At 42.2% G+C, this 144,179-nt stretch overlaps 7 protein-coding genes across 10 annotated transcripts in view; 2 read left to right on the forward strand and 5 right to left on the reverse strand.

The window, feature by feature from the left end:
• Window positions 1-56: 56 nt before the first annotated feature.
• Window positions 57-7,439, reverse strand: LOC308334902 (E3 ubiquitin-protein ligase MARCHF9-like). The gene is made up of 4 exons (XM_080791795.1): window positions 6,878-7,439; window positions 6,182-6,337; window positions 5,451-5,643; window positions 57-905 (listed from the first exon to the last, which is right to left on the reverse strand). The coding sequence occupies exons 1-4, from the start codon at window positions 7,310-7,312 to the stop codon at window positions 571-573; spliced, it is 1,119 nt and encodes a 372-aa protein (XP_080647921.1). The 5' UTR covers window positions 7,313-7,439; the 3' UTR covers window positions 57-570.
• A 27,317-nt stretch (window positions 7,440-34,756) lies between these two features.
• Window positions 34,757-43,556, reverse strand: LOC308334899 (protein NLRC3-like; the record flags this gene model as incomplete). The annotated part of the gene is made up of 6 exons (XM_080791789.1): window positions 34,757-35,310; window positions 37,970-38,016; window positions 40,925-41,098; window positions 41,263-41,433; window positions 41,528-43,331; window positions 43,535-43,556. The coding sequence occupies 6 exons, from the start codon at window positions 43,554-43,556 to the stop codon at window positions 34,784-34,786; spliced, it is 2,745 nt and encodes a 914-aa protein (XP_080647915.1). The 3' UTR covers window positions 34,757-34,783.
• Window positions 43,557-43,567: 11 nt separating this feature from the next.
• LOC308335879 (uncharacterized protein) lies at window positions 43,568-56,486 on the reverse strand (the record flags this gene model as incomplete). Its single annotated transcript, XM_080793098.1, has 7 exons — window positions 43,568-43,572; window positions 43,652-43,742; window positions 45,494-45,563; window positions 48,428-48,541; window positions 50,995-51,108; window positions 53,956-54,069; window positions 56,374-56,486. 7 exons carry the CDS (start codon window positions 56,484-56,486, stop codon window positions 43,568-43,570), a joined length of 621 nt encoding a protein of 206 aa, XP_080649224.1.
• A 13,110-nt stretch (window positions 56,487-69,596) lies between these two features.
• LOC308334911 (tubulin alpha chain-like) lies at window positions 69,597-79,815 on the forward strand. The gene is made up of 7 exons (XM_080791808.1): window positions 69,597-69,695; window positions 73,011-73,233; window positions 73,935-74,083; window positions 74,300-74,452; window positions 74,926-75,174; window positions 76,778-77,056; window positions 78,963-79,815. The coding sequence occupies exons 1-7, from the start codon at window positions 69,693-69,695 to the stop codon at window positions 79,260-79,262; spliced, it is 1,356 nt and encodes a 451-aa protein (XP_080647934.1). The 5' UTR covers window positions 69,597-69,692; the 3' UTR covers window positions 79,263-79,815.
• Window positions 79,816-80,612: 797 nt separating this feature from the next.
• On the reverse strand, window positions 80,613-110,417 carry LOC308335662 (melanocyte protein PMEL-like). Of its 3 annotated transcripts, XM_080792777.1 has the most exons (15): window positions 110,200-110,417; window positions 105,742-105,837; window positions 99,612-99,727; window positions 99,537-99,567; window positions 99,124-99,261; window positions 94,675-94,836; window positions 93,029-93,313; window positions 88,612-88,962; window positions 86,889-87,614; window positions 85,774-85,938; window positions 84,610-84,712; window positions 84,191-84,396; window positions 83,327-83,417; window positions 81,384-81,563; window positions 81,268-81,339 (listed from the first exon to the last, which is right to left on the reverse strand). In XM_080792777.1, exons 1-14 carry the CDS (start codon window positions 110,258-110,260, stop codon window positions 81,422-81,424), a joined length of 2,673 nt encoding a protein of 890 aa, XP_080648903.1. In that variant the 5' UTR covers window positions 110,261-110,417; the 3' UTR covers window positions 81,268-81,339; window positions 81,384-81,421. The 3 variants fall into 3 exon arrangements, with proteins under 3 accessions (XP_080648902.1, XP_080648904.1, XP_080648903.1); XM_080792776.1 differs by having other exon boundaries at window positions 80,613-81,563; XM_080792778.1 differs by lacking the exon at window positions 99,537-99,567 and having other exon boundaries at window positions 80,613-81,563; window positions 99,581-99,727.
• Window positions 110,418-119,607: 9,190 nt separating this feature from the next.
• Window positions 119,608-125,324, forward strand: cdk2 (cyclin dependent kinase 2). 2 transcript variants are annotated; one of them, XR_013965964.1, is made up of 8 exons: window positions 119,608-120,058; window positions 121,306-121,383; window positions 121,499-121,619; window positions 122,244-122,414; window positions 122,696-122,797; window positions 123,223-123,426; window positions 124,306-125,007; window positions 125,066-125,324. XR_013965964.1 is itself a non-coding variant. In XM_080791998.1 (7 exons), the coding sequence occupies exons 1-7, from the start codon at window positions 119,943-119,945 to the stop codon at window positions 124,408-124,410; spliced, it is 897 nt and encodes a 298-aa protein (XP_080648124.1). In that variant the 5' UTR covers window positions 119,608-119,942; the 3' UTR covers window positions 124,411-125,324. The 2 variants fall into 2 exon arrangements, 1 of the variants encoding a protein (XP_080648124.1); XM_080791998.1 differs by having other exon boundaries at window positions 124,306-125,324.
• Window positions 125,325-134,400: 9,076 nt separating this feature from the next.
• LOC308335880 (uncharacterized protein) overlaps window positions 134,401-144,179 on the reverse strand; it is a gene marked incomplete at its 3' end in the record, with an annotated part of 10,423 nt that continues 644 nt past the window's right edge. Inside the window, exons 2-6 of the mRNA XM_080793099.1 lie at window positions 143,869-143,955; window positions 138,205-138,243; window positions 137,312-137,473; window positions 135,647-135,730; window positions 134,401-134,931 (exon numbers count right to left, since the gene is read on the reverse strand). Coding sequence (XP_080649225.1) covers window positions 134,401-134,931; window positions 135,647-135,730; window positions 137,312-137,473; window positions 138,205-138,243; window positions 143,869-143,955 — 903 coding nt within the window. The remainder of the gene's footprint in view (window positions 134,932-135,646; window positions 135,731-137,311; window positions 137,474-138,204; window positions 138,244-143,868; window positions 143,956-144,179) is intronic.

Here is a 144,179-nt window from a genome sequence, read left to right on the forward strand (position 1 = left end):
CAAAGGTCAAAGGGCCTATAGGTGACGGGGAGAGGTCATTATGTCATCGATGAGAACAACAACAAAACATTTATTGTAATTTCCGCCCATAATAATATGATCATATGAACATAAAAATGGAAAAAAACACCTTCATCATATTTCTTTACAAAACGTTTGGATTAAAAAATGTTCTATTGGAACAACATTATTTCATATACAGCGTATCAGAAGAGTCAATGCTGCACCTTCTGTCAAATGTAGCTTATTTATTACTTTGTTTTTTTCCTTTGATAATAAAACAACCCCAGGGCTCTGTGTTATAAACAACCCCAGTGCTCTGTGTTATAAACAACCCCAGTGCTCTGCGTTATAAACAACCCCAGGGCTCTGCGTTATAAACAACCCCAGTGCTCTGTGTTATAAACACACTTCCAGACAGTTCCAGCTTCGGCCAGTAGGGGGTGAGGGCGGCTCAGCACAACCTCACACCCTGTGGGAGGAGCCTCATGCCGTGGTCAATGTGGGAGGAGCCTCACACCGTGGTCAGTGTGGGAGGAGCCTCACACCGTGGTCAGTGTGGGAGGAGCCTCACACCGTGGTCACCCTCATCACCACCTCGTGATTGGAGGAGCCGGGCGGCGGCGGCCGGCGGGCTCTGAACTGACTGAGCATGTGCAGGAGCGCGGAGCCGCAGTGGCGGTTCAGAAGAGTCCTCCGCACGCGCTGGCTGGTGGCCCCTCCCCTTCCTCCTCCCCTGGCCCCTCCTCTTCCTCCTCTGTCCGTAGCACTGCCCGCCGGGGGGGGGGCGGAGGCCCCGCCCAGGTCCTTGTGCTTGTCATAGTTGAGGATCTTCCACTGCTGGTTGACGGCCTGCCAGCGCTGGAAGATACGGTACACGGACGAGCCCTCATGGATGATGAGGCCTGGACCGCACACACACACACACACGCACGCACACACACACACACACACACACACACACACACACACACACACACACACACGCACGCACGCACACACACACACACACACACGCACGCACACACACACACACACACACGCACACACACACACACACACACGCACACGCGCACGCACGCACGCACGCACACACACACACGCACACACACACACACACAAAACATACCATTATTTTATTATCACGGTGTGTTGAGCAGATAAAGTTCATTCTATACAACAGGTCGTTTCGAGGAAGCAATCCGATTGGTTGAAACAGCCGGCTTCTTCTAGCCGTGGATCGAACCCAGCACCGTTCACCACCACCCAATCAAAACAAAGAATTCAGCCGCTCTGTTTTCCCAGAGGAGCGCTATAGCAAACTGGGTGGCTAGGCTAGCTAGTTTCTTGGGACATTTATAGTCGTAGTGACTATATACATCTGTCATTAAAGAAATATATCTACTGTTGTAGAATTGCAACATTACACTTGAGGGTGTTGTTTAACGTGATTATTGCCACGACAGTGATGTCAAGAACCAGACAGTGATGAGGTCATGATGATGTCAGGAACCAGACAGTGATGAGGTCATGATGATGTCAGGAACCAGACAGTGATGAGGTCAGGAACCAGACAGTGATGAGGTCATGATGATGTCAGGAACCAGACAGTGATGAGGTCAGGAACCAGACAGTGATGATGTCAGGAACCAGACAGTGATGAGGTCAGGAACCACCCTCTCGTGTAATATTGATTAACCCATTCTGACCTGTGATCAGATTCTAAAAATGTCAGTCGTTCTTCGATTTAAAAAAAATAGCAGACCTACAAGCTCGTAGCGCGCCGCTCGTAGCGCGCCACTCGGTGGCGCGCTACGAGCTTGTAGATCTGCTATTTTTCAATAGCTAAAGCATAACATGATGCTAACACCAAAAGGGGTTCCCGTTCGGAATGGGTTAATTCACAACAGGACAGAACATACAACCCCAGCGCTCTGTGTTATAAACAGGACAGAACATAAATAGACCAGAGCCATCTAATAGAAGAGTTAGGACATTGAGGGGGCAGAAACCCAGAGCCATCTAATAGAAGAGTTAGGACATTGAGGGGGCAGAAACCCAGAGCCATCTAATAGAAGAGTTAGGACATTGAGGGGGCAGAAACCCAGAGCCATCTAATAGAAGAGTTACTACATTGAGGGGGCAGAAACCCAGAGCCATCTAATAGAAGAGTTAGGACATTGAGGGGGCAGAAACCCAGAGCCATCTAATAGAAGAGTTACCACATTGAGGGGGCAGAAACCCAGAGCCATCTAATAGAAGAGTTAGGACATTGAGGGGGCAGAAACCCAGCCCTGCTCGTGCAACCTGAACTGAGACAAGCTGGAGTTGGAAATACATTGTTTTTAACGAGGGCGGCGCAAATAAGAGCTATTTTAACCATGTGTGCAAACATGACAACTGTATTGTACAGTAACAACTAAAGTCTCTGCAATGTTTATGTTGTACTATTACTAAACAATCTAAAATAAAGGGATTGAAGATCATTAAAGCTGGGCTGTTGCCCTGAGTCCAGTGCACTCCAGTGTCCCAGTTAGTCGTCCCCATTCTCAATAGAAGTCTATGTAGGAGAGCCGCCATTGGACTGAAGCCCCATGAAGTGACCAATAGAAGTCTACGTAGCAGAGCCTCAATTGGACTGAAGCCAGACGCACATTCTTACCATGCACACTATGAAGTGTTCTTAGTTCTTACCTATGCACACTATGTCCATGAGGTGTTCTTAGGCCCTCATTTATCAACCGTGCGTACGCCAAAATATGGGTGCACGCCGAAATTGCCGACATTTTTGACATTTACCATTTCCGCCAAAGCTTGAAATTGAACGTGACAACGTGCAAAATCCACGTTTGCTTCTCAGCTGGCGTACGCATTTTTTTCTGTCTATACACAAGCGGAGCAGCATTGTCTGAACTGCTGACACGCTGTCACAGGCATCTAAACATATGTTTTCACTCCTAAAATGTTAATATAAAACGGTATGTGTATGTAAAAAACAAAAGAGAGATTTCCAACTTTACAAGTAATTAAAATCGCGCAATTAAAAACAATATAACATGTTTACAATGTATTAGTTTGTGCTTAATCAAACACTTGTTATGCGAGCGCACTTGTGAGATGATTTTGGAGCGCATGCGGACGCGGTGATGCGGCATATGCGATTATGATATTATTATTTTTTTAAAGGCATGAATGGACTGCACGCCTTTATTTCCAAGTGACAATGACAAGCATACAGCTTGCCTATTTGTAGTAAGTACTAGCAGGCTATAGGCGTAAGGGGCTCAATCATTCACCATTTATAAGTGCTTAGACAGTTTTGACAGTTCAGATAAAAGCGAGATCATTTTCGGGGGTCGGGAGGACGGGACCGCGGCGTGCGTCGCCAACACATACCAGCGCAAGCGGCAAGCCTTCATCCATATGTTTATGATTCGTTCATCAATGATCAAATCACTACATAAACGTTGATTGTGAGCTGCCTTGACGACATGATAGCCTATCTCTCATGCAGGCATGTCACCCACAGGACTTTAATATCACAGCAGTGCGCAGTATCACGCCTTCGCCGTGCACTGCGCACGAATGGGTAAAATTAATATAGGCCAGCCTACAAACTAATTCCATTCATGGCGATGCGATGTCGATGTGTCATGTATATGCGTGCATGCGTGGACATGACAGCAAAGCAAGCGAGGTGAGAGGAAAACAGACAGGGTAGGCCTACAACTTTATTTAATTCATGCAGGTGTTCGTTCTTTATTTAACAAGACACCAGTGGGCTTGCAAGTTGCGTGTGCTTCTGCGTGTGTGTGTGTGTGTGTGTGTGTGTGTGTGTGTGAGAGAGGTGCGTGAGGCGGGCAAGGCACGGGAGAAACCTTTTTTCCATGGTTTCCATGGTTCCCACAGGTCGTAAACATGTGTTCAGTCGCAAAAACGAGGGCGAGGCTTGATTTCATAGGGCGTGCCAGATAGATTTCAGCCGTCACATTTATTAACGTCAGAACGAAATTAAGGAAGGATCAGCTGTTTGCGATCACTTTATAAATGCCGTGGCGACGTGGGTGTACTACGAAACCTGCACTCGAATCTGTGGCAGATTTTACACTCGATTGATAAATGAGGGCCTTAGTTCTTACCTATGCACACTATGGCCCTCATTTATCAATTGAGTGTAAAATCTGCCACAGATTCGAGTGCAGGTTTCGTAGTACACCCACGTCGCCACGGCATTTATAAAGTGATCGCAAACAGCTGATTCTTCCTTAATTTCGTTCTGACGTTAATAAATGTGATGGCTGAAATCTATCTGGCACGCCCTATGAAATCAAGCCTCGCCCTCGTTTTTACAACAAGATATATTAGTGAACGAAAACCTGAACCTGAACCATAATTAAATAACAAATAGGCACACACACGCTGCTGTTTTGCAGGTGCTCCTCCTGTCCTGTCTGTCTGTCTCTCTCTATCACTGTGGTCCGTCCGTGATCAACTGACCATGCACGTTCGACAGTCTATTTAGATTGCCTCGCAGTCGCTAGTTGCTGCAGTGGCTGCAGGACTGTCAACTGTCAATTATATTAATGTGCAGCCAAAATATATGGTACTGGTGGTGGTGGGCTGACTGGCTGGGTTATTAGCCTATACCTATCGCCGATGCGGTTCCCATGCACTTGCGCTGGGCTGGCACGGCACATTTGACATTCCAGTGACACGTCAGGTTTATTAAACGAGGAGATTGCATATACCGTAACTCCAGAAAGACATTGTTGGCCTGCTGTAGATTAGGCTACAGTACAGTATATAGGCTACCCATGCATGTTGGGACTCTCCGCAGCTGCATTGCACTATAGGCTACTTTCCAACGTCATGGAAATATTCCAGCACAGACAGCCCAAATCCTCGCATGTATGCGCTCATGCAAAACTGTTTAAATGGCTTAAGCAACAAGCGCAATTTTAATTGTAAAGTTGGAAAGCTCCTACAAATTTCATATGACACAAAGACACATCTTGTAGGTCTATTCCTTTTTCTTTGTGTGTAGCCCATATACATACAATTTTATATTAACATTTTAGGAGTGAATAGCCTATGGGCATAACAGAAGTGTGCTTCAAAAAAAAGCAATGACTCCAAACGCATTTTTACAGATTCCTGTTAAGCTTGAAACTGAGCAGGTATAAAACTGCTAGACTCTACATATGTTTCGATGCCTTTGGCAGCCTCTCAGCTGGTCAAACAATGCTGCTCCGCCGTTCTACGACAGAAAAACAAGCGTACGCCAGCTCACGAGCAGACGTGAGTTTTGAAATTGAACTGTCAAGTTCAATTTCAATTGCCGGAAATGGTAAATGTCGAAAATGTCGGTAATTTCGGTGTGCACCCATATTTTGGCGTACGCACGGTTGATAAATGAGGGCCTAAGTCCATGAGGTGTTCTTAGTTCTTACCTATGCACACTATGTCCATGAAGCCGTACATTCCGTAGCAGATCTGGAACAGCAGGTCCTGCCGTTGCCACCTGGCTGAGGGACTGAAGGAGCTCCAGACCAACCAGGAGATACTGGCCATGAGGAACAGAGAACCCAGGAAGATGGCCGCTATCTGGACCTTCTCTATGACGGTCAGAGAGATGGCCTGCCACTGGAGAGAGACACGCACACACACACACACACACACACACACACACACACACACACACACACACACACACACACACACACACACACACACACACACACACACACACACACACACACACACACACACACACACACATTATGACCTGTAGTGGGTTCTTGGTACTGATGTTCAGGACGTGGTACTGACCTGTAGTGGGTTCTTGGTACTGATGGCCAGGACGTGGTACTGACCTGTAGTGGGTTCTTGGTACTGATGTTCAGGACGTGGTACTGACCTGTAGTGGGTTCTTGGTACTGATGTTCAGGACGTGGTACTGACCTGTAGTGGGTTCTTGGTACTGATGGCCAGGACGTGGTACTGACCTGTAGTGGGTTCTTGGTACTGATGGCCAGGACGTGGTACTGACCTGTAGTGGGTTCTTGGTACTGATGGCCAGGACGTGGTACTGACCTGTAGTGGGTTCTTGGTACTGATGGCCAGGACGTGGTACTGACCTGTAGTGGGTTCTTGGTACTGATGGCCAGGACGTGGTACTGACCTGTAGTGGGTTCTTGGTACTGATGGCCAGGACGTGGTACTTCCAGTAACACAGCTCACAGCTCCAGGCTCCTCTCTCACTGATCCAGCGGATCAGGCATGGCTGGTGAGTACAACGCACCGAGCCAGCACAGCGGCACGCGCTCAACAGCTCCCCCTAAAGGGGAAACAGAGCATTAGAGCTATGGACCAGTAGCATTAGAGCTATGGACCAGTAGCATTAGAGCTATGGACCAGAGCATTAGAGCTATGGACCAGTAGCATTAGAGCTATGGACCAGAGCATTAGAGCTATGGACCAGTAGCATTAGAGCTATGGACCAGTAGCATTAGAGCTATGGACCAGAGCATTAGAGCTATGGACCAGTAGCATTAGAGCTATGGAGCAGTAGCATTAGAGCTATGGACCAGAGCATTAGAGCTATGGAACAGAGCATTAGAGCTATGGAGCAGAGCATTAGAGCTATGGACCAGTAGCATTAGAGCTATGGAGCAGAGCATTAGAGCTATGGACCAGTAGCATTAGAGCTATGGACCAGAGCATTAGAGCTATGGACCAGTAGCATTAGAGCTATGGACCAGTAGCATTAGAGCTATGGACCAGTAGCATTAGAGATATGGACCAGTAGCATTAGAGCTATGGACCAGTAGCATTAGAGATATGGACCAGTAGCATTAGAGCTATGGACCAGACTCACCTGTTCGAGGCCTTGGAAGCAGATCCGGCACTGCGGCGAGCCGATGCCACTCTCGGTCAGACTGGGCAGCGAGGCGTGGCCGGGGTCCAGACCGGGGTCCAGACCGGGGTCCAGACCCCCCGCGGTCACACTGGGGTCCAGACTGGGCAGGGAGGGGTTAGCGGTGTCCAGGGGTTTGGCGGGGTCGTCCAACGCCAGGCTGCGCGGCCTGGCCGGCTCCTCCGAGCAGCCGTAGTACTCCTCCGCGTCGTCCCCCCCCCTCCCCCTCCGCTCGGAGCAGTCGAACGGGGGCCAACGGCCGCAGTCCCCCCTGAGGGCCCCCCCGAGGGCCCCCAGCCCTGCGCGCACCACCCTGGGGGTCCTGGAGCCGCCGGACCGCAGGAAGGCCAGCACTTTGAGTTCGTTCAGAAACATCCGGATGCGGTACTTAAACATTCTGTTAATTAATGTCCTTAAACATCCTGTTAATTAATGTCCTTAAACATCCTGTTAATTAATGTCCTTAAACATCCTGTTAATTAATGTCCTTAAACATCCTGTACTGTTAATTAATGTCCCTTAAACATCCTCCAATGACGTCGCACTGCACTGTGCCCCCCCCCCCCCCCCCACCCCCAACAAACGAGCTGTCAAATTTACTTCAATAGTCTTTTGATAACATGTTCTATTATTATTATTGTTATTATTACTTCAGTAAAGTACCTCTAGAGGTCGCTGCTGGACACGGATGTCGGTGAGAACAAGAAGGGGGAAAAAGGCCATGTTATTTGAATAGCCAATCGCTGCCTCCATATCTTGTTGTTATAGCATGTGCAGCTTAATCCAGCCAATAGGAGCGGCTCTTCCCGTGGACAAGGGGCGGGGTTTCTGCCAGGGATAGCAGACATTTAAAAAGTCACAATGGAGTCTTCATTATAAGAACGGACCTTTCTACAACATCTGCTAAATAAAATTTAAATACAAATAATTATAAAAAGGAATAAACTATCCAACAATGTCTGCAACAAATATTTGCAGCATAGCCTATTCTTCTTTCTTCTCAAAAGGCAGAAATAGATGCTGTTTTTCTTTTTTTTTGTAGAGATGAGGCTTAGGCTATTCGTGGGGGTTTGGGATGCTATTAAAAAATTAAACAAATCTAAATAACTTAAATCAGTAGATTATCTATCTATCTATCTATCTATCTATCTATCTATCTCTCAGTCATGTTACCCTGCAGTATAGGCTATCGTCTCAGTCATGTTACCCGGCAAGCAGGATCACATCATGGGTGAATAATCTCCCACATCTCGCCACGGTGGAGCTGCTGTGTTTCGGCTGGTAAACAGAGTAGGTTTCGCCCCCACAACCTTCCTCTCCTCCCCCTCCGACAGAGCAATCCCACGGAGACGACTATCAGCATGTTAGAGAACAACAGTAATAATCCATCATCTCATATGGCGACGAGGCTGTGGTGTAGTTCTGCCTGCTGGTGTTTCTTCTCTACGGTGATCATCTCCAGAGCCAGGAGAACCAGGAGAGCCAGGAGGAAGGATCCATTCCCTCTCCGAAAGGAACCAAAACAAACAAGACAGACTATAAGGTAGAACTGTCCGTTACACAAACGTTACCATCAGCAGCAAGACCACGGCGCCGCCACCATCACAACAGCAGCAGCAGCAGCAGTAGCAGCAGCAGTAGGCTAGTAGGCTAGTAGGCTACCGTAGCTCAGTGTGCATGGCCTCCTCCTCCTTCTTCTTGAGGTAAAATCAATAACAATAAAACATTATTTCCACAGTTTCAACCACATCCTCGTCTCACTCACTCCAAACACACGTCACGTGACGTACGATGAGGAGAGAGAGAGAGAGAGAGAGAGAGAGAGAGAGAGAGAGAGAGAGAGAAACACTGTAACACACACACACACACACACACACACACACGCAGTAAAAAAGCTGCGCATTGGAGCTGTCCACGCCACGGTGCTGATTCTCATCACGTGACGTCGAGGCCACGTGCTCAGTGGTGGAAAAATGTACTCACTTGAAAATCCTCTGAAGTTATTATTATTATAATAAAACATATATTTACACAATAAATACTCTACTTTACTCTGTTGGAGACACTGTAATATTAAATATACATAATAAATACTCTACTTTACTCTGTTGGAGACACTGTAATATTAAATATACATAATAAATACTCTACTTTACTCTGTTGGAGACACTGTAATATTAAATATACATAATAAATACTCTACTTTACTCTGTTGGAGACACTGTAATATTAAATATACATAATAAATACTCTACTTTACTCTGTTGGAGACACTGTAATATTAAATATACATAATAAATACTCTACTCTGTTACAAGTAGAGTATTCCAGAAATACATTTATCACACATCAGAAATGCATTAATCAGAAGGTAATTCTGTCAGAAAGGCAGTTACCAGACTATAGACTACCAGAGTAGGTAATTCTGTCTTCACGTCTGATGAATTGAAAAAGGTGGACCCTGGCTGTTGTAAATAGGTATAGTGCTTTATCAGTGTGTCGTCCATTTGTTATTTAAAAATAAATAAAAATAAATCATGAATCAACTTGTTTTTATTGAGCACCATGTTTGCCGGTCATCCAATGATCCCTGGGTCGGCGGTTCGAATCCCGGATCCTCCTGCTTACATGTGAAGTGTCCTTGAGCAAGACACTGAACCCCACACTGCCTCCGATGAGTGGGTCGGTGTGAGCTCGCCACCGTCGGTGTGTGAATGTGTGAAGTGAGGACGCTGGCGTCGACTGTTCGCCGCTTCACCTCCCAATGTATGAACCGTTGTAAAGCGCTTTGCCTTTGAGCACTTGGAAAAGCGTTATAAAAATGCAATTCATTATTAAAAGGTAATTCTTCCCTTTTGTTACTTAACAACAAGAGTCACTGTTTGACACTAACTTGTTTTCATTGTAAAAGATGTTACAATGTTCTGACCATTTACTGACAGTCCGCTGTCCGTATCATCTGCTCTTCATGCATCATTGGTTGAAATAACTTTTTTATTCTTTTAAAATACGTTTTTAAGATTAAGATTAAATAAGATTGCAGCATGTTTGATGCATGCTACAATAACCACTGTGCCAATGAATGAGAGGAAGAATATATAGGAATTATGTTTACACTAATGTAAAGAAAAAACGTGTGTATGTGTGCGCGTGCGTGCGTGCACGCGCATCATGAAGGTATTTCACATAAGAAATAAATGGTCTTGTTTTTAATGAAGTTTGAACCACAGACAGAGGCAACATCATTAAAGGAAAATTAATTATACAAGTAGAAAGTTTGTATATTTTCACAGTTCCTCTGTCTTTTCAACAGGAACCTTTCATCAGGAATATTACTCCAAGGTGTTTGCTTTTTATTCAATACACCATAAATAAGACACAACGTTTCGGCCGTGAATGAACGGCCTTCATCAGGTTTTAATTTTTTCAAAAAAAACGATGGGTTATAGCCCATGGTTTTTTAATTTTTTTTGAGAAATTGCAGAGTCTTGCGGAGGAATTGAGGAAAATTCCGGAAAATGGCCTATAACCCATCGTTTTTTTTATTATTATCAAATCATCAAAAATGATGAAAAACGGCGCACTATAGTATGCCGTACAATATAGGCTATAGCCCACGGTCCAAAATGATGAGAAACGAGGCTAACTTTTTTTTTCAAAATTTCAGAAAACATGGGCTATAACCCATCGTTTTTGTCATTTCGTCATTTTTTTCAAATCCTCAAAAATGATGAAAAACGGCGCGCTATAGTATGCCGTACGATATGGGCTATAGCCCATGGTCCAAAATGATGAGAAACGAGGCTAACTTTTTTTTTCAAAATTTCAAAAAACATGGGCTATAACCCATCGTTTTTGTCATTTCGTCATTTTTTTCAAATCCTCAAAAATGATGAAAAACGGCGCGCTATAGTATGCCGTACGATATGGGCTATAGCCCATGGTCCAAAATGATGAGAAACGAGGCTAACTTTTTTTTTCAAAATTTCAAAAAACATGGGCTATAACCCATCGTTTTTGTCATTTCGTCATTTTTTTCAAATCCTCAAAAATGTAGAAAAACGGCGCGCTATAGTATGCCGTACGATATGGGCTATAGCCCACGGTCCAAAATGATGAGAAACGAGGCTAACTTTTTTTTTCAAAATTTCAAAAAACATGGGCTATAACCCATCGTTTTTGTCATTTCGTCATTTTTTTCAAATCCTCAAAAATGATGAAAAACGGCACGCTATAGTATGCCGTACGATATGGGCTATAGCCCATGGTCCAAAATGATGAGAAACGAGGCTAACTTTTTTTTTCAAAATTTCAAAAAACATGGGCTATAACCCATCGTTTTTGTCATTTCGTCATTTTTTTCAAATCCTCAAAAATGATGAAAAACGGCGCGCTATAGTATGCCGTACGATATGGGCTATAGCCCACAGTCCAAAATGATGAGAAACGAGGCTAACTTTTTATTTCAAAATTTCAAAAAACATGGGCTATAACCCATCGTTTTTGTCATTACGTAATTTTTTTCAAATCCTCAAAAATGATGAAAAACGGCGCGCTATAGTATGCCGTACGATATGGGCTATAGCCCACGGTCCAAAATGATGAGAAACGAGGCTAACTTTTTTTTTCAAAATTTCAAAAAACATGGGCTATAACCCATAGTTTTTGTCATTTCGTCATTTTTTTCAAATCCTCAAAAATGATGAAAAACGGCGCTCTATAGTATGCCGTACGATATGGGCTATAGCCCACGGTCCAAAATGATGAGAAACGAGGCTAACTTTTTTTTTCAAAATTTCAAAAAACATGGGCTATAACCCATCGTTTTTGTCATTTCGTCATTTTTTTTAAATCCTCAAAAATGATGAAAAACGGCGCGCTATAGTATGCCGTACGATATGGGCTATAGCTCACGGTCCAAAATGATGAGAAACGAGGCTAACTTTTTTTTTCAAAATTTCAAAAAACATGGGCTATAACCCATCGTTTTTGTCATTTCGTCATTTTTTTCAAATCCTCAAAAATGATGAAAAACGGCGCGCTATAGTATGCCGTACGATATGGGCTATAGCCCACGGTCCAAAATGATGAGAAACGAGGCTAACTTTTTTTTTCAAAATTTCAAAAAACATGGGATATAACCCATCGTTTTTGTCATTTCGTCATTTTTTTCAAATCCTCAAAAATGATGAAAAACGGCGCGCTATAGTATGCCGTACGATATGGGCTATAGCCCATGGTCCAAAATGATGAGAAACGAGGATAACCTTTTTTTTCAAAATTTCAAAAAACATGGGCTATAACCCATCGTTTTTGTCATTTCGTCATTTTTTTTAAATCCTCAAAAATGATGAAAAACGGCGCGCTATAGTATGCCGTACGATATGGGCTATAGCCCACGGTCCAAAATGATGAGAAACGAGGCTAACTTTTTTTTCCAAAATTTCAAAAAACATGGGCTATAACCCATCGTTTTTGTCATTTCGTCATTTTTTTCAAATCCTCAAAAATGATGAAAAACGGCGCGCTATAGTATGCCGTACGATATGGGCTATAGCCCACGGTCCAAAATGATGAGAAACGAGGCTAACTTTTTTTTTCAAAATTTCAAAAAACATGGCCTATAACCCATCGTTTTTGTCATTTCGTCATTTTTTTCAAATCCTCAAAAATGATGAAAAACGGCGCGCTATAGTATGCCGTACGATATGGGCTATAGCCCACGGTCCAAAATGATGAGAAACGAGGCTAACTTTTTTTTTCAAAATTTCAAAAAACATGGGCTATAACCCATCGTTTTTGTCATTACGTAATTTTTTTCAAATCCTCAAAAATGATGAAAAACGGCGCGCTATAGTATGCCGTACGATATGGGCTATAGCCCACGGTCCAAAATGATGAGAAACGAGGCTAACTTTTTTTTTCAAAATTTCAAAAAACATGGGCTATAACCCATCGTTTTTGTCATTACGTAATTTTTTTCAAATCCTCAAAAATGATGAAAAACGGCGCGCTATAGTATGCCGTACGATATGGGCTATAGCCCATGGTCCAAAATGATGAGAAACGAGGATAACTTTTTTTTTCAAAATTTCAAAAAACATGGGCTATAACCCATCGTTTTTGTCATTTCGTCATTTTTTTCAAATCCTCAAAAATGATGAAAAACGGCGCGCTATAGTATGCCGTACGATATGGGCTATAGCCCATGGTCCAAAATGATGAGAAACGAGGCTAACTTTTTTTTTCAAAATTTCAAAAAACATGGGCTATAACCCATCGTTTTTGTCATTTCGTCATTTTTTTCAAATCCTCAAAAATGATGAAAAACGGCGCGCTATAGTATGCCGTACGATATGGGCTATAGCCCACGGTCCAAAATGATGAGAAACGAGGCTAACTTTTTTTTTCAAAATTTCAAAAAACATGGGCTATAACCCATCGTTTTTGTCATTTCGTCATTTTTTTCAAATCCTCAAAAATGATGAAAAACGGCGCGCTATAGTATGCCGTACGATATGGGCTATAGCCCACGGTCCAAAATGATGAGAAACGAGGCTAACTTTTTTTTTCAAAATTTCAAAAAACATGGGCTATAACCCATCGTTTTTGTCATTTCGTCATTTTTTTCAAATCCTCAAAAATGATGAAAAACGGCGCGCTATAGTATGCCGTACGATATGGGCTATAGCCCATGGTCCAAAATGATGAGAAACGAGGCTAACTTTTTTTTTCAAAATTTCAAAAAACATGGGCTATAACCCATCGTTTTTGTCATTTCGTCATTTTTTTCAAATCCTCAAAAATGATGAAAAACGGCGCGCTATAGTATGCCGTACGATATGGGCTATAGCCCACGGTCCAAAATGATGAGAAACGAGGCTAACTTTTTTTTTCAAAATTTCAAAAAACATGGGCTATAACCCATCGTTTTTGTCATTTCGTCATTTTTTTCAAATCCTCAAAAATGATGAAAAACGGCGCGCTATAGTATGCCGTACGATATGGGCTATAGCCCACGGTCCAAAATGATGAGAAACGAGGCTAACTTTTTTTTTCAAAATTTCAAAAAACATGGGCTATAACCCATCGTTTTTGTCATTTCGTCATTTTTTTCAAATCCTCAAAAATGATGAAAAACGGCGCGCTATAGTATGCCGTACGATATGGGCTATAGCCCATGGTCCAAAATGATGAGAAACGAGGCTAACTTTTTTTTTCAAAATTTCAAAAAACATGGGCTATAACCCATCGTTTTTGTCATTTCGTCATTTTTTTCAAATCCTCAAAAATGATGAAAAACGGCGCGCTATAGTATGCCGTACGATATGGGCTATAGCCCACGGTCCAAAATGATGAGAAACGAGGCTAACTTTTTTTTTTCAAAATTTCAAAAAACATGGGCTATAACCCATCGTTTTTGTCATTTCGTCATTTTTTTCAAATCCTCAAAAATGATGAAAAACGGCGCGCTATAGTATGCCGTACGATATGGGCTATAGCCCACGGTCCAAAATGATGAGAAACGAGGCTAACTTTTTTTTTCAAAATTTCAAAAAACATGGGCTATAACCCATAGTTTTTGTCATTTCGTCATTTTTTTCAAATCCTCAAAAATGATGAAAAACGGCGCTCTATAGTATGCCGTACGATATGGGCTATAGCCCACGGTCCAAAATGATGAGAAACGAGGCTAACTTTTTTTTTCAAAATTTCAAAAAACATGGGCTATAACCCATCGTTTTTGTCATTTCTACATTTTTTTCAAATCCTCAAAAATGATGAAAAACGGCGCGCTATAGTATGCCGTACGATATGGGCTATAGCCCACGGTCCAAAATGATGAGAAACGAGGCTTACTTTTTTTTTCAAAATTTCAAAAAACATGGGCTATAACCCATCGTTTTTGTCATTTCGTCATTTTTTTCAAATCCTCAAAAATGATGAAAAACGGCGCGCTATAGTATGCCGTACGATATGGGCTATAGCCCACGGTCCAAAATGATGAGAAACGAGGCTAACTTTTTTTTTCAAAATTTCAAAAAACATGGGCTATAACCCATCGTTTTTGTCATTACGTAATTTTTTTCAAATCCTCAAAAATGATGAAAAACGGCGTGCCATAGTATGCCGTACGATATGGGCTATAGCCCACGGTCCAAAATGATGAGAAACGAGGCTAACTTTTTATTTCAAAATTTAAAAAAACATGGGCTATAACCCATCGTTTTTTTCATTTTTTCATTTTTTTCAAATCTTCAAAAATGATGAAAAACTGCACGCTATAGTATGCCGTACGATATGGGCTATAGCCCACGGTCCAAAATGATGAGAAACGAGGCTAACTTTTTTTTTCAAAATTTCAAAAAACATGGGCTATAACCCATCGTTTTTTTCATTTTTTCATTTTTTTCAAATCCTCAAAAATGATGAAAAACGGCGTGCCATAGTATGCCGTACGATATGGCCTATAGCCCATGGTCCAAAATGATGAGAAACGAGGATAACTTTTTTTTTCAAAATTTCAAAAAACATGGGCTATAACCCATCGTTTTTGTCATTTCGTCATTTTTTTCAAATCCTCAAAAATGATGAAAAACGGCGCTCTATAGTATGCCGTACGATATGGGCTATAGCCCACGGTCCAAAATGATGAGAAACGAGGCTAACTTTTTTTTTCAAAATTTCAAAAAACATGGGCTATAACCCATCGTTTTTGTCATTTCGTCATTTTTTTCAAATCCTCAAAAATGATGAAAAACTGCGTGCTATAGTATGCCGTACGATATGGGCTATAGCCCACGGTCCAAAATGATGAGAAACGAGGCTAACTTTTTTTTCCAAAATTTCAAAAAACATGGGCTATAACCCATCGTTTTTTTTCATTTTTTCATTTTTTTCAAATCCTCAAAAATGATGAAAAACGGCGTGCCATAGTATGCCGTACGATATGGCCTATAGCCCATGGTCCAAAATGATGAGAAACGAGGATAACTTTTTTTTTCAAAATTTCAAAAAACATGGGCTATAACCCATCGTTTTTTTCATTTTTTCATTTTTTTTTAAAATCCTCAAAAATGATGAAAAACGGCGTGCTATAGTATGCCGTACGATATGGGCTATAGCCCATGGTCCAAAATGATGAAAAACGAGGGTAAATTTTTTTTTCTAAAAGTCTAAAAATAGACGTCTAAAACACGTCTAAAAATAGACGTGTTTTAGACGTCCATTTTTAGACGTTTTTTATCCCGTTTTTAGACACACGTCTAATAGCCGGCTATTGCTCAGTAGGATGGTCAAAAATGATGAAAAACGAGGATTCAAATTTTCTTCAAAAAATCAAAAAACATGGGCTATAACCCATCGTTTTTTTCATTTTTTTCAAATCCTCAAAAATGATGAAAAACGGCGTGCCATAGTATGCCGTACGATATGGGCTATAGCCCACGGTCCAAAATGATGAGAAACGAGGCTAACTTTTTTTTCCAAAATTTCAAAAAACATGGGCTATAACCCATCGTTTTTTTTCATTTTTTCATTTTTTTCAAATCCTCAAAAATGATGAAAAACGGCGTGCCATAGTATGCCGTACGATATGGCCTATAGCCCATGGTCCAAAATGATGAGAAACGAGGATAACTTTTTTTTTCAAAATTTCAAAAAACATGGGCTATAACCCATCGTTTTTTTCATTTTTTCATTTTTTTCAAATCCTCAAAAATGATGAAAAACGGCGTGCTATAGTATGCCGTACGATATGGGCTATAGCCCATGGTCCAAAATGATGAAAAACGAGGGTAATTTTTTTTTTCAAAATTTCAAAAAACATGGGCTATAACCCATCGTTTTTGTCATTTCGTCATTTTTTTCAAATCCTCAAAAATGATGAAAAACGGCGTGCCATAGTATGCCGTACGATATGGGCTATAGCCCACGGTCCAAAATGATGAGAAACGAGGCTAACTTTTTTTTCCAAAATTTCAAAAAACATGGGCTATAACCCATCGTTTTTTTCATTTTTTCATTTTTTCCAAATCCTCAAAAATGATGAAAAACGGCGTGCCATAGTATGCCGTACGATATGGCCTAGAGCCCATGGTCCAAAATGATGAGAAACGAGGATAACTTTTTTTTTCAAAATTTAAAAAAACATGGGCTATAACCCATCGTTTTTTTCATTTTTTCATTTTTTTCAAATCCTCAAAAATGATGAAAAACGGCGTGCTATAGTATGCCGTACGATATGGGCTATAGCCCATGGTCCAAAATGATGAAAAACGAGGGTAATTTTTTTTTTCAAAATTTCAAAAAACATGGGCTATAACCCATCGTTTTTGTCATTTCGTCATTTTTTTCAAATCCTCAAAAATGATGAAAAACTGCGTGCTATAGTATGCCGTACGATATGGGCTATAGCCCACGGTCCAAAATGATGAGAAACGAGGCTAACTTTTTTTTCCAAAATTTCAAAAAACATGGGCTATAACCCATCGTTTTTTTTCATTTTTTCATTTTTTTCAAATCCTCAAAAATGATGAAAAACGGCGTGCCATAGTATGCCGTACGATATGGCCTATAGCCCATGGTCCAAAATGATGAGAAACGAGGATAACTTTTTTTTTCAAAATTTCAAAAAACATGGGCTATAACCCATCGTTTTTTTCATTTTTTCATTTTTTTTTTAAATCCTCAAAAATGATGAAAAACGGCGTGCTATAGTATGCCGTACGATATGGGCTATAGCCCACGGTCCAAAATGATGAGAAACGAGGCTAACTTTTTTTTCCAAAATTTCAAAAAATATGGGCTATAACCCATCGTTTTTTTTCATTTTTTCATTTTTTTCAAATCCTCAAAAATGATGAAAAACGGCGTGCCATAGTATGCCGTACGATATGGCCTATAGCCCATGGTCCAAAATGATGAGAAACGAGGATAACTTTTTTTTTCAAAATTTCAAAAAACATGGGCTATAACCCATCGTTTTTTTCATTTTTTTTTTAAATCCTCAAAAATGATGAAAAACGGCGTGCTATAGTATGCCGTACGATATGGGCTATAGCCCATGGTCCAAAATGATGAAAAACGAGGGTAATTTTTTTTTTCTAAAAGTCTAAAAATAGACGTCTAAAACACGTCTAAAAATAGACGTGTTTTAGACGTCCATTTTTAGACGTTTTTTATCCCGTTTTTAGACACACGTCTAATAGCCGGCTATTGCTCAGTAGGATGGTCAAAAATGATGAAAAACGAGGATTCAAATTTTCTTCAAAAAATCAAAAAACATGGGCTATAACCCATCGTTTTTTTCATTTTTTTCAAATCCTCAAAAATGATGAAAAACGGCGTGCCATAGTATGCCGTACGATATGGGCTATAGCCCACGGTCCAAAATGATGAGAAACGAGGCTAACTTTTTTTTCCAAAATTTCAAAAAACATGGGCTATAACCCATCGTTTTTTTCATTTTTTCATTTTTTCCAAATCCTCAAAAATGATGAAAAACGGCGTGCCATAGTATGCCGTACGATATGGCCTATAGCCCATGGTCCAAAATGATGAGAAACGAGGATAACTTTTTTTTTCAAAATTTAAAAAAACATGGGCTATAACCCATCGTTTTTTTCATTTTTTCATTTTTTTCAAATCCTCAAAAATGATGAAAAACGGCGTGCTATAGTATGCCGTACGATATGGGCTATAGCCCATGGTCCAAAATGATGAAAAACGAGGGTAATTTTTTTTTTCAAAATTTCAAAAAACATGGGCTATAACCTATCGTTTTTGTCATTTCGTCATTTTTTTCAAATCCTCAAAAATGATGAAAAACTGCGTGCTATAGTATGCCGTACGATATGGGCTATAGCCCACGGTCCAAAATGATGAGAAACGAGGCTAACTTTTTTTTCCAAAATTTCAAAAAACATGGGCTATAACCCATCGTTTTTTTTCATTTTTTCATTTTTTTCAAATCCTCAAAAATGATGAAAAACGGCGTGCCATAGTATGCCGTACGATATGGCCTATAGCCCATGGTCCAAAATGATGAGAAACAAGGATAACTTTTTTTTTCAAAATTTCAAAAAACATGGGCTATAACCCATCGTTTTTTTCATTTTTTCATTTTTTTTTAAAATCCTCAAAAATGATGAAAAACGGCGTGCTATAGTATGCCGTACGATATGGGCTATAGCCCACGGTCCAAAATGATGAGAAACGAGGCTAACTTTTTTTTCCAAAATTTCAAAAAACATGGGCTATAACCCATCGTTTTTTTTCATTTTTTCATTTTTTCCAAATCCTCAAAAATGATGAAAAACGGCGTGCCATAGTATGCCGTACGATATGGCCTAGAGCCCATGGTCCAAAATGATGAGAAACGAGGATAACTTTTTTTTTCAAAATTTAAAAAAACATGGGCTATAACCCATCGTTTTTTTCATTTTTTCATTTTTTTCAAATCCTCAAAAATGATGAAAAACGGCGTGCTATAGTATGCCGTACGATATGGGCTATAGCCCATGGTCCAAAATGATGAAAAACGAGGGTAATTTTTTTTTTCAAAATTTCAAAAAACATGGGCTATAACCCATCGTTTTTGTCATTTCGTCATTTTTTTCAAATCCTCAAAAATGATGAAAAACTGCGTGCTATAGTATGCCGTACGATATGGGCTATAGCCCACGGTCCAAAATGATGAGAAACGAGGCTAACTTTTTTTTCCAAAATTTCAAAAAACATGGGCTATAACCCATCGTTTTTTTTCATTTCGTCATTTTTTTCAAATCCTCAAAAATGATGAAAAACGGCGTGCCATAGTATGCCGTACGATATGGCCTATAGCCCATGGTCCAAAATGATGAGAAACGAGGATAACTTTTTTTTTCAAAATTTCAAAAAACATGGGCTATAACCCATCGTTTTTTTCATTTTTTCATTTTTTTTTTAAATCCTCAAAAATGATGAAAAACGGCGTGCTATAGTATGCCGTACGATATGGGCTATAGCCCACGGTCCAAAATGATGAGAAACGAGGCTAACTTTTTTTTCCAAAATTTCAAAAAATATGGGCTATAACCCATCGTTTTTTTTCATTTTTTCATTTTTTTCAAATCCTCAAAAATGATGAAAAACGGCGTGCCATAGTATGCCGTACGATATGGCCTATAGCCCATGGTCCAAAATGATGAGAAACGAGGATAACTTTTTTTTTCAAAATTTCAAAAAACATGGGCTATAACCCATCGTTTTTTTCATTTTTTTTTTAAATCCTCAAAAATGATGAAAAACGGCGTGCTATAGTATGCCGTACGATATGGGCTATAGCCCATGGTCCAAAATGATGAAAAACGAGGGTAATTTTTTTTTTCTAAAAGTCTAAAAATAGACGTCTAAAACACGTCTAAAAATAGACGTGTTTTAGACGTCCATTTTTAGACGTTTTTTATCCCGTTTTTAGACACACGTCTAATAGCCGGCTATTGCTCAGTAGGATGGTCAAAAATGATGAAAAACGAGGATTCAAATTTTCTTCAAAAAATCAAAAAACATGGGCTATAACCCATCGTTTTTTTCATTTTTTTCAAATCCTCAAAAATGATGAAAAACGGCGTGCCATAGTATGCCGTACGATATGGGCTATAGCCCACGGTCCAAAATGATGAGAAACGAGGCTAACTTTTTTTTCCAAAATTTCAAAAAACATGGGCTATAACCCATCGTTTTTTTCATTTTTTCATTTTTTCCAAATCCTCAAAAATGATGAAAAACGGCGTGCCATAGTATGCCGTACGATATGGCCTATAGCCCATGGTCCAAAATGATGAGAAACGAGGATAACTTTTTTTTTCAAAATTTAAAAAAACATGGGCTATAACCCATCGTTTTTTTCATTTTTTCATTTTTTTCAAATCCTCAAAAATGATGAAAAACGGCGTGCTATAGTATGCCGTACGATATGGGCTATAGCCCATGGTCCAAAATGATGAAAAACGAGGGTAATTTTTTTTTTCAAAATTTCAAAAAACATGGGCTATAACCTATCGTTTTTGTCATTTCGTCATTTTTTTCAAATCCTCAAAAATGATGAAAAACTGCGTGCTATAGTATGCCGTACGATATGGGCTATAGCCCACGGTCCAAAATGATGAGAAACGAGGCTAACTTTTTTTTCCAAAATTTCAAAAAACATGGGCTATAACCCATCGTTTTTTTTCATTTTTTCATTTTTTTCAAATCCTCAAAAATGATGAAAAACGGCGTGCCATAGTATGCCGTACGATATGGCCTATAGCCCATGGTCCAAAATGATGAGAAACAAGGATAACTTTTTTTTTCAAAATTTCAAAAAACATGGGCTATAACCCATCGTTTTTTTCATTTTTTCATTTTTTTTTTAAATCCTCAAAAATGATGAAAAACGGCGTGCTATAGTATGCCGTACGATATGGGCTATAGCCCACGGTCCAAAATGATGAGAAACGAGGCTAACTTTTTTTTCCAAAATTTCAAAAAACATGGGCTATAACCCATCGTTTTTTTTCATTTTTTCATTTTTTTCAAATCCTCAAAAATGATGAAAAACGGCGTGCCATAGTATGCCGTACGATATGGCCTATAGCCCATGGTCCAAAATGATGAGAAACGAGGATAACTTTTTTTTTCAAAATTTCAAAAAACATGGGCTATAACCCATCGTTTTTTTCATTTTTTCATTTTTTTTTTAAATCCTCAAAAATGATGAAAAACGGCGTGCTATAGTATGCCGTACGATATGGGCTATAGCCCATGGTCCAAAATGATGAAAAACGAGGGTAATTTTTTTTTTCTAAAAGTCTAAAAATAGACGTCTAAAACACGTCTAAAAATAGACGTGTTTTAGACGTCCATTTTTAGACGTTTTTTATCCCGTTTTTAGACACACGTCTAATAGCCGGCTATTGCTCAGTAGGATGGTCAAAAATGATGAAAAACGAGGATTCAAATTTTCTTCAAAAAATCAAAAAACATGGGCTATAACCCATCGTTTTTTTCATTTTTTTCAAATCCTCAAAAATGATGAAAAACGGCGTGCCATAGTATGCCGTACGATATGGGCTATAGCCCACGGTCCAAAATGATGAGAAACGAGGCTAACTTTTTTTTCCAAAATTTCAAAAAACATGGGCTATAACCCATCGTTTTTTTCATTTTTTCATTTTTTCCAAATCCTCAAAAATGATGAAAAACGGCGTGCCATAGTATGCCGTACGATATGGCCTATAGCCCATGGTCCAAAATGATGAGAAACGAGGATAACTTTTTTTTTCAAAATTTAAAAAAACATGGGCTATAACCCATCGTTTTTTTCATTTTTTCATTTTTTTCAAATCCTCAAAAATGATGAAAAACGGCGTGCTATAGTATGCCGTACGATATGGGCTATAGCCCATGGTCCAAAATGATGAAAAACGAGGGTAATTTTTTTTTTCAAAATTTCAAAAAACATGGGCTATAACCCATCGTTTTTGTCATTTCGTCATTTTTTTCAAATCCTCAAAAATGATGAAAAACGGCGTGCCATAGTATGCCGTACGATATGGCCTATAGCCCATGGTCCAAAATGATGAGAAACGAGGATAACTTTTTTTTTCAAAATTTCAAAAAACATGGGCTATAACCCATCGTTTTTGTCATTTCGTCATTTTTTTCAAATCCTCAAAAATGATGAAAAACGGCGTGCCATAGTATGCCGTACGATATGGGCTATAGCCCACGGTCCAAAATGATGAGAAACGAGGCTAACTTTTTTTTCCAAAATTTCAAAAAACATGGGCTATAACCCATCGTTTTTTTCATTTTTTCATTTTTTCCAAATCCTCAAAAATGATGAAAAACGGCGTGCCATAGTATGCCGTACGATATGGCCTATAGCCCATGGTCCAAAATGATGAGAAACGAGGATAACTTTTTTTTTCAAAATTTAAAAAAACATGGGCTATAACCCATCGTTTTTTTCATTTTTTCATTTTTTTCAAATCCTCAAAAATGATGAAAAACGGCGTGCTATAGTATGCCGTACGATATGGGCTATAGCCCATGGTCCAAAATGATGAAAAACGAGGGTAATTTTCTTTTTCAAAATTTCAAAAAACATGGGCTATAACCCATCGTTTTTTTTCATTTTTTCATTTTTTTCAAATCCTCAAAAATGATGAAAAACGGCGTGCCATAGTATGCCGTACGATATGGCCTATAGCCCATGGTCCAAAATGATGAGAAACGAGGATAACTTTTTTTTTCAAAATTTCAAAAAACATGGGCTATAACCCATCGTTTTTTTCATTTTTTCATTTTTTTTTTAAATCCTTAAAAATGATGAAAAACGGCGTGCTATAGTATGCCGTACGATATGGGCTATAGCCCATGGTCCAAAATGATGAAAAACGAGGGTAATTTTTTTTTTCTAAAAGTCTAAAAATAGACGTCTAAAACACGTCTAAAAATAGACGTGTTTTAGACGTCCATTTTTAGACGTTTTTTATCCCGTTTTTAGACACACGTCTAATAGCCGGCTATTGCTCAGTAGGATGGTCAAAAATGATGAAAAACGAGGATTCAAATTTTCTTCAAAAAATCAAAAAACATGGGCTATAACCCATCGTTTTTTTCATTTTTTTCAAATCCTCAAAAATGATGAAAAACGGCGTGCCATAGTATGCCGTACGATATGGGCTATAGCCCACGGTCCAAAATGATGAGAAACGAGGCTAACTTTTTTTTCCAAAATTTCAAAAAACATGGGCTATAACCCATCGTTTTTTTCATTTTTTCATTTTTTCCAAATCCTCAAAAATGATGAAAAACGGCGTGCCATAGTATGCCGTACGATATGGCCTATAGCCCATGGTCCAAAATGATGAGAAACGAGGATAACTTTTTTTTTCAAAATTTAAAAAAACATGGGCTATAACCCATCGTTTTTTTCATTTTTTCATTTTTTTCAAATCCTCAAAAATGATGAAAAACGGCGTGCTATAGTATGCCGTACGATATGGGCTATAGCCCATGGTCCAAAATGATGAAAAACGAGGGTAATTTTTTTTTTCAAAATTTCAAAAAACATGGGCTATAACCCATCGTTTTTGTCATTTCGTCATTTTTTTCAAATCCTCAAAAATGATGAAAAACGGCGTGCCATAGTATGCCGTACGATATGGCCTATAGCCCATGGTCCAAAATGATGAGAAACGAGGATAACTTTTTTTTTCAAAATTTCAAAAAACATGGGCTATAACCCATCGTTTTTGTCATTTCGTCATTTTTTTCAAATCCTCAAAAATGATGAAAAACGGCGTGCCATAGTATGCCGTACGATATGGGCTATAGCCCACGGTCCAAAATGATGAGAAACGAGGCTAACTTTTTTTTCCAAAATTTCAAAAAACATGGGCTATAACCCATCGTTTTTTTCATTTTTTCATTTTTTCCAAATCCTCAAAAATGATGAAAAACGGCGTGCCATAGTATGCCGTACGATATGGCCTATAGCCCATGGTCCAAAATGATGAGAAACGAGGATAACTTTTTTTTTCAAAATTTAAAAAAACATGGGCTATAACCCATCGTTTTTTTCATTTTTTCATTTTTTTCAAATCCTCAAAAATGATGAAAAACGGCGTGCTATAGTATGCCGTACGATATGGGCTATAGCCCATGGTCCAAAATGATGAAAAACGAGGGTAATTTTCTTTTTCAAAATTTCAAAAAACATGGGCTATAACCCATCGTTTTTTTTCATTTTTTCATTTTTTTCAAATCCTCAAAAATGATGAAAAACGGCGTGCCATAGTATGCCGTACGATATGGCCTATAGCCCATGGTCCAAAATGATGAGAAACGAGGATAACTTTTTTTTTCAAAATTTCAAAAAACATGGGCTATAACCCATCGTTTTTTTCATTTTTTCATTTTTTTTTTAAATCCTTAAAAATGATGAAAAACGGCGTGCTATAGTATGCCGTACGATATGGGCTATAGCCCATGGTCCAAAATGATGAAAAACGAGGGTAATTTTTTTTTTCTAAAAGTCTAAAAATAGACGTCTAAAACACGTCTAAAAATAGACGTGTTTTAGACGTCCATTTTTAGACGTTTTTTATCCCGTTTTTAGACACACGTCTAATAGCCGGCTATTGCTCAGTAGGATGGTCAAAAATGATGAAAAACGAGGATTCAAATTTTCTTCAAAAAATCAAAAAACATGGGCTATAACCCATCGTTTTTTTCATTTTTTTCAAATCCTCAAAAATGATGAAAAACGGCGTGCCATAGTATGCCGTACGATATGGGCTATAGCCCACGGTCCAAAATGATGAGAAACGAGGCTAACTTTTTTTTCCAAAATTTCAAAAAACATGGGCTATAACCCATCGTTTTTTTCATTTTTTCATTTTTTCCAAATCCTCAAAAATGATGAAAAACGGCGTGCCATAGTATGCCGTACGATATGGCCTATAGCCCATGGTCCAAAATGATGAGAAACGAGGATAACTTTTTTTTTCAAAATTTAAAAAAACATGGGCTATAACCCATCGTTTTTTTCATTTTTTCATTTTTTTCAAATCCTCAAAAATGATGAAAAACGGCGTGCTATAGTATGCCGTACGATATGGGCTATAGCCCATGGTCCAAAATGATGAAAAACGAGGGTAATTTTTTTTTTCAAAATTTCAAAAAACATGGGCTATAACCCATCGTTTTTGTCATTTCGTCATTTTTTTCAAATCCTCAAAAATGATGAAAAACGGCGTGCCATAGTATGCCGTACGATATGGCCTATAGCACATGGTCCAAAATGATGAGAAACGAGGATAACTTTTTTTTTCAAAATTTCAAAAAACATGGGCTATAACCCATCGTTTTTGTCATTTCGTCATTTTTTTCAAATCCTCAAAAATGATGAAAAACGGCGTGCTATAGTATGCCGTACGATATGGGCTATAGCCCATGGTCCAAAATGATGAAAAACGAGGGTAATTTTTTTTTCTAAAAGTCTAAAAATAGACGTCTAAAACACGTCTTTTTTCACGTGTTTTAGACGTCTATTTTTAGACGTTTTTTATCCCATTTTTAGACACACGTCTAATAGCCGGCTATTGCTCAGTAGGATGGTCAAAAATGATGAAAAACGAGGATTCAAATTTTCTTCAAAAAATCAAAAAACATGGGCTATAACCCATCGTTTTTTTCATTTTTTTCAAATCTTCAAAGGAATCTTTCAAATCTTTCAAATCTGCCGTACGATATAGGCTATAGCCCATGGTCCAAAATGATGAGAAACGAGGATAACTTTTTTTTCAAAATTTCAAAAAACATGGGCTATAGCCCATCGTTTTTTTCATTTTTGTCAAATCATCCAAAATGATGAAAAACGGCGCGCTATAGTATGCCGTACGATATAGGCTATAGCCCATGGTCCAAAATGATGAGAAACGAGGATAACTTTTTTTTCCAAAATTAGACGTCTAAATGTAGACGTCTAAATGTGTACGTCTAAATGTAGACGTCTAAATGTAGACGTCTAAATGTGTACGTTTTCTCTTATGGGGGTCCCTGGCATATCTTTTCAAATGGGGGTCCACGGGCTAAGTAGTGTCTATTTGGGGGTCCTTGACATGAAAAAGTTTGGGAACCACTGCTTTAAACACTTTAGCACTTTATGAACATGAACAAAATAGATGGGTCCCCCCTGGAACTCCCTCAGGTACCCCTGGGGGTCCCCGGACCCCACTTTGGGAACCACTGATATAGGCTATAGCCCATGGTCCAAAATGATGAGAAACGAGGATAACTTTTTTTTTCAAAATTTCAAAAAACATGGGCTATAACCCATCGTTTTTTTCATTTTTTCATTTTTGTCAAATCATCCAAAATGATGAAAAACGGCGTGCTATAGTATGCCGTACGATATAGGCTATAGCCCATGTGCGTGTGCAGTTGTTGTGTGTGTTCCTCCATGTCCGTCTTCTCCTGTTCCATCCTCCTTAACGATGTCTGGAGCTCCTAATTAACATAATTAATTGACACATCAATTAACCCATTAATACCTCCTAATTAATTAGCTGACGATTAATTTTCACACAAATAATTGTGATTAAAGATTAAGTTGTGTTCACGGGACCGCGCCCGTGAAAATACGCTTGCGTAAATAATCGCCCCCTCGACTTCTAAAATAAGCGCCATTGGGACAGTCGCTGCCCGGCTAGGCTTCGTGATCACACATTGCAGACATGACAAATGACTTGAATATACAGAGAAATCACCGACACATTTAATAATGTTACACTTATACTATACTACACGTGTAAAAAAATGTAGTTGATCAACTAATGCCGCCGAAAATGCCTGAAATTAGCCCTTCGCTAAGTCCCTCCCCCAACCTGTCCTTGTCCAATAGGCACGTTAGCAGCGAGGAGACAGGGGCAAGCCATGTCCTTCTCTCCCATAGAGATGCATGTTAAAGGACCACTTCACCACTTTTCAACCTATCTTCATATAATTATAATAGGTCCTCACTAATAATCATGATAAAATGGCACGATTTCTTTCTACTCAGTCTGTGTCTCAATTCAATTCAATTCAAAGGGCTTTATTGGCATGGGAAAAGATACGTTTACATTGCCAAAGCAGTCTCATAGGAGGGCTGTGGGCAGTTGGGCTGTGGGCAGTTTAGAAACCGTCTTCCAGTGACATCATCATTAGGCAGATTATTTTTTTAAACAAGATTATTTTTACAAAAATGTTTAGATTTTCATTATCGTGAGAACGATGGCTTCCATTTTCGCATTGCAACTTTCCAGGACTAGAAAGCCTGCAGTTTCTATTAGCTTGTATTCCCCATCGATGATGTCACTGGAAGACGGTTTCTAAACTGCCCACAGCCCTCCTATGAGACACAGACAGAGTAGAAAGAAATTGCACCATTTATTCATGATTATTAGTGAGGACCTATTATATGAAGATAGGTTGAAAAGTGGTGAAGTGGTCCTTTTAAATGACAGGTTTTCTCCGTATAAATAATCGGTCATTTCTGGTAGCAAAACCTTCAAAATGTCTTCTAAATCTAGTCAGCCAGGCCTGCAGTATAGGTTATGCACTGGATAAATGTGCATGACATTAATTCAATTAACTAGAAATACGATGAAATGACAAGAGGGAGAAATCAACTTTTAACGACCATCCGACAGGAGTTTTCATGTTGCACGGTCAGACTACGGTCATTATCCCATTCTGAACGGGAATCCATTGTGGTGTTATAGCATCATGTTATGCTTTAGCTATTGGAAAATAGCAGATCTACAAGCTCATAGCGCGCCACCGAGTGGCGCACTATGAGCTTGTAGGGCTGCTATTTATTTTTTTTAATCGAAGAACGACTGACATTTTTTAGAATCTGATCTCAGGTCAGAATGGGTTAATCAGACCAGTGTGTGTCCAGTGGAAACCTGGTATGAATCTGATCTCAGGTCAGAATGGGTTAATCAGACCAGTGTGTGTCCAGTGGAAACCGCGTATGAATCTGATCTCAGGTCAGAATGGGTTATTATATTATGGGTGGGTCAGTTGTGTAACTTTCTCGACGTTGGGCTGTATGTACTGCATGTGTTCAACAGCACAGACATGCAAAGTAACACCGACAGCTAAGGGCTTGTCATCCTTAGCAACGGTTGCTAAGGATTGCCATTGGACAAGGGCATTTTGGGGGCGGGGTTTAGCGAAGGGCCAATTGTACGGACAATCCGAAAAATGGAAAGAACTGACGATGATGGAAAAACATTATCTCCAATAAAATTGCGATTAAGACGACTGGAATGACGCTGACCTGCAGTTCCTGCTGTCTCCACTGGAGGGACGCTCTCAGCCTGGGACAGGACGGAAAGCAGGGAGGACACGTCGTCTTCCTGTGGGACGGACAGACTGGACGGATGGACAGAAGGACAGACAGAGATGAGTTTAGAGATAACCGATTGGTTGAGCCTCAATCACCACTCTGATATGACCAGTCCATGTTAATATATACTCTAAGCATCGGCCCTATGGGGCTAGTCTCCCATTGGCTTAGAGGCCAGCCAATCTGTAGGGCTGTAGGGCTCACATTGATCAGCTCTGCGAGATGATGAAATATAAGCCTAAATTATAAAGTAGAACGAAAGCCCTTTTCACTAAATAAATACGTAACCAAGACAAACTAATGAAAACTAAACTGACATTGATGGACATCAACTCAAAAAGTAAATGAAAAGTAAAACATTAATGCTAAAAACAAATGCTAAACGTTTTGTTGAGCGACTACGGGAGATGGATGTATAAATAAGTGGCTGAGAGGCGATGGGATGGGCCAGGTTGTCAGACGCGCTCCGCAAACAAAAGGATCTCGCTGTGGGTCCAAACAATGCGTTTAAAGGTGTTTTATTAAAGGCAGGTGCATAACTGAAACGGTGCTCAAACATAAAGTAAAGTAGTCACAGTGATCCAACGTAAATAAAGTAAATAAAATAAAAGCAAAATAAGCAGTATAAAGCGGTCGACAAAAGTGCGGCTTCCCACACACCCCCTCTCTCTCACTGTGTGTGAAGCAGGTAAACTAGGTGAGGTATTAAGTGAATCATATGCCCGTCAATCATCCACGTTAATTGATTCACCAGGGACAGCCCACTCATTTCATAGACCAAACATCATTTCCAATTCGTGGCTCTTACACGTTTCTTTACTAACCTTGTGCTGGCCGAGGGACTGGAAGCAGTGGCGGACGACACCATTATGGACTGGAACAGAAAACACACCAACAGTTAGGGCTAGTTGGCCAAAAACACACCAACAGTTAGGGCTAGTTGGCCAAAAACACACCAACAGTTAGGGCTAGTTGGCCAAAAACACACCAACAGTTAGGGCTAGTTGGCCAAAAACACACCAACAGTTAGGGCTAGTTGGCCAAAAACACACCAACAGTTAGGGCTAGTTGGCCAAAAACACACCAACAGTTAGGGCTAGTTGGCCAAAAACACACCAACAGTTAGGGCTAGTTGGCCAAAAACACACCAACAGTTAGGGCTAGTTGGCCAAAAACACACCAACAGTTAGGGCTAGTTGGCCAAAAACACACCAACAGTTAGGGCTAGTTGGCCAAAAACACACCAACAGTTAGGGCTAGTTGGCCAGTTGGCCAAAAACACACCAACAGTTAGGGCTAGTTGGCCAAAAACACACCAACAGTTAGGGCTAGTTGGCCAGTTGGCCAAAAACACACCAACAGTTAGGGCTAGTTGGCCAAAAACACACCAACAGTTAGGGCTAGTTGGCCAAAAACACACCAACAGTTAGGGCTAGTTGGCCAAAAAGAAAATGCTTACCACTAGCTTTCTTCACAGATGTGTTCATTAAAAGACTAAAGATGTCATTATGCTTTAAGTGGCCACTCCTTGGGCTAAACATTGGTTTCGCAGATTGGTCACAACCTACTGGCCCTGCGTGTGTGTGTGCGTGCATGCATGCCACACCGCGGTACTGAAACATACAACTCACCAGTTTGACCACAGCCTGTCTCACCACCTCCAGCCGTCTGTCTGCATCCCTCTGTCTCTCCACATGTCGCTCTCTCTCCTCCTGTACCTCTCTCTCTCTCTCTCCTCCTGTACCCGTCTGTCTGTCTCCGCCTGTCTGTCTCTCTCCTCCTGTACCCGTCTGTCTGTCTCCGCCTGTCTGTCTCTCTCCTCCTGTACCCGTCTGTCTGTCTCCGCCTGTCTGTCTCTCTCCTCCTGTACCCGTCTGTCTGTCTCCGCCTGTCTGTCTCTCTCCTCCTGTACCCGTCTGTCTGTCTCCGCCTGTCACTCTCTCTCCTCCTCCATCTGCCTCTCTCTCTCGTTCTCCTGGGCCTGCAGAGAGTGCGACAGCTGTGCAATCCTGAGAGAGCGAGAGAGAGAGAGAGAGAGAGAGAGACACAGACACAGACACAGACACAGACACAGACAGACAGACAGACAGACAGACAGTTAGCTTGGGAACAATACCATTTCTTCCTTCCTGATCCAGTCGGGAGTGGAAATAACTAAGCATCATGTTGTAGTCATCAGGCCGGGACCAGAATTATCCAAAATAAATGTAAGGCCTACCCAATAACATCCTTGACCTCCATCTCCTGCTCCTCACTCAGGCAGAAAGTCCCCAGGGTGGAGGAGGGCCCCAGGGTGGAGGAGGAGGGCCCCAGAGTGCAGGAGGGCCCCAGGGTGGAGGAGGGCCCCAGGATGGAGGAGGACGGAGCCAGCATGGAGGAGGAGGTGGAGAAGGAGACAGGAGGAGGACAGAGGAGCAGCAGGGAGGAGGTGCAGGTGGAGAGGAGAGAGTTGGAGAGGCGGGAGAAGTGTGCTCTGAGCTCCCACAGGTCCCTGGAACGCATAGAACACATGGCATGCGTGTTAATGTTTTAACCCATTCTGACCTGAGATCAGATTCTAACGCACAGAAGAATGGTGGTTCTTTAATGCATTCTGACCTGAGATCAGATTCTAAAAATGTCTTAAATCCTGACAGTTAAAAAAATAGGCGCGCTACGAGCTTGTAGATCTGCTATTTTTCAATAGCTAAAGCATGACACCAAAATGGGTTCCCGCCCAAAATGGGTTAAGGGGGTCCTTGCAAATAAAACATTTGAGAACCACTAGCACTAGTTGTGCTCCTAATGTACCACAGTCCGGTAGTAAATCAGTGTCATACATAATTCTGCAGAAAACCTGGAACCTTGACATTCATGCAGTAATCAGGTCTTATGATCAAAATAAGAACATTACAATGGTGTGTAAAAACTAAATCTAGAAGTTGCCACGGACACAACTGTCAGTGTACTGCACGGACATATTGATGACCCCTGGTTTGGAGTAAAATGTAAATAAAATAAATATTGTAGGCCTACATAGGCCCCTTTTTTATACTAAGTGGTTCCCAAATTATTTTGGGAGGTCCCCAGATGATGTGCAACATTGTTTTCTCAGTAAACAGTAAAAATACAACAACATAGCAATAAAAGGTTGGCTACAGGGTATGTATGTCTAATCCAAAGTGACAATTTAAGTTTTAATACCAAATTGGTATCAGGCAAACATTGTGGAAAATATCTGATCTACAAGCACACAAAAATAGTAGTATGATCTAGTATCATTTACCGTAAATAACACAGTTTAATAATATACTGTAGTAATAGTAGTATGATCTAGTATAATTTACCTTAAATAACACAGTTTAATAATAAACTGTAGTAATAGTAGTATGATCTAGTATCATTGACCTTAAATAACACAGTTTAATAATATACTGTAGTAATAGTAGTATGATCTAGTATCATTTACCTTAAATAACACAGTTTAATAATAAACTGTAGTAATAGTAGTATGATCTAGTATCATTTACCTTAAATAACACAGTTTAATAATATACTGTAGTAATAGTAGTATGATCTAGTATCATTTACCTTAAATAACACAGTTTAATAATAAACTGTAGTAATAGTAGTATGATCTAGTATCATTGACCTTAAATAACACAGTTTAATAATATACTGTAGTAATAGTAGTATGATGTAATATCATTTAACAAATAACAGTTTAATATAGAAATGTATAAACTGTCATGCAGAAATGGGCCATTAGGTTATGATCCAATGAATCTTAGTCTAGGGTCGATGAAGGAACTGAATTAATTTCGCTCCTATGCCACCAAAATGTGGAACGCCCTACCAACAGTCATTAAGACATGTGAATCCCTTGACTCCTTCAAAACCGCTCGCAAAGGGCACCTACGGACGGCTGCAATTCACCATTTGTCAGACTTCTGATTGGTGCCTGACTGACCAACCAGCAGGCTCATTCTGCCTTGTTCCGCCTTGTTTGTTGAATTTGCTAAAACATCTTTTTGGATCAAAACCAAGTTTAAAATAACAACCGAATTCACAGAATATCAATACGAAGCAACTAGAAAACACCTTATTTCAATGGTAGTGGATGGAGAGAGAGAGAAGAGGATTTAAAACACCTTATTTCAATGGTAGTGGATGGAGAGAGAGAGAGAGAGAGAGGATTTAAAACACCTTATTTCAATGGTAGTGGATGGAGAGAGAGAGAGAGAGAGAGAGAGAGAGGATTTAAAACACCTTATTTCAATGGTAGTGGATGGAGAGAGAGAGAGAGAGAGAGAGGATTTTTGTCCAACCATGAAACGGCAACCAATGGGTGCAAAGAGGGCCACAACCAGGGGCGGGGCTTGACAAAGGGTGAATTCTAAACTGGCCCTCGTAAAATCTGAAAGTGTTTATGTGTTCGTCTCTAGATGTTGTGATGAATTGAACATGGTGGACCGTGTTGTAAACCAGTGTAATGTTTATCAGTGTGTCGTCCTCAGTAACGAAGTCTCTGTATTGAGTTGTGCTTTTATTGTGAAATGAACCCATTCTGAAAACTGTTGTTAAATACTGTTGATAAATACTGTTAAATACTGTTGATAAATACTGTTAAATACTGTTGATAAATACTGTTAAATACTGTTGATAAATACTGTTAAATACTGTTGATAAATACTGTTAAATACTGTTGATAAATACTGTTAAATACTGTTAAATACTGTTGATAAATACTGTTAAATACTGTTGATAAATACTTCAATCAATCGATGGTGAGAACTGTCCACGCTGTGCTGTGATTGGTCCAGACCAAGCTACGCTGCGCTGGGGGGGAGAGAGAGAGAGAGAGAGAGAGAGAGAGAGAGAGCGAGAGAGCGAGAGAGCAAGCGAGAGAGAGAGAGAGAGAGAGAGACGCAGCAACGGTCATCATGAACGGGACTCGAACACGCGACGCGCTGTCAGGCCAGAGCCTCTATGTGGCCTGATGTGCCTGGACCGCTAGGCCAGCGGAGGCCCAATCTGAGTACTTCTTACACCACTAAAACAATTATAACAATAAAGACAAAGATTAATGGAAAAAGATACCATTTATATTTTTAATAAAACAGTTTTTTTATGGATTTAGTGACCACTGCACCACATACATGTATTTACAACAGGGGTTCTCAAAGTGGGGTCCGGGGACCCCCAGGGGTCATTGAGGGGGTTGCAGGGGGAGTGTACACATGGAACCAAATGGACCCTTACAGGTCTGTGACTCTGAGAGTGTACAAATGGAACCAAATGGACCCTTACAGGTCTGTGACTCTGAGAGTGTACACATGGAACCAAATGGACCCTTACAGGTCTGTGACTCTGAGAGTGTATGGAACCAAATGGACCCTTACAGGTCTGTGACTCTGAGAGTGTACAAATGGAACCAAATGGACCCTTACAGGTCTGTGACTCTGAGAGTGTACAAATGGAACCAAATGGACCCTTACAGGTCTGTGACTCTGAGAGTGTACAAATGGAACCAAAAGGGTCCATTTGGTTATGGGGGTCTGAAGGCGTAATGGAGGTTGTTGAAATGTGGTATAAAGTTTGAGAACCACAGTTTTACAAAACAGTTAAAATGTCCTAAAACGAAATTACACTTTATTTACAAAATGTACAGAAAATACTACAGGCGTTCTAATAATAATAATAATCAATAATTTACATCAATAAACACTGAAGAGCCTGTGTGTGTGTGTGTGTGTGTGTGTGTGTGTGTGTGTGTGTGTGTGTGTGTGTGTGTGTGTGTGTGTGCGCATAAATGCATTTTTGCACACACACACACACACACACACACACACACACACACACACACACACACACACACACACACACACACACACACACACACACACACACACACACACACACACAGCGCTACATGTAGCTCCTCCTCCTCCTCTGACTCACAGAGACACTGAGCCCCCCTCCCACCAGCACCTGAACCCAGCATGGAGAGGTCCAGTGAACGTGGACTGGAAGGTGTGCAGGTGTGTGAGTGTGTCAGAGGACACTGTGTAGAAGGACACAGTGCCAGCAGCATGGTCTACATAGACTGCTACTCTGACGGAGGAGGAGGAGCGACGGACAGGGAGGTCAGTCTGCTCCTTATTGTGCCTCACATAGTAGTTGTTATTAACACCACGACAGATCAGACTCCAGGACTGATCATTCCATCCAAACTCACTGTCATCAACCTGTCCGTGGTATTCTCCGTGTGCCACTGCTACACCAACCCCTCCACTACACGTTACCTCATAGTAACAGCGTCCACTCAGTGTCTCTCTGGACATCACCTGACCGCGGGTCTTAAATCTGTGTGGATGAGGAGGATAGTTCTGATCCTCGTCCACCCGGCTCACCTTCCTGTTGTTCTCAGACAGAGAGAGGTGACTGTGTGCTGTGTTTGGATCCAGAGTGAGTTCACACACATCTGATGAGAAGAACAACATGCAATACAGCACCAGTTTACAATCACACATAATAATAATAATAATAATAATAATAATAATAATAATAATAATAATAATAATAATAATAATAATTTCACCTCAGTGACCTCACATTACTGTAACTAACCATCCTCTGCTTTCAATGGTAACAGATGGACTGTAATGCCCACAGGTGACAGCTAGAGGGCGCATTCTGCCCGTGACAGACAGCTATATGGTGACCTTATGAGGTGAAATCAACCCTCAAGGCTTTCTGACAGACACATGGGAGCCCCTCCCCTACTGGGCGGGGTTTTTCCTTTTCTTTGACATGACCTGGGCGTGTTCTAATGAAGTAGACTCTAGAGAAGCATTCCAGCAGCCAGCTGGTAGCATGCCTCGTTAGGCAATAGACCGTTAACACCACCGGATTAAGGTTGGTGAGGGGTCCGTTAAAACCACCGGATTAAGGTTGGTGAGGGGTCCGTTAAAACCACTGGATTAAGGTTGGTGAGGGGTCCGTTAAAACGACCGGATTAAGGTTGGTGAGGGGTCCTTTAAAACCACCGGATTAAGGTTGGTGAGGGGTCCGTTAAAACCACCGGATTAACCCATTTAGGCCTGACGTCGACAAAAAACTTCTTCTAAATCCTGACACTTTTCTGAAATACCTAAGTTTCTATATCAGTGGTACTCAATATTTCATGTCAAGGACCCCAAACATTATATGTAATTGGCCGCGGACCCCCATTTGAAAATATGTTGTTCTAGGGACCCCTCAGAAGCAAAGATATGAGTTAAAAACGTTCGCCTTTTGAAAAATAGCAGACCTACAAGCTCGTAGCGCGGCACTCGCGCTATGAGCTTGTAGATCTGCTATTTTTCAAAAGGTAAAGTATAACAATGCTTAAAACACCAAAAGGGGTTCCCGTCCAAAATGGGTTAAGGTTGGTGAGGGGTCCGTTAAAACCACCGGATTAAGGTTGGTGAGGGGTCCGTTAAAACGACCGCATTAAGGTTGGTGAGGGGTCCGTTAAAACCACCGGATTAAGGTTGGTGAGGGGTCCGTTAAAACGACCGGATTAAGGTTGGTGAGGGGTCCGTTAAAACGACTGGATTAAGGTTGGTGAGGGGTGCGTTAAAACCACCGAAATAAGGTTGGTGAGGGGTCCGTTAAAACCACCGGATTAAGGTTGGTGAGGGGTCCGTTAAAACGACCGGATAAAGGTTGGTGAGGGGTCCGTTAAAACGACTGGATTAAGGTTGGTGAGGGGTGCGTTAAAACCACCGAAATAAGGTTGGTGAGGGGTCCGTTAAAACCACCGGATTAAGGTTGGTGAGGGGTCCGTTAAAACGACCGGATTAAGGTTGGTGAGGGGTCCGTTAAAACGACTGGATTAAGGTTGGTGAGGGGTCCGTTAAAACCACCGGATTAAGGTTGGTGAGGGGTCCGTTAAAACGACCGGATTAAGGTTGGTGAGGGGTCCGTTAAAACCACCGGATTAAGGTTGGTGAGGGGTCCGTTAAAACGACCGGATTAAGGTTGGTGAGGGGTCCGTTAAAACGACCGCATTAAGGTTGGTGAGGGGTCCGTTAAAACCACCGGATTAAGGTTGGTGAGGAGTCCGTTAAAACCACCGGATTAAGGTTGGTGAGGGGTCCGTTAAAACGACCGGATTAAGGTTGGTGAGGGGTCCATTAAAACGACCGGATTAAGGTTGGTGAGGGGTCCGTTAAAACGACCGGATTAAGGTTGGTGAGGGGTCCGTTAAAACGACCGGATTAAGGTTGGTGAGGGGTCCGTTAAAACGACCGGATTAAGGTTGGTGAGGGGTCCGTTAAAACCACCGGATTAAGGTTGGTGAGGGGTCCGTTAAAACGACTGGATTAAGGTTGGTGAGGGGTCCGTTAAAACGACCGGATTAAGGTTGGTGAGGGGTCCGTTAAAAGGACCGGATTAAGGTTGGTGAGGGGTCCGTTAAAACGACCGGATTAACCCATTTAGGCCTGACGTCGACAAAAAATGTCTTCTAAATCCTGACAGTTTTCTGAAATACAAACATTATATGTAATTGGCCGCAGACCCCCATTTGAAAATATGTTGTTCTAGGGACCCCTCAGAAGCAAAGATATGAGTTAAAAACGGTCGCTCTGAAAGGATATATTATATAAAAAGATTTGTGCCACATTTTTACGATAAAAAAAAAATAGCAGACCTACAAGGTCGTAGCGCGGGACTTGGTGCCGCGCTATGAGCTTGTAGATATTATAATAATATCACTGTATTAGTCTACATGTTATTATAATAATATCACTCTATTAGTCTACATGTTATGGTAATTATCATCTTCAATCAAGTCAGTGGTTCTCAAACTGTTTCATACAAAGGACCCCCACATTTATATTATATTTGGCCACAGACCCCCATCGTGAAGAGAAGATTAAAACATATTTTGCAAAACACTATCAAGCTTTTTCAAAATGTTCATAAATATCCATGGATAAAGAGGTTAAAGTTATTGTGATGCTGTATTAACACATTTAGCTGGGGACCCCCTGGAACCCCCCAAGGACCCCTGGAGGGTCCCCAGACCCCACTTTGAGAACCAATGACCTGATGTGATGCTTTGACTGAATGAATAAAACAGAATATAAACTTACACTTCTTCACTCCTGGTGTCAGCCTGTTCTCTCCACCGTGGTCCACACTGGAGTTGGAGGAGAGACAAAGTCAGACCTGAATATTCTATATGATAATATAATTGATAATGATTTTACACCATTAAACATCAAACAACACTGAACAGCATCACAGTATGATTGAGAACATTGAGTCCTTCTCTCCTAGTTATTGATGTATTGACCACCTAGTTATTGATATATTCATAGCCTATTGATTACCTAGTTATTGATTTTCTATCAGAGGTGAGCTGGCAGAACAGAGGTTGTGTTGGTCTTTGTCTCTCACACAGCCTTCTGCTGTCAGAGCTGAACTGACTAACTGTCGCTCTCACAGCCTCCTGCTGCCAGAGTTGAACTGACTAACTGTCTCTCACACAGCCTCCTGCTGTCAGAGTTGAACTGACTAACTGTCTCTCTCACAGCCTCCTGCTGCCAGAGTTGAACTGACTAACTGTCTCTCACACAGCCTCCTGCTGCCAGAGTTGAACTGACTAACTGTCTCTCTCACAGCCTCCTGCTGTCAGAGTTGAAATGACTAACTGTCTCTCTCACAGTCTCCTGCTGCCAGAGTTGAACTGACTAACTGTCGCTCTCACAGCCTCCTGCTGTCAGAGTTGAACTGACTAACTGTCGCTCTCACAGCCTCCTGCTGTCAGAGTTGAACTGACTAACTGTCTCTCTCACAGCCTCCTGCTGCCAGAGTTGAACTGACTAACTGTCGCTCTCACAGCCTCCTGCTGTCAGAGTTGAACTGACTAACTGTCTCTCTCACAGCCTCCTGCTGCCAGAGTTGAACTGACTAACTGTCTCTCACACAGCCTCCTGCTGCCAGAGTTGAACTGACTAACTGTCTCTCACACAGCCTCCTGCTGTCAGAGTTGAACTGACTAACTGTCTCTCTCACAGCCTCCTGCTGCCAGAGTTGAACTGACTAACTGTCGCTCTCACAGCCTCCTGCCGTCAGAGTTGAACTGACTAACTGTCTCTCTCACAGCCTCCTGCTGCCAGAGTTGAACTGACTAACTGTCTCTCTCACAGCCTCCCCATATGGAAAAAAAAGTAGAAGAAACATATATGTTGTCCTGTTGCCTCCAATAGTAAGTATTTACATTTTTTATGTATGTCATTTACATGTATGTCATGTAAAGTACATACTAGATTTTATATGTGAACTCTTGAAAGTGGCACCTTTCATACAATCCTCATATAAGACAATAAAGTGAATCATGTATGAATCAAGTAAACAACATGTATGTGATCTATGAGGTAAGTACATGGCAAACTGTATTCTCCTTACATGTTCCATACAATGTTTGTAGTATTAAATTATATGAGATATATCCTTTCCATATATAAAAAAATACCATTATAGTATGTATTTTATAGTTTGTAACCATTTAATTTACAAGAAAAGTATGCTTCTTTTATATGATTTTTATAACATTGTTATATGTCAGCCAATACATTATACCTTATAGTTATAAAAAAACATGTTTTATCTATGACTATATATAAGTTTTTATATGTGAAGTGTATGATAGGTATAAAAAACATATGCGCTATAGACCCCTGGGAGATAGTTGCTGAGATAGAGCACCACACCTACTATACCATCAACTCCCAATTCATCCCGCATCACTTGCCGCACCCAAGCTGTGCTACTCTTACGCTGAGTTGCCAGTGCCCAGGATCGTACCAACGAACTTGTGGTCTTAAGGCGAGAGCTCTACCGACTGAGCTACCCAGACACATCCTGACATATGTGAAGTGTTTGATATGCTCTCTTTATGTTTTTTGTTTTTTTTAGAAGATAGCAGTATAAAATAAAATGCATTGGGAGGGACATGGGGGGACATTGGTGGTGACACTGGCTGGGGGGGCACTGGCTGGGGGGGGGAGCATCACACTGGGGAGGACACTGGCTGGGGGGGCATCACACTGGGGAGGACACTGGCTGGGGGGGGCACTGGCTGGGGGGCACTGGGTGGGGGGTGTCACACTGGGGGGTCACTGGGTGGGGGGATCTTAAATAATGTAGGAGTCATAAAATGTAAAAGGGAATACAACTCATTATTTTGTCATCTCATGTTATTTCATTGTAAGATTAGGTTTTGTTTAATGTGGATGTCTCTGTGACATACATGGCCTGTATTGTATGGTTTCTATACAATATCCTATCAGATTTTGGGTTCACTGATGTTTGCCCAACTCTACAAGTTTGACAACACACAATTACTAAGGATTTTGTATGTGGATTTACTGGAGTAATTATTTACAAGTTCATATATATTTCAATTTATACTAATTTACTAAGAATATTGTATGTGGATTTACCGTCACATATAGTTCTTATAAGTTACAAAATTATATAGGTTTCACTTTACAAAAACGTACTATGGCTCTTATATACGCTTTGACTGTTTTATATAGTTCCTATAAATGACAATTGTATAAGTTTCACTTTACAAAAACTTACTATGGCTCTTATATACGCTTTGACTGTTTTATATAGTTCCTATAAATGACAAAATTATATAAGTTTCACTTTACAAAAACTTACTATGGCTCTTATATGTGCTTTGACTGTTTTATATAGTTCCTATAAATGACAAAATTATATAAGTTTCACTTTACAAAAACTTACTATGGCTCTTATATGTGCTTTGACTGTTTTATATAGTTCCTATAAATGACAAAATTATATAAGTTTCACTTTACAAAAAAATACTATGGATCTTATATCTGCTTTGACTGTCATATATATTAACTACAAGTTTCATGTAAAACATATACAAATTTAGTAATTTTTTTTTCCATATGGGTCCTGCTGCCAGAGTTGAACTGACTAACTTATTTCTATCTGATGCCTGGTGTTTACACGTGGTCTGAGTAGACACTGCATGCACACCCACACACACACAGTCTCTCTCACACCTCAGAGTGTCCAGTCTGTAGCGTGGATCCTTCACAGCAGCAGAGAGCATCGCTTCGCCTGATTCTCCTGGATGATTGAAGGTCAAGTTCAACTCTCTCAAATGGGAAGGGTTGGAGCGCAGAGCTGAGGTCAGAGAAGAACAGCCTTTCTCTGTGACCAGACATCCTGACAAACTGCACACACACACACACACACACACACACACACACACACACACACACACACACACACACACACACACACACACACACACACACACAATGTTACATATAAAAATTACTTGAGGTTTCAGAAACGTTTGTATTATTTAAACTCAGTTGAACACAGTTATACTGACTTGAGAGTCTCCAACATGCAGTGTGGACTCCCCAGTCCCTCCGCCAGAAGGCTGACTCCAGAGTCCAGAAGGTCATTATTGCTCAAGTCAACTTCTCTCAGGCTAGAGCTGGAGCTGAGAGCTGACGATAACTCCTGACAGCATCTCTCCGACAGGTTACAGCCACTCAGCCTGAAGAAACAGTGGGAAATCATTTATTCATTGATTTTCTGTTAAATAAAGATCATATAATATCTGAAATATCTCCAGTTATCAGTGAACCTACAGAGCTTTATTGGAGGCTTTGAGCACGGGCAGCAACCTCAGAAGAGCCTCCTCTGAAGCAGAGTATTTCTTCAGGTCAAACACGTCCAGCTCCTTTCCTGAAGACAGCAAAATGAAGACCAGAGCCGACCACTGAGCAGGAGAGAGCTGGTCTGTGGAGAGACGTCCTGACGTCAGGTACCGTTGGATGTCGTCCTCCAGAGAATGATCATTCAGCTCATTCAGACAGTGGAACAGATTGATGCTTCTCTCTGGAGATGGATTCTCTGTGATCTTCTCCTTGATGTATTTGATGGTTTCGTCATTGGTCTTGAAGGTGTTTTCTGTCTTCATCAGCAGCCTTTGTAGGAGTTTCTGATTGGTGTCCAAAGAGAGGCCCAGCAGGAAACGAAGGAACAAGTCCAGGTGTCCATTTGGACTCCTTAAGGCCTCGTCCACAGCACTTTGGTAGAGCTGATGAATCGTAGGTTTGCCACCGATTACTTTGGTCCAGATGGAGGTTGTTTGTGGTCCTGACAGCAGGTTGACACCATCCTGGACGAAGGACACAAAGACATGAAGAGCAGCCAGAAACTCCTGGACACTCAGATGGACGAAGCAGAACACGGTGTCCACGTGCAGCCCTCTCTCCCGTTTAAAGATCTGTGTAAACATTCCAGAGTACACAGAGGCCTCTCGGACATCAATGCCACACTCTCTCAGGTCTGCTTCATAGAAGATCAGTTGTCCTTTCTTTAGCTGCTCGAACGCCAGTTTCGCCAAAGCCAGAATGACCTTGGTGTTCTCTGGAGTCTTGTCAGAATGTGTCTGAGCTCCGTCGTGATATTTCACACTCTTCTGTCGGAACAGAACCAGCAGGAAGTGGAGGTACATCTCGGTCAGGTACTTTGGCAGCGATCCTTTCACGCCTGTCTTCAACAGGAACTCCAGAACTGTGGCCGTGATCCAACAGAAGACCGGGATGTAACACATGCTGTGGAGGCTTTTGGATCTCTTGACGTGGGAGACGATCGGGCGTGCCTTCTCCTCGTCCCCGAATCTCTTGACGAAGTACTCGTCCTTCTGCGGATCGGTGAATCCTCTCACCTCCGTCACCCTGTCAACGTAAGCGGCTGGGATCTGATGGGCTGCTGCAGGTCGTGTGGTTATCCAGATGCGAGCAGAGGGAAGCAGGTGGCCTCTGATGAGGTTTGTCAGCAACACGTCCACCGAGGCTGGCGTGGTGACATCGGTCACAATCTCAGCGTTCTGGAAGTCCAGAGGAAACCTCAGTTCATCCAATCCATCCAGGATGAACATGACTTGGAACTCCTTCAGGCTGCAGACGAGTGGTTTCTTGATCCCACCGAAGAAATGCTGAAGGAGTTCCACCAAGCTGTACTTCTCCTCCTTCATCATCGGGTTCAGCTCTCGGAACGTGAGTGGAAACAAGAAGTGGACCTCCTGGTTGGCTCTGCCTTCGGCCCAGTCCAGAGCATACTTCTGAGCCAACACCGTTTTACCGATGCCGGCCACGCCGCTTGTCATCACCGTCTTGATTGGTCCATGGTGTCCAGGTAAGGGTTCGTACATGTCTTCACAGCTGACCGGCGTCTCATTGGCTGGTTTCCTGGAAGCTGCTTCAATGAGTCTGACTTCATGTTCTTTATTGACGTCTCCACTGCCTCCCTCTGTGATGTAGAGCTCTGTGAAGATCTGCTTCAGACGGGTTCGGGTTCCATCTTCAGCGATCCACTCAGACACATTCTGACACTTCTTCTTCAGATAAGACTTGAGTTGTCGTCGACTGACAGGAGCAAGAGTTTCTACATGACCAAAGAACGGAAGACACCAGTCAGTAAATATGTTAACGGTAACGAGACCTCCAGATAGTAATAAAAACAAACCCTAACCGTAACACTTTAAAGACTAAAGACTTTATTAACACTTTAATACTTTCTTACTGATCTCCACCATGTTAAAGGTATGAATAAAGATTTATGTTAAAGGTATAAATAGTCTTTCTTACTCATCATCAGGTGGTCAGCCATCTCGTCCATCTTCAGACTCCTCAGGAGGGTCAGTGTGATCTTCAGAGCTCCCTCTGTGAAGCTTCTCCTCTCCTCCTCCCCCTCCTCCCCCTGACTCTCTAAGCATTCTGGGTAATCTGCTGTCAGAACCTTCCGGAACCTCTTCATCTCTTTCTTCACGAGTGTTACGAGTTTCTGTTCAAGCAGCTGAAACACATAATAATTAATACAGTTTAAACTCTACAATATTGGATTGATTGATTGATTGATTGGGGCAGAGCAAGGACCAGGTGAGTTGATTATATCTCCATGCTGGCCATGGAACGCCTCAGGATCCTCCAGTATGAAGTGAATAATGTTGGCCTGGGAAAGGGAAGTCTGGAGCTCTCTGCTGGAACCGTTACCCCCACGACCCGAGTCTGGATAAGCGGATATGGATTGATGGATGGATGGATGGATGGTGGATGTTTTCCCAAGGGTTAGCAAGCAGTCCAGCCTAAGAACAAATGTCTGACTGTACAACGGCAACGTAGAATCAGTGCTGTTGTACGGCTCGGAATGCTGGCGAGTGACAGAACTGGACATGAAAAAGTCGAATGGCTTCCACAATGGATGCCTCCGTAAGACCTGCTGCATCTTCTGGGTTAGGGTTAACCCTATAACCCTAACCCTAACCCGTAAGACCTGCTGCATCTTCTGGCCTGAGAAGACCTCAAAGAAAGAGCTGAGGTCATGTTGTCCAAATGTCCCAGAGTGGAATCCCAAAGGTTGTTGCACTGAGATGGACCCCAGTAGGGGAAGAAGTCAAGGTCGACCCACTGAGATGGACACCAGTAGGGGAAGAAGTCAAGGTCGACTCACTGAGATGGACCTCAGTAGGGAAAGAAGTCACGGTCGACCCACTGAGATAGACCCCAGTAGGGGAAAGAAGTCAAGGTCGAACCCAAACCCATCTGAGCTAAACCAGATGAAGCTGGTTGGGCGAGGCACAACATGCAGCACAAGAAGGTCCCAATGGAGGCAGATCGTCCAAGCCTTATGTCCCACTTTGGACCAAGAGGGTTAAGTCTAAGTCTAAAGTAAGACTCAAACAGAACGCCAAGAGCACAGTGTGTAAAATGATAAAAAAGTGAATAACATTTACAGTTAATTCATGAACTCGTCCTATGAGAAGTCTTCCTCATTGTAAAAGACTGGCTCAGAGAACAATGGGAAAACGTCAAAGAAAGAATATATATATATATTATATATATAGAAGATGTATCAGGTGTTTCAGTCTTCATGGCGAAATGATGATTTTGTCTCTGTTTGTCTTGCAGAGTTCATCAAACAGTTTCCAGGAATGTAAACGCTGACTGATGAATAAGATAAGGGAGGGGGGGGGGGGGGGGGGTGTAATCTGCATGTGACATAGAGGTGGTTCAGTGGTTCTCAAAGTGTGGTCCGGGGACCCACAGCGGTCCTTGCAGGAGGTTTCAGGGGGTCCCCAGCTAAAGTATGAACAGATGGAACCAAACAGACCAGCATGGTGTCTCACCAGAACACCAAACACATGCAGGCCTGGAAAAGACCCCCCTTCACTTCAGGAGATGTCAACTCACCTACAGGCTCCTGGAAAAGACCCCCCTTCACTTCAGGAAATGTCAACTCACAGGTCCCCGGGGCAGACCAAGGACCAGATGGATTATATCTCCACTGGGAGGAGACCCCGGGGCAGACCAAGGACCAGATGGATTATATCTCCACTGGGAGGAGACCCCGGGGCAGACCAAGGATGGAGGAAACACATCGACTCACTGGCCTTGGAACTGGCCTGGATCCCCCAGGAGGAAGTCAGTAATGTTGCTCTGAAGAGGGAAGCTCTCTGGTGGAGCTGTTGCCCCCGCGACCCGACTACGGATAAGCGGTTGAAGATGGATGGATGGATGAAGTAAAGCTGTTGTTGTACATTGACGTACCTTAAATATGGAGTCCAGATCTGTTTGATGTTCCTGAGCTGACTGACCACTGGAACCCTGCTGCTGGTCACTGTGGAGGACACACACACACACACACACACACACACACACACACACACACACACACACACACGATTCTATGAGCTGTTTAATCATGTTCCATATCAAAGTCTAACACCATCAGGTTGGTTTCAGGTCAATGAAACATGATAAGAGATCACAATAGAGATCAGGTGGTTATACTGCTTGTAAATATCAGAGCTTAAAGCCAAAACAATTACCAAGACTGAAAGTATTTTGTTGCAAATCTGCACTGATCTCATTAAATGACTATGAAATCCTAGGACTGACAACTTCAAGCCCTGAATCTGTAAATGCACAAAATGTGTTTGTTGCTGCTGGGGGAAAACATGAAATAAAACAAGAATCCTGTTGGATATAAAGTGAGTGCTGGTATTGTTCGGACCTGTTTTGACCTTATTGTTCGGGGCAAATATGCCTGGCTGTCTGAGAGCGGGTGCTGCGATGATGATCATACATGAACAGATTGGACAAATCATAACCACCATCATGAAACATTACATTTATCCATTATACTCACACACTACACATCAATATATTAAATCACTAATATTTAAATTATGCCACAAGTCAAATAAACGTAGCCACGTTTCACATGATAAATGTCATCATTATGTACCGTCCGTTGAAAATAATAAAGTGCTTCTTAAAATGTGAGTTAGATATTAAACTTTATGATTCTATGAGCTGTTTAAATATGTTCCGTATCAAAGTCTAACAACGTCAGGCTGGTTTCAGGTCAATGAAACATGATGACGGAGGTGGTTTTACTGGTTGTAAATCTATCTGTATTGTTGGAGGAGGAGGAGGGGGGGGGGGTGCTGGGAAATGTCCTACGTTTTAGCACACACACACACACACACACACACACACACACACACGGAATGAGGGAACTTGCTAGATCTTCTCTGTTTCTAGATATGAAACGGCGTAACGGCAGCAGAGGGCGAGACAAGTTTCTTGGGGTTCAGAAGAAAGCCCAACCTTAAAATGGACTCACATGCTACTGGGTTTGGGGTGTCGTCAGATTGGCCTGACCTCAGTATCTCTGTGTGAGAACTGGAGTATGTATCTCTGTGCTGGGTTCGACCTGACTCTGAATCTGTAGCAGTTTCTCAGGACATTATTACCACCTGTTTGATCTCAGTAAGGAGTACTGTATACTGTAATTTAATTGATACAGAACACCATATATCACCAGTCAATGCACAGAGGTTCCTTTTAATGTTACAACAGCAAAAACAACAACAACAACACAGGACTGGTTTAAAACTACAGGGGAAGCTAGCTTGCCTTCCTGATGCAGACCACAGCGTATCTCATACAATATTCAAGAATGATGCAGTTGATGAGGATATTAGTCACCTTTACAGTCAAAGCCAGATTACAGGTCCTTCCAACCAGACTCCATCTCTCTCTGTGGTACCCTAACACGTTTCCTCCTCATTGTCTGCACCGTGACCACACTCCACTTACAGAAACACTGTCACATGTTCTGAATGGCTGCTATGTATATAAGGGAATGTATACATTGCTAGGCACGACAGAATTGTTGACCTATTAGCTAAGGACATAAGTTCATATGTTTCATCATCTGCCAAAATGTATAAGCACTCACGTGTTTCAACTGCCATGTTCATGCACAATAATGAAAATGATGCCTTTTCAGATGTCACAGCTAATACACCAGATATTGTTGTTGTTGTTGATGAGGACAGTAGAGAAGTGATCATTTTGGAAGTGGCATCATGTACATTTGACCAGTCTGGAAGAGGCATTCCTTACCAAGGTACCAGCGTCTTAAGGATGCTATTATACAGCTTAGCTACAAATGTAAACTACTTTTGTTCATATTTGGAAGCCTCTGTAATGTCCATAAATCGGTCGTGAGGGGCCTGCAGATTGACAGTAATGTCCATAAATCAGTGGTGAGGGGCCTGCAGATTGACAGTAATGTCCATAAATCAGTGGTGAGGGGCATGCAGATTGACAGTAATGTCCATAAATCAGTCGTGAGGGGCCTGCAGATTGACTGTAATGTCCATAAATCAGTGGTGAGGGGCCTGCAGATTGACAGTAATGTCCATAAATCAGTCGTGAGGGGCCTGCAGATTGACAGTAATGTCCATAAATCAGTCGTGAGGGGCCTGCAGATTGACAGTAATGTCCATAAATCAGTCGTGAGGGGCCTGCAGATTGCAGGAATGTCCATAAATCGGTTGTGAGAGGCCTGCAGATTGACTGTAATGTCCATAAATCGGTCGTGAGAGGCCTGCAGATTGCAGGAATGCCCAATAAGCCGAGAGGCATCGGCAAAATTCTGTTCAGTGTCTGCAACAATTGGCAGTCGACCATACGTGCGTGCGTGCGTGAGAGAGTGAGAGAGAGTGAGGGAGAGCTCAGGAGAAGGAGCACTGATGTTTTGTGTTTATAGTGAACTAAAGACGGTTGCGTCCTCAGACTCAGATCCGTCTCTTTTCTGGCGCTCTCACCGATTCCGATACGACGCAATAAGGCATATTGGACACAGTGCCGATACTGGTATCGGTTTTGGGACATCTCTACATATAATGTGAGCAAGACGTTAAACTTTATGATTTTAAGCATGTAGGTACAGTTATAGATGTGTGAAAAACAATATTTAGAAGATAACATAAATAACTATAATGAGACTTCATTCTTAATTGAACATGAATGAATTTGTTCTAAATGTATCTTCAGTCTTCTCTTCAAGCCCTGATTCAGAAACAACAGGTTCATTTAAGATGATGCACTAAATGTAGGAGAGACATTCTGACCTCTGATCAGTAGAGTCTAATACAACTATATAATGTGTTGTTTTCTCACACTGACCTCTGATCAGTAGACTGGTGTCCATCTTTGAAGTCAATCCATCCTCCCTTGGACTGGTCACTCTTCATGGAGACACAGCTGGGTACAGGAGACTCTGCTCTCTGACGATCAACCCTGAAACCATGACAACCATCATAAACATTACATTTATACATCACCATGACAACCATGTCCATGTACATGTAATGAAGTCTGTGTAGTTGAACTTGTAGATACAGTGTTTATGTACTTTGATACGTGATATTACAGCTTGAATGTTGTTTATAGATATGAGGGTCATCTGTTAGATGTCTCCAGTGAGGTCAGCATTGTTCCTATGATGTCACGTTTCTATGATGTCATATCTTATTGTCACTTATCCAACACTATGTATTCTCTGTCTAGCACCGACTGAACCACAGAGAATTGGATGGACAACTTTTCTGCTTTACAGAGAGCACTATGTTACTCACACTACACATCAATATGTTAAATCACTTAGATTTAAATTATGACACAAGTCAAGTCAAATTATCCACATTTCACAGGAGAAATGACATCATTATGTACGAATGAAGTGTTCTTAAAGTGTGAGTTAGATATTAAACTTTATGATTCTATGAGCTGTTTAAACATGTTCCGTATCAAAGTCTAACAACATCAGGTTGGTTTCAGGTCAATGAAACATGATAACAGAGGTGGTTTTAAGAAAAGCATGTGATTCTTATCAGCAGACACTACTTGTGGAATCAAAGTCAGTGGTTCTCAAAGTGTGGTCCGGGGACCCCCAGGGGTCCGTGAGGAGGTTCCAGGTGGTCTCCACCAAAAGGAGGAACAGATTAACTAGTTCAACCTTATTTTATACTTTGGATATCAGGGCATGTTAGTGATGACACGACTGTCAGGGAACTTTCTAGATCTTCTAGAAACGGAGCTGAACACGGCGTGAAGTGCCGTCCTGGCAGCAGAGGGCCAGACTAGTTTCTTGGGGTTCAGAAGAAAGCCCAACCTTAAAATGGACTCACATGCTACTGGGTTTGGGGTGTCGTCAGATTGGCCTGACCTCAATGACCTCTGTGTGAGAACTGGAGTATCTCTGTGCTGGGTTCGACCTGACTCTGAATCTGTAGCAGTTTCTCAGGACATTATTACCACCTGTTTGATCTCAGTAAGGAGTACTGTATACTGTAATTTAATTGATACAGAACACCATATATCACCAGTCAATGCACGGAGGTACCTTTTAATGTTACAACAGCAAAAACAACAACAACACTGGACTGGTTTAAAACTACAGGGGAAGCTAGCTTGCCTTCCCGATGCAGACCACAGCGTATCTCATACAATATTCAAGAATGATGCAGTTGATGAGGATATTAGTCACCTTTACAGTCAAAGCCAGATTACAGGTCCTTCCAACCAGACTCCATCTCTCTCTGTGGTACCCTAACACGTTTCCTCCTCATTGTCTGCACCGTGACCACACTCCACTTACAGAAACACTGTCACATGTTCTTAATGGCTGCTATGTATATAAGGGAATGTATACATTGCTAGGCACGACAGAATTGTTGACCTATTAGCTAAGGACATAAATTCATATGTTTCATCATCTGCCAAAATGTATAAGCACTCACATGTTTCAACTGCCATGTTCATGCACAATAATGAAAATGATGCCTTTTCAGATGTCACAGCTAATACACCAGATATTGTTGTTGTTGATGAGAAGTGACCATTTTGTAAGTGGCAAGTACAATTGGACCACAGTCTGGAAGAGGCATTCCTTACCAAGGTGTTTAAGTACCAGCGTCTTAAGGATGCTATTATACAGCTTAGCTACAAATGTAAACTACTTTTGTTCATATTTGGAAGCCTCTGTAATGTCCATAAATCAGTCGTGAGGGGCCTGCAGATTGACAGTAATGTCCATAAATCGGTCGTGAGAGGCCTGCAGATTGCAGGAATGCCCAATAAGCCGAGAGCTGATCAGGCATCGGCAAAATTCTGTTCAGTGTCTGCAATAATTGGCAGTCGACCATACGTGCGTGTGTGTGTGTGTGCGAGAGAGAGTGAGTGAGTGAGGGAGAGTGAGGGGGATGGAGCACTGATGTTTTGTGTTTATAGTGAACTAAAGACGGTTGCGTCCTCAGACTCAGATCCGTCTCTTTTCTGGCGCTCTCACCGATTCCGATACGACCCAAAAAGGCATATTGGACACAGTGCTGATACTGGTATCGGTTTTGGGACATCTCTACATATAATGTGAGTAAGACGTTAAACTTTATGATTTTAAGCGTGTAGGTACAGTTATAGATGTGAAACTATATTTAAAAGATAATATAATGAGACTTCATTCTTAATTGAACATGAATTAATTTGTTCTAAATGTGTCTTCAGTCTTCTCTTCAAGCCCTGATTCAGAAACAACAGGTTAATTTAAGATGATGCACTAAATGTAGGAGAGACATTCTGACCTCTGATGAGTAGAGTCTAATACAACTATATCATGTGTTGTTTTCTCACACTGACCTCTGATCAGTAGAGTCTAATACAACTATAATCATGTGTTGTTTTCTCACACTGACCTCTGATCAGTAGACTGGTGTCCATCTTTGAAGTTAATGTATCCTCCCTTGGACTGGTCACTCTTCATGGAGACACAGCTGGGTACAGGAGACTCTGCTCTCTGACGATCAACCCTGAAACCATGACAACCATCATAAACATTACATTTATACATCACCATGACAACCATGTCCATGTACATGTAATGAAGTCTGTGTAGTTGAACTTGTAGATACAGTGTTTATGTACTTTGATACGTGATATTACAGCTTGAATGTTGTTTATAGATATGAGGGTCATCTGTTAGATGTCTCCAGTGAGGTCAGCATTGTTCCTATGATGTCACGTTTCTATGATGTCATATCTTATTGTCACTTATCAAACACTATGTATTCTCTGTCTAGCACCGACTGAACCACAGAGAATTGGATGGACAACTTTTCTGCTTTACAGAGAGCACTATGTTACTCACACTACACATCAATATGTTAAATCACTTAGATTTAAATTATGACACAAGTCAAGTCAAATTATCCACATTTCACATGATAAATGTCATCATTATGTACCGTCCGTTGAAAATAATAAAGTGCTTCTTAAAATGTGAGTTAGATATTAAACTTTATGATTCTATGAGCTGTTTAAATATGTTCCGTATCAAAGTCTAACAACGTCAGGCTGGTTTCAGGCCAATGAAACATGATGACAGAGGTGGTTTTACTGGTTGTAAATCTATCTGTATTGTTGGAGGAGGAGGGAGGGGTGCTGGGAAATGTTCTACGATTTATCACACACACACACACACACACACACACACACACACGTCACACACACACACACACACACACACGTCACACACACACACACTACACATCAATATGTTAAATCACTTAGATTGAAATTATGACACAAGTCAAGTCAAATTATCCACATTTCACAGGAGAAATGACATCATTATGTACGAATGAAGTGTTTCTTAAAGTGTGAGTTAGATATTACACTTTATGATTCTATGAGCTGTTTAAACATGTTCCGTATCAAAGTCTAACAACATCAGGTTGGTTTCAGGTCAATGAAACATGATAACAGAGGTGGTTTAAAGAAAAGCATGTGATTCTCATCAGCAGACACTACTTGTGGAATCAAAGTCAGTGGTTCTCAAAGTGTGGTCCGGGGACCCCCAGGGGTCCGTGAGGAGGTTCCAGGTGGTCTCCACCAAAAGGAGGAACAGATTAACTAGTTCAACCTTATTTTATACTTTGGATATCAGGGCATGTTAGTGATGACACGACTGTCAGGGAACTTTCTAGATCTTCTAGAAACGGAGCTGAACACGGCGTGAAGTGCCGTCCTGGCAGCAGAGGGCCAGACTAGTTTCTTGGGGTTCAGAAGAAAGCCCAACCTTAAAATGGACTCACATGCTACTGGGTTTGGGGTGTCGTCAGATTGGCCTGACCTCAATGACCTCTGTGTGAGAACTGGAGTATCTCTGTGCTGGGTTCGACCTGACTCTGAATCTGTAGCAGTTTCTCAGGACATTATTACCACCTGTTTGATCTCAGTAAGGAGTACTGTATACTGTAATTTAATTGATACAGAACACCATATATCACCAGTCAATGCACGGAGGTACCTTTTAATGTTACAACAGCAAAAACAACAACAACACTGGACTGGTTTAAAACTACAGGGGAAGCTAGCTTGCCTTCCCGATGCAGACCACAGCGTATCTCATACAATATTCAAGAATGATGCAGTTGATGAGGATATTAGTCACCTTTACAGTCAAAGCCAGATTACAGGTCCTTCCAACCAGACTCCATCTCTCTCTGTGGTACCCTAACACGTTTCCTCCTCATTGTCTGCACCGTGACCACACTCCACTTACAGAAACACTGTCACATGTTCTTAATGGCTGCTATGTATATAAGGGAATGTATACATTGCTAGGCACGACAGAATTGTTGACCTATTAGCTAAGGACATAAATTCATATGTTTCATCATCTGCCAAAATGTATAAGCACTCACATGTTTCAACTGCCATGTTCATGCACAATAATGAAAATGATGCCTTTTCAGATGTCACAGCTAATACACCAGATATTGTTGTTGTTGATGAGAAGTGACCATTTTGTAAGTGGCAAGTACAATTGGACCACAGTCTGGAAGAGGCATTCCTTACCAAGGTGTTTAAGTACCAGCGTCTTAAGGATGCTATTATACAGCTTAGCTACAAATGTAAACTACTTTTGTTCATATTTGGAAGCCTCTGTAATGTCCATAAATCAGTCGTGAGGGGCCTGCAGATTGACAGTAATGTCCATAAATCGGTCGTGAGAGGCCTGCAGATTGCAGGAATGCCCAATAAGCCGAGAGCTGATCAGGCATCGGCAAAATTCTGTTCAGTGTCTGCAATAATTGGCAGTCGACCATACGTGCGTGTGTGTGTGTGTGCGAGAGAGAGTGAGTGAGTGAGGGAGAGTGAGGGGGATGGAGCACTGATGTTTTGTGTTTATAGTGAACTAAAGACGGTTGCGTCCTCAGACTCAGATCCGTCTCTTTTCTGGCGCTCTCACCGATTCCGATACGACCCAAAAAGGCATATTGGACACAGTGCTGATACTGGTATCGGTTTTGGGACATCTCTACATATAATGTGAGTAAGACGTTAAACTTTATGATTTTAAGCGTGTAGGTACAGTTATAGATGTGAAACTATATTTAAAAGATAATATAATGAGACTTCATTCTTAATTGAACATGAATTAATTTGTTCTAAATGTGTCTTCAGTCTTCTCTTCAAGCCCTGATTCAGAAACAACAGGTTAATTTAAGATGATGCACTAAATGTAGGAGAGACATTCTGACCTCTGATGAGTAGAGTCTAATACAACTATATCATGTGTTGTTTTCTCACACTGACCTCTGATCAGTAGAGTCTAATACAACTATAATCATGTGTTGTTTTCTCACACTGACCTCTGATCAGTAGACTGGTGTCCATCTTTGAAGTTAATGTATCCTCCCTTGGACTGGTCACTCTTCATGGAGACACAGCTGGGTACAGGAGACTCTGCTCTCTGACGATCAACCCTGAAACCATGACAACCATCATAAACATTACATTTATACATCACCATGACAACCATGTCCATGTACATGTAATGAAGTCTGTGTAGTTGAACTTGTAGATACAGTGTTTATGTACTTTGATACGTGATATTACAGCTTGAATGTTGTTTATAGATATGAGGGTCATCTGTTAGATGTCTCCAGTGAGGTCAGCATTGTTCCTATGATGTCACGTTTCTATGATGTCATATCTTATTGTCACTTATCAAACACTATGTATTCTCTGTCTAGCACCGACTGAACCACAGAGAATTGGATGGACAACTTTTCTGCTTTACAGAGAGCACTATGTTACTCACACTACACATCAATATGTTAAATCACTTAGATTTAAATTATGACACAAGTCAAGTCAAATTATCCACATTTCACATGATAAATGTCATCATTATGTACCGTCCGTTGAAAATAATAAAGTGCTTCTTAAAATGTGAGTTAGATATTAAACTTTATGATTCTATGAGCTGTTTAAATATGTTCCGTATCAAAGTCTAACAACGTCAGGCTGGTTTCAGGCCAATGAAACATGATGACAGAGGTGGTTTTACTGGTTGTAAATCTATCTGTATTGTTGGAGGAGGAGGGAGGGGTGCTGGGAAATGTTCTACGATTTATCACACACACACACACACACACACACACGTCACACACACACACACACACACACACGTCACACACACACACACTACACATCAATATGTTAAATCACTTAGATTGAAATTATGACACAAGTCAAGTCAAATTATCCACATTTCACAGGAGAAATGACATCATTATGTACGAATGAAGTGTTCTTAAAGTGTGAGTTAGATATTAAACTTTATGATTCTATGAGCTGTTTAAACATGTTCCGTATCAAAGTCTAACAACATCAGGTTGGTTTCAGGTCAATGAAACATGATAACAGAGGTGGTTTTAAGAAAAGCATGTGATTCTCATCAGCAGACACTACTTGTGGAATCAAAGTCAGTGGTTCTCAAAGTGTGGTCCGGGGACCCCCAGGGGTCCGTGAGGAGGTTCCAGGTGGTCTCCACCAAAAGGAGGAACAGATTAACTAGTTCAACCTTATTTTATACTTTGGATATCAGGGCATGTTAGTGATGACACGACTGTCAGGGAACTTGCTAGATCTTCTAGAAACGGAGCTGAACACGGCGTGAAGTGCCGTCCTGGCAGCAGAGGGCCAGACTAGTTTCTTGGGGTTCAGAAGAAAGCCCAACCTTAAAATGGACTCACATGCTACTGGGTTTGGGGTGTCGTCAGATTGGTCTGACCTCAATGACCTCTGTGTGAGAACTGGAGTATCTCTGTGCTGGGTTCGACCTGACTCTGAATCTGTAGCAGTTTCTCAGGACATTATTACCACCTGTTTGATCTCAGTAAGGAGTACTGTATACTGTAATTGATACAGAACACCATATATCACCAGTCAATGCACGGAGGTACCTTTTAATGTTACAACAGCAAAAACAACAACAACACTGGACTGGTTTAAAACTACAGGGGAAGCTAGCTTGCCTTCCCGATGCAGACCACAGCGTATCTCACACAATATTCAAGAATGATGCAGTTGATGAGGATATTAGTCACCTTTACAGTCAAAGCCAGATTACAGGTCCTTCCAACCAGACTCCATCTCTCTCTGTGGTACCCTAACACGTTTCCTCCTCATTGTCTGCACCGTGACCACACTCCACTTACAGAAACACTGTCACATGTTCTGAATGGCTGCTATGTATATAAGGGAATGTACATTGCTAGGCACGACAGAATTGTTGACCTATTAGCTAAGGACATAAGTTCATATGTTTCATCATCTGCCAAAATGTATAAACACTCACGTGTTTCAACTGCCATGTTCATGCACAATAATGAAAATGATGCCTTTTCAGATGTCACAGCTAATACACCAGATATTGTTGTTGTTGTTGATGAGGACAGTAGAGAAGTGATCATTTTGGAAGTGGCATCATGTACATTTGACCACAGTCTGGAAGAGGCATTCCTTACCAAGGTGCTTTAAGTACCAGCGTCTTAAGGATGCTATTATACAGCTTAGCTACAAATGTAAACTACTTTTGTTGATATTTGGAAGCCTCTGTAATGTCCATAAATCAGTCGTGAGGCATCGGCAAAATTATGTTCAGTGTCTGCAATAATTGGCAGTCGACCATACGTGCGTGCGTGAGAGAGAGAGAGTGAGGGAGAGTGAGTGAGAGAGGGAGAAGGAGCACTGATGTGTTGTGTTTATAGTGAACTAAAGACGGTTGCGTCCTCAGACTCAGATCCGTCTCTTTTCTGGCGCTCTCACCGATTCCGATACGACCCAATAAGGCATATTGGACACAGTGCCAATACTGGTATCGGTTTTGGGACATCTCTACATATAATGTGAGTAAGACGTTAAGCTTTATGATTTTAAGCGTGTAGGTACAGTTATAGATGTGTGAAAAACTATATTTAGAAGATAACAAAAATAACTCTAATGAGACTTCATTCTTAATTGAACATTTTGTTCTAAATGTGTCTTCAGTCTTCTCTTCAAGCCCTGATTCAGAAACAACAGGTTCATTTAAGATGATGCACTAAATGTAGGAGAGACATTCTGACCTCTGATCAGTAGAGTCTAATAAAACTATATCATGTGTTGTTTTCTGATAGTTTCTCACACTGACCTCTGATCAGTAGAGTCTAATACAACTATAATCATGTGTTGTTTTCTCACACCGACCTCTGATCAGTAGACTGGTGTCCATCTTTGAAGTCAATCCATCCTCCCTTGGACTGGTCACTCTTCATGGAGACACAGCTGGGTACAGGAGACTCTGCTCTCTGACGATCAACCCTGAAACCATGACAACCATCATAAACATTACATTTATACATCACCATGACAACCATGTCCATGTACATGTAATGAAGTCTGTGTAGTTGAACTTGTAGATACAGTGTTTATGTACTTTGATACGTGATATTACAGCTTGAATGTTGTTTATAGATATGAGGGTCATCTGTTAGATGTCTCCAGTGAGGTCAGCATTGTTCCTATGATGTCACGTTTCTATGATGTCATATCTTATTGTCACTTATCCAACACTATGTATTCTCTGTCTAGCACCGACTGAACCACAGAGAATTGGATGGACAACTTTTCTGCTTTACAGAGAGAGAGCACTATGTTACTCACACTACACATCAATATGTTAAATAACTTAGATTTAAATTATGTCAAGTCAAATTATCCACATTTCACAGGAGAAATGACATCATTATGTACGAATGAAGTGTTTCTTAAAGTGTGAGTTAGATATTACACTTTATGATTCTATGAGCTGTTTAAACATCCGTATCAAAGTCTAACAACATCAGGTTGGTTTCAGGTCAATGAAACATGATAACAGAGGTGGTTTTAAGAAAAGCATGTGATTCTCATCAGCAGACACTACTTGTGGAATCAAAGTCAGTGGTTCTCAAAGTGTGGTCCGGGGACCCCCAGGGGTCCGTGAGGAGGTTCCAGGTGGTCTCCACCAAAAGGAGGAACAGATTAACTAGTTCAACCTTATTTTATACTTTGGATATCAGGGCATGTTAGTGATGACACGACTGTCAGGGAACTTTCTAGATCTTCTAGAAACGGAGCTGAACACGGCGTGAAGTGCCGTCCTGGCAGCAGAGGGCCAGACTAGTTTCTTGGGGTTCAGAAGAAAGCCCAACCTTAAAATGGACTCACATGCTACTGGGTTTGGGGTGTCGTCAGATTGGTCTGACCTCAATGACCTCTGTGTGAGAACTGGAGTATCTCTGTGCTGGGTTCGACCTGACTCTGAATCTGTAGCAGTTTCTCAGGACATTATTACCACCTGTTTGATCTCAGTAAGGAGTACTGTATACTGTAATTGATACAGAACACCATATATCACCAGTCAATGCACGGAGGTACCTTTTAATGTTACAACAGCAAAAACAACAACACTGGACTGGTTTAAAACTACAGGGGAAGCTAGCTTGCCTTCCCGATGCAGACCACAGCGCATCTCACACAATATTCAAGAATGATGCAGTTGATGAGGATATTAGTCACCTTTACAGTCAAAGCCAGATTACAGGTCCTTCCAACCAGACTCCATCTCTCTCTGTGGTACCCTAACACGTTTCCTCCTCATTGTCTGCACCGTGACCACACTCCACTTACAGAAACACTGTCACATGTTCTTAATGGCTGCTATGTATATAAGGGAATGTATACATTGCTAGGCACGACAGAATTGTTGACCTATTAGCTAAGGACATAAGTTCATATGTTTCATCATCTGCCAAAATGTATAAGCACTCACGTGTTTCAACTGCCATGTTCATGCACAATAATGAAAATGATGCCTTTTCAGATGTCACAGCTAATACACCAGATATTGTTGTTGTTGTTGTTGATGAGGACAGTAGAGAAATGATCATTTTGGAAGTGGCATCATGTACATTTGACCACAGTCTGGAAGAGGCATTCCTTACCAAGGTGCTTTAAGTACCAGCGTCTTAAGGATGCTATTATACAGCTTAGCTACAAATGTAAACTACTTTTGTTGATATTTGGAAGCCTCTGTAATGTCCATAAATCAGTCGTGAGGGGCCTGCAGATTGACAGTAATGTCCATAAATCGGTCGTGAGAGGCCTGCAGATTGCAGGAATGTCCAAAAAGCCGAGAGGCATCGGCAAAATGCTGTTGGCGGTCGACCATACGTGCGTGCGTGCGAGAGAGAGTGAGTGAGTGAGGGAGAGTGAGGGAGAGTGAGGGGGATGGAGCACTGATGTCTTGTGTTTATAGTGAACTAAAGACGGTTGCGTCCTCAGACTCAGATCCGTCTCTTTTCTGGCGCTCTCACCGATTCCGATACGACCCAATAAGGCATATTGGACACAGTGCCGATACTGGTATCGGTTTTGGGACATCTCTACATATAATGTGAGCAAGACGTTAAGCTTCATGATTTTAAGCGTGTAGGTACAGTTATAGATGTGTGAAAAACTATATTTAGAAGATAACATAAATAACTCTAATGAGACTTCATTCTTAATTGAACATGAATTAATTTGTTCTCAATGTATCTTCAGTCTTCTCTTCAAGCCCTGATTCAGAAACAACAGGTTCATTTAAGATGATGCACTAAATGTAGGAGAGACATTCTGACCTCTGATCAGTAGAGTCTAATACAACTATATCATGTGTTGTTTTCGCACACTGACCTCTGATCAGTAGAGTTTAATACAACTATAATCATGTGTTGTTTTCTCACACTGACCTCTGATCAGTAGAGTCTAATACAACTATAATCATGTGTTGTTTTCTCACACTGACCTCTGATCAGTAGACTGGTGTCCATCTTTGAAGTCAATCCATCCTCCCTTGGAGAGGTCACTCTTCATGGAGACACAGCTGGGTACAGGAGACCCTGCTCTCTGACGATCAACCCTGAAACCATGACAACCATCATAAACATTACATTTATACAACACCATGACAACCATCATAAACATTACATTGACAGGAAATATGCTGAGCCGTGTATCGGACGGTTATTCTCTTGAAACCACATGGTTTCATGGAAATCATAAACCTACATTTCTTATCTCTTTACACAACTAACAGTAATAAAACAGGGGAGTAAATTATGATGATATCAGATTATCAGATCTAATTGTGAAAGTAAAAACAGAGGTTAACGTTATGTGTTAACCTCAAAGTCTAGACATTAAAGTGCATGACAGTGAATTACACCTTTAATGAGCCTAACGATATGCTGTTGGAGGACAAGCATAAAAAGCTTTTTGTTGTACAGTACTGAGTACAGTATGTGGACCATGGTGACATTGATCAATACATTCTTGATACAATAGCTTCTAATATATTATTTAGGCTATGTCTCACTGATCCCACTTAGCATTTAGTCTGAATGCAGCATCTTTGTGTCCTCCACTTTCCATATGATAGACTCTAGTCTCTAGCAGTGTAACTCATTGATTTGATATCATGCCCTATTCTCTCTTTTTTTGTTGTTTATGTTGTTTTTTTCCCTTTTTTTCCTTTACAGTCGAGTTTGGGTTTTGCACACCAGCCTACTGACAGGAAATATGCTGAGCCGTGTATCGGATGGTTATTCTCTTGAAACCACATGGTTTCATGGAAATCATCCACCCACATTTATTATCTCTTTACACAACTAACAGTAATAAAACAGGGGAGTAAATTATGCCACTCAGTCACACATTATCAGATGACAGAGGTTAACGAGCATGTGCTTCATCATACCTCTTACACCATACATGGTGTAAGAGGTATGATGACCGGGCCATTGTGAGCTTGTAGATCGGCTATTTTAGAATATGGTGGAGAGACTGAAAGACCCCTGATACTGAAATAAACACACCCTGTCTCCTCTAGACCCCCGAAATAAACACACCCTGTCTCCTCTAGACCCCTGAAATAAACACACCCTGTCTCCTCTAGACCCCCGAAATAAACACACCCCGTCTCCTCTAGACCTCTGAAATAAACACACCCTGTCTCCTCTAGACTCCTGCTAATAAACACACTATGGTAATGAATACCTTCCGGAATATTAGAATACAGAGATATTTAGCATTGATTAAAAATAAGAAATCATAATAAATTTGAATAAAAAAGAAGCAAAAAGAAAGAAGATACTGTGTACGAATATCTCGGTGAGGTGCTAACACTGTAATCAAGTAATTGTAAATTGTATTTGCTGTCCAACGTCAAAAAGCGGTCAACAGTCAAATTACTGTAATTGCAGTCAATGGAATGAAGTTGGCAAGGACGATGATCTTTTACTGGCCTACACACCAGCCACACAGGCATGGCAGGCAGCTGTCAAGAGTCAGGGAGGTGGGGTGTTTATTTTAGTAACAACAGGCTACTGCACTTTTGTTTGAAATAAATACAAATTCAATCATACTGTATTGTGTTCTCAGGGCCGGCCCAGGCCGAGCTGTGCTGTGCCAACTGCTGCAGAAAATGTTATAGGGCCTTTATGATTATGAGCTGTTTAAACATGCTCTATATGATTGTTCTATTGTTCTATTGTGTTCTGGTTCATTCACGCCCACGCTATGGGGGGGGGGGGGGGGGGGGCACTCATGCTGCATTCTGGAGAGGTCCGTTTTTTACAGACGACTAAAAGGGCAAAGGGCTCAATGATGTCTATGAGTGCACGTGTCCGGAAAGTGTTTCTTAAAATGTGAGTTAGATATTTAACTTTATTATGAGCCGTTTAAATATGTTTAATCATGTTCTGTATCAAAGTCTAACATCAGGTTGAGTTCAGGCCAATGCAACATGACAACAGAGACAGTAGAGGTCAGGAGGTTATACTGCTTGCTGTAAATGCACAAAATGTGTTTGTTGCTGCTGGGGGAAAACTATAAATAAAACAAGAGTCCTGTTGGATATAAAGTGAGTGCTGGTATTGTTTTCTATAGACTATTTCTACCAGAACCTGCACTCCACACGCTCTTACTGTGAACTATATACTGAGTGCTTGCTTCTTCTACTCTCTTCTAGTTTAAGATGATGCACTAAAGACATTCTGACCTCTGATCAGTAGAGTCTAATACAACTATAATCATGTGTTGTTTTCTCACACTGACCTCTGATCAGTAGAGTCTAATACAACTATAATCATGTGTTGTTTTCTCACACTGACCTCTGATCAGTAGAGTCTAATACAACTATAATCATGTGTTGTTTTCTCACACTGACCTCTGATCAGTAGACTGGTGTCCATCTTTGAAGTTAATCCATCCTCCCTTGGACCAGTCACTCTTCATGGAGACACAGCTGGGTACAGGAGACTCTGCTCTCTGACGATCAACCCTGAAACCATGACAACCATCATAAACATTACATTTATACATCACCATGACAACCATCATAAACATTACATTTATTCATCACCATGACAACCATCATAAACATAAACATATTTTAGAATATGGTGAAGAGACTGGTAGACCCCTGCTACTGAAATAAACAATATTTAAAAGATAACAAAAATAACTATAACTAGAACTGCACTCTGCCGAGTGCATACTTGCTTGTTGCATACTAGTAGGCCATAAATGGCCAGATTTGCTTACCCAGAAAAGTGGTTGACGGCTGTCACGTTGAAGAGACCGGGCAAAATTATTACTTGCGCGCTCTGCTTGCGCAAGTAATTAACACAGACTACATTCTTAATTGAACATGAATGAATTTGTTCTAAATGTATCTTCAGTCTTCTCTTCAAGCCCTGATTCAGAAACAACAGGTTCATTTAAGATGATGCACTAAATGTAGGAGAGACATTCTGACCTCTGATCAGTAGTGATTAGAGTCTAATACAACTATAATCATGTGTTTTTTTCTCACACTGACCTCTGATCAGTAGAGTCTAATACAACTATAATCATGTGTTGTTTTCTCACACTGACCTCTGATCAGTAGAGTCTAATACAACTATATCATGTGTTGTTTTCTCACACTGACCTCTGATCAGTAGAGTCTAATACAACTATAATCATGTGTTGTTTTCTCACACTGACCTCTGATCAGTAGACTGGTGTCCATCTTTGAAGTCAATCCATCCTCCCTTGGACTGGTCACTCTTCACGGAGACACAGCTGGGTACAGGAGACCCTGCTCTCTGACGATCAACCCTGAAACCATGACAACCATCATAAACATTACATTTATACATCACCATGACAACCATCATAAACATTACATTTATACATCACCATGATTTTAAATCAGGACAGAGTATGTATGTTATTAAATTAAGGGGAGTTAGACCCTTATCTGACAAGATGTTGTGCCGGGGACCCCCAAGGACCCCCGTGGACCCCCCGTGGACCCCCCGTGGACCCCCCGAGGACCCCCCAAAGAGAAGATTTGATTTCATACACAATGCCCGCTATGGTGACAAGTCGTGAGCTTGTAGATCGGCTATTTTCTAATATATTTTTTATCCCACGATTTTGTAACCCATTTTTCACCCCTGTGTCAATCATCTAATAATGTGATCCTGGGCTCTACACACCCTCCACCAACCTAGTCCCCATATATGGGGGACAAGGGGAGAGCAACCTAGTCCCCATATATGGGGGACAAGGGGGAGAGCAACCTAGTCCCCATATATGGGGGACAAGGGGAGACCAACCTAGTCCCCATATATGGGGGACAAGGGGAGAGCAATGCACTTGAACTCATGCTTCCTTCATGCCTGAGTGTCCAAGTTGCTCCTTTACACCTGACAGGGGGGAGTTTCCCTGGTTGGACATATAGCGCGTGGAAGGAACACGTTATTCCAACCAGTTCCTTTCCCCTCCATCAGGCGCCCCGGCTGGCCAGGGGGAGGCAGTTTAGTGACCAGATCGGCTATTTTCAAATAAACAAAGTATAAAATAGTCACATAAGTTGAAGTGTTTAAACTGTTCCTCGTTTTGCTGACTTAGATGTCAGACGTCTGACAGGTGTCTGCTGATAAGAATCTCCTGCTCGTTAAAATGTGAGTAATTAAAACTTTATGATTCTATGAGTTGTTTAAATATGTCAGTCAGCATTATACGACATACTGTACGATAGAACAGGTGGTCCCTGGACCACTACAGGTGGTCCCTGGACCATTACAGGTGGTCCCTGGACAAGTCTGTGTATAGTTGAACTTGTAGATACAGTGTTTATGTACTTTGATATACGTGATATTACAGCTTTTTTTTTTATTAGATGCAATTGTGAACAATAGCCAAGTAATACATAGTAAGATACATATCCATTGGCCAATCAAATGGTTCACTGCAGCTCAACAGTCAGTGTGAGGGGTGGTCAGGAGATGTCTGTGAGCTCTGCGTTTAAAGGCTTGAATGTTGTTTATAGATATGAGGGTCTGTTAGATCAGGGGTTCTCAACCTTTTTGGCTGGGGACCCCCCTGGGGACCCCCGTAAATGCTTTGGCCATGTATCGCGACGCATATGAATGATAATATTTAGCGAGAGGACTTGGAGTAAATATGTTTGTAAATATTTGATAGTAGTGAATATATTACATTTGAAAATAATGTAAATAAATGTAACGCTGACCCTGTGGTCGGTTGACCAGGATCCATGTTTCCTTCTTCCTTCACTGAGGACGACAGCGTCTGATAAACAACAACAAAACAACAACAACATATTAGTTGTAATTGTAACAATAGACTGTAGATCACACATGGCCAACATGTTATTGTATTTAACCAGTAAAAACACATTTTGAGACATTAGTCTCTTTTCCAAGTGTGAACTAACTGACCAAGAGGCAGAAATAAAATCACACTTCAAAGCTACATTACATTATTAAATGCTACATTACATTATTAAATGCTACATTACATTATTAAATGCTACATCGTACATGACACGTTACACAACATCTAATACTACATCCATGATACCTCATAAAGTACCTAGAAAATATAAATCTTTAATCTTTAATCTTTAAGGAAACATCCGAGGCCATCTCCCATGCTCAGGACTATTCTCCCAGGGTACCTCTTGTCCTATGTATATACTGTAGCTTCCAGCCTTATATATAAGCATTATTTATTATATGTTCCATGGTTGTTTTGTCTGTACAGTATGTATGTGTATAGTTTCATGTTACAAAGTGGACCACAATGGAAACAAGCGAAGGCTTTTTTGTGTCCAAGTCCATTTGGCGTTTTTTAAAATGATGACATTTTCTGTAATTTTCTTAAACTGCCAATAAAGTATTCTATCTATCTATTTTTAGTCTGGACTGCAGGTCGTTCCACCTGCAGTCAAAGTCTCTATAGAACACAATGCTGATACAAATAACAATAATAATCAATCATATAATAAATAAAAATACATTAATGATCAATAACTATTTTCAGCTTGTAGATCGGCTATTTTCACTATTATTTCACAACGCTGATGTGCCATGAGTTATAAAATAACACTGACGTGATTAATCCATTGGTTGATTAAAACAAAGTAATACAAGACAAGTAATTGCTGCTCAATTACTCAATATTTACTAATAATCGAAATAAAATGTAAACAGTTATTTCAGTAATAGATATATGATGTTAATAAATGTTATTTCAATAATAGATATAATAATGTTAATAAATGTTATTTCAGTAATACATATAATAATGTAATAAATGTTACCTGTTCATGTTGTCGATGCTGAAGGTTTGCTTCTCCGATGATGTGTGGAAGATATGACCTGAGAGAGAGACAGATATATAGAGAGAGAGAGAGAGAGAGAGAGAGAGAGAGAGAGAGAGGGGGGGGGGGGGGGGGGGGGGGGGGAGAGACAGAGAGGTACAGTGTAATGTAAGTGGAGTCATGTTTACAGCTTTATGATGGTGTGACTGATACAGTGTGTTGAGTACAAGGTACAGTTCACTGAGCTCTTTATGATGCTGTGATGTGTAGGGACTGTACTGTACTGTACTGTACTGTACTGTACTGTACTGTACCTATGATGTGTATATAGGACTGTACTGTAGGCCACATGGACAACTGGAGGCTGTTACTGTTCCAACCATGCAGACATGACCCCCTTTAATGATGTAGCTTAAAATGACTAGTATTAAAAGGTTATTGTCTTTTTTCATGTAATGTAATTGTATTTAGTTCATAAATTTAACATAACTATAACTATAAATGCATTTGAAATTATATAAAAAGGTTACTTTTCAGGATTCCAATTAAAAAATAGCAACAAAAACATTATAATCAGGATTTCAAATAGCACAAAATAGCCGATCTACAAGCCCTGTGGAGTGAGTGTATAAATAGTGTCCCTCGCCATGGTGTGATAACTCTGATACAGTTTACAGTACAAGGTATAAAAGTCCATTTGTCAGAATGTGAACCCTGGCATTTTGAGTACCCTAAAGTGTTGTGCTACCGTTACCCAGGTGGAGCCTGCAGAACCTTTGCGGCTCAAGAATCCACCACTCCTGAATGAAGTGTCTGGTGCTGGGAGTCTGGTGGTCCAGTACTCCTGGTGAGAGCAGGAGTGAGACGCAGACACAGAGCCTAGTCCTTCCACGCGCCAGAATGGTACCTCCCAGTCCCGGCAGAGTAGTTCAGGAGGAACGGATTGTGCGGCCCTGGTCTTGCCCTAGTGGGTCTGATCGAGGGTATAGCTATACTGGGACGTAAGTCGGGACTTGATCACTCCCGGCTGGGTCACCTGAGTGAGGGGTATGATGTTGGGAGACCCGAAACCCTGTTGACCTCAGGATACATCACTGAGGATACGTCCCAGTTGCATCCATGCCATGTAATTTCGTTCTGTTAGAAATGTTGAGTAGGGGTCCCCAGCATGTAGGAACTGATGTTAGAAATGTTGAGTAGGGGTCCCCAGCATGTAGGAACTGATGTTAGAAATGTTGAGTAGGGGTTCCCAGCATGTAGAAACTGAAGTTAGAAATGTTGAGTAGGGGTCCCCAGCATGTAGAAACTGATGTTGGAAATGTTGAGTAGGGGTCCCCAGCATGTAGAAACTGATGTTAGAAATGTTGAGTAAGGGTCCCCAGCATGTAGAAACTGCCGGATGCTCACTTGCATATGTTGAGCAATTTTCATAATTAGCATAATTATGTGACTAGAAAGACCCTATAGGCCTATAAGAAAAGGAAAAAACAAAAACAAAAAAAAACAAACAATATATATATACACACACACACACACACACACACACACACACACACACACACACACACACACACACACACACACACACACACACACACACACACACACACACACACACACACACATTTCATCATGTTTTAAGTAGCATGTCAAACTAGGGGCGGTCAGATCAACATTATGGAATGAGTGTACAGGGTTTGATGAGGACAAGATCAACATGGAATGGCAGAACAGGTCAGCTCCATATATGGAGATATAAGCGTGGGAGCGATTGCAATGTCTTGAGTGTATAGGGTTTGATGAGGTCTGGCCATATATGGAGCGTGTCTCGAGTGTACAGGGTTTGATGAGGTCTGGCCATATATGGAGCATGGATACACCAGACGGTGAAACACCCGCCGATGCACAGCCACACCCAGAACATGCTCTCGACCCCCCAGGCTCCAAAACACGGACATTGGACAGAACTTTTCTCCACACTGCTGTTCAGGTGTGGAACAGCCTACCAGAACATGTAGTGGACTCCATCACAGACAACAGAACAGCCTACCAGAGCATGTAGTGGACTCCATCACAGACAACAGAACAGCCTACCAGAACATGTAGTGGACTCCATCACAGACAACAGAACAGCCTACCAGAACATGTAGTGGACTCCATCACAGACAACAGAACAGCCTACCAGAGCATGTAGTGGACTCCATCACAGACAACAGAACAGCCTACCAGAACATGTAGTGGACTCCATCACAGACAACAGAACAGCCTACCAGAACATGTAGTGGACTCCATCACAGACAACAGAACAGCCTACCAGAGCATGTAGTGGACTCCATCACAGACAACAGAACAGCCTACCAGAACATGTAGTGGACTCCATCACAGACAACAGAACAGCCTACCAGAACATGTAGTGGACTCCATCACAGACAACAGAACAGCCTACCAGAGCATGTAGTGGACTCCATCACAGACAACAGAACAGCCTACCAGAGCATGTAGTGGACTCCATCACAGACAACAGAACAGCCTACCAGAACATGTAGTGGACTCCATCACAGACAACAGAACAGCCTACCAGAGCATGTAGTGGACTCCATCACAGACAACAGAACAGCCTACCAGAGCATGTAGTGGACTCCATCACAGACAACAGAACAGCCTACCAGAACATGTAGTGGACTCCATCACAGACAACAGAACAGCCTACCAGAACATGTAGTGGACTCCATCACAGACAACAGAACAGCCTACCAGAGCATGTAGTGGACTCCATCACAGACAACAGAACAGCCTACCAGAACATGTAGTGGACTCCATCACAGACAACAGAACAGCCTACCAGAGCATGTAGTGGACTCCATCACAGACAACAGAACAGCCTACCAGAGCATGTAGTGGACTCCATCACAGACAACAGAACAGCCTACCAGAACATGTAGTGGACTCCATCACAGACAACAGAACAGCCTACCAGAACATGTAGTGGACTCCATCACAGACAACAGAACAGCCTACCAGAGCATGTAGTGGACTCCATCACAGACAACGGCCTTCAAGCCTTTAAACGCAGAGCTCACAGACATCTCCTGACCACCCCTCACACTGACTGTTGAGCTGCAGTGAACCATTTGATTGGCCAATGGATATGTATCTTACTATGTATTACTTGGCTATTGTTCACAATTGCATAAAAAAAAAGTCTTGAGTGTACAGGATTTGATAAGGGCCCAGGTAGGGCCGGCCGGGCCTTAATTTTCAGGCCTGTTGAGAACCTGTTGAGCAATGGGTAAAATGCTACCAAAAATCTCTGCCCTCGCCCCTCTCTGCTTTGAGACAGTCAGACAGAAAGATAACTCCTGCTTTGAGACACAGTCAGACAGAAAGATAACTCCTGCTTTGAGACACAGTCAGACAGAAAGATAACTCCTGCTTTGAGACACAGTTAGACAGAAAGATAACTCCTGCTTTGAGACACAGTTAGACAGAAAGATAACTCTGGACAAAAGTAGCAGGTGTTAAATCTCTTTTACACACAACACCATCAGTTGAATACAAATATAGCACTTTCTTTAGTTTTTTCTACATAGCCTACATAATCATAAAGATGCAAAGCATACTCACAGACAATGCTGTGTCACAAGTTTCACAACAAAGGAAATCTGTCTGAACTTCACACACAGAACTAGGTGTAAAAACCTAGTGTTCTGCTGCTGCTAATAACAATCTATCCAGAGACTTGATTACACAATGTCAAACAGCTGTCCGAAAACAACGCACCCTCTTCCAATAACTTGCAAAACAGCACCACCCACTGGCGGACATAGTATCAGCCAGCACAATGTATTATGCCGGGGCAGGATTAGAATTATCATAAAACTGCAACATTCATTGTCTCCTAAAAACTGAATTTTTTCCACTTACAAACTTCTCTTAAACTGGGTTTATAGATGTTGGTCCAGAGTTTGTGTGTAGAAGGTTTGAGGTTTCAAGCAATTGTGCAAAAAATCCCAGAACAAACAAACCTGGATTAAAGTCATGTGGCTCCTTCATGCCACTAAAATGTGGAACGCCCAACTCCAACGTAAAAATAAATAAATAGAAATACAAAGAAAGGACAACTACAGCAGGATATGACTGTCTGTGATGATAATTATCATAATATAATGGTAATTGTTACTATTCGGGGCTGATTCCGCTTGTGATTGCACACGGGACCTGGCAACCCCGGGAGTGCATAAATATGGCGCTGCGCAGCGTTGAGACGCAGTTACTGCGTCGACTCTTTACTGTCGGGAACGGTAACCTCAACAGCATCCAGTCTTTAAAACATTTACCTCTCTGTCCGTCAATTAAACTAACATGGTGAGTAACCTTTTTTAAATCTATATCTATAAGGAGGACACAGTCCTATTATCTATTATATAAATAATACGGTCTTATTTAGCCTAATTAATATTAATATTCTGATCTAAATCTCATCAGCATCACTGTCTGGACCTGCCTGTCTGTCTGCAGAAAAAAACCCGTTAGCTTTCCATTTACTGTTAATTAAAGCTGCTGCGAAATCTGTGTTTATTGATTTATGATTTGACACGACGTTATTTTTTCTTTTTTTAATGTGATTTTCTTATTTTCGACCTGATTTATTTATTTGCGTATAGGCTATAGGCTAAACAAGACCTTATTGTCAGCAATAGATCGTTATGGCATTGATCCAGAAAAAAAATAATCAAATCAAACAAAATAATTCATATATAGACTATATAGCTTCTAATATTACAATATTCCAAACATCATGAGTCAGTGATGCGGGTTAAATTCACGATGCCTAATGGATGCTATTCAACCTGCTTTGGGGCGCAGCCGCGCCGGGATAAGAATTAAAGGATGCTTATATACTACTAGGCCGAATATAACAGATCTACAAGCTCACAACGCGTCGCATGACTCGCATGTGAGCTTGTAGATCTGCTATATTCGTCGCGTGCGGCACCCTTGCTAAAAACCGTTAGTTTATTTATCAGCCAAATTCAGGCTGGTGGGGTTTTTTTTTTGTGTGGAAGATTCTGGAGAGTCCTAAAGCCCCGCCCCCGCCCCACCCCACCCCCTCCTCAGTTCTGCCTAGCAACCACAGAGCTACTTAGTTACAGTAGATTAAATACATTTATAATACCTATTTAAACAACAACAACATATGTCACATGTTGGGCTAATACAGATTATATGGATAATATGTGCTGCTACATGTGTGTGTAAAATACTGAAAACGGTGTGTATTTTAATTCAAATCCTTATAATGTGAAATAGAACAAAGGCTATACATAATTATGGATGGTTAGATGCGACCTGCCTCCTTTATATGGACGGATGAAAATATAGAGGCAGATACACATACACATAAGACATAAACATCACTAAGCTGTGAATACATTAAAATATTAAATCAGTCATAATAGGATAATGTGTGCATCGCTCTATATTCTCTATTGTGTGTATAGCAGCTGTACGTCTGTGTATGAATGATGATGGAATATTAATACAACCTGCTTAAATATGGGCCGAATATAGCAGATCTACAAGCTGAATGAATGTAGACAAATATAGCAGATCTACAAGAGGAACATATAGACGAATTATAGCAGATTTAACCAGATATCTATAACCAGATATTATGTATTATTATGTAATAATAATATGTTTAATATGTCCCATAGTCTATAAGGAACGCAACATAAAATGATTTTAATGTCCCATAGTCTATAAGGAACACAACATGAAATGATTTTAATGTCCCATAGTCTATAAGGAACGCAACATAAAATGATTTTAATGTCCCATAGTCTAGAAGGAACGCAACATAAAATGATTTTAATGTCCCATAGTCTATAAGGAACGCAACATAAAATGATTTTAATGTCCCATAGTCTATAAGGAACGCAACATAAAATGATTTTAATGTCCCATAGTCTATAAGGAACACAACATAAAATGATTTTAATGTCCCATAGTCTATAAGGAACGCAACATAAAATGATTTTAATGTCCCATAGTCTAGAAGGAACGCAACATAAAATGATTTTAATGTCCCATAGTCTAGAAGGAACGCAACATAAAATGATTTTAATGTCCCATAGTCTATAAGGAACGCAACATAAAATGATTTTAATGTCCCATAGTCTATAAGGAACGCAACATAAAATGATTTTAATGTCACATAGTCTATAAGGAACGCAACATAAAATGATTTTAATGTCCCATAGTCTATAAGGAACGCAACATAAAATGATTTTAATGTCCCATAGTCTATAAGGAACGAAACATAAAATGATTTTAATGTCCCATAGTCTAGAAGGAACGCAACATAAAATGATTTTAATGTCCCATAGTCTAGAAGGAACGCAACATAAAATGATTTTAATGTCCCATAGTCTATAAGGAACGCAACATAAAATGATTTTAATGTCCCATAGTCTATAAGGAACACAACATAAAATGATTTTAATGTCCCATAGTCTATAAGGAACGCAACATAAAATGATTTTAATGTCCCATAGTCTATAAGGAACGCAACATAAAATTATTTTAATGTCCCATAGTCTAGAAGGAACGCAACATAAAATGATTTTAATGTCCCATAGTCTATAAGGAACACAACATAAAATGATTTTAATGTCCCATAGTCTAAGGAACACAACATGAAATGATTTTAATGTCCCATAGTCTATAAGGAACACAACATGAAATGATTTTAATGTCCCATAGTCTATAAGGAACACAACATAAAATGATTTTAATGTCCCATAGTCTAGGGGTCAGCGGTGAATTTATGAACTGCAATACAAAAACAAAAACTATGAATGTATTTCAAATTACATAGACTTTTTTACTTTTCTAGATTCCAATAAAAAAATTGTTGCAGCGTGAGTTCATCTCCATCCATCCAGGATGGCGTCCATATTGACTGTAGTTTTCTCCAGGCTGGCGTCCATATTAACTGTAGTTTTCTCCAGCCTGGCGTCCATATTGACTGTAGTTTTCTCCAGGCTGGCGTCCATATTAACTGTAGTTTTCTCCAGACTGGCGTCCATATTAACTGTAGTTTTCTCCAGGCTGGCGTCCATATTGACTGTAGTTTTCTCCAGACTGGCGTCCATATTGACTGTAGTTTTCTCCAGACTGGCGTCCATATCGACTGTAGTTTTCTCCAGGCTGGCGTCCATATCAACTGTAGTTTTCTCCAGGCTGGCGTCCATATTGACTGTAGTTTTCTCCAGGCTGGCGTCCATATTAACTGTAGTTTTCTCCAGGCCGGCGTCCATATTGACTGTAGTTTTCTCCAGACTGGCGTCCATATCAACTGTAGTTTTCTCTAGACTGGCGTCCATATCAACTGTAGTTTTCTCCAGACTGGCGTCCATATTAACTGTAGTTTTCTCCAGGCCGGCGTCCATATTGACTGTAGTTTTCTCCAGACTGGTGTCCATATTGACTGTAGTTTTCTCCAGGCTGGCGTCCATATTGACTGTAGTTTTCTCCAGACTGGCGTCCATATTGACTGTAGTTTTCTCCAGACTGGCGTCCATATTGACTGTAGTTTTCTCCAGGCTGGCGTCCATATTGACTGTAGTTTTCTCCAGCCTGGCGTCCATATTGACTGTAGTTCTCTTGTTGTTGCAGCGTGAGTGCATCTCCATCCATGTGGGCCAGGCTGGGGTCCAGATCGGTAACGCCTGCTGGGAGCTGTACTGTCTGGAGCACGGCATCCAGCCGGACGGACAGATGCCCAGCGACAAGCCCATCGGAGGAGGCGACGACTCCTACAACACCTTCTTCAGCGAGACAGGGGCGGGCAAGCACGTCCCCAGAGCGGTGTTCGTGGACCTGGAGCCCACCGTCATCGGTGAGAACGTTTATAGGTGGAGACCACCGTCATCGGTGAGAACGTTTATAGGTGGAGAGTAGACCACCGTCATCGGTGAGAACGTTTATAGGTGGAGCCCACCGTCATCGGTGAGAACGTTATGGGGGCATGCCATTGGTTGTAGGTGATTTGTTGTATAAAAGTAATATATCTACAACCTCACAACCTGTCGTAATGCGTCGCCTTGTGAGCTTGTATATCTGCTATGTTTGTCTATTTCATAAATAGAGTTTAAATTGTTAAAACTCGCTGTCATGACGAGGTGCGTTCAGGAACCTAGTTAAACCTCCTCATGTCTCTGTTCTTTAGACGAGGTGCGTTCAGGAACATAGTTAAACCTCCTTCATGTCTCTGTCCTTTAGACGAGGTGCGTTCAGGAACCTAGTTAAACCTCCTTCATGTCTCTGTTCTTTAGACGAGGTGCGTTCAGGAACCTAGTTAAACCTCTTCATGTCTCTGTTCTTTAGACGAGGTGCGTTCAGGAACCTAGTTAAACCTCTTCATGTCTCTGTCCTTTAGACGAGGTGCGTTCAGGAAGCTGGTTAAACCTCTTCATGTCTCTGTTCTTTAGATGAGGTGCGTTCAGGAACCTAGTTAAACCTCTTCATGTCTCTGTTCTTTAGATGAGGTGCGTTCAGGAACCTAGTTAAACATCCTGTCCTGTATATCTGTTACTGTAGACGAGGTGCGTAGAGGAATGTACCGCCAGCTGTTCCATCCAGAGCAGCTGATCACGGGAAAGGAAGACGCGGCCAACAACTACGCCCGAGGACATTACACCATCGGAAAGGAGATCATCGACATCGTCCTGGACAGGATCCGCAAGCTGGTACGGATCTAAACACAACCAGGGGACACTAAACTAGGAGGGTCCTTGAAATAAACACAACCAGGGGACACCAAACTAGGAGGGTCCTTGAAATAAACACAACCAGGGGACACCAAACTAGGAGGGTCCTTGAAATAAACACAAAACAATGAATATTCTCTCTCTCTCTGTCTCTGTCTCTCTCTCTCTCTCTCTCTCTCTCTGTCTCTCTCCCAGTCTGACCAGTGCACAGGTCTCCAGGGCTTCCTGGTGTTCCACAGCTTCGGAGGAGGAACCGGGTCTGGCTTCACCTCGCTGCTGATGGAGCGACTCTCTGTCGACTACGGAAAGAAGTCCAAGCTGGAGTTCTCCATCTACCCAGCGCCACAGGTAACTAACAATCTAACCATCTACCCATCTACCCAGCGCCACAGGTAACTAACAATCTAACCATCTACCCAGCGCCACAGGTAACTAACAATCTAACCATCTACCCATCTACCCAGCGCCACAGGTAACTAACAATCTAACCATCTACCCAGCGCCACAGGTAACTAACAATCTAATCATAGTCTGGATTCTCTGTGGTGAGCCCACCGCTGACCACCGCGAAATAACGTTGAGCGGTGGCGAGTAAAAACAGACAGAAGGGCTGGAGCGGTGGTTTACTCTTCACCGCGGCTCAGTGACGTCATGTTGTAGTTCGGTGGTCACCTCAGTGACGTCATGTTGTAGTTCGGTGGTCACCTCAGTGACGTCATGTTGTAGTTCAGTGGTCACCTAACCACCGAAAATCCAGACTATGTATGAGCCTTAACCATCTAACCATCAACATCTACTAACTAACCCTCTACCCTCCCCAGGTGTCCACGGCCGTAGTGGAGCCGTACAACGCCATCCTGACCACCCACACCACCCTGGAGCACTCCGACTGTGCCTTCATGGTGGACAACGAGGCCATCTACGACATCTGCCGCCGCAACCTGGACATCGAGCGCCCGTCCTACACCAACCTCAACCGCCTCATCAGCCAGATCGTCTCGTCCATCACGGCCTCGTTGCGTTTCGACGGAGCGCTCAATGTGGACCTGACCGAGTTCCAGACCAACCTGGTCAGTCAGAGAAAGTTAGACAAAGGAGTTCCAGACCAACCTGGTCAGTCAGAGAACGTTAGACAAATGAGTTCCAGACCAACCTGGTCAGTCAGAGAACGTTAGACAAATGAGTTCCAGACCAACCTGGTCAGTCAGAGAAAGTTAGACAAAGGAGTTCCAGACCAACCTGGTCAGTCAGAGAAAGTTAGACAAATGAGTTCCAGACCAACCTGGTCAGTCAGAGAAAGTTAGACAAATGTGTCGAAATCTGAAAATAATAATAATAATTACAACTAGCTTTCTTCACCAATGTGTTCATAAAGGTGTCGACTATCACTTCTCAATTTGTTCCAAGCCAACTCCCTTGGGAAACTTTGTGACAGCTGCTGAAAGCTGAAAGTTACTATACTACTATTAAACAACCTAATTTACATGTCACGTGTCAAACTAGGGGGTTTTCAATCAGGATTCTGAATCTATTCGTTTGGCACTAAAAACACTCCTTTGGCCATATTTGGCCATATAGCCACTTGCCCAAATGTGGCCTAAATGTGCTGACCTCATCACATTTGTGAAGATGGCTATGACCGTTTTTAGCTGAAGGAGTGTTTTTCATGCTAAACTAATGCTTCGAATGGATTCAGAATCATGAAAAGCCCCTAATTTGACACGTTCACATACTACTTAAAGGAGAATTCCATACTAAAAGGCTTTCTTACCTTTCTTTGTAGTTGTTACGTCCCCACCAAAAGGGTCCAGGTGTTATTTTGTGCAAAAACTCCTTATTGGCTATTTCCCCTACCATAAGCCCTACATGAATTGCATTGAATTGAATGGGAATGGAATGGGGCTATGGGGTGTTGTGCTAATTCGCTTATTTCCATCGCTCAAAATTATAATTTCTATATATCCTCTCTTCATAATGTAAATAATTTCCCAAGAGGCACACTTTACTACTTCTTTCGATGGAAATAAACAAATTAGCATAACACCCCATAGCCCCATTCAATTCCCATTCAATGCAATGCAATTCATTGAGGGCTTATGGTAGGGAAAGGAGTTTTTGCACAAAAAAAACACCTGGACCTCTTTGGTGGGGACGTAACGACTACAAAGAAAGGTAAGAAAGATAAGAAAGCATTCTAGCATGGACATAATGACATTTAGAACATGTAGGCTGTTAATGGTGGCCATATGGATTTGGCTGCTGTGGCGACCCCCCCCCTAGCTAAATCATTAGAAATTAGCACGAAATCACTGTTCTCTCTCCCTCCTGTACTAGTTACTGTAGATTAGTTAAACCAGTAAGACGCGCAAACGCGGGAAGCGAACGCAGTTGAGACCCTGCAGATCATGTCTGTCTGTCTGTCTGTGTGTCTGTCCCGCTGTTACTGTATATGTGGACCTGGCCCCTTTTGTGCCCATATATGGAGCTGAGTGATTGCTGATGCAACACACTCCATATTTGGACGTATAGCGGGACAGACACACACACACACACACACACACACACACACACACACACAGACAGACAGACACACACACAGACAGACATGATCTGCTAGGTCTCATAGTAAGTGCTCACTGCGTTCGCAATTAACCTCTCTATCTGCCTCTACAGGTGCCGTACCCTCGTATCCACTTCCCCCTCGCCACCTACGCTCCCGTCATCTCGGCAGAGAAGGCGTACCACGAGCAGCTGTCCGTGTCGGAGATCACCAACTCCTGCTTCGAGCCGGCCAATCAGATGGTGAAGTGCGACCCGCGCCACGGCAAGTACATGGCGTGCTGCCTGCTGTACCGCGGAGACGTGGTGCCCAAAGACGTCAACGCCGCCATCGCCACCATCAAGACCAAGAGGAGCATCCAGTTCGTAGACTGGTGCCCCACCGGCTTCAAGGTACCGTAATGTCACGAATATAACAGCACTAACCCGACCGTAATGTCCCCAATATAGCCACCATGGAGACGAAACGCTCCATCCAGTTCGTAGACTGGTGCCCCACCGGCGTCAAGGTACCGTAATGTCCAGAATATAAGAGGACTATAGGACTGGTGCCCCAACGGCTTCAAGGTACCGTAATGTCCAGAATATAAGAGCACTATATAGGACTGGTGCCCCACCGGCTTCAAGGTACCGTAATGTCCAGAATATAAGAGCACTATATAGGACTGGTGCCCCACCGGCGTCAAGGTACCGTAATGTCCAGAATATAAGAGCACTATAGGACTGGTGCCCCACCGGCTTCAAGGTACCGTAATGTCCAGAATATAAGAGCACTATATAGGACTGGTGCCCCACCGGCTTCAAGGTACCGTAATGTCCAGAATATAAGAGCACTATAGGACTGGTGCCCCACCGGCTTCAAGGTACCGTAATGTCACGAATATAACAGCACTATAGGACTGGTGCCCCACCGGCTTCAAGGTACCGTAATGTCCAGAATATAACAGCACTAACCCGACCGTAATGTCCCCAATATAGCCACCATGGAGACGAAACGCTCCATCCAGTTCGTAGACTGGTGTCCCACCGGCGTCAAGGTACCGTAATGTCCAGAATCTAAGAGCTCTATAGGACTGGTGCCCCACCGGCTTCAAGGCACCGTAATGTCACGAATATAAGAGCACTCTGATTATAAGACTGGTGTCCCACCGGCTTCAAGGTAGTATTGATTCTGAACTGAATTTTAATACACATTAAGTCATGTTAACAAGATTGTCTTTTTTCATCTTTGAAATATTGCAGGAAATTATGCCTAATCTGTAATCTAATGTAATCTGAAACGCTGATCCACGCCTTTGTTTTCTTTTTACTGCAATGCACTTTTGTCTGGCTTTAGCTGCCAAAGAAAACAACGGACAGATAATTTACAACTTGTCCAAAATGCGGCAGCCAGAGTTTTAACTAAAACTAAGATGAGAGAACATATTACTCCAGTATTAGCTTCACTGCATTGGCTTCCAGGTTGTTTCTTTTACTTGTTTATATAAAGCTCTCAATGGTCTGGCACATTCCTACCTCTATGACTGCCATGTCCCAAACCTCAGGTCCTCCACAGCTGGCCTGCTCCATGTGTCTACATATTAATAATAATAATAATAATAATAATAATAATAATGTGTCTACACATTGGCATATAAAACACACGGTGAAGCAGCATTCTGCTTCTACAGCCTGTACTGTCGTCAGTCCTTCAGCTGCCATGATGAGAACCAAACAGGTGTTGCAAACTAATTAATTAGTTCTACTCAGACTGTTCAGACTAATTAAAACACCTGTGTTGGTCCTCAACATGGCAGGTGTTTTAGACTACATTTGAATGAACTCAGTACAGCACAGCTCAACTTCTACACACTTGATTTTAGCTGATTTTTAACTGTCTGTGTCGTTATTCATGTCCTCACCGTTTTACCTCATTTCACTGCCTTTTTTGCTATTATTTTTAATGTTGTCTTTCTTGTTGTGTTTCTGTTTGTTCTTTATTGCTCTGTGAAGCACTTTGAGTTGCGTCTCATGTCATGAAAGGTGGGCATCAACTATATTAGGGTTAGGGATTTCATGTCATGAGAGGTGTTATAGTTTTAAAGTTTTATTTATCATCATTGTTCTTCAGGTGGGCATCAATCAACTACCAGCCCCCCCCCCCTCCCCACGGTGGAGACCTGGCCAATAGGGTTTAACCACCAGCCCCCCCCCCTCCCCACGGTGGAGACCTGGCCAATAGGGTTTAACTACCAGCCCCCCCCCCCCCCCCCCCCCCCATGTCATGTCAATCATTCTTCTTCTTCTTCTTCTTCTCCAGGTGGGCATCAACTACCAGCCCCCCACGGTGGTCCCCGGTGGCGACCTGGCGAAGGTGCAGCGGGCCGTGTGCATGCTCAGCAACACCACGGCCATCGCCGAGGCGTGGGCGCGCCTGGACCACAAGTTCGACCTGATGTACGCCAAGCGGGCCTTCGTCCACTGGTACGTGGGCGAGGGCATGGAGGAGGGGGAGTTCTCCGAGGCCCGCGAGGACATGGCGGCGCTGGAGAAGGACTACGAGGAGGTGGGCGTCGACTCCGTGGAGGGCGAGGGCGAGGAGGAAGGGGAGGAGTTCTAGATGTTTGTAAAAAAAAAAAAAAGAAAAAAAACCCCACCACGGCGTCACCACCACTCCCAGTTTGGGCCCAGAAAAAATGTTAAAGGTATATTCAGTGATTTCACTCAAAGAACCGTAGGTTTTTCGTTTTTGCCTTGGGACCCAAGCTTTCATCCTATCAGGAAAGAGAACCAAAAAACGAAAGCTAAGGTTTTTTGACCCGCCCAGGGGTTAACTGGGGACAGGGAGGAGGAACTCCTTATATGGTCAGCACACTCTATAGCTAGAGAGGATTATCACAGCAAAACAAAAAAATAAGTGATATTTGAATTAAGTGAAATCACTGAATATACCTTTAAATAAAATACAAAACTTTCAAAATATGTTGGAAACATTCACAATTGTTTTCCAAAGAAACAGCTGCAGATCTACAGGTTAAAAAGCTCACAAATGTTTGGAAGTTTCTTTTTTTTTTAAATATAAGGCTAAAGTGGTTGAAGGGTTAGTTTCAGGTTCATTGTCGTTCTATTTTCGCCACTGTGTGTAAAGTTATACAATAAAGTCCTGAAACATGTCCCTGTAGACTCCTGTCTCTCCTTCAAACAGATTGACTTTTTACATGAAATGTTTGTTTGTACAGGTTTTGATTTAGGTGCTATAGCAGTGAGTACTTTCAGATTACATTTTATTGTATTTATAAAAAAATATTGGTCAGGTGGAGAGCAAACTTCATTATGTCCAAAAGTGTTACTTTTCAGGTTCTAATTCAAAAGTAGCAAGAATATCTGATCTACAAGAATATCTGATCTTCAAGAATGAATATCTGATCTACAAGAATATCTGATCTACAAGAATATCTGATCTACAAGAATATCTGATCTTCAAGAATATCTGGTCTACAAGAATATCTGATCTACAAGAATATCTGATCTACAAGCTCGCAAAGGTTTTTGACATGGAGGTTTTCCACTCGACAGAGTGACTATATTATGTTGTCGGATGTATTCCTTGGATCATCACTGCCCTTGAGCCAGGCAGCGACCGACCAGACATATCAGTCTGACATGAGAGATGGAAAGGAAAATAAATGTTCACGTTATAATGATCAAGAAAGTTATATTTATTTTAGGCCTGTAAATATGAAAAATACTGATATTGGCACATTCAAAATGTGTACATTGGGATTAGTTACAACACGCTATTAATAGGCTATTATAAGTATAGTAAAGAAATAATTTATTACATTCTACATATAATTTATATGTCAGTGCCTTTAAAATAGAAAAAAAAAGTGCAGGTCAAAAATAAATATATTCTCTTTGTCATAAAATGAGAGACATTGTAAGAAACATATATTCATCGACTCACTCATCGGGTTCCCCAGAATGTTTATTTCACTTTTATATCAACAAGTTGAATTCTTATACACCTCAATGTGCATTTATTATTTATGGTTTCTAAAAACGTCTAAATTATTCTGAGATGGGGGTCCGCAGCAGCCTCGTTTTAGGGGGTCCTGAAGAAGTTTGAGAACCACTGGTTTTGTGTGTGTGTGTGTACGTGTGTGTGTGTGTGTGTGTGTGTGTGTGTGTGTGTGTGTGTGTGTGTAGGTGGATGTGAAGTGTGTGATTTGAAATGTCCAGAGGTGGAGGTGGAGAGAGAGAGAGAGAGAGAGAGAGAAGTAGATTCAGGCCTCATTTAGACTGCATTCACATCCAGTCAAATCCAATACGAAGATCTCATTTATTTCTCAAATCTGATCTTTTGGCCTGACCCGTTCACACTGCATCGACTGCATGTGACCAGATGGGACCTGTCCAGAGATCTGTGTTCAGACTGGCAGCTGAATCCAGCCTGAATCAGGTCTGGGCCAGATCCATCCAGACTGGATTTGTTTAAATAAGTCTAAACACAAACGAGTCACACAGAATCCTGATTTAGATCAGGTTACTGCGTTCAGACTGAGACGGATCTCCTGAAATCAGATGTGAAACCACCTCTGAATGAGGCGCAACCTGGCTTGACCTGTATGCATTTAGACGTATTAAAACAAATCAGATCTGGTATGGGGCAGTGTGGTGCGGTGTGTGTTACACCACTCTGCCCAGCAGGGGGGGCGGTGTGGTGCGGTGTGTGTTACACCACTCTGCCCAGCAGGGGGCAGTGTGGTGCGGTGTGTGTTACACCACTCTGCCCAGCAGGGGGCGACTCTCCCCAGGTGACTGGCGACTGAGCAGGTTCCACAACAACAGAGGAACTGACGTGATCACCGAGGTGCTGCTGGCGCCCTCCTCTGGCAGCGGGTGGTACTGCTTCAGCCTCCTGTCGGAAACAATAGGAACGTCCGGGTGATTTAACACTTATTATTAGATGTCCAAGTATCGGATCGGCCCTTATTTGGTCATATTAGGTCATATCGGTATCGGTGAATATGCCAGTCTAACCAGCGATCCCACACAGGGGTAAGGGGTCGACACTATGCCAGTCTAACCACCGATCCGACACAGGGGGTAAGGGATCGACACTATGCCAGTCTAACCACCGATCCGACACAGGGGTAAGGGGTCGACACTATGCCAGTCTAACCAGTGATCCCACACAGGGGTAAGGGGTCGACACTATGCCAGTCTAACCACTGATCCGACACAGGGGTAAGGGGTCGACACTATGCCAGTCTAACCAGTGATCCCACACAGGGGTAAGGGGTCGACACTATGCCAGTCTAACCACCGATCCGACACAGGGGTAAGGGGTCGACACTATGCCAGTCTAACCAGTGATCCCACACAGGGGTAAGGGGTCGACACTATGCCAGTCTAACCACCGATCCGACACAGGGGTAAGGGGTCGACACTATGCCAGTCTAACCAGTGATCCCACACAGGGGTAAGGGGTTGACACTATGCCAGTCTAACCAGTGATCCCACACAGGGGTAAGGGGTTGACACTATGCCAGTCTAACCAGTGATCCCACACAGGGGTAAGGGGTCGACACTATGCCAGTCTAACCACCGATCCGACACAGGGGTAAGGGGTCGACACTATGCCAGTCTAACCAGTGATCCCACACAGGGGTAAGGGGTTGACACTATGCCAGTCTAACCAGTGATCCCACACAGGGGTAAGGGGTCGACACTATGCCAGTCTAACCACTACCAGTGATCCCACACAGGGGTAAGGGGTCGACACTATGCCAGTCTAACCAGTGATCCCACACAGGGGTAAGGGGTTGACACTATGCCAGTCTAACCAGTGATCCCACACAGGGGTAAGGGGTCGACACTATGCCAGTCTAACCACCGATCCGACACAGGGGTTGACACTATGCCAGTCTAACCAGTGATCCCACACAGGGGTAAGGGGTTGACACTATGCCAGTCTAACCAGCGATCCCACACAGGGGGTAAGGGGTCGACACTATGGCGGGTTAATAAAATGTTGGGGCATGTGGAGTTTGCTTTGGAGTTGCCCCAAACTGTATGTGCACATTTGAGTGAGGAGTCTGTTATAAACACAACAGCAGATATATATCTAGATATCTATAAACACAACACCAGATATATATCTATAAACACAACTCCAGATATTTAGCTAGATATCTATAAACACAACTCCAGATATTTAGCTAGATATCTATAAACACAACTCCAGATATTTAGCTAGATATCTATAAACACAACTCCAGATATATATCTAGATATCACGACACTGGTATCGGTATTGGTATCGGGGACATCCCTACTTATTATGATGCTGCCAGAGTTTGTGTCAAAATAAAGGCGCTAGAGCGCCCAGCAGCTTTTACTCTGAAAAGCCCCGCCTTCCATTTCACCCGCAAAACACCGGGAGGTGTTATACTGTTCCATTAGTACCTCGCGCTAAAACGTCTGATCTCTCTAGAAGCATTTATATTCAGGACGAGATGATTCTGTCATGGCAGAAAATCACTGAGGATACTAGTCTCTGCGTACCTATTAATAATAATAATAATAATAATAATAATAATGATAATGATGATGATGATGATAATGATAATAATAATAATAATGATAATAATGATAATGATAATGATAATAATACAGTACCTGTACATCAAACCGATGGTTCCAACAACACAGGCCAGAACGATGACGCCCAACACTGCAGCTACAGGCCCCGCAGAGGAGGCTCCAGGACCTGAGATGGAGGTTAGAGACACACTATGAGACCCAGACGCACGCACACACACACACACCCACACACAGACCCACACACAGACACACGCACGCACAGTCGCACACACACACAGACACACGCACACACACACACACACGCACACGCACACGCACACACACACACACACACACACACACACACACACACACACACACACACACACACACACACACACAGTGATGCTGACTCTAATAGTGATGAAATCATGTATTTGTTTGGCCTGGGGATGGCCGGCAGTCATACTTTTGGTTATTAGTTAGTTCATTGGTTGTAAGTTAGGGGGGAACAGCTTCGACGTCCCTACAGGGGGTGGTGGCCTGCCCCCCCCCCCCCCCCCCTCATCTCCAGGTCTCCTTTGTTCTCCTGGTTTTGTTCTTCTGAAATGTATCGTTTGATACTTTGGTTGCTCAACATGTACCCAGTGATTTAATGCTAAAGTGGTTAATGAAAACCGTAAAAACTTGTGATCTCGACATCATGATGACATCATGTCACTCACCCATGGTGACGCTGACCCTAACAGTGATGACATCATGATGACATCATGTCACTCACCCATGGTGACGCTGACCCTAACAGTGATGACATCATGATGACATCATGTCACTCACCCATGGTGACGCTGACCCTAACAGTGATGACATCATGATGACATCATGTCACTCACCCATGGTGACGCTGACCCTAACAGTGATGACATCATGATGACATCATGATGACATCATGTCACTCACCCATGGTGACGCTGACCCTGGCGCTCGCCACCGCCAGGCTGACGTCGTTGGTCAGGGAGACGTTGACGCAGAAAACTCCCGAGTCGTTGAAGAACTGGCGAAGGATGAGCTGGCAGTCTGGAGAGGGCGCGGCCTCGCTGCACACCGTCTCCATGGGGACCACGCAGTCGGCGTCCGAGACCACCGTGCACACGGTGCTGGGGAGGCTGGGAGGAAAGGGTTAACATTTAGACCACCGTGCACACCGTGCTGGGGAGGCTGGGAGGAAAGGGTTAACATGGCAGGCTGAATGGAAACTGACATTAAAATTTAGGCATTTCACTTCAAGGGAGGTCCACAGCGTTCTGCTCTGTAGGAGACCTACCTTCCCTGACAGGAGATGGTGAGGTCCACAGTGTTCTGCTCTGTAGGAGACCTACCTTCCCTGACAGGAGATGGTGAGGTCCACAGCGTTCTGCTCCAGCGTCGTGGTAAACGACACCACGTTGGCCACCTGGACGATCTCCACGCTCTCGATGCCCTCTGTGGACCAATGAGAAGAGAGGAGACATCAACCACATGACCCCATACGGAATACCGCAAGGCACGCTGGGATTGGAAAGGCGAACATTTGTTGGAAATATAGGCGAACGGTCTTGTCAAAAATAGCTGATCTACAAGCTGACAACGTGTCATGCTGTGCAGGGTATGGTGAGCTTGAAAATCGGCTATTTTCTACGAAAACATTTTGGGGAAAAAAATAGTTTTAAGTGGTGGAAACTCTAATCGGTTCTCCTGTTATGAAAGCATGATAATGATTATCATGTGCAGTTCTAGATGTACCAAAACTAATAATAATAATATCCTGATGATCTCCACGCAGAGGTGGCGAGAGAACCATATTAATATCTATAACTATAATATCCTGTTATTGTTACAATGTAGTCATTTATCAGACACTCTTAATCCAGAGTGATTTACAGTAAGCCAGAACAACACATGGTAATACATCAATTACATCAAACGTAAGCTGTAAGAACCTGACAGTGGAATATCTATGTAATGAAACTATGCGTATACAGTATAGATTATTACTCACGATGATGTCCACAGATCTTACGTGATGCACCGAATATTCGGCCGCAGAAAATATTCGGCAGAAAATGGCTAAAAAAGCATTTTTGGCCTATTCGGTTTCGGCCTGAATAGGCAGAAAATCACCGAATAGTGTATATGCAATTAATGCATTCAAAAGAGCTGAATAAATGTTTTATGGACCCATAACAGTGATTATTATTATTATAAGTTAAGTTTTGCCATAACCATAAATCAGGTAACTTTAAGGTACGGCAATGACAGCAATGGTAGGCAAAAATATATATAATATTAAATATATTCGGATATTCGGTATTCGGTTTTCGGCCAACTGTTTCTTATATTCGGTATTCGGTTTCGGCCAAGAACTTCCCTTTCGGTGCATCCCTAGTTACGATAGAACCGTATGTATAATATCTATATAATTAAACTACGGTATGCAGAGCGGTATATATAATATTAATGAAACTAATACTATGCGTGTGTTGTATATACAGTATATTACTCACGGATGATGTCCACAGAGGTGGCCAGGGAGCCGTAGCGGAACACCATGCAGTCAGACGTCAGCTCTGGAGCCTGCCTCTTGGCCACGATGAGAGGAACCTGAGCTGGATCCATCTCTGCTGCCTCTGCCTCGGCCTCCACCGGAGCCGCTGTGACCACGGCTTGTTCTGGACAACAGAGACATAATGATAATAACATTGTGGGTCATCCATGTTGTCAAAGATTTGAAGATTTCACAGAGCAACACAGAGCAGCACAGAGCAACACAGAGCAGCACAGAAAGAGACAGGCTCTTCATAGCCTCATGGCTACAGAAACAGGAGATAGGCTCCTTTATTTGTATAGCACCTTTCATGACATGAAATGCAGCTCAAGCTCAAGAAAAGCAAGGCAACGACATTAAAAAACAAGCAGTAATGCAATACAGTGAGGACATGAATAACAATATAATAAAGATCAATTAAAAGCAAGGGTGTAGAAGTGGGTGTGAGTGTAGAATTGAGTTGTGCTTTAAAAATGTCTACAGAGGCTGCCTGTCGAAGATACAGTGGGAGTTTGTTACATGCCGTCGGCCCGTAGAAGCAAAAAGCTGCTTCCCCGTATTTTTTAGTATGCCATTTTTTTAGGCAAAGCGAGCAGGCCAGCAGTGGAAGACCTTAGGGGGCGGTTTGGGACATATTTAGGCAGGCAGTCATGTAGGTAGGAAGGTGCGAGACCATTGAGAGCTTTATAGACAAGTAAAATAATTTTAAGGGCCATATGGCTCTGCCAGGATTACTTCCTTACTTACAGACCCCATGTGATGCCTTGTTAATCGCTGGGACCCTATAATCTCCACCGTGCCTTTTCCCAGACGGCGTTACGTTTACTCTGAGAGGTACAAACGGAGCCAACGTGGTTCCACGTGACGTGTACACTCTCAGAGTTACGGCTCCATATTTGAGTCCTCCTAACTATCAGTCATTCATAACTGAGGACCTCCTGGAACCCCCAGAAGGACCCCTGAGGGTTGAGGACCCCCCAGAAAGACCCCTGAGGGTTGATAACCACTGATATACACAGCAGGTTAGGGTTGACAGACACGTTATCTACATACAGTATGAATCCTTACACAAACCTTCTACGGCCGCCACTTCGTTCAATATTTCAGCCTCTGCGTCAGCGGCCGGCTCCTCCTCCTCTGCAGGGACCACGGGGGTCTCCTCTGCAGGGACCACGGGGGTCTCCTCTGGGACCACGGGGGTCTCCTCTGGGACCACGGGGGTCTCCTCTGGGACCACGGGGGTCTCCTCTGGGACCACGGGGGTCTCCTCTGGGACCACGGGGGTCTCCTCTGGGACCACGGGGGTCTCGGTGGCAGCGGGAACAACGATGGCATTATCAGCAGCCGCGGGTACCACTTCTGTTGCTTCAACAGCAGGAACCTCCACCTCAACAGCAGCCTCAACAGCAGGAACCTCCACCTCAACAGCAGCCTCAACAGCAGGAACCTCCACCTCAACAGCAGCTTCAACAGCAGGAACCTCCACCTCAACAGCAGGAACCTCCACCTCAACAGCAGGAACCTCCACCTCAACAGCAGCCTCAGTCTCCTCTGCCTGCAGCGCTACTTCTGTTGCAGCAGCGACGGTGGCAGCGGCCTCGGGAACCACCTCTTCTCCTTCAGGGACCACCTCTTCTCCTTCAGGGACCACCTCTTCTCCTTCAGGGACCACCTCTTCTCCTTCAGGGACCACCTCTTCTTCTCCTTCAGGGAGCGCGGCGGTCTCCTCTGGCTCTACGACGGCGGCATCGACCGCTGGCACCGCGACTGCCGTCTCAACCTCTGCGGTTTCTCCTGCAACTAAGAAGTATTTAGGTTTACTGACACCAGGAATGTCATCAATGACCAGGACTCTTTGCTTGAATAATACGATTATTATTGTCACTCAAATTTTGATGTGGAACATTATGATGAACTAGACCGGTGCCGACACCGGGCACTGCCCTCCCTCCCTGTGGGGGGGTGTGGAACGACACCGGGCACTGCCCTCCCTCCCTGTGGGGGTGTGTGGAACGACACCGGGCACTGCCCTCCCTCCCTGTGGGGGGGTGTGGAACGACACCGGGCACTGCCCTCCCTCCCTGTGTGGGGGTGTGGAACGACACCGGGCACTGCCCTCCCTGTGGGGGTGTGGAACGACACCGGGCACTGCCCTCCCTGTGGGGGGTGTGGAACGACACCGGGCACTGCCCTCCCTGTGGGGGTGTGGAACGACACCGGGCACTGCCCTCCCTGTGGGGCTGTGGAACGACACCGGGCACTGCCCTCCCTGTGGGGGTGTGGAACGACACCGGGCACTGCCCTCCCTGTGGGGCTGTGGAACGACACCGGGCACTGCCCTCCCTGTGGTGGGGTGTGGAACGACACCGGGCACTGCCCTCCCTGTGGGGCTGTGGAACGACACCGGGCACTGCCCTCCCTGTGGGGGTGTGGAACGACACTGGGCACTGCCCTCCCTGTGGGGGGTGTGGAACGACACCGGGCACTGCCCTCCCTGTGGGGGTGTGGAACGACACCGGGCACTGCCCTCCCTGTGGGGGTGTGGAACGACACTGGGCACTGCCCTCCCTGTGGGGGGTGTGGAACGACACCGGGCACTGCCCTCCCTGTGGGGGTGTGGAACGACACTGGGCACTGCCCTCCCTGTGGGGGGTGTGGAACGACACCGGGCACTGCCCTCCCTGTGGGGGTGTGGAACGACACCGGGCACTGCCCTCCCTGTGGTGGGGGGGGGGTGGAACGACACCGGGCACTGCCCTCCCTGTGGGGGGTGTGGAACACGTGTGTCAGTACATACCTGTGGCGGTGGGCTCCTCGGCTGCGGGTACCACGGGAACGGCCGCGGCTGCGTCGATCGTGTCGTCAGCGGCAGTGTCGACTTCTGCCACGGCCGGGTCTTCAGCAGCAGGGACCACCTCTACCTCTCCTCCTGCTGCTGCTGCTGCTGTGGGGGCCACGGGGGCCACAGGGGCCACCTCCACCGCTGCCTCCTCCACGCCCTCCTCGGCAGCGCCAGGCTCCGCCTCCATGACCGCCTGAGTGGCCTCGGAGGCAGCGGGAACGTCCAGAGCGATGGCGTCTCCTCCGTCCTCAGTGGTGGCGGCCACGACGACCACGGTGGGGACGGGAGACGACTCCACAGGGACCACTGGAGGAACAGGAACAGGAGACAGTAGAGGACTCAACTTCTATGATATTTATTCATTATTATCCTTTTTTTAACCCATTTTGGGGCGAGAAAATTATGTTATAATTTAGCTATTGAAAAATAGCAGATCTACAAGCTCGTAGCGCGCCACCGAGTGGCGCGCTACGAGCTTGTAGGGTCTGCTATTTTGGAAAAATTGTAAAAATGTGGAGCAAATGTTTGAATATAATATTCTTTCAGAGCGAACGTTTTTAACTAAAATCTTTGCTCAGGCCTAAATGGGTTAAATTACATCTGCAGTGTATGATCAACGTTATCAGTTCAATATGTGGGACAGTGTATGAACAACGTTATCAGTTCAATATGTGGAACAGTGTAAATGAACAACGTTATCAGTTCAATATGTGGGACAGTGTAAATGAACAACGTTATCAGTTCAATATGTGGGACAGTGTATGAACAACGTTATCAGTTCAATATGTGGGACAGTGTAAATGAACAACGTTATCAGTTCAATATGTGGGACAGTGTATGAACAACGTTATCAGTTCAATATGTGGGACAGTGTAAATGAACAACGTTATCAGTTCAATATGTGGGACAGTGTAAATGAACAACGTTATCAGTTCAATATGTGGAACAGTGTAAATGAACAACGTTATCAGTTCAATATGTGGAACAGTGTAAATGAACAACGTTATCAGTTCAATATGTGGAACAGTGTAAATTAACAACGTTATCAGTTCAATATGTGGAACAGTGTAAATGAACAACGTTATCAGTTCAATATGTGGAACAGTGTAAATGAACAACGTTATCAGTTCAATATGTGGAACAGTGTATGAACAACGTTATCAGTTCAATATGTGGGACAGTGTAAATGAACAACGTTATCAGTTCAATATGTGGGACAGTGTATGAACAACGTTATCAGTTCAATATGTGGGACAGTGTATGAACAACGTTATCAGTTCAATATGTGGAACAGTGTATGAACAACGTTATCAGTTCAATATGTGGAACAGTGTAAATGAACAACGTTATCAGTTCAATATGTGGGACAGTGTAAATGAACAACGTTATCAGTTCAATATGTGGAACAGTGTAAATGAACAACGTTATCAGTTCAATATGTGGGACAGTGTAAATGAACAACGTTATCAGTTCAATATGTGGGACAGTGTAAATGAACAACGTTATCAGTTCAATATGTGGAACAGTGTAAATGAACAACGTTATCAGTTCAATATGTGGGACAGTGTAAATGAACAACGTTATCAGTTCAATATGTGGAACAGTGTAAATGAACAACGTTATCAGTTCAATATGTGGGACAGTGTAAATGAACAACGTTATCAGTTCAATATGTGGGACAGTGTAAATGAACAACGTTATCAGTTCAATATGTGGGACAGTGTAAATGAACAACGTTATCAGTTCAATATGTGGAACAGTGTAAATGAACAACGTTATCAGTTCAATATGTGGAACAGTGTAAATGAACAACGTTATCAGTTCAATATGTGGGACAGTGTAAATGAACAACGTTATCAGTTCAATATGTGGGACAGTGTATGAACAACGTTATCAGTTCAATATGTGGGACAGTGTAAATGAACAACGTTATCAGTTCAATATGTGGGACAGTGTATGAACAACGTTATCAGTTCAATATGTGGGACAGTGTAAATGAACAACGTTATCAGTTCAATATGTGGGACAGTGTATGAACAACGTTATCAGTTCAATATGTGGGACAGTGTAAATGAACAACGTTATCAGTTCAATATGTGGAACAGTGTAAATGAACAACGTTATCAGTTCAATATGTGGGACAGTGTAAAAGAACAACGTTATCAGTTCAATATGTGGAACAGTGTAAATGAACAACGTTATCAGTTCAATATGTGGAACAGTGTAAATGAACAACGTTATCAGTTCAATATGTGGGACAGTGTAAATGAACAACGTTATCAGTTCAATATGTGGGACAGTGTAAATGAACAACGTTATCAGTTCAATATGTGGGACAGTGTAAATGAACAACGTTATCAGTTCAATATGTGGAACAGTGTAAATGAACAACGTTATCAGTTCAATATGTGGAACAGTGTAAATGAACAACGTTATCAGTTCAATATGTGGAACAGTGTAAATGAACAACGTTATCAGTTCAATATGTGGAACAGTGTAAATGAACAACGTTATCAGTTCAATATGTGGAACAGTGTAAATGTCCACTCCTCACACATCAGGCTGGTTGTTTTGTTTTCCGTGTGATTCATTCTCATAATATCTTTGAACTGTCGTCCATCATGAGTCACACAGAAGAACACACACAGACATCTCCATAAAAGCAACGCAGGCTAATGAATCGTTATTATTCGGATCGAGGTCGACCTTTCTTAGCTTCCGCGCCGCAAATAATAAAGGCCTCGACCTTTGCTTTGCGAACGAGGCATCGACTACTATGTGGATGGCTTTGATAACAAAGGGAAGTGAGTGTTTCGCGTCGCCATCAGCTGGTTTATTGGTCATGCACGCCCCGCGCCACGCCCGGTCTGTCAGCTGGTTTATTGGTCATGCACGCACCACGCCATGCGCCACGCCCGGTCTGTCAGCTGGTTTATTGGTCATGCATGCCCCGCGCCACGCCCGGTCTGATGAAAGCTCTCACCAGCAGTGGTGTTTCCACAGCTACTAGTCGTAGGGGTGCTGGTCACAACCACAGGAGATGAGATACTAGTAGGAGTAGTAGTTGGAAGAGGAGATGGACTACTAGTGGGTGTACTAGTAGTAGGAGTAGTAGTTGTTGTTGTTGTAGTTGTAGTTGTAGGTACAACCACAGTAGGAACAGGAGACGACACTACCGGTATTACTGAAGGAAAGTACAGTAGGAGTAAACTTCTAACATGTTTCTTATATCTTTTAAATGACATGTGCAGTTTACAGTACAGTACAGTACAGTACAGTACAGTACAGTACAGTACAGTACAGTACAGTACAGTACAGCGCAGTACAGTACAGTACAGCACAGCACAGCACAGCACAGTACAGTACAGTACAGTACAGTACAGTACAGCACAGCACAGTACAGTACAGTACAGTACAGCACAGCACAGTACAGCACAGTACAGTACAGTACAGTACAGTACAGTACAGTACAGCACAGTACAGTACAGTACAGTACAGCACAGTACAGTACAGTACAGCACAGTACAGTACAGTACAGTACAGCACAGTACAGTACAGTACAGTACAGTACAGTACAGCACAGTACAGTACAGTACAGCACAGCACAGCACAGCACAGCACAGTACAGTCACACAAATATGACTTGCCAATAAAGCCACATAATCGTTGATATCATTCGTATGAAGGTCGACCTGTCTAAGCTTCCACACTGCGAATAAAGGTGTCGCCCTTTGAGAACGAGGCATCAACTACCGCATATGAATAGTTTTGATGCAAAATACTTAGTATTTTCATAGTATTTTGCATTTGCATCATGCACACGGTATGTAAAAGGATTTTCTTTCTGAATACATTTAATTTAATTCATTACGATTTTGACATATTATTGCTTATAACTACTTTAAGGTGAAAATGAAAGGTCCAGTGTGTGCTCTTACCAGCCGTGGGGTTTTTCACAGGGTTTATTTAAAGGTATATTCAGTGATTTCACTCAAAAAACCTTAGGTTTCGTTTTTGGCTGGGACCTAAGCCTTTCATCCAATCAGGATAGAGAGCCAAAAACGAAACCTAAGGTTTTTTGACCCCCAGGGGTTAACTGGGGACAGGGAGGAACTCCTTATATGGTCAGCACACTCTATAGTAGAGAGGATTATCACAACAAAACAAAAAAATAATAGATATTTGAATTAAGTGAAATCACTGAATATACCTAAGGTAATGAAAGGTCCTTACCAGCCGTGGGGATTCCACAGGGTTTATTTAAGGTAATGAAAGGTCCTTACCAGCCGTGGGGGTTCCACAGGGTTTATTTAAGGTAATGAAAGGTCCTTACCAGCCGTGGGGTTTATTTAAGGTAATGAAAGGTCCTTACCAGCCGTGGGGGTTCCACAGGTGCTGGGGATGCTGGCCATGAGCACCACCTGCGGCCTGAAGGCTCCCAGGGCGGTGTAGGTGTGAGTGACGGTGCGTTCCCTGGAGATCAGCGTGCCGCTGGTGTCCCCAAAGTCCCAGTTGAAGGTGAGGTCTGAGTCTCCCAGGTACTGGCTGGGGTCGTGGACGTTGACGCTGAACGCCACCGCGCGGTTCTGGATGAAGCTCTGGTCGTTCCCGTTCACGTCGTTCACCTGGGCGAGCGAGATGGTGAACGGGATCTGGTCTGTTTTGGACGAGACGGAGGAGACGGACATAGTTATCAAACTATAATGTTTCATGTTTGCTGTAAATATCGCGGCTAGTCTCGCCAGGCCTGCCGACTGGCCAAGTGACACCAGGCCAGTGTCAGCCAATCAATGGGCAGAGGTTGACTTGACACACTACGACTACGGTCTAACCAATCAATGGGCAGAGGTTGACTTGACACACTACGGTCTAACCAATCAATGGGCAGAGGTTGACTTGACACACGACGGTCTAACAACCAATCAATGGGCATGAACCTGATCAAAGTAACAGATGTGTTCCCGTAGTGAATACTGTGGAGGCGGAGCTACCTGTGATAGTGAACACGGTGGAGGCGGAGCTACCTGTGATAGTGAACACGGTGGAGGCGGGGCTACCTGTGACAGTGAACACGGTGGAGGCGGGGCTACCTGTGATAGCAAAGAATCTACTTCCTTCGCCGTCTAAGATCCTTCGGTGCTAGTAGACGGATTCTTCTTTTGTTTTTCACGTCTGTTATTATGAGTGTTCTTCAGTACTGTAGTACCACCTGGTATGGATGTCTGTCTGCAGCCCTAAAGTCACAACTGCTGCAACAACTGAACATTTGTTCAAAGATTGTTGGACAACAACTTCAGAAACTTTATACATCCACGTATGATAACAGCATTCTAAGGGTAGCAAGGAATATCACCTCTAATACTAAGCATGTGTTGTATAGAGAATATAGGTTGCTACCCTCAGGAAGGAGATATGGTGTACCAGCATACAATAAGGTCAGACTAAAGAGGTCCTTTGTCTACCAGTCGACCTTGAGGCTTAATCAGGAGATGTAGTAGCCACAGGGTAATCTAAGCGGTGGATATTGCTCATGTCTTTATGTATGTAAATTGTCTTGTTCTTTGTGTTTTGTATATGTTCTGGCATACTTGGCTGCTGTGTCGCAAGACAAATTTCAGTGTGAACTGACAATAAAGTACTATATCATATCATATCATATCATAGTGAACACGGTGGAGGCGGGGCTACCTGTGATAGTGAACACGGTGGAGGCGGAGCTACCTGTGATAGTGAACACGGTGGAGGCGGGGCTACCTGTGATAGTGAACACGGTGGAGGCGGAGCTACCTGTGACAGTGAACACGGTGGAGGCGGGGCTACCTGTGATAGTGAACACGGTGGAGGCGGAGCTACCTGTGATAGTGAACACGGTGGAGGCGGGGCTACCTGTGATAGTGAACACGGTGGAGGCGGGGCTACCTGTGATAGTGAACACGGTGGAGGCGGGGCTACCTGTGATAGTGAACACGGTGGAGGCGGGGCTACCTGTGATAGTGAACACGGTGGAGGCGGAGCTACCTGTGATAGTGAACACGGTGGAGGCGTAGCCCAGCGGGATGAAGCGGGTCTCGGAGCGCATGTGGTAGATCACCACCTCCATGCTGTAGGAGCCCAGGGGGACGTTGTCTGTGCCAATGGACAGCGAGGAGGAGGGGCCGTCCGCCACCTGCCAGTAGCGCCCTGCCCAATGAGGAACAAGCATTTTATGTTCATTACTTTATTATGTTTATTATTGGACAGAGACCATGCAAAACAACATCGTCCCAAGTTACCGTATATTAAACCATTCTGACCTGAGATCAGATTCTAAAAATGTCAGTCGCTCTTCGATTTTTTCAAAAATAGCAGACCTACAAGCTCATAGCGCGCCACTCGGTGGCGCGCTACGAGCTTGTAGATCTGCTATTTTTCAATAGCTAAAGCATAACATAATGCTAACACCAAAAATGGGTTAATATGAGAGAGAGAGAGATGTATTACTTATATATATCACTCATTCTTGAGATGAGGGACAAAAGTGGAAAAAACATGTCCCACACATAAGAGCCTTATTTTATGTAAAAAATAAATTAATTCATAAAAATAAAAGCACTTGCAAAGTTAAGTGTAATACAGTTGTGTATTATTATGCCCTTAATTTCATTATAATTGTTTTCATATTCCATCTGAATTAGTTAAAAGCAGGCCCTGTACTCAAAAAGGCCTGTATTTAGCCTGTCCCCAGCAAGTGGCCACAATTTCAAACTGCCAAAAAAGTGTCTAATACTGTCACAATCACATAAATATACATACTAAATTAAAGTAGATTGTCAACAACATAGCAAATAATATACACAGTTAATTTTAATTTATATTTTCTATTAAATATCTCATATCAAATGTTCGTCCCACGTCTCCGTCAACTCCGTCAGGTTTTTTTAAAAGTCTTAAATTAATCAGAAAATATTGTCGACAGATTTAGCCTGAAGACTCCTTTTCCAAGTCCCATTTATATTTGTTGCAACAGTGGAGTACCTGGTCTGACAAGCATTCAATTGTTTGATATTTTAAACAAACAATGTTGATAACAATGTGGTCACAGCTTTTACATGTCAACTCCGTCAGGACATTATTATGATCTTTGTTAAGAATTCCAAAATAATGTTTATTATTTTAGTTTAGGGGTTAGGTTTAGCTAACAAAATTAAGCAAAAACAAAATGGCTACATTGTACTAAAGAGGGTTAAGATGAAAACAAATGCCATTTTGTCAACTCCGTCAGACGTCAACTCCGTCAGATTTTGTGTCTGACGGAGTTGACGTGTATCTGACGGAGTTGACAAAAGTGTTCCTAAAACAATAAAATTATTGTTTTTGAATAATGGGCAGTATTCTAATTTGGCACACAGTTAGAGCATGCCTTAAGGAACATTTTTGGCTATGGGGCCATCACAGATTTGTCTCGTGGTGACCATGGCAGCCATATTACAAAAGAGCCGCCACCTGATGTTATTTTACAATAACTCAAGTTCTACACCACCTAGGATCTTGATTCTGGTGACTAAGACCTCATTTTCAAGGATGAGGGATACAGTGGTACAATTTAGACTTTCCCTGTGACCATGGCAGCCATTTTTCAAAATGGCCGCCACCTGCTGTTATTTTACAATAACTAAAGTTCTACACCACCTAGGATCTTGATTCTGGTGACTAATCATACATTTTCAAGGATGTGGGGTACATTGGTAATATTTAGATTTGTCCTGTGACCATGGCAGCCATTGTTTTTCAAAATGACCACCAACCTGCTGTTATTTTACCAATAACTCAAGTTTTAGACCACCAAGGATCTTGATTCTGGCGACTAATCATTACATTTTCAAGGATGAACTTTCTCTGGGAGAGGTAAGGGCTTATTTCAGGTGCAGGTTGAGTTTCTACTGACAGGACATTAAAAGGAGGTGGACTTTCTGGCCTTTGACTTGCCCCTTTCAGGTACAGATGCACAGTTTGACTTCACTGGCCACTGCAGGGAACTGTGGGGGAGAAACTTTGGTCTCTTGACACCCCGATTAGGTTCAGGGTTTTTTTTGGTGGAGACTTGCCTTTCATGACATCTTTGCTGCAGCAGTTGATCTCCTTACTGCCAGTGGTGGCACACTCTGGGTCTCTGGGGCATTGTATCTTGGTGGCCTCCTGCCAGTGTTTCTCCATCCTTCTCCTGAGCTCTGTGTTCTGGGGCTCTGTTATAGTCAACTTACATTGTCTTGGCTGGAGATTTCTTTCCTGCAGGGTCCAGCCCAGTCTTGTGCAGATGGCTGCTGGCCCACCTGGAGGCCCCAACCTCACTTCTTCGGTTGGTGTGATTAGGTGGGGTGGTCTTCCCCAATCAGGATGAGGGGTTTGACCCTTTCAAACGGCAGTCTGGCCAAGTGTCTGTATTTAGTTGTGAGTTTAGATACAGGATACGATTGCTCACCCAGCCCCAGGTGACATGAGGTGAAGGCTCCTTTGATTTGGTAACATTGCTTTGGTTGACATGCTGGGGACACAGAGAAAGACACTGATGCCTTCAGTGTCTGCACATCCTGCCTGATGGTCCTGAAGCCAAATCTTCTGTCTTCAGTCTTTCCCTCACTGTTCACTGCTCACTGTTCACCTCACCGAATTTAGCCCAAGGAGTTTGACCCCTAGTTTGGCCATAGACCCCCTAGTTTGGCCATAGCCACTTGCCCAAATGTGCCGACATGTGCTGACCTCATCACATCTGTGATGATGGCTATGGCCGTTTTTAGCCAACGTAGTGTTTTTTGTGCAAAACTAATGCTTGGAATGGATCCAGAATCATGAAAAGCCCCTAGTTTGACATGCCACATGCTACTTAAAGCATAATGAAATTTAGAACATTTAGCCTTATATTGGTTGTTGATGGTACCCAACTTTCAGCAGCTGTCAAACATGCCCCTAGGGTGGTCAAATAGAAACCAATGTGGGATATGTTAGTAGACACCTTTACAAACATTGGTGAAGAAAATTCTTGGTAAGAAATGTATTCACAGATTTTATATTATTCTGATAATATTCCCTGAGTAAATTGGTAAAATAATAGCAGGTCCACCATTTTTGAAAATGTCTACCATCCATGGTCACAGGATAAATCTAAATAGTACAAATGTATCCCACATCCTTGAAAATGTATGATTAGTCACCAGAATCAAGATCCTAGGTGGTGTAGAACTTGAGTTATTGGGAAATAACAGAAAGTTGGCGGCCATTTTGAAAAATGGCTGCCATGTTCACAGGGCAAATCTAAATAGTACCACTGTATTCCTCATCCTTGAAAATGTGGGATTAGTCACCAGAATCAAGATCCTAGGTGGTCTAGAACCTAAATCAGTTAAACTTGTCAACTCCGTCAGATGTTCGTCAACTCCGTCAGACGTTCGTCCCGTGATGTTTTTGTTAATTTCCAAAGAAATAGAAAATTTGCTGTCAAATCTTTTGTGCTTATGTATTGAAACACCAACTGAAATGATACGTAATGATGATTTTTTTTTTTTTTACATGGTTTTCATGTTATAATATTGAAAATAAAGGTTGAAATGACGGTTTTGAGAAATTGGATATTTCATAATAGTGTGATATTGGAACAAAATAATATTAAAAGATTTGTATTACTTAACTTGATTACTGAAAGCCATTATAAGATAACTGAGGACTTTATATTATTGTTGAAATGATAAAATTCAATTAAAAGGGATTTTAGTGTGTCTGACGGAGTTGACATGAATCAGGTATTAAGTGCATAAATGTCCCATTTTAGAAAGAAATGTTATGCGAAAAACCTGTTCCTTCTCAAGATTGGTAGTTGAGACCTGTGTCTACAAATACATCTATTTGATTTGAATGTATCTTAAAAAAAAAAAAAATCCAGTTTGAAAAAGGTTTTGTCCCTTATCTCAAGAATGGGTGATATATAAAGGGTTTCTCTAATCAAGCAAATGATCAGATGTAACTAATTATGAATTGGTGGTGTTAGTGGAGCAGTTCTTTTCATCACTCCGTTTTCATCAGGTTTCTCTTTTCTTTCCCTTTTTCTTCATCAAAGCATCGATTAAAAGCATTTATACTTAAACAACAATGAATACGGTATTGGTTCGTAGCTTATAATCCGGTGACAGGCATTCGGTTCTGTACGTATAGTTATTATTGACACAATAATTTAGATACCATAACCTTTGATTAAACGGATTAATAAACATAGCAGGGCGATAATTATAACATGTTTACTCCATGCCTTCCAGACGTATACAGACATTAGTGATAATTATAACATGCCTTCCAGACGTATACAGACATTAGTGATAATTATAACATGTTTACCCCATGCCTTCCACACGTATACAGACATTAGTTGATAATTATAACATGTTTACCCCATGCCTTCCACACGTATACAGACATTAGTGATGATTATAACATGCTTACCCCATGCCTTCCACACGTAGACATAGGAGGGTTTCCTGGGGTTGGGGAGGACGTTCAGGGGGGTCCCATCGGGGAACAGCTGCGTCCCGTCAGCGGGGAGGTCCGGGTACACGGCCTGGCCCTCACGGTACTCGGTTCCTGGAACAACACGATCGACTGAATGTTACGACAACTGTTCAACTGAATGTTACGACCACTGTTCAACTGAATGTTACGACCACTGTTAGGGTTACCCTAACCCTAACCCCCCTTCCTGGACCCAGACCACCTGTATATCTCACCGTTGAGGGTAGCGTTCCTGAACCAGACCACCTGTATATCTCACCGTTGAGGGTAGCGTTCCTGAACCAGACCACCTGTATATCTCACCGTTGAGGGTAGCGTTCCTGAACCAGACCACCTGTATATCTCACCGTTGAGGGTAGCGTTCCGGGCCCAGACCACCTGTATATCTCACCGTTGACAGTAGCGTTCCGGGCCCAGACCACCTGACCATCAGGAAGGACCGTCTGGTTCTGGGGGAAACGGAGGTCGATGTTGAAGCTCGCTTTGGCTCCGGTGATGGTGGGGGCGTCGTTCCTGATGTCGAAGGAGAGCTCGCCCCCTAGTGGACACACACACACACACACACAGAGACACACAGACACAGACACAGACACAGACACAGACACACACACACACACACACACACACACACACACACACACACACACACACACAGATACAGACACACACACACACACACACACACACACACATTATATGACAACACAAATACAATGAATTAAATTAATGTTATTTCAACCAGTGTGTGTGTGGTATTATGTTAACACAATATCAATATAACAAGTACATCTGCAGTGGACTTGGGTAACAAGTAGCCCTGCCTGAAGCTCCTATAAGCCCAATAGAAAACCTTTTGGTTCATTTGGTAGAAACACACGGGTTCAAATCATGGGTGAAACAGCTGGAACTATTTTGATTAACCTTAACTCACTGCTGACACCTGCTGGCGGAGTCAGGATAGGACACCCTGACTGTAAGATCAGATACTGTGTGAGTGTCAACTATGTTAAGCCTAAATGTTCAGCTTTAAGAGGCTCTTATGGTTGAGACTCACCATTCAAACAGTTTATAAACTAAATGTCCATCTTTAACAGACTCACCATTCAAACAGTTTATAAACTAAATGTCCATCTTTAACAGACTCACCATTCAAACAGTTTATAAACTAAATGTCCATCTTTAACAGACTCACCATTCAAACAGTTTATAAACTAAATGTCCATCTTTAACAGAGTCTTATGGTTGAGACTCTCAGACTCACCATTCCAACAGTTTATAAACTAAATGTCCATCTTTAACAGACTCACCATTCAAACAGTTTATAAACTAAATGTCCATCTTTAACAGACTCACCATTCAAACAGTTTATAAACTAAATGTCCATCTTTAACAGACTCACCATTCAAACAGTTTATAAACTAAATGTCCATCTTTAACAGACTCACCATTCAAACAGTTTATAAACTAAATGTCCATCTTTAACAGACTCACCATTCAAACAGTTTATAAACTAAATGTCCATCTTTAACAGACTCACCATTCAAACAGTTTATAAACTAAATGTCCATCTTTAACAGACTCACCATTCAAACAGTTTATAAACTAAATGTTCAGCTTTAACAGACTCACCATTCAAACAGTTTATAAACTAAATGTCCATCTTTAACAGACTCACCATTCAAACAGTTTATAAACTAAATGTCCATCTTTGACAGACTCACCATTCAAACAGTTTATAAACTAAATGTCCATCTTTAACAGACTCACCATTCAAACAGTTTATAAACTAAATGTCCATCTTTAACAGACTCACCATTCAAACAGTTTATAAACTAAATGTCCATCTTTAACAGACTCACCATTCAAACAGTTTATAAACTAAATGTCCATCTTTAACAGACTCACCATTCAAACAGTTTATAAACGAAATGTCCATCTTTAACAGACTCACCATTCAAACAGTTTATAAACGAAATGTCCATCTTTAACAGACTCACCATTCAAACAGTTTATAAACTAAATGTCCATCTTTAACAGACTCACCATTCAAACAGTTTATAAACTAAATGTCCATCTTTAACAGACTCACCATTCAAACAGTTTATAAACTAAATGTCCATCTTTAACAGAGTCTTATGGTTGAGACTCTCAGACTCACCATTCCAGCAGTTTATAAACTAAATGTCCATCTTTAACAGACTCACCATTCAAACAGTTTATAAACTAAATGTCCATCTTTAACAGACTCACCATTCCAGCAGTTTATAAACTAAATGTCCATCTTTAACAGACTCACCATTCAAACAGTTTATAAACTAAATGTCCATCTTTAACAGACTCACCATTCCAGCAGTTTATAAACTAAATGTCCATCTTTAACAGACTCACCATTCAAACAGTTTATAAACTAAATGTCCATCTTTAACAGACTCACCATTCAAACAGTTTATAAACTAAATGTCCATCTTTAACAGACTCACCATTCAAACAGTTTATAAACTAAATGTCCATCTTTAACAGACTCACCATTCAAACAGTTTATAAACTAAATGTCCATCTTTAACAGACTCACCATTCAAACAGTTTATAAACTAAATGTCCATCTTTAACAGACTCACCATTCAAACAGTTTATAAACTAAATGTCCATCTTTAACAGACTCACCATTCAAACAGTTTATAAACTAAATGTCCATCTTTAACAGACTCACCATTCAAACAGTTTATAAACTAAATGTCCATCTTTAACAGAGTCTTATGGTTGAGACTCACCATTCAAACAGTTTATAAACTAAATGTCCATCTTTAACAGACTCACCATTCAAACAGTTTATAAACTAAATGTCCATCTTTAACAGACTCACCATTCAAACAGTTTATAAACTAAATGTCCATCTTTAACAGACTCACCATTCAAACAGTTTATAAACTAAATGTCCATCTTTAACAGACTCACCATTCAAACAGTTTATAAACTAAATGTCCATCTTTAACAGACTCACCATTCAAACAGTTTATAAACTAAATGTCCATCTTTAACAGACTCACCATTCAAACAGTTTATAAACTAAATGTCCATCTTTAACAGACTCACCATTCAAACAGTTTATAAACTAAATGTCCATCTTTAACAGACTCACCATTCAAACAGTTTATAAACTAAATGTCCATCTTTAACAGACTCACCATTCAAACAGTTTATAAACTAAATGTCCATCTTTAACAGACTCACCATTCAAACAGTTTATAAACTAAATGTCCATCTTTAACAGACTCACCATTCAAACAGTTTATAAACTAAATGTCCATCTTTAACAGACTCACCATTCAAACAGTTTATAAACTAAATGTCCATCTTTAACAGACTCACCATTCAAACTGTTTATAAACTAAATGTCCATCTTTAACAGACTCACCATTCAAACAGTTTATAAACTAAATGTACATCTTTAACAGACTCACCATTCAAACAGTTTATAAACTAAATGTCCATCTTTAACAGACTCACCATTCAAACAGTTTATAAACTAAATGTCCATCTTTAACAGACTCACCATTCAAACAGTTTATAAACTAAATGTACATCTTTAACAGACTCACCATTCAAACAGTTTATAAACTAAATGTCCATCTTTAACAGACTCACCATTCAAACAGTTTATAAACTAAATGTCCATCTTTAACAGACTCACCATTCAAACAGTTTATAAACTAAATGTCCATCTTTAACAGACTCACCATTCCAACAGTTTATAAACTAAATGTCCATCTTTAACAGACTCACCATTCAAACAGTTTATAAACTAAATGTCCATCTTTAACAGACTCACCATTCAAACAGTTTATAAACTAAATGTCCATCTTTAACAGACTCACCATTCAAACAGTTTATAAACTAAATGTCCATCTTTAACAGACTCACCATTCAAACAGTTTATAAACTAAATGTCCATCTTTAACAGAGTCTTATGGTTGAGACTCTCAGACTCACCATTCCAGCAGTTTATAAACTAAATGTCCATCTTTAACAGACTCACCATTCAAACAGTTTATAAACTAAATGTCCATCTTTAACAGACTCTCAGACTCACCATTCAAACAGTTTATAAACTAAATGTCCATCTTTAACAGACTCCCCATTCCAGCAGTTTATAAACTAAATGTCCATCTTTAACAGACTCCCCATTCCAGCAGTTTATAAACTAAATGTCCATCTTTAACAGAGTCTCAGACTCACCATTCAAACAGTTTATAAACTAAATGTCCATCTTTAACAGAGTCTCAGACTCACCATTCAAACAGTTTATAAACTAAATGTCCATCTTTAACAGACTCACCATTCAAACAGTTTATAAACTAAATGTCCATCTTTAACAGACTCACCATTCAAACAGTTTATAAACTAAATGTCCATCTTTAACAGACTCACCATTCAAACAGTTTATAAACTAAATGTCCATCTTTAACAGACTCACCATTCAAACAGTTTATAAACTAAATGTCCATCTTTAACAGACTCACCATTCAAACAGTTTATAAACTAAATGTCCATCTTTAACAGACTCACCATTCAAACAGTTTATAAACTAAATGTCCATCTTTAACAGACTCACCATTCAAACAGTTTATAAACTAAATGTCCATCTTTAACAGACTCACCATTCAAACAGTTTATAAACTAAATGTCCATCTTTAACAGACTCACCATTCAAACAGTTTATAAACTAAATGTCCATCTTCAACAGACTCACCATTCAAACAGTTTATAAACTAAATGTCCATCTTTAACAGACTCACCATTCAAACAGTTTATAAACTAAATGTCCATCTTTAACAGACTCACCATTCAAACAGTTTATAAACTAAATGTCCATCTTTAACAGACTCACCATTCAAACAGTTTATAAACTAAATGTCCATCTTTAACAGACTCACCATTCAAACAGTTTATAAACTAAATGTCCATCTTTAACAGACTCACCATTCAAACAGTTTATAAACTAAATGTCCATCTTTAACAGACTCACCATTCAAACAGTTTATAAACTAAATGTCCATCTTTAACAGACTCACCATTCAAACAGTTTATAAACTAAATGTCCATCTTTAACAGACTCACCATTCAAACAGTTTATAAACTAAATGTCCATCTTTAACAGACTCACCATTCAAACAGTTTATAAACTAAATGTCCATCTTCAACAGACTCACCATTCAAACAGTTTATAAACTAAATGTCCATCTTTAACAGACTCACCATTCAAACAGTTTATAAACTAAATGTCCATCTTTAACAGACTCACCATTCAAACAGTTTATAAACTAAATGTCCATCTTTAACAGACTCACCATTCAAACAGTTTATAAACTAAATGTCCATCTTTAACAGACTCACCATTCAAACAGTTTATAAACTAAATGTCCATCTTTAACAGACTCACCATTCAAACAGTTTATAAACTAAATGTCCATCTTTAACAGACTCACCATTCAAACAGTTTATAAACTAAATGTCCATCTTTAACAGACTCACCATTCAAACAGTTTATAAACTAAATGTCCATCTTTAACAGACTCACCATTCAAACAGTTTATAAACTAAATGTCCATCTTTAACAGACTCACCATTCAAACAGTTTATAAACTAAATGTCCATCTTTAACAGACTCACCATTCAAACAGTTTATAAACTAAATGTCCATCTTCAACAGACTCACCATTCAAACAGTTTATAAACTAAATGTCCATCTTTAACAGACTCACCATTCAAACAGTTTATAAACTAAATGTCCATCTTTAACAGACTCACCATTCAAACAGTTTATAAACTAAATGTCCATCTTTAACAGACTCACCATTCAAACAGTTTATAAACTAAATGTCCATCTTTAACAGACTCACCATTCAAACAGTTTATAAACTAAATGTCCATCTTTAACAGACTCACCATTCAAACAGTTTATAAACTAAATGTCCATCTTTAACAGACTCACCATTCAAACAGTTTATAAACTAAATGTCCATCTTTAACAGACTCACCATTCAAACAGTTTATAAACTAAATGTCCATCTTTAACAGACTCACCATTCAAACAGTTTATAAACTAAATGTCCATCTTTAACAGACTCACCATTCAAACAGTTTATAAACTAAATGTCCATCTTTAACAGACTCACCATTCAAACAGTTTATAAACTAAATGTCCATCTTTAACAGACTCACCATTCAAACAGTTTATAAACTAAATGTCCATCTTTAACAGACTCACCATTCAAACAGTTTATAAACTAAATGTCCATCTTTAACAGACTCACCATTCAAACAGTTTATAAACTAAATGTCCATCTTTAACAGACTCACCATTCAAACAGTTTATAAACTAAATGTCCATCTTTAACAGACTCACCATTCAAACAGTTTATAAACTAAATGTCCATCTTTAACAGACTCACCATTCAAACAGTTTATAAACTAAATGTCCATCTTTAACAGACTCACCATTCAAACAGTTTATAAACTAAATGTCCATCTTTAACAGAGTCTCAGACTCACCATTCCAGCAGTTTCTGAAGCGTGCGTCTCCGTCCCGCCACACCGGATACAGCCGTGAGTTCCATGAGCGGTAGCGTGTGAACTGAACTCTGGGCTCTGGGGGAGGAACAAGAGGCATTGATTACTATTCATAAAGGTATTGATATCATGAATGATATCTGCAAAACGCCCAACGTCAGCACATCTTGGGCAACATTTGGGCAAGTGGCTATGGCTGCTTTTAGCCCAAGGAGTGTATTCTGTGCAAAACTAATGCTTGAAATGGATTCAGAATGATGAAAACCCCCTAGTTTGACACGTTCACAATCGTCACATGCTACTTAAAGCACAAGGAAAGTTTGACATTTTTTCCTGCCATAGGATGTTAACCCATTTTGCCTCGGGAACCCCTTTTGGTGTTTTAAACATTGTTATAATTTAGCTATTGAAAAATAAGCAGATCTATACAAGCTCATAGCGCGCCACCGAGTGGCACGCTATGAACTTGTGGGTCTGCTATTTTTGAAAAATCGTTAAAAATGTGCCTCAAATCTTTCAGAAAATTGTCATGATTTAGAAAACTTTTATTTATTTATTTCGACGTCAGTCCTAAATGGGTCACAAGAAACCCCTGTAAAGAATTGCCCAATACTAACAGCCGGTCAGCAAGTGGATTCACGAATGTATGAATAATAGACAATATCCCCGTTCATTTTCCCATCTTAGACTTTTCAAAAACTATTTATTTAAAGACGTTTCCGCTGCGGACAAAGACAAACTCTTGTTGTGACACATCATGAAAACAAACAATGGTTTGGGCCGAAAAAAATATTAGAAAGAAGGGGGAAAAATGCAGGGTTCAACACATTTTGTTTTGTTTTTCTTCTTACTAATTATTTGATCTGCCCAAAACATTGTGTTTATTGTCATGATTTGTCACCATCCGAGTTGTCTTTGTTCGAGGCTTACAGGTCTTTAAATAAATACTTTTTGAAATGAATAATTTCCTGGGCCTGTCGTGGTCATGAAAAGGCCTGTCGTGGTCATGAAAAGGCCTGTCGTGGTCATGAAAAGGCCTGTCGTGGTCATGAAAAGGGGGGCAGGACTGCGACGCTCTATGACCCGTTTCGACCGGAGTACGATCAGTGATGCTCAAACTATTTAATGTCGAGGACCTCCCAATGAATGAATGAATGAACCTTCACCTCCCAATGAATGAATGAATGAACCTTCACCTCCCAATGAATGAATGAATGAACCTTCACCTCCCAATGAATGAATGAATGAACCTTCACCTCCCAATGAATGAATGAACCTTCACCTCCCAATGAATGAATGAATGAACCTTCACCTCCCAATGAATGAATGAATGAACCTTCACCTCCCAATGTATGAATGAATGAACCTTCACCTCCCAATGAATGAATGAATGAACCTTCACCTCCCAATGTATGAATGAATGAACCTTCACCTCCCAATGTATGAATGAATGAACCTTCACCTCCCAATGAATGAATGAATGAACCTTCACCTCCCAATGAATGAATGAATGAACCTTCACCTCCCAATGAATGAATGAATGAACCTTCACCTCCCAATGTATGAATGAATGAACCTTCACCTCCCAATGAATGAATGAATGAACCTTCACCTCCCAATGAATGAATGAATGAACCTTCACCTCCCAATGTATGAATGAATGAACCTTCACCTCCCAATGAATGAATGAACCTTCACCTCACAATGAATGAATGAATGAATGAACCTTCACCTCCCAATGTATGAATGAATGAACCTTCACCTACCAATGTATGAATGAATGAATGAACCTTCACCTCCCAATGTATGAATGAATGAATGAACCTTCACCTCCCAATGTATGAATGAATGAACCTTCACCTACCAATGTATGAATGAATGAATGAACCTTCACCTCCCAATGTATGAATGAATGAATGAACCTTCACCTCCCAATGTATGAATGAATGAATGAACCTTCACCTACCAATGTATGAATGAATGAACCTTCACCTCCCAATGTATGAATGAATGAATGAACCTTCACCTCCCAATGTATGAATGAATGAATGAACCTTCACCTCCCAATGTATGAATTCAACAGCAAGAATTGTTATTCTGATCAACGTTTATCTCTCCTAATGGTACCAACATCATGTTATCTCTCCTAATGGTACCAACATCATGTTGTCTCTCCTAATGGTACCAACACCATGTTATCTCTCCTAATGGTACCAACACCATGTTATCTCTCCTAATGGTACCAACATCATGTTATTTCTCCTAATGGTACCAACATCATGTTATCTCTCCTAATAATAATAATAATAATAATCTTTATTGTCCCGAAGGATATTTGTCTTCACAATCTGTTCAACAGTTCAACACCCACATCAAAAACAACACAGAGCACATAACACCAAGACAGTACAAAAAAACAAAACATGAGGTCCCCACAAGCTGTGTACAGAACCATCCTATCGGCGGGGCAGTTTGTTTAATGCCGCGATGGCTGAGGGGACAAAACTCCTACTGAAACGGACCTTTTTCCATGGCAAGGTTCTGTATCTTTGTCCAGATGGCATAACGGTTAAAGAAACGATACAGAGGATGGTCAGTGTCATTTGATATCGAGAGTGCTAGTCGTGTGATGGCGTTATTGTTCAAAAATATAATAATGGTACCAACATCATTGCGAACACAGTGAGCACTTACTATGAGACCTAGCAGATCATGTCTGTCTGTCTGTCTGTCTGTCTGTCTGTGTCTGTCTGTCTGTCTGTCTGTCTGTCTGTCTGTCTGTCTGTCTGTCTGTCTGTCTGTCCCGCTATACGTCCAAATATGGAGTGTGTTGCATCAGCAATCACTCAGCTCCATATATGGGCACAAAAGGGGCCAGGTCCACATATACAGTAACAGCGGGACAGACACACAGACAGACAGACAGACAGACAGACAGACCGAGAGGGTCCGAGAGGCTAAAACGCCAAATAAATAATGGAAAGTGTTGAAAACAGGTTTTTAGCGTGAGTTGTAGATGAAAGCAGAGCATATTTTCCCCTTGGGGGGCCTTGGGGGGAGGAGGGGGGGGGGGGGTGGTCACACGGCCCCTCCAATCTCCCTCAATCCCTTTCATGTGATCATCAGCTGAGCGCATGCATCCGTAATCCTCCACACACACACACACACACACACACACACACACACACACACACACACACACACACACACACACACACACACACACACACACACACAGTCACACACACACACACACACACACACACACACACACACACACACACACACACACACACACACACACACACACACACACACAGTCACACACACACACACACACACACAGTCACACACACACACACACACACACACACACACACACACACACACACACACACACACACACACACGAGAGCGAGGGCTCTCAGACATTGGGGCGACCCGGTCAGCCTGAAGCAGCTCATCCACTGAAGTGTGTGTGTGTGTGTGTGTGTGTGTGTGTGTGTGTGTGTGTGTGTGTGTGTGTGTGTGTGTGTGTGTGTGTGTGTGTGTGTGTGTGTGTGTTGGGTTGGAGGGTTTCCATTCTTCTCTTCAGTCACTAAACCATAAAGACTAACACATATCGTTGCTGTCATTAGAGCAGAAAGCTCTAAATGTCCATAATTTAACTTTTTGGTATTTAGTAAATTCATGTCCTGCTTGATCATCTGCGACTGCAAGTTCAAAACGCGCCGCGAAGCCACACATTTTGAGCTTGTAGATCTGCTCATTTAGAATTTCGGTTTTGGACGATGATATATAATAAATAATAATAATAAGAGGCGATATGATGATGTGTGGAGTGACTTTTTAAGGGACTTGATTTGCCATGAATGAATTAGTGTATTGTGAATTAATGTAGTGTGTGATTACAGGGTTATGGATTCATCACTGGGTTTATTATCAGCACTAAATCAGAGTGAAATCGTAGATAAATAAAGGAAATGCAACTCAATCAAACGAGAAGGCCATTGAGATCAGGTAGCAACGTGCTGATTTATGATTCGTCCTTAAAACTAATCTCTTGCAGAAGATATGCCAGTTATTGTTTAAGTGTAAAGACAGACTTTTAACCTCACGAAGTACATATTACACCTGCTCCTTTTAGTATCTATAAATGTACGTCATCTTAGAACTTCTCTCTGTCTCTCTCTACCCCTCGGTCGCTTTCAAACGAAAACTACAAATAATGTTGACAAAAAAGATAAATACTAATTCCATCCACATCTTTGTGACAATAAAAGTTCATTCAGTTCACGATTTAGAGCCACAAAATGAAGCTGAATCTAAACACATTATTCTCTAACCAATACAGAAAACAGAGAAACGTCTACAGCCATCAAACAGAGTTTTGACAAACATAACAATGTAATAATTAATTCTAGACGTGTGTAAACTCACTGGAGGCCGAGGCAGCTGAGCTGAACGCCAGCGCAACAATCATCAGTGTGAAAGTCCCCATGGTGGTTTCCGAGAGCGAGTTCTGGTCGTCACCCTGTAACCCGACAGCACCAACACAACACCGAGAGGCTGGAGGTTCTGGTCTGGTCTGGAGGTTCTGCTCGGTCCCTTTCTGAGCCCTGAGTCCTCGCCCTGTAACCCGACAGCACCACACAACACCGAGAGGCTGGAGGAACAGATTCTGACTCTCTTAAAACACTCTGGTGTCATAAATCATCCATGGGAATGGGCACCGCCCCCTTTTCTACTGAACCGTACGCAATCAAATCCTCAGTGTGATTTCAACTCTGAGAGTGTAACACATGTAACCAAATGGACCCTTAACTTGTCTGTAACTCTGAGAGTACTGTGTAACACATGTAACCAAATGGACCCTTAACTTGTCTGTAACTCTGAGAGTACTGTGTAACACATGTAACCAAATGGACCCTTAACTTGTCTGTAACTCTGAGAGTACTGTGTAACACATGTAACCAAATGGACCCTTAACTTGTCTGTAACTCTGAAAGCGTATACACATGTAACCAAATGGACCCTTAACTTGTCTGTAACTCTGAAAGCGTATACACATGTAACCAAATGGACCCTTAACTTGTCTGTAACTCTGAAAGCGTATACACATGTAACCAAATGGACCCTTAACTTGTCTGTAACTCTGAGAGTGTAACACATGTAACCAAATGGACCCTTAACTTGTCTGTAACTCTGAGAGTGTAACACATGTAACCAAATGGACCCTTAACTTGTCTGTAACTATGAGAGTGTAACACATGTAACCAAATGGACCCTTAACTTGTCTGTAACTCTGAGAGTGTAACACATGTAACCAAATGGACCCTTAACTTGTCTGTAACTCTGAGAGCGTACACATGCTGGCCTGTGGTGGGCAATCGTTGTCAAAATGTCATGTTTGCCACGTCGGACGCGATGAGTGATCAATAATAATATTAGCAGAAACACTGACTGACCATAACAGGTCTGTAACTCTGAGAGTGAACACAACTTACAACACTCTCAGAGTTAATGGGAACTAGTACTATTATGGTAGTAGACAATGTGATTTAGAGTAGACTAGAAGAGCCTCTTTTTTTATATATATTTTTTTTATCCCACGATTTTGTAACCCATTTTTCACCCCTGTGTCAATCATCTACTGTGATCCTGGGCTCTACACACCCTCCTCCAACCTAGTCCCCATATATGGGGGACAAGGGGAGACCAACCTAGTCCCCATATATGGGGGACAAGGGGAGACCAAGTGTCCAAGTGTCTCCTTTACACCTGACAGGGGGGAGTTTCCCTGGTTGGACGTAGCGCGTGGAAGGAACACGTTATTCCAACCAGTTCCTTTCCCCTCCATCAGGCGCCCCGGCTGGCCAGGGGGAGGCAGTTTAGTGACCAGGAATACTGCATGTTTTTTGTGAGGGTACCTACCCTAGGGGACACGGGGAGAACATGTGAGGGTACCTACCCTAGGGGACACGGGGAGAACATGTGAGGTTACCTACCGTAGGGGACACGGGGAGAACATGTGAGGGTACCTACCCTAGGGGACACGGGGAGAACATGTGAGGGTACCTACCCTAGGAGACACGGGGAGAACATGTGAGGGTACCTACCCTAGGGGACACGGGGGAGAACATGTGAGGGTACCTACCCTAGGGGACACGGGGGAGAACATGTGAGGGTACCTACCCTAGGGGACACGGGGAGAACATGTGAGGGTACCTACCCTAGGGGACACGGGGAGAACATGTGAGGATACCTACCCTAGGGGACACGGGGGAGAACATGTGAGGGTACCTACCCTAGGGGACACGGGGAGAACATGTGAGGGTACCTACCCTAGGGGACACGGGGAGAACATGTGAGGGTACCTACCCTAGGGGACACGGGGAGAACATGTGAGGGTACCTACCCTAGGGGACACGGGGAGAACATGAAAACTCCACACAGCAAATGCCCTTTCACCAACCCCACCTTCGGGTATGGGCACTGATGATACTGTAAGTATTCCATGGCAATACTTTTACTTCAGTAAAATGTTGAATACTGTCTTTTACTCCTAACAGAGTATTAGTTCCTACATTGTTGTATGGATACTTTTACTCCTAACAGAGTATTAGTTCCAACATCGTTCTATGGATACCGTTAACAATAACCACTAAACTATTTAACTGAGGATGACTCTGTACTGTACTCCATCCTCGGGCTCAATTGGTTCATTAAAATCTTACATTCTTGCAGAGCTGTAGAAAGGCTGACCTCAGAGCTATGTGGGGGGGGGGAGGGAGGGAGGGGGGGGGTCACAAGATGAGTGTGTGAGGACGACTAATCAATAGCATCCTTTTACACTGTTTTCCTCCAGGCCCACCCACCCCTCCCTATGTGTCCTCCAGGCCAGGCTATTAAACAATACCTCCAGAGTATTAACGACATGCTGCGTGCTCGTCAGAATGAGCACAAGACCCGACCGGCGCTGTTCATGTACTGTAGAACTCCTCATTTATTCACCATGAAGACACAATGAAAGGTCATGAAGACACAATGAAAGGTCATGAAGACACAATGAAAGGTCATGAAGACACAATGAAAGGTCATGAAGGGTCCCTGGCTTATGGGTCCATTTGGTTCTTAAAGGGACACTTCACCCTTTTTGCAAAAAATACATGTTAATGACGTTTAGAAGCTTTAGAACACTTTCCTGGGGGTCTTTATGTGTGTAAAATGTGGTTTTAGATATTTTAGATTGTAGCAGTGAGCCTGTTGTCTCTGATGTCATGGACACTGGGCTCACTTCCTTCCTGGACTACATGTTGTCTCAGTAAGACAGCTCTCCCCCATATCCACAAGGAGGAGCAGTGCACCAAAGAATTATGGGAATTGTAGTCCAGGAAGGTAGTGAGACCAGTGTCCATGACATCAGAGACAAGAGGCTCACTGCTACAATCTAAAATATCTAAAACCACATATTACACACATAAATACCCCCAGGAAAGTGATCTAAAGCTTCTAAACGTCATTAACATATATTCTTTTGCAAAAAGGGTGAAGTGTCCCTTGAATGTGGTGTCCTGGGGGGTGGTTATTTGTAGTACACGTAGATTAAAGCAAAAATAAAATCTAATATCCGATTATGTGAAAGGAGCCGCCACACACACACTAACTATTAACACTAAATGTAAAATGATGATGTTTTACTTTTAGTAATATTACTAAAACATCTACATACTGCCAACCAGGTGAATACATCACGGACTGAGGCTCTTATGGAATATCACAGACATTATTAGACTACTCTAATATCACAGACATTATTGACTCTAATGGAATATCACAGACATTATTAGACTCTAAAGGAATATCACAGACATTATTAGACTCTAAAGGAATATCACAGACATTATTAGACTAATGGAATATCACAGACATTATTAGACTGTAATGGAAGATGCTTCTGAACATATTAAGGCTATAGTTTGACCACAGTTCAAATGCTCTGATCTTGATGTATTAACTGAAAGTAACCATGACGCTTTTTTCTTTCTTGATCTCACCGAAGGCGGTCACATTTATCTTCTCTCTCCCTCCCTCGTGTGTGACTACACACACACACACACACACACACACACACACGCACACACACACACACCAAACCTCTCTCTCTCTCTCTCACTACACACACTGTCCACCAAACCTCTCTCTCTCTCTCTCTCTCTCTCTCTCTCTCTCTCACTACACACACACTGTCCACCAAACCTCTCTCTCTCTCTCTCTCACACTACACACACACCCACTGTCCACCAAACCTCTCTCTCTCTCTCTCTCTCTCTCTCTCTCACTACACACACACACACACACACACACACACACACACACACACACACACACACACACACACACACACACACAGTCTACCAAACCTCTCTCTCTCTCGCCCTCACGATTTTGCAACCCAATTTTTTCACCCAGTGTCAATAATTATCTAATGTAATCCTGGGCGCTACACTCCTTCTGCCAACCTGGGTACTGACCTCATGATGCTTCCTTCTATGCATGATGAGTCCAAGCTGCTTCTTTTCACCTGCCGGTCCAGGGGAGAGTTTCTCCGGACGTAGCGCGTGGAAGGAAGGGTCCAGGGGGAGGCTTGTTGAGGAAGGAAGGGTCCAGGGGGAGGCTTGTTGAGGAAGGAAGGGTCCAGGGGGAGGCTTGTTGAGGAAGGAAGGGTCCAGGGGGAGGCTTGTTGAGCGGATATGTTCCCTTTTCTGGTGAAAAGAAAGAAGCAGAGCTATCAGAGCCCTGGGGAACCATGACAACAACATATAGGCTTACATAGCTTATTATATAGAGGTTAAACTATATGATATTATAATATATAATAGTGGTATATAGGCTTACAAATGCTATCCAAGTAATCACATTCTGTGAATCTAGACTAAACTAAAAATTGTCTTTTGCTTAGATTTGTCTTTGTTTTGTTAAAACCTATGTTTGCCTAGATTTCTTATCTTTTTTTTTTCAATTTATCTGATGAATTTAGCTTAGTCATACCAATGTGTTACTACTTTCTATTTTAAACTTTGAAACCAAAGTTTTTTTTGTTTTTTTTCAAAAAGGGTAGTCAAAATAAGCCTGGGCTTCAGCCTACACCTTTTCGGTGCCACTTGTATAAATGGATTCTAATGTATGTATTTTTGCTTTTTCAAATGGACTGAAATAAAGATTTACTACATCGTCATCACACCCGGAGGTTATGCCTACTAACTGAGTGGGAAAATAACTACCTCACCTCCACATTCACACACCGACCTACTGAGTGGGAAAATAACTACCTCACCTCCACATTCACACATTCACACATTCACACATTCACACACCGACGGTGGCGAGCTGAGCTCACACCGACCGACTCACTGGAGGCGACGTAGGGTTCAGTGTCTTAGCCCAAGGACACTTCCCCATGTGGACAGGAGGAGGAGGAGGAGGAGCCGGGGGATTCGAACCGCCGAGCCCAACGGATCACTGGACGACCCGCTCCACCTCCTGAGCCACAGCCGCCCGCTGCTGAGTGCATGTGACCTAGCTCCTCGTGTCATGTGACCTCCTCGTGCGTTAACCTTATAACAACACACTGTAGTGATCCAGTCTAAATCCTCCACAGATCACATGGACCGAATGCCATTCCATTCCACCGATACTCCGTCACATAGCTTCATACGCACGCACGCACGCACGCACGCACGCACACACACACAGTACTGTACTTAAGTATCATTTTGAGGTAGTTTGACTTTACTGGAGTCATTCCAATTGCCTTTTACTTCTAATCAACTACATTTCAGAGCCAAATATTGTACTTTCATTCATCATGATGTCAGAACAGGCCAGCTCCATATATGGACCCTGGACAGAGTCCTGTCCAGGCTATGGACAGGGCCCCTGTCCAGGCTATGGGCAGGGCCCCTGTCCAGGCTATGGGCAGGGCCCCTGTCCAGGCTATGGGCAGGGCCCCTGTCCAGGCTATGGGCAGGGCCCCTGTCCAGGCTATGGGCAGGGCCCCTGTCCAGGCTATGGGCAGGGCCCCTGTCCAGGCTATGGGCAGGGCCCCTGTCCAGGCTATGGGCAGGGCCCCTGTCCAGGCTATGGACAGGGCCCCTGTCCATAGCCTGGACAGGAGGCCCACAGCCCTCCTATGAGACACAGACTGGTTTCTGGACTGCCCACAGCCCTCCTATGAGACACAGACTGGTTTCTGAACCGCCCACAGCCCTCCTATGAGACACAGACTGGTTTCTTGACTGCCCACAGCCCTCCTATGAGACACAGACTGGTTTCTGAACTGCCCACAGCCCTCCTATGAGACACAGACTGGTTTCTTGACTGCCCACAGCCCTCCTATGAGACACAGACTGGTTTCTTGACTGCCCACAGCCCTCCTATGAGACACAGACTGGTTTCTGAACCGCCCACAGCCCTCCTATGAGACACAGACTGAGTAGATTTTATTTGCTATTTTATCATGATTATTAGTGAGGACCTATTATATGAAGATAAGTTGAAAAGTGGTGAAGTGGTTCTTTAACTAAAACAAAACGTTCAACTCTAAGGGGGGTCCCTCCCTCCTCCTCCTACCCCTCCACCCCCACCCCCCCCTCCCTCCTCTGCCTGCCCCCACCCCGGCACCAACAATTTAACAATTTAATCTACAATCCAGTAGTTTTTTACCTCGTGCTGTTCAGATATCTCCCTGAATGGAACCAGAGTTCATGTGTCTTTATTGAAGCTTCCTGCATTAAGAGCTGGTTAAATATTGCTGTTGTTCCACAGTCTGATATATTTCAGAGTGTTATGCTGTTGTTAACATGCCCACACAATCTGTTTAGCACTTATATAACCTCTACAAACTCTTATTAGGCTACAAAACAAATTACAAATGTGTAGTAAGTACAAAACAAAAATATATAGTTTGAGAAACACTGTCTACCGCCTGGCGCCTTCTATCAACATTACCCCAGCATTGAGCTTTTAGATCAGCTGTTTTCAGGGAGCATGCGCGACACCGGCACGGCCTGACGTTTATGATCACGTGACCCTTGCACCGTTATGGGTGCGTTCGTTTCGTATCGGTTTGAGTCACCCCGCCCCGCCCCCCAGTGTTGCCCTATGGCAGTGGTTCTCAAAGTGTGGTCCGGGGACCCCCAGGGGAACCAAATGGACCCTTATGGGTCTGTAACTCTGAGAATGTACACACATTGAACCAATTTGATTCCATTTGTACACTCTCAGAGTTAAATTATCATTGATTTAACAATATAATTGAGGTCTCAGATATTATAAATGCCATTAAATGGTGGTCCGTAGACTAATTCATGTCAAACTGGGGGTCCTTGAAGTTAAACAGGTTGAGAATCACTGCTAGAGCCGTAAAGATCTTTTCTTATGGGGGTCTTTCATTGATTGATTGAAGCATTTATTAATAGTTTGCAGAATTACAGTACTCAAATTAACATTGATTTTACCATTAAATGGGCGTCCGTAGACTAATTCATGTCAAACTGGGGGTCCTTGAAATTAAATGGGTTGAGAATTACATCTTCTCTCATGGGGGTCCCTGGCATATCTTTTCTAACGGGGGTCCGCGGGGCTAATTATACATTTTCGGGGTCCTTGACATGAATAAGAGACTCGCTGTAAGCACTGGACCAGGGCTAGGAACCTGCTGAGCTGCTCTGTGATGCAGAATGCACTGAAAAGTGGGTAATAGCGCCTTCTGGTGGTTGAATTATACTGACAGAGGTAGAACTATACTTCTTCCGTACAACAGTGTTTTACAACAATGTTGTCAAAGGCGCGAGCTCTTACACCAACTTCCGTTGAAGGGTTTACAAAATAAAAGCTATAGCTACGCGTCAAGTTAATTCGTCAAAAGTCCGCCGTGTTTCCGCTTTTCCCTTCAAAAGAAAAGCATTGGCCGGAAACAGCCGAACTACGCACTCTCTTTGCTACGCAGCTCGGCTGTTGTCGTACGAGCGGAACTGAGCATGCGCAGTGGTCGTTAGCTTTAGCTATCTTTGGCTTTATGCTATTTTCATGGATATTATAATATTAATACGTGTTTAAGTGTTTTATTGTTGTTCTAAAAAATAGAAGATTATTTAACACAAACTGTCGATTCAAATAAAGAAAGTTTAACAACAAATAAAGTCTCGTTTTTATGCCATGAAGATACACAGCTAGCTGGTTAGCTAACGAGACTAGCTAGCGGCTAGCGGCCAGAGTAATCTAGTAAGGGTAGTAGGGTACCTTCCGGCGATAGTTCCAAACATTGCTCCTATGGCTGGAATACATTGAGATAGAATGAGCACTTCTGCATTCCATTGTTACAATGAGAGTCAACGGGAGTGTCGTTACTCTCTTAGTAGATTACTCTGCTAGCTGCTAACTGGCTGTGACTCGGCACTGCGGCTGCGCAGTCGTCGAAAACAGCCGAAATACGAACCCTAAACATCGGCTGTTTTCGACGCGCGACACCGTCGTACGGATGAAACACACGCTGCCGCATCCTGCGGTTGTCTGTTGTCACCACCAGGTGGCAGAAAAGCCTACATTCTGCCTGTATCTGCTGTGTTGTGGCGTATGCTATTATGTTTAGAATGCATCTTCTAAACCAGTGGTTCCCACACTTTTTCATGTCAAGGACCCCCAAATGGACACAAATTAACCTGCGGACCCCCATTTGAAAACATATGCCAGGGACCCCCATGAGAGAAGAATTTTATGGCTCTATAGCAGGGATTCTCAACCTGTTTAATTTCAAGGACCCACAGTTTGACATGCATTAGTCTACAGACCCCCATTTAATGATATTTCTATCTCTGGGACCCCGATTTACATTGTAAAATCAATGTTACAAATGGTGGAGTATACAAATGGAACCAAATCGACCTGGAACTCCCTCAAGGACCCCTGGGGGTCCCCGGACCCCACTTCGCGAACTACTGTTTTAGGAACCATTATGGAACATGTATAATGTAACCTCAAATGGCCAGTTGTAAACCTAACTAATACTAACCTAGTTAACCAAAATGTACTCAAATGGCCAGTTATAAACCTAACTAATACTAACCTATTTAACCTAAATGTAACCTCAAATGGCCAGTCGTAAACCTAAATAATACTAACCTAGTTAACATAAATATACTCAACTGGCCAGACAGTTCACACTAAAAGATGTGTCTTTTTATAGGTTAAATATAATATTCTTAAAGAATTCACCTCAAATTGTTTAAATGAAGGATTAATGGGTTTAAATTTAAGTATTTATTATCAGTACATTTCAAGCACAACTGTGAGTGGACGACAACATAAAGCATTACACTTATTTACAAGAGGGTCCACCATTTTCTGCATTTTTTCAAATGGGGATCCCATGGGGTCCCCGCCTTAGAGTATACTCTAAGCGGGTCCGCGGGGCTATTTCGTGACAATTTGGGGGTCCTTGACATGAGAAAGTTTGAGAACCACTGCCCTGTGGTGTTGCCAGGTCTGCTCGTTGTAAGCGACGTTGGTTGGGCTTGTTTTTATGTACAGAAGACTGAGGCTGCAAACATTGGTCTAAATGTAGTTATCTGTGGTTTGTTTCCTAAAGTAAAGTGTGTTTATAAACCAGCAAACCAGCAATTCTCAAACATTTTCATGTCAAGGACCTCCACATTAATATATATTTTTTTCCACGGCTTGTTTTTATAACCTAGATTGCTTAATTAATCAGAGAATGTGGCAACATTGCCCCGCCCGCCCGGTGTGTGGTGAGACGCAAAACCCAGCGCTCCCTGGTGTAACGCGGGAACAGGGCGCGGGGAGACGGAGGAGGTTGAGTTTGTTATGAGATTTATTTATTTATTCATCTTCTAACCTTCTGTTCACACACTTTATTTATATGTCCGTTAGCCCTGGAAACAGGTCTCTGTGGATGTAGCAGCTAATGTGGCTAACAGTTAGCACGGTCGGGCTTAAACAACCTCAAAAGTGTGTGCCTTAAAACTAAAAGTTTACTTCATAGTTTGTTGGTTGTTGCCGCTAACCTAGCCTAGCCTGTTAGCCACAGCTAACTGTCTGCTTCAAGAGCAACACAAAGGAAGAACCTGGGTCAGAATCCTCCATCCTAGCAGACAGACAGAAACATGGAGGCCTTCCAGAAGGTGGAGAAGATCGGAGAAGGAACTTACGGAGTTGTTTATAAAGCTAAGAACAAAGTGACCGGAGAGACTGTGGCTCTGAAGAAGATCAGACTGGACACGTAAGAGGAGTTGTTGTTGTTGACATTAATGTGTTCATGTTGTTGAGTCTGAGAGGCACGACTCACTGTCTGTTTGTTTTCTAATGGGATGACACACAGACACAACAATGACCTATACTAGCAGCTAGTAGGTCATTGTTGTGTCTGTGTGTGTGTGTGTGTGTGTGTGTGTGTGTGAAAATTGATTTGATGTAGTGAGTAGTAGCTAGTAACTAGCTAGTAACTAGCTACTACTCACTACATCAAATCAAAACAACGTTGTGTGACTAAAAAAATCAGCGCAAAGTTCCGCAAACTAAAGGTTAGCCCATTCAAGGAACCCTAGCTCTGGTCCATAGCCCTAATTCTCAAGGCAGAATTAAGTAATTAACCATCAGGGCTTAGGGCTATGGATCAGAGCTATATGGGTCCCTCAGAGCCCTTTCGCGACCAGCTCGGTTACATTTTCTGTATTTGGACGACATTGACATTAACTATGTTTTGATGCAAATGTAAAAAAAATACATCCAAAAACATCTATGATAGTCTTCATCCAAAACTATACATTAATGTAGCTCTGATCCATAGCATTCTACTCAACTTACATGGATAGTACTTAGTTGATACATTGTTACCCATGCAGCTGATAAAACAGTTATTAATACTAGTTGATACATTGTTACCCATTCAGCTGATAAACTGTTATTATTAATACATGCAGCTGATAAACTGCTTTGTTAGCATACCCTAGCAAAATGCTATTTTATATAAAGAATAAGCTAAAAATATAGTACATCATAGTACAATCTGTTCCCCCTCTCCACTGTGCTCTGTTTGTCTTGCATTTAGCTTCAACTTAGATTTGGTTTCCATATTTAAGCATTATATAAAATGTAAATGCTTCTTGTCGGATGTTAAAACATGATTAGCACTAGCGTCTTATATGCAATCTAGAGATAACATGTTATGTAGACTAGACTGATGACTAAATGACTAAATGACTAGATTATAATTGTATGATTGATGCTCTTCATGCAGGGAAACAGAAGGCGTTCTAATAATGACTGAAGGTGTTCTAATAATGAGTGATGCTCTTCATGGAGGTGTTCTAATAATGAGTGATGCTCTTCATGGAGGTGTTCTAATAATGAGTGATGCTCTTCATGGAGGTGTTCTAATAATGAGTGATGCTCTTCATGGAGGTGTTCTAATAATGAGTGATGCTCTTCATGGAGGTGTTCTAATAATGAGTAATGCTCTTCCTGCAGGGAAACGGAAGGTGTTCCGAGCACGGCCATCCGAGAGATCTCCCTCCTGAAAGAACTGAGTCACCCAAACATCGTCAAGTAAGTTCTGGAGTTTACTTAACGCATAAACGCCTGCTTAATGCGACACTGTCACATGTTCTGTCATCTGTCAGTTCACAGTGTGTGTGTGTGTGTGTGTGTGTGTTTTCTCCAGGCTCCGTGACGTCATCCACACAGAAAACAAGCTCTACCTTGTGTTTGAGTTCCTTCACCAGGACCTGAAGAAGTTCATGGACTCCTCGTCGGTGTCTGGCATCCCTCTACCGCTGGTGAAGGTAAGCATATTAAGGTTTTTTTACGGTATTTACGGTTTCATATAATCTTTATGGTTTCGTCGGCTAAACCGGCCAAACCGTTTCACCTGACATGAGCGTTGGGTGGCCGTGATTATTGTTTAGGGAAGCAGTAGAGAATGATTATTGTTTATGGAAGCAGTAGAGAATGGCAGCATCAAATAACACTAGTTTTCATGATCCACCTGTCCGATTTATCTGTCCGTCTGTGTGTGTCTCTGTCAGCCATATGAACTAGTCTGTGTGTGTGTGTGTCCGGCCCACTCTCTGTCAGCCATATGAACTAGTCTGTGTGTGTGTGTCCGGCCCACTCTCTGTCAGCCATATGAACTAGTCTGTGTGTGTGTGTGTCCGGCCCACTCTCTGTCAGCCATATGAACTAAAGTCAGTGGATGATGCTGAAATAATGTGTTGTGAGAGAACGGCTGCCTGTGTGAGTTAATTACACCTGGTCATGCTTGCGGAGCGCGTGCAGAAAATAGCCGATCTACAAGCTTACAGCGCGTCGTCGCGCATTGCAGGGAATGATGGCCTAATCTCTGTGTGATATACAGTGTGTACATACTGTACATACGCTGTTAACCCGTTCCTGTCTGTGCTCCACAGAGCTACCTGTTCCAGCTGCTCCAAGGCCTGGCGTTCTGCCACTCCCACAGAGTCCTCCATCGGGACCTGAAGCCCCAGAACCTCCTCATCAACGCCCAGGGGGAGATCAAGCTGGCAGACTTTGGCCTGGCGAGAGCCTTCGGTGTTCCTGTCCGCACGTACACGCACGAGGTGAGTTCTCTGTCCGCACGAACACCCACTGTCCGCACGTACACGCACAAGGTGAGCTGTCCGCACGTACATGCACGAGGTGAGCTGTCTGCACGAACACCCATGAGGTGAGCTGTCTGCACGAACACCCATGAGGTGAGCTGTACAGGTGTAACACTAGTCCTATTCATACTCCAGGTTTAGGTGATAAGGTGACCACCAAACTACATGACGTATATATTTCTCATATGTTTGAAAAGTCATGAACTCCTAACTCCTGCTGCTGTTGGTGTGTTTTTAAGGTGGTAACGCTGTGGTACAGAGCTCCAGAGATCCTCCTGGGCTGTAAGTACTACTCCACAGCCGTCGACATCTGGAGTCTAGGATGCATCTTCGCAGAGATGGTAAACTATATTCTTTTCGACTTTAAGGACGAGGATGATTCTAAAAAAATGTCTTCTAAAGTTTTCTTAAAAAAACGATTCTATGTCAGTCGGTTCTCAACCTTTTTCATGTCAAGGACCCCCAGAATTATCTGTATTTGGCTCCCGAAAATATGTTCTTCCAGGAGCCTCCCAGAAGCAAAGATTAGAGTTAAAAAAACGTTCGCTCTGACGGAATATATATTCAAAGATTTTCAAAAATAGCAGACCTACAAGCTCGTAGCGTGGCACTCGGTGCCACGCTATGAGCTTGTAGATCTGCTATTTTTCAATAGCTAAAGTATAGCAATGCTTAAAACGCCAAAAGGGGTTCCCGTTTTGAAATGGGTTAAAAACGCAACTGTAACTGAGAAATGTCATAGTTACCGAGCTCCTCCGCTCACCAGATCACCAGGAGGGCCTTGTTCCCCGGGGACTCGGAGATCGACCAGCTGTTCCGGATCTTCCGGACTCTGGGAACGCCGGACGAGACCGTGTGGCCCGGGGTGACCTCCATGCCCGACTACAAGCCCTCCTTCCCCAAGTGGGCGCGGCAGGACCTGACCAAGGTGGTGCCGCTGCTCGACGAAGACGGACGAGAGCTGATCGCCGTGAGTAGATCGTTTTGTTTTTTTATTTTTATCTTAAATTTGTAGCCATTAATTAAGACCCGAGGCAGATTCTACAGATTCATACTCCTATTTTAGCGGTAAAATAGGAGTATGAATCTCGGCCCTTAATGTCTCGTGACGTACCGCCACATTGATATATGTGTGAGAGGGAGGATGACTGATTGAAGCAGTCACACCTGGCCTGAGTCAAACTAGAACTGGACTCAGAGCTGGGTGTGGCTGCGCACCTGTTGTGCATCATGGACTTGATCAAGGTTAAAGCAGTCACCTCCACAAACACTCAGGAGAGGCGATCTCTCCACTGTCCGGACAGAGGCTCTCCTTTGAGTGTTTGTGGAGGTGACTGCTTTAACCTTGATCAAGTCCATGATGCACAACAGGTGCGCAGCCACACCCAGCTCTGAGTCCAGTTCTAGTTTTGACTCAGGCCAGGTGTGACTGCTTCAATCAGTCCACCCTCCCTCTCACAATATGTATTTGGCCGCGGACTCCCATCGGGAAAATGTTTAGTGCCAAGGGAAGAAGAGAAGATTTTTAAATGAAAACATTTTTCAAACACTCAAAACTATCAGATGTACAAGCTCAAAACTACGACGTTCAGTCACATGACTTTATTTACTTGGTTACCACTAATCATGTCGTTCATCTAAACACATTCTAGCTGAAAATGAATTCACCGTCAGACGAACATTAAAAGTCCCCAAAATAGTCTCTTATTTATTGCTGTTCTCCCTGAACTAAGTCTATGAATGATTATTATATATTATATATTATATTTATTGCGGTTCTCCCTGAACTAAGTCTATGAATGATTGTATTTCCATCTTGTAATTATTTCCGTTGTCGTTTCTCTTCCAGCAAATGCTGACCTACGACCCCAACAAGAGGTTATCTGCCAAAAACGCCCTGGTTCACCGCTTCTTCCGTGATGTCACCATGCCCGTACCCCACCTGAGGCTCTGATTGGTCACCGCCATGCCCGTACCCCACCTGAGGCTCTGATTGGTCAGGGTTTTCTTGGGAGTAACGTCTCTAATAATAAGGACCTGTGTGACTTCGCTTCATTCCAGTTGTGGTTAGCCGAGGGGGAACGTTCCCAGAATGTCACTAATGGTGCCTTTAAAAAAACACATCATTCCCATCAAAAGGTTCTACCAGCAATTTAAGATAATAAGGTGTTAAAAGTTCTGTGTGATGTTGTGCCTGTTCCCGGTGCCGCCTAACTGGAAATGTGTAAAACGTTATAATCTGTATAAACTCTACGACACACAACAGCGGCCATGTCGGAAAGAAGCCGCTTGTTTACCAATGAGTCTACTGAAGGTGCTGGTCCGTTTAAGCCCCGTTTTACACTTCAATAACTTTGGTTCTAGAACCACCAGTGTTGTGCCTGGTCTGGAACCCGATGTGAGACCCTCTGGTGTAGAACAACCTGTACGGGATCAGCACCCTGACTCTTGTCGGACCAGAATGGAACGGAACCTCCGCTAGTATCATTGGTAACGTCTATGAAAGAGAGAGTCTGTTCTGTGTTCATACTGTCTGTGCATAGTCTGTTCTGTGTTCATACTGTCTGTGCATAGAGTCTGTTCTGTGTTCATACTGTCTGTGCATAGAGTCTGTTCTGTGTTCATACTGTCTGTGCATAGAGTCTGTTCTGTGTTCATACTGTCTGTGCATAGAGAGAGAAAGTCTGTTCTGTGTTGATTTAAAGGAATAACTCTGTTTTGACTGAATGAAGGCTTCACAACCCTTTTGTTGAGGTTTCTATTATAACCAGAAATCACCCCCTGAAAAGATAAAACTCATTTCAAAAGCAAATGTAGAACTAGAAGCTCTCAAATCATCATTGTGATGCAGTGTTTTGGGGGGGGGGGGGTGGGGTGGAGGGGGAACGGTGTTAGAACAACGCTTATCTGGTTCTTGGTGAGAAACTCGGAACGTATAAACCAAACCTTTTCTTTTATTTGAGCGGAGTTGAGTTTAGCGGTCTTGTCGCCACCTTCCAATAAATAACCAGAGAGTTGTTCATGGTTATAAACATGCTGCCTCTCCCAGTACGATGTAAGATAGTCATTTTCTCCTTTAGTTTATAGCAGACTTCTAGTTCTAAATTCAACCCCCCCCCCCCCCTAAATTATTATTTGATTTATTTTGTAATACTGTACGTTATAGACTATAAGTTTTGTTTTAATGCAGATTTTATAGGAACGTTTTTCACATCTAGATTTTAAAGCCAAAAGTTGTTAAAAGTAATTTTTTGTATGTTTATTTACACAAAAGAATAAAAACTTGTTCAAGTCCTTGTTCGATTCTCCATACGCTTGTTCATGTGTAATACCAAAGATGGCCAGTAAGGGGCAATGTTCTGCAGTTGGGGGAAATTGGGCATCCTGAATGGCGCAAATCCTGTGTTTTAATTAGTGGTGGAAGTAACAGACTTACTTTTACTCCACTACCATTATTTGAAAACTTTAATTATTACTAGTTTACCTTTGATTATTACAAAACATACATGAATCACTTCAGCCCTATATACATAAAATACATACTTTACTTCCTATAGGTCGTCTAAGACAATTAGATAAACCCAAGGCAAATATTTGTGGCCTAAGGCTAAGCTATAGGCTACAAATACATTTGCCTTTTTTGGGGGGGAGGGTGGGGGGGTATAGGTGATTAGGCCCGCTTCACAGCGCTTCACAAACAATACTGGTTATCAAGTGGCTACGGCAGGTTTTAGCCCAATCACCCAATGAGTGTTTTTGTGCAAAACTAATGCTTGGAATGGATTCAATCATGTCACAATGTTGTCACATCATGCTACTGAAAGCATGATGACATCTCCCACTCCACAGAGGCTTAATTACCCCCTTTCTGAAACCAGCTCCTCGCCACTCGCCCTACACACTTGCCCTCGATATGCGCGATAACGCGAGGCTGCGCCATATTATGGCTAACTAATAGGCCAGTGTGCTCCGGTGCGGTATTTCCGAACGCGTCCAAAGTGACGTCCGAAACCAAGCAGCCTTGAGTGGAAGTGGCTTATAATAAAGCCCTCAAGGAAACCGCGACCTACAAATCTAAGTACCACCACAAATAAATGCTAAATAAACTCCTCCTAAAACAATCTTCATCTGATGCAGAATAGACAACGCTCCAACTGATGTTCACAAGGGCTTTTTTAAATTTAACCTACCGTGAAAAAACTATAAATTAAACCACACAAACAAAACAACTTTTAACACAATGATTTATAAACACCATGGATGTATATGACATGTCATTTTTGACAGTCACGCTGTATTTCCTTTTTCCATATTAATGAAATCCACATGTCACACACGACGATGCAATGCAATATAATAAACTGTACAAACAAAATAACAGGTAACGCAATTGCATGATGGTAACCATGGCAACGAATGGTGTCTGTTTGTTTCCTGTTTCTGCACAAGGAGGGGGAGTGCATTTCAGTTTTTTATACCCAGCACGCTAATCAAGGGAACTTGATTCAGATGGAGGGGCACTTCCTTGGGAACCTCCCGAGAGCACTTCAAGTCAAGGGACTGGTTTCAGAAAGGGCCTATATTCTCCACAGACCACAGTACACCCCATAATCCCATTGGTGGTTTCATTGTACACTCAAGGGTTAAAGATCTAGAAGCGATATTTGGTTACCAACTCTCCATCATTTAGCTAAATAGAAAACACTTTTTTTTTTTTAATTAAATGTTCATCCCACGATTTTGCAACCCATTTCTTCCACCCAGGGCCAATTATCTAGTGTAATCCTGGGCACTACACTTCCTCTGCCAACCTGGGGAGGGCAGCGGACTGACCTCATGCTTCCTTCTATGCATGAGGAGTCCAAGCCGCTTCTTTTCACCTGACAGGGGGGGGGGGGGGGGGTTTCCCTGGTTGGACGTAGCGCGTGGAAGGAACACGTTATTCCGACCAATTTCTTTCCCCTCCAGCATATTTTCAGATGGGCGTCAGCGGCCAAATACAGATAATTCTGGGGGTCCTTGACATGAAATAGTTTGAGAACCACTGACATAGAAACACACAGAAAACTGTTAGGATTTAGAAGACATTTGTAGAATCTGGTCTCAAGGATGTAGTTGTTATGAAGAATGGGACAATGTTTAGATCAGATATAAGAGCATTTTATTGAGATGCTTTGTCAAAATTACAATTTCTTGAAAAGGGCATTTCTCTCGTAAGTATACAATATAATCCAAACATATAAATGAAATAAAAATCCCTTTAAAAACATCCCCTTTTTAAACTATTGATCATTACGATTTACTAAAAAGGAAAAGCTCACTTACATGGAGACGCTATTTCTAAGTGCAGACAGAGTTGACAAAATACAAATAGTCATATTAGAATATCACGGTATACAAATGCATATAACAACATATAAATGCATAGAATAATAATAATAATTACATATAAAAAATACATTCTTCAGCAGGCATGCGGAAAAGTCATCACCAGTGATGAAGGAAAATAATGTGTTTCCAAATAATATGGACATGAATATTGGACTAAATTAAATAAAAGATTTCCCCCAATAAAATATAATAAATTCAAGCCTTAAACCCTCTAAACAGACAGTTCATAGCAGGGCGGGGCCAGGTGACTCAAATCAATCAATATCACCAGTATTTAAAACCAGCCCCAGAGTGGATATACTTTTATATATTTCAGCCCCAGAGTGGATATACTTTTATATATTTCAGCCCCAGAGTGGATATACTTTTATATATTTCAGCCCTAGAGTAGATATATTTCAGCCCCAGAGTAGATATACTTTTATATATTTCAGCCCCAGAGTGGATACAGCAATTCAAACGAGTGTGCAAACATATAGCCATGCAAGTAGTGAGAAAACACAGCCTATATATATATATATATATATATAAATATATATATCACATCACTTCCATTCTCCCAACCTCTTAGCTCCAATATTTTAACTTGTTTGTGTATTTCGTAAATAATTGATCAATCTACACTACAGCATCACACAAAAGTATCAGATCTACAAGCTCGAAACGCAGCATGAAGAGACACCTTTTGAGCTTGTAGATCTGCTACTTTTGCCGTTTTTTTGTTGTTGTATTAGAATCCTGAAAAGCAACAGTTTTGGACATGTGAGGTTTTCCACCTGACAGACGACATCATATCAATATCTGGAATGTTGATTCTTGTGCAGTTTGAACACATTACATAAAGTCCTCAGTAGCTTTTGTGCAAATCTCGCCATACATGAAATATGTGTTAATGCTCATAATAAATGAAAAATGACACACGTGCTTGGTCATTTTGGTCACAGCGAAAATTAAATGTTGTTGTGGTAAACAAATCCATCAGAAAGAGATGATTTGAGTTCACAAAATGTAAGACTAAAAGTAAAAATAGAAAATAAATCACATTTATTACACACAGAGATCCTCAGTGTTCATTTATCACCATTTGTTTAACTCCGACCACGACACAAATGGAACCACCTGGACCCGTAAAGGTCGCCCAATCTGGTCCTCATTTGGTTCCATTTGTCTCGGGAGTTAAATCCACACTCTTTAGTTTAGACTATCTGCAGCTTTACTGCTGTAGTTACAGGTTCAAATCTGCAGCTGTACTGCTGTAGTTACAGGTTCAAATCTGCAGCTGTACTGCTGTAGTTACAGGTTCAAATCTGCAGCTGTACTGCTGTAGTTACAGGTTCAAATCTGCAGCTGTACTGCTGTAGTTACAGGTTCAAATCTGCAGCTGTACTGCTGTAGTTACAGGTTCAAATCTGCAGCTGTACTGCTGTAGTTACAGGTTCAAATCTGCAGCTGTACTGCTGTAGTTACAGGTTAAAATCTGCAGCTGTACTGCTGTAGTTACAGGTTCAAATCTGCAGCTGTACTGCTGTAGTTACAGGTTCAAATCTGCAGCTGTACTGCTGTATTTACAGGTTCAAATCTGCAGCTGTACTGCTGTAGTTACAGGTTCAAATCTGCAGCTGTACTGCTGTAGTTACAGGTTCAAATCTGCAGCTGTACTGCTGTAGTTACAGGTTCAAATCTGCAGCTGTACTGCTGTAGTTACAGGTTCAAATCTGCAGCTGTACTGCTGTAGTTACAGGTTCAAATCTGCAGCTGTACTGCTGTAGTTACAGGTTCAAATCTGCAGCTGTACTGCTGTAGTTACAGGTTCAAATCTGCAGCTGTACTGCTGTAGATAACAAAAAGTTGTCGTGTATAATTAGGTTGCCATTTAATTAACATCGGCTCGCACCGCCCCCCAACATGCATGTGTGTCATTGGCTACTTCAGAACAGTACAACTTCACAGGCTGTGATTGGCTACAGTCAGCTGGTGCCATGGCAACCAGCTAGTCTTCCTGGGGTCCACAAGTGGGAATGTACTAAGAAGAGGAAAATAAACTAACAAGGATACTTTAAGAAGATCTGAAGAACCCCTTCAGAGTAAAAGACTTCCTGATCAGACAGACCACAGGGGACCAGGAGAACCCTTCAGAGTAAAAGGCTCCCTGATCAGACAGACCACGAGGGACCAGGAGAACCCTTCAGAATAAAATACTTCCTGATCAGACAGACCACAGGGGACCAGGAGAACCCTTCAGAATAAAAGACTCCCTGATCAGACAGACCACAGGGGACCAGGAGAACCCTTCAGAATAAAAGGCTTCCTGATCAGACAGACCACAGGGGACCAAGAGAACCCTTCAGAGTAAAAGGCTCCCTGATCAGACAGACCACAGGGGACCAGGAGAACCCTTCAGAGTAAAAGGCTCCCTGATCAGACAGACCACAGGGGACCAGGAGAACCCTTCAGAATAAAAGGCTCCCTGATCAGACAGACCACAGGGGACCAGGAGAACCCTTCAGAGTAAAAGGCTCCCTGATCAGACAGACCACAGGGGACCAGGAGAACCCTTCAGAGTAAAAGGCTCCCTGATCACCCCTTCAGAATAAATGCGGCGGGGGGGGGGGGGAACGGGCCCCCGTGAGGATTATGAAAACAATTCGTCCCTGCCTCTGACCATCACTCCTCTGACCATCACTCCTCTGAGTCTCAGTCTGACCATCACTCCTCTGACCGTCACGGAACGATATCTGGCCCCGGGAAGAGTTATCTTTTTTTTGTGAAGGGCGCAAGTGTGGTCTGTGCAACCACACTAAGTGTGGTCTGTGCAACCACACTAAGTGTGGTCTGTGCAACCACACTAAGTGTGGTCTGTGCAACCACACTAAGTGTGGTCTGTGCAACCACACTAAGTGTGGTCTGTGCAACCACACTTGCAATTTTCACACCCATCTGGGCAGAAATGGACAGAGATAACATGGGCATAATATTACTAGAGTGGAGATGCACCTTGACACTTATTGTTTACAAATCACCTGCAGTCCAGAAGTGGTGCCATTCTGACCATTAACTACGACAGCCATTAGAAAGATGACCCCAATCACAACGTAATATTAACTATGAATGAATAAGTCACAATGTAATAATATTCCCTGGTGGAGCCGTTGCCCCCCATGACCCGACTACGGATAAGCGGTTGAAGATGGACGGAGATGGACAACGTAATATTATTATATGACCCACGACTCATTACAGCAAATGTGAATGTCCTTAGCCTTACCCTGTAAACCCCCCCCCCCCCCCGGTTTTCACGCTCAGCACAAGGGCGCATGGACGAGCTGGAGAGCCGCATGGAGACCAGCGTGGCCATGGTGGACAAATACTACCACATCGAGCTGACGAAGACGCCTCCTCCACTGCAGAAGATGCAGCTCAAGGATCTAATGAATGGTGAACTATAATCAATATTTAATAGCCAATCGGCATATTATGCAGCATATTGCTACAGTATGTCTTTACTCATTTATTTATGTCCCTTGATTCACTTAATTAATTAAGGTCTGAGCGTGAAAGAGTTCTTTGACAGAGTTGAAACTGGTTCGTTTTCCAACCCGAGTGACGTCTCCATTGCGGTGAAGGTGAGTTTGTACCTTTTTAAAGTAACTATTCTAAAGGCACATTAATTCCACTCACATTAGTTCCAAAATATTCTAACTTCGACTTCAAACTGTTAAAACTGGTTTTTATCTCGTTTCGATTTATTGTAGAACTCTATTTACTCTGGCCTGTGTGTAACAGTTCCCTGTCCACACCCCAATTACTGGGTCATTGATTATCCCCTGTTACTGTGTCATTGATTATCCCCTGTTACTGGGTCATTGATTATCCCCTGTTACTGTGTCATTGATTATCCCCTGTTACTGGGTCATTGATTATCCCCTGTTACTGGGTCATTGATTATCCCCTGTGACGACTTCTTGAAATGTGCTATAAAAATAAATAAATCATTAAACGCTATAGTTATACTTTACATGAGCAAGCCCTGTTTTTCCTGCGAAATCACTTTAGTTTGTGATATTCCTTGCTTTTACAGTATTAAATGGTTTAAGTGACCCAAAATAAAGAAAGGTCACTACAAAATCCTAGAAGGCAAATTATAGATGTACCTTGGTGACGACAGCGGCCTTGTGGAGGAGACGGGACCCCCAGATTGACACCACTTAGCCCGCAGACCCCCATTTAACCCATTCTGAACGGGCACCCATTTTGGTGTTAGCATCATGTTATGCTTTACCTATTGAAAAATAGCAGATCTACAAGCTCATATGGCGCCACCGAGTGGCGCGATACGAGCTTGTAGGTCTGCTATTTTTGAAAAATTCGAAGAACGACTGACATTTTTAGAATCTGATCTCAGGTCAGAATGGGTTCATCAGACCAGTGTGTGTCCAGTGGAAACCTCGTATGAATCTGATCTCAGGTCAGAATGGGTTAAAAACATAATGCCAGGGACGCCCATAAGAGAAACATTTTTTTAACAAACCGTATAATTTCAAGGACCCCCTGACCTGAATTAGGCTACCCTAACGGGTCCAAGGACCCCCTGACCTGAATTAGGCTACCCTAACGGGTCCAAGGACCCCCTGACCTGAATTAGGCTACCCTAACGGGTCCAAGGACCCCCTGACCTGAATCAGGCTACCCTAACGGGTCCATTTATTTGTACACTCCAGAGTTGCAGACCCATATAATAAGGGTCCATTTGGTTCCAAACTATCATTTAGCTGGGGACCCCCTGGAACACCAAGGACCCCTGGGGACCCCCTGGAACACCAAGGACCCCTGGGGACCCCCTGGAACACCAAGGACCCCTGGGGACCCCCTGGAACACCAAGGACCCCTGGTCTTGACACTATAGGGAACCACTGGTGTAGGGCCTAGACCAGTGTGTGTGTGTGTGTGTGTGTGTGTGTGTGTGTGTGTGTGTGTGTGTGTCGCCTAGACTCTAGGCGACACACACACACACACACACACACACACACACACACACAGTCTATTCACTACTGCCCTGTGGACAATAACCAACGAGACGATAGCGTTACGGTCAGTCACTCACAGTCTCCTCTCCCAGTCGGTCCCGGTGGATTTCGATATCGACTCCCAGGACAAGGATGACATTTTGTTGAACCCGGACTACGTATGCTTCTGGACATCTTTGACTACCTCAAACAAAGAGGAGGTTAAAAACTAAAACGCTTGGGGAAATATTTGTGACTAACGTCACGTGTCCTGCTTTTTGTTTTGAAATGTGTTCCTTTGTCCTGTTCATTAGAGGCACAAATAATCCCCCCTTTTTATGTCGGCTGACCTCTTGGAAACGGAGACGTGGGAGTGAGGAGCATTAACCCATTCTGACCGGGCACCCATTTTGGTGTTGGCATCATGTTATGCTTTACCTATTGAAAAATAGCAGATCTACAAGCTCATATCGCGCCACCGAGTGGCGCGATACGAGCTTGTAGGTCTGCTATTTTTGAAAAATTCGAAGAACGACTGACATTTTTAGAATCTGATCTCAGGTCAGAATGGGTTCATCAGACCAGTGTGTGTCCAGTGGAAACCTCGTATGAATCTGATCTCAGGTCAGAATGGGTTAAATATAATATCGCCCGGTGCGATCGTCAACAGCGCTGCCCGTGTCTGCTCGCAGTAACGGCAGCACAGCCTGCATGCCTGTCACTCAAGACGGCCGTGGCCACGCCTCCGTCCCCTTTTAAAGGGGAAAAGGGAGGGACGTCACAGGCAGAGAAATGAACCAGAGAACACAGTATGTATACAGGTCGCGGTGCGTCTCGTTTTCAATTCTTAATTCCGTCTCGAACGAATACACGGACGCCGGTTCCGCTTGTTTGTTGAATTTGCTAAAACATCATTTTTGGGTAAAAACTAAATGATATGCCCAGTCACGGTGCTGCACCTGTGGATTTTTCAAAAAATAGCAGACCTACAAGCTCGTAGCGCGCCACTCGGTGGCGCGCTATGAGCTTGTAGATCTGCTATTTTTCAATAGCTAAAGCATAACATGATGCCAACACCAAAATGGGTTCCCGTTCAGAATGGGTTAATGACACCAAGTTTAAAATAACAACTGAATTCACAGAATATCAATATGAAAAACACCTTATTTCAGATGGTAGTGGATGGAGAGAGAGAGGATTTTTGTCCAACCACGAAACGGCAACCAACGGGTGCAAAGAGGGGCGGGACTGATAAATGGCTTCTCTCTCCTGATTGGCTGACATTTAGTCACCTACCTGAAAAGGTATATCTAATATCTATATATTTACAGATCTGTTACTGAACACTAGCACAATATAGAGCTTTTTGTTTTCTGCTTTTCTTTAAAACCCACGATTTTGTAACCCATTTTTCACCCGGTGAAAAAAAAGTGAGTAAAAAAAAGAAAATAAATCTGTTCAAGCAAAGAAATATCACTTAACATAACTTTAATCTACCGTGCCCCCCCCCCCCCCCCCCAGTCAAGTGAAAAGCAAAAAAATATAAAAACTTAAGACACGACGCAAGACTCGTTCTTAGAGTCTGGAGACGAAGGAGACCCCCCCTCCCCCTCCTCCCCCTCCTCCCCCCCTGTCACTGTGACATCATCACCCTCGTCCTCCAGAGAGGAGGGGCTTGGCGGGGGGAACATCCTGTCCGACTCGGGCGTCTCTGCGGACGCGTCCTCGTACGTGCTCACGCTGTCTGTGTCGTTGTCCAGCAGCCCCCCGTCATCATAGGGTCTCCTCAGCACCGTCTCCTCATCGCAAGGTTTCCTCAACACCCCCTCCCCATCACAGGGTCTCCTCAGCACCCCCTCCCCATCGGTTGGGCTGTCCAGAGCCAGCGTGGCCGACTGCTCAAAGCTCTTACCTCGGGCCATCCTCTGCAGCTTGGTCGGGCTGGAGGGGGACTTTTCGGATTCCAGTGGCGATGAGGCGGCAGCGGCAGAGGTTTGTTGTTGTGTCGTCTCCTCGTCTCCTCCTCCTCCTCCTCCAGGGACCGTGGCGTTCGCTGGAGCCGCAGGTGTGCTGTTCCTCTCCTGCAACAACAAGCAATATGTGAGCCTCAGGCAGGGGACTGGGGTTGACACCAAGGTGTCAGAGGTGCTGGTTTAGGCAGGGGGTTGACACCAAGGTGTCAGAGGTGCTGGTTTAGGCAGGGGGTTGACACCAAGGTGTCTGAGGTGCTGGTTTAGGCAGGGGGTTGACACCAAGGTGTCTGAGGTGCTGGTTTAGGCAGGGGGTTGACACCAAGGTGTCTGAGGTGCTGGTTTAGGCAGGGGGTTGACAAGCTCACAACACATTGCAATGTGACGAGTTGAGAACTTGTAGATCGGCTATTTACATAATAGAGCACAGCTCATGTCCTGTGCCAACCTGCCATGTGTTTTAATTATGTAATCTAACGCACTCTGCAAAGTGCTCTCTCTCTCTCTCTCTCTCTCTCTCTTTCTGTCAGCCTCAGTCTGCACTCTGCAAAGCAAACACAGTCTGTAGATAAAATGTGTTACGCAACAACAGCTGACAAGTAGTCTTACGTGTGGTTTCTGAAATTACCACATACCCGAGTTCTGACTAACTACTTCTATAAATGACCACATAACATACCCGAGTGAGTGACTAACCAACCACTTCCCCACAGTGAGAGACACTGATAAATAAATAATGGGTTGAATGCTTTTAGCCATAATGTCTGACTGTGCCTGCGCATTACTACTAACAAAGTATTGAACCAATGAAAAGCATACAGTTTACCTCTTTGACGGTCTCCATCTCCTCCATCAGAGTGTGAACCAAGGCCTGCAGCTTCCTCCTGGCGTCTCGCTCCCGCGCCAACTCCTACAGAGCGATAAGATAAGATAAGATAAGATAACCATGGCCTCCAACTCCTACCGAGACACGGTGAGGTGACGCCACACAGGGGTTAAAGATAAGATAAGAGACAGAGACACGGTGAGGTGACGCCACACAGAGGTTAGAAAAATAAAATAAAACTCATCTCATTTTTTGTCTCCTCTGAGTCGGTGGTTTTGAACCTTTTCAGGACGCGACTCCCAAAAACAAATCACACCCGACAAGCACGTAGTTTAGGCTTTACGTTCAGTGTGACTCGGTTCCACAGATACATATTGTGTGAAAATAACCAAACTACGTGAGCTTGTAGATCACCTATTTTACCTATACACCTATTTTACAGATTGGACGATTTGGCCAATGTTTGACCCATATAAATAAAGGGCCTTTTGCACATTGAGCAGGGGATGATAGGAAACCTAGAGGTTGAGAACCACATTGAGCAGGGGATGATAGGAAACCTAGAGGTTGAGAACCACATTGAGCAGGGGATGATAGGAAACCTAGAGGTTGAGAACCACATTGAGCAGGGGATGATAGGAAACCTAGAGGTTGAGAACCACATTGAGCAGGGGATGATAGGAAACCTAGAGGTTGAGAACCACATTGAGCAGGGGATGATAGGAAACCTAGAGGTTGAGAACCACATTGAGCAGGGGATGATAGGAAACCTAGAGGTTGAGAACCACATTGAGCAGGGGATGATAGGAAACCTAGAGGTTGAGAACCACATTGAGCAGGGGATGATAGGAAACCTAGAGGTTGAGAACCACATTGAGCAGGGGATGATAGGAAACCTAGAGGTTGAGAACCACATTGAGCAGGGGATGATAGGAAACCTAGAGGTTGAGAACCACATTGAGCAGGGGATGATAGGAAACCTAGAGGTTGAGAACCACATTGAGCAGGGGATGATATTAAACCTAGAGGTTGAGAACCACATTGAGCAGGGGATGATATTAAACCTAGAGGTTGAGAACCACATTGAGCAGGGGATGATATTAAACCTAAAGGTTGAGAACCACATTGAGCACAAAGTGATTTGTGATACTGCCTTCAGGTTGAATAAATCACAGATTGAGCCTTTAACCTTTTGCTTTTATGGAAAACAAAATCTTGCTTTTGCACATCTTATTTATTTATGCGTGTATTTTGGAGGGAGAGCCAGTGCATATTTAATGAGCAGAACACAAACCATGCCTCAAAGATACGTGTACACCGGATTTAGCAATGATGCTAGTTTATAGAGGATTTAGCAATGATGCTAGTTTACAGAGGTGCTCCGGCCAACGATCGCTGAGCGGCGCATTTTCACTCCAAGTGCCTGTCCAGCCCTCTGTCTGGGCCTCGGGTTAGGGTTAAGGTTAGGGTCAGTAACGTAACGTACCAGTCCAGCCTGTCCAGCCTCTCTCTGGGTCTCGGGTTAAGGTTAGGGTCAGTAACGTAACGTACCAGTCCAGCCTCTCTCTGGGTCTCGGGTTAAGGTTAGGGTCAGTAACGTAGGGTTAGTGTTAGGGGTAGGGTTAGTAATGTAGGGTTAAGGTTAGGGTCAGTAACGTAACGTACCAGTCCAGCCTGTCCAGCCTCTCTCTGGGCCTCGGCCAGCAGCTCCTCCACCCCTTCCAGAGTGTCCTGTAGAACGTCCACCTGGAACAGCAGCGTCTCTCTCTCCACCTCCAGGCCTCGCAGCTCCTGGACCACCTCCTCATAGCTGGCCTGGAGGTCCACCTGGAGCACAGAACCACCTGTTAGTACAACACCTCCTCATAGCTGGCCTGGAGGTCCACCTGGAGCACAGAACCACCTGTTAGTACAACACCTCCTCATAGCTGGCCTGGAGGCTGGCCTGGACCTCCACAGGACACAGACCTAACCCTATCCCTGTCCCCCCATTGTGACAATCACGAAACGTCAACCAATGGGTGCAAAAAGAGGGCCACAACCAGCCAGGGGGGCGGGACTTGAATTACTGTGTTCTGCACCACGAATGGAGACTAGGGGACCGCTATGGTTTTATTATCGTGATAAAAGTCTATCACTTCTAGACAGAAACATGGCACTCTTTTAATTGATTTTCATAAGCTTCAGTGTGTGTATGAAATACATGTATTTCCATGTGACTGTGATTTATTGAAGAGGTACAGTCTGACTTTCAGGCTAAAAGGATCACACACAAAAACATCCTGGGGACTTAGTCGTTTCCGTTGTGGTCCTTCCTGTTCAATACAACATGAAGCTGTACCTACCACACACACACACACCACACACCACACATGAGTCATGTCCACAGGCATCTGATCCGCTGCCCACTGGCTGTACTGCAGTGGGTTGGTTCCAGAACGGAACCAACGGTGTGCCATGACTCAGACGAGCCAAGACACATGGCCAGACCCAGCTGTCTACAGACTACAGTACACGTTATCCACAAACTGTTAATATGTGACATAATTATGACTCACCATGTCCGGGAGCTCCAGGTACAGATCTTGATCAGAATGCTAGAAGAGAGAGAGAGAGAGAGAGAGAGAGAGAGAGATGATTAGCTTCTGACGCAACGTTTACATTCTATAGGAATCCTCAACACGCCGTTTATCAACCTAGGGGCCGCAATCTGAATTCAAAGATTTTCCTAGACTCTTTGTCATTGGTCGAGTTGCCTGTCTACTTCTCGATTGGTTAGTCTATGCAGCTATAGTCAAGTCTACCAACCAACGGCAACTGCGATCTACAGCCGTGTCTTTCTCGCGTTACGTCTCGTCCTTTTAATTAAGGATAAACCTGACGCGCTCGAATGCCAATAAATGTGACATAAGCCGACAGTGTCGAGGCAGCGCAAAGTGGGGACCGCTTCTTTTTTTTTTTTGTCATATGGAAACTCACGGCTTACCGCCAACTTAGGCTGTGCAGGGAGGCAATCTAATGTACAGTGAGTGATGTCATAATAAACGTGCATGCAGGTCAGTGACAGAGACATCTAATATACAGTATAATGTCATAAACATGCAGGTCAGTGACAGAGACATCTAATATACAGTATAATGTCATAAACATGCAGGTCAGAGACATCTAATATACAGTATAATGTCATAAACATGCAGGTCAGAGACAGAGACATCTAATATACAGTATAATGTCATAAACATGCAGGTCAGAGACAGAGACATCTAATATACAGTATAATGTCATAAACATGCAGGTCAGAGACATCTAATATACAGTATAATGTCATAAACATGCAGGACAGAGACATCTAATATACAGTATAATGTCATAAACATGCAGGTCAGAGACATCTAATATACAGTATAATGTCATAAACATGCAGGTCAGTGACAGAGACATCTAATATACAGTATAATGTCATAAACATGCAGGTCAGAGACATCTAATATACAGTATAATGTCATAAACATGCAGGACAGAGACATCTAATATACAGTATAATGTCATAAACATGCAGGTCAGTGACAGAGACATCTAATATACAGTATAATGTCATAAACATGCAGGTCAGAGACATCTAATATACAGTATAATGTCATAAACATGCAGGTCAGAGACATCTAATATACAGTATAATGTCATAAACATGCAGGTCAGTGACAGAGACATCTAATATACAGTATAATGTCATAAACATGCAGGTCAGTGACAGAGACATCTAATATACAGTATAATGTCATAAACATGCAGGTCAGAGACATCTAATATACAGTATAATGTCATAAACATGCAGGTCAGAGACATCTAATATACAGTATAATGTCATAAACATGCAGGTCAGAGACAGAGACATCTAATATACAGTATAATGTCATAAACATGCAGGTCAGAGACATCTAATATACAGTATAATGTCATAAACATGCAGGTCAGAGACATCTAATATACAGTATAATGTCATAAACATGCAGGACAGAGACATCTAATATACAGTATAATGTCATAAACATGCAGGTCAGTGACAGAGACATCTAATATACAGTATAATGTCATAAACATGCAGGTCAGAGACATCTAATATACAGTATAATGTCATAAACATGCAGGTCAGAGACATCTAATATACAGTATAATGTCATAAACATGCAGGACAGAGACATCTAATATACAGTATAATGTCATAAACATGCAGGTCAGTGACAGAGACATCTAATATACAGTATAATGTCATAAACATGCAGGTCAGAGACATCTAATATACAGTATAATGTCATAAACATGCAGGTCAGAGACATCTAATATACAGTATAATGTCATAAACATGCAGGTCAGTGACAGAGACATCTAATATACAGTATAATGTCATAAACATGCAGGTCAGAGACATCTAATATACAGTATAATGTCATAAACATGCAGGTCAGAGACATCTAATATACAGTATAATGTCATAAACATGCAGGTCAGTGACAGAGACATCTAATATACAGTATAATGTCATAAACATGCAGGTCAGTGACAGAGACATCTAATATACAGTATAATGTCATAAACATGCAGGTCAGAGACATCTAATATACAGTATAATGTCATAAACATGCAGGTCAGAGACATCTAATATACAGTATAATGTCATAAACATGCAGGTCAGAGACAGAGACATCTAATATACAGTATAATGTCATAAACATGCAGGTCAGAGACATCTAATATACAGTATAATGTCATAAACATGCAGGTCAGAGACATCTAATATACAGTATAATGTCATAAACATGCAGGACAGAGACATCTAATATACAGTATAATGTCATAAACATGCAGGTCAGTGACAGAGACATCTAATATACAGTATAATGTCATAAACATGCAGGTCAGAGACATCTAATATACAGTATAATGTCATAAACATGCAGGTCAGTGACAGAGACATCTAATATACAGTATAATGTCATAAACATGCAGGTCAGAGACATCTAATATACAGTATAATGTCATAAACATGCAGGTCAGAGACATCTAATATACAGTATAATGTCATAAACATGCAGGACAGAGACATCTAATATACAGTATAATGTCATAAACATGCAGGTCAGTGACAGAGACATCTAATATACAGTATAATGTCATAAACATGCAGGTCAGAGACATCTAATATACAGTATAATGTCATAAACATGCAGGTCAGAGACATCTAATATACAGTATAATGTCATAAACATGCAGGTCAGTGACAGAGACATCTAATATACAGTATAATGTCATAAACATGCAGGTCAGTGACAGAGACATCTAATATACAGTATAATGTCATAAACATGCAGGTCAGAGACATCTAATATACAGTATAATGTCATAAACATGCAGGTCAGAGACAGAGACATCTAATATACAGTATAATGTCATAAACATGCAGGTCAGAGACATCTAATATACAGTATAATGTCATAAACATGCAGGTCAGTGACAGAGACATCTAATATACAGTATAATGTCATAAACATGCAGGTCAGTGACAGAGACATCTAATATACAGTATAATGTCATAAACATGCAGGTCAGTGACAGAGACATCTAATATACAGTATAATGTCATAAACATGCAGATCAGAGACAGAGACATCTAATATACAGTATAATGTCATAAACATGCAGGTCAGAGACATCTAATATACAGTATAATGTCATAAACATGCAGGTCAGAGACATCTAATATACAGTATAATGTCATAAACATGCAGGTCAGAGACATCTAATATACAGTATAATGTCATAAACATGCAGGTCAGAGACAGAGACATCTAATATACAGTATAATGTCATAAACATGCAGGTCAGAGACAGAGACATCTAATATACAGTATAATGTCATAAACATGCAGGTCAGAGACATCTAATATACAGTATAATGTCATAAACATGCAGGTCAGTGACAGAGACATCTAATATACAGTATAATGTCATAAACATGCAGGTCAGAGACATCTAATATACAGTATAATGTCATAAACATGCAGGTCAGAGACAGAGACATCTAATATACAGTATAATGTCATAAACATGCAGGTCAGAGACAGAGACATCTAATATACAGTATAATGTCATAAACATGCAGGTCAGTGACAGAGACATCTAATATACAGTATAATGTCATAAACATGCAGGTCAGAGACATCTAATATACAGTATAATGTCATAAACATGCAGGTCAGAGACAGAGACATCTAATATACAGTATAATGTCATAAACATGCAGGTCAGAGACAGAGACATCTAATATACAGTATAATGTCATAAACATGCAGGTCAGAGACATCTAATATACAGTATAATGTCATAAACATGCAGGTCAGAGACAGAGACATCTAATATACAGTATAATGTCATAAACATGCAGGTCAGAGACAGAGACATCTAATATACAGTATAATGTCATAAACATGCAGGTCAGAGACATCTAATATACAGTATAATGTCATAAACATGCAGGTCAGAGACATCTAATATACAGTATAATGTCATAAACATGCAGGTCAGAGACATCTAATATACAGTATAATGTCATAAACATGCAGGTCAGAGACATCTAATATACAGTATAATGTCATAAACATGCAGGTCAGTGACAGAGACATCTAATATACAGTATAATGTCATAAACATGCAGGTCAGAGACATCTAATATACAGTATAATGTCATAAACATGCAGGTCAGAGACAGAGACATCTAATATACAGTATAATGTCATAAACATGCAGGTCAGAGACAGAGACATCTAATATACAGTATAATGTCATAAACATGCAGGTCAGAGACATCTAATATACAGTATAATGTCATAAACATGCAGGTCAGAGACATCTAATATACAGTATAATGTCATAAACATGCAGGTCAGAGACATCTAATATACAGTATAATGTCATAAACATGCAGGTCAGAGACAGAGACATCTAATATACAGTATAATGTCATAAACATGCAGGTCAGAGACAGAGACATCTAATATACAGTATAATGTCATAAACATGCAGGTCAGAGACATCTAATATACAGTATAATGTCATAAACATGCAGGTCAGAGACATCTAATATACAGTATAATGTCATAAACATGCAGGTCAGAGACATCTAATATACAGTATAATGTCATAAACATGCAGGTCAGAGACAGAGACATCTAATATACAGTATGATGTCATAAACATGCAGGTCAGAGACAGAGACATCTAATATACAGTATGATGTCATAAACATGCAGGTCAGTGACATCTAATATACAGTATAATGTCATAAACATGCAGGTCAGTGACAGAGACATCTAATATACAGTATAATGTCATAAACATGCAGGTCAGAGACATCTAATATACAGTATAATGTCATAAACATGCAGGTCAGAGACAGAGACATCTAATATACAGTATGATGTCATAAACATGCAGGTCAGTGACAGAGACAGACAGGACAGGGCTGTGCCGCGCGTGTCCAAACTCATTCCAATGACGTCGTGAGCAATGTGAGTAATTAATGCTTCACATAATCACAGGTTCGGGTTTTCGTTCACTAATCTTGTTGTATATTAAATGAATAAACATTTTAATGATTGCATATACAACTAACACACAGTGACAGTTGCTTGCAAGTTGCATGTGCGTGCGTGTGTGTGTGTGAGTATGAGAGGGGGGGGTGAGGCGGTCAGCAAGGCAAGGAAGGCTTGACTTGATGTAACTATGGTTTCCAAGATCGTACTGCAGTTGTTCATGTCGCAAAAACGAGGGCGAGGCTTGATTCCATAGGGCGTGCCAGATAGATTTCAGCCGTCACATTTATTAACGTCGGAATGAAATTAAGGAAGGATCAGCTGTTTGCGATCACTTTATAAATGCCGTGGCGACGTGGGTGTACTACGAAACCTGCACTCCAATCTGTGGCAGATTTTACACTCGATTGATAAATGAGGGCCAAAGACACTTGTTTACAAGAGGGTCCACCTTGTTCAATTCATCAAAACATTTAGAGACGTACAAATAGACACTTCTATATAGTTAAAGAAAAGAACAGGAATTCATCATAAAGGAAGCAAAAAGGGAAAAGAAACATATACAGTGAGGGGGAAAAGGAGGGGGGGGATTCAGATTCTACGGGGCCAGTCAATCAATCAATCAATCAATACCTGACTGCCACTCCTGGCTCTGGCTGTCCTCTTCAGTGTGTCTGCTCTGCTGTCACTGCGAGTCAGTCTTCTGGAAGGAGTTTCACTCTGGAGGAAGAATAATAGAATATCATTATTAATGATGTTAATTATGAGTCAGTCTTCTGGAAGGAGTTTCACTCTGGAGGAAGAATAATAGAATATCATTATTAATGATGTTAAATATGAGTCAGTCTTCTGGAAGGAGTTTCACTCTGGAGGAAGAATAATAGAATATCATTATTAATGATGTTAAATATGAGTCAGTCTTCTGGAAGGAGTTTCGCTCTGGG

This window comes from Protomyctophum bolini, assembly GCF_963924005.1.
Source record: "Protomyctophum bolini genome assembly, chromosome: 20".
Lineage (NCBI taxonomy): Eukaryota > Metazoa > Chordata > Actinopteri > Myctophiformes > Myctophidae > Protomyctophum > Protomyctophum bolini.

Excerpts from the sequence above, each read along its gene's own strand:
- LOC308335662 (XM_080792776.1), bottom strand. The coding sequence starts at position 110,260 with ATGGGGACTTTCACACTGATGATTGTTGCGCTGGCGTTCAGCTCAGCT. Across the intron at positions 87,615-88,611 it reads CGAGGAGCCCACCGCCACAG|TTGCAGGAGAAACCGCAGAG; the intron begins GTATGTACTGAC and ends AATACTTCTTAG. Across the intron at positions 83,418-84,190 it reads CAGGGTCAGCGTCACCATGG|GTCCTGGAGCCTCCTCTGCG; the intron begins GTGAGTGACATG and ends CCTCCATCTCAG.
- cdk2 (XM_080791998.1), top strand. The coding sequence starts at position 119,943 with ATGGAGGCCTTCCAGAAGGTGGAGAAGATCGGAGAAGGAACTTACGGA. Across the intron at positions 120,059-121,305 it reads AAGAAGATCAGACTGGACAC|GGAAACGGAAGGTGTTCCGA; the intron begins GTAAGAGGAGTT and ends CTCTTCCTGCAG. Across the intron at positions 123,427-124,305 it reads ACGGACGAGAGCTGATCGCC|CAAATGCTGACCTACGACCC; the intron begins GTGAGTAGATCG and ends TTTCTCTTCCAG.
- LOC308334902 (XM_080791795.1), bottom strand. The coding sequence starts at position 7,312 with ATGTTTAAGTACCGCATCCGGATGTTTCTGAACGAACTCAAAGTGCTG. Across the intron at positions 6,338-6,877 it reads GCTTCCAAGGCCTCGAACAG|GGGGAGCTGTTGAGCGCGTG; the intron begins GTGAGTCTGGTC and ends TTTCCCCTTTAG. Across the intron at positions 906-5,450 it reads CATGGACATAGTGTGCATAG|GCCTCATCATCCATGAGGGC; the intron begins GTAAGAACTAAG and ends TGTGCGGTCCAG.
- LOC308334911 (XM_080791808.1), top strand. Across the intron at positions 73,234-73,934 it reads CCTGGAGCCCACCGTCATCG|ACGAGGTGCGTAGAGGAATG; the intron begins GTGAGAACGTTT and ends CTGTTACTGTAG. Across the intron at positions 75,175-76,777 it reads CCGAGTTCCAGACCAACCTG|GTGCCGTACCCTCGTATCCA; the intron begins GTCAGTCAGAGA and ends CTGCCTCTACAG.